The sequence below is a fragment of the Silurus meridionalis genome, chromosome 9 (genome assembly GCF_014805685.1).
Source record: "Silurus meridionalis isolate SWU-2019-XX chromosome 9, ASM1480568v1, whole genome shotgun sequence".
In the NCBI taxonomy this organism is placed as follows: domain Eukaryota; kingdom Metazoa; phylum Chordata; class Actinopteri; order Siluriformes; family Siluridae; genus Silurus; species Silurus meridionalis.
The window spans coordinates 17007948-17140383 of NC_060892.1; the positions used below are offsets into that span (position 1 = coordinate 17007948).

Consider the following 132436-nt stretch of genomic DNA (forward strand, 5'->3'; position numbering starts at 1 on the left):
AGACAGGCCTCTTTGTCGAACAAAGTGGAAACGTGCACCTGTTGAAAGCCCCAGTGGGCCAGGCCGAAGCTTGCAAGCTGCATTATGTGCCGTATTATTTATACGCCTCTGACAGACTCTAATACTTCATGAGAGTCTAGCTGGAGCACTTCCTGTCATCTTCTGATCGCTGGTGGCCCCAAAAGTTCCTCCTAAAGACCATCAGAGCTCACGGGGGACATGGCGAGACGAGCCGAGGCGAGTGTGGAGGTGTTGACATAATGCATCTGTGTGATAAGCATTCTTTTTCATCCCCTCGTTCCATCCATCCACATGGTGCTCCAAGATCCCTGAATTTTTTACGAATGCATTACAGTAAAACTGCAGTTTCTGTTCCTGAATGTGGAAATAGCATGTCAGCTTTCTTTCATTTTCTTTTCATTTTTTACCTCTTTCTCTGTCTCTAACATTGTAAAGCAACATTGCTTCAGTTGGGCCCAGGAAACAAAAAACAAAGTAAAGCACAGTCTGGGTTTAGCTATGCAGTACAAATGCTCAGGTTCTTAACACCCTGCCTTATTTACACAAAACTAAAAGCTCGCTCTCTCTCTCTCTCTCTCTCTCTCTCTCTCTCTCTCTCTCTCTCTCTCTCTCTTTATCTCTCTCTCTCCCTCTCACACACACACACACACTCACACACACACACACACACACACACACATACACACAAACACATACACATACACATACACATACACATAACACGCACACACACACACACACACACACACACACACACACACACACACACACACACTTACACATATTCATGTTTCTTATATTCAAATACAATTTCTTTATTTTTATTAGGAACCTTGGAAAATGTAGAACCCTTCAACTTAGGGCTCTCAACCATCCTTTTCTAGAACACTGTGTGTGCTCATAATTTTTTTCTTAATCTCGAGATCCTGGCTTTTTGCACTTTCTTCAATGATTACTTAAGAATTATTAGGCTGTCTGATAGGGGAACAGTGTTGCAGGGCTCTACAGGGTTGCTCAGTGTTTTGATAAAACAGAAGCCAGATTTTTAGGTGACTTGATGTACAGAGACAAAACAGAGTTATCCGAACATCATATATTTAACCTTGTGCAGTTTTTAGTGCTCTGGAAGTAATTGCTGTATCAGGTATCACAGCTTGCACCGTCAAGTTCTCTTTCGATTTACAATCCCTTCCTTCCCCTCCCATCATGACTATCATCTTCATGTCTTCATACAGAAAAGGGTTAACTATGTTGTTCACATGTTTCCAGTGGCCTCTGATTAAAAAGTTGAACTCTAATGGAGACTAATTGTCTCACCTCTTCAGTTCTGGAGTCAAACAAATCATGTGTCACCTTGTAACCGAGACTCAGACCTTGTTTCCCCCTCACCCCTGAGATGATATTCACCCACAGTTATGATCTGCTCCCATTCGCCCCCACATGTGTTTATCGCCTGAAGCACACGTGTCAAATTAAAGAGCGGCTCATGCACCTGATAGTTAATGATTCCCTCCTGCACACACTCTCACAAATTGACACACGCATGCACACACACACACACATACACACACTTAAATATAAATATTCTCCACATTCTGATTAGATATTTATCTGAACCTTTTTTTATCAAATGTCTGGAAAACTTTAAGCAAACATTATGACATTATGATTTTCAGCTCCTCTGCATGTTTTGATGACTGCTTTTGTGAAACGTTTTACATTTTACATTTTTACATTTTTCACTGAGAACATCTTTCCTAAAGAAATTTTTAATAAAACATTTTTAAATAATTTTTTCTTTATAGATCAACTGTATATTCTTACCACTTTAACAGGTAATTGTATGTGCTACACAATGACTGTATATAATTAGGAATTCATATTAAGAAAATAAATAAAAACATGTATTTGTAGCATGACGATGAAATTTGAACTCAAACTATAATTCATTTAACACATTTTGCTTATTTACATGTTCCTCTGTGAAAAATTTGTCAGCTTTTTTTTTTTATTGTAATTTAAATAAAAACTGCCCACTTTCAGGCCAATCCACAACGTTATCATTATTAAATTACTTTTTTATGTTACAAAGTCCATTAAAATTTTTTTGCTAAATTTAAATAAAATATATATATATATATATATATATATATATATATATATATATATATATATATATATATTGAGTTGTTATTGAGGTTTTGTTCTAAACTATATTAAAAGTTGTTTTGAAATTTTTATGAGATTCTAAAGAGGCTGTATTGCGGTCCTTGAGCTAGCAAAATGAGGAAACAGGAAGGTTTGTATGTGCAATACCTTGATTTTAGATCAATAAAATTAATATTAATCAGTATTACATCGTCCCTTGTGTAATTCCAACATATATGTGTATGTTTTCCCAGAACGTTGACTCTGTTTTTTTCTTTTTTTAACTTGAGTGTCTCCTGAGGTCTGCTTCACCTTCACCCCAAAACACCCACAGGCAATAAATGCATATTTATGACTTCCTGTTTCGTTGTCAGCATGCTATTAAAGCGAGACCTCATGAATGCCTTATGTAATCTAACACTTTATAAAAGCCGTGACATGAAGCTAATAATCGCTGTAATGAATTAGTGCAGCAACTTTACTTTTATGTGTGACTTTAAAAGCTCGACTCTCCCTCTCATGCTATCAGATGTCATTTCATCTGGTGATGTTTTAATGCACAGGCTATCAGATAGGCTTTAGGATTACATTTTTTTTATCTGTATGGTGTGCACAGGGTTGTTTTAAGTTTTCTGTTTTAGGTTGTTTTACGCTGTTGATGAGGATCAGAGGTGGGAAGTAATGAAGTACAAGAACTTTGTTTCTGTACTTCAGGAAGATTTTTCTGGTATCAGTACTTTACTATTGATTTTTCTGACAACTTTTTACATACACTCATTATGTTTTTTACATAAAAATCTGTACTTTCTACTTCTTACATTTTTTTAACCCGGCTCATAACTTTGGTTTTAATTTATTTGGTGACATGGTCAATATTTTTTTTTTACTGATGTTTTCAGCCCATCAACCTATTTCTTGTCATTGTGTGGCTTTTTCTAGATATCACTGGTGTATCATTTCCTGACTATCATGCACCACAGATGAGGCTAGCCTATGAAGCGAACATTGAGTAATACAGAGGGTAACAAGAAGTATGGGGATGATGTGGATGAGTCAGACGGAGTCCACAATGTAAACATGACATTTCTGATCACCTGATTATCTATATAGTGGATGTTCTGCTGGGATACATTCATTAGATAACAAAATGTTTAATTATATCAGTATATTAATATGATGTGAGGTCCAGTTATCAACGTGACACTAAAACAGATAGTAGTAATGGCTACTTTTTTACTTTTTCTCAAAACCCAAACTTCTTTAATTTAACTTAAGTGAAAAGGTGTAGTCAGTACTTCAACTTTTACCAGAGTACTTCTACTTGATTGAAGGGTGTGTGTTATTTTGCCATCTCTGATGAGGATAGGATATTTGCTTCCTTAATATACAATTGAATTGTAAAAAAAAAAAAAAAAAAAATACAGTGCTATAAATGCTAATGTCATCATTTATTAATGTGTTTGTTAATGATAAATAAATATCTGAACACAGTGTGTGTTGTGCTGTTTCCATGCTGAAGTTGACGGTTACAAAAAGAACAATACTTTGTCTATTTATAGTTACATTTCATGTCAACAAAAAAACGTACTGTTTTTTCAAATAATTTTATCTTTAAATTCTCTTTTTCCCCCTCTTGAAGTCTCTTGACCTACTTAACACTAACATTGGAGTCTCCTTCCATAAATGGTTTATTTTCCCTCGAAAATTATTATACACATTTCTAACCTGTATTTATAGCTGTTACTGCACAAATTATAAAGTATTAGTGAAAGTGCAGTCATAGAAAACTTTTCAATATCTTCTGATCAATCTATATCCAGAATTAAACAGGGTTCAGAGGAAATAACATATGTGTATGATTACTTATATAGACAAAAGTATTGTGACACCTGACTTTTCAACCATACAGTATATGGTTCGTCCCCAAAAAGTCACTGCAAAGATTGTATAGAATGCCTTTGGATGCAGTAGCATTCAATTTCTTCACTTGAACTATAAGACCCAAACCTATTCCACCATGACAGGATATGACTTACATGGGTTGAAATACATTTTGAGTTTCTTCTACAAAGCTCAAAAATGTGGCTGAATGCGCACAAATCTCCACAAGCACATTTCAAAATCTAGTGGAACATTTTTCCAGAAGAGTGGTTATAACAGCAAATGCGGACTAAGTGTGAAATGGGATGTTCAAAAATCACTTAAGAATCTTCTGTTCAGGTGTCACAAACTGTGGCCCATATACTGTACAGTGTGTGTACTTGCACATGCAACTACAATATAAAAGCAATGTGACATGGATTACAATTAACTTTTGTATAAGACAAAGACACATACAGGTAAATCCTCTAATGAAAACTAATTTGTTATAAACACATTTGTTTCAGTGATTAAGAAAATGTACCTTAATTCTTTGTCCTAGAGGGCTCATTCTCACACATAATAAAAACAGAATGGAGTAAAATACAATAATCATATATGAAATATATATTTGGATTTTTATGTCATAACTGTTTGTTTTGTTACTGTCAGGTCAAAGATTATTTGTTCATCATGCATTATTCAAAAATGATGCTCTTCTTGCTTTAGGAGTTCTTCTTCAGGCAAGTTGTTCAGCAGCAGCAAAAGCGATGATAGCTGTCGTATTACTAATCCCCTGCCCCAACCAGCACCTGCTGTGTGGATGTAAATTCAGATATGGCGGCAGTAGAAGTTCTTTTGGCATTCCCCAGACACCCAATATAACCCAGATGTCACAGTGTTGTTCCAAAACTACAATCACAAAGCATATGGTAATGGCTGCAGAATGGATTGGAGCTGGAGTTTGGGAATAGAGCAGGGAGCCACCAATAAAATCAAGAATTTAGCTACTGGCTCTGTCCAGAGAAAGTGCTGGCCAGATCCAACGTCCGAAACATCCGATCCAGGTAAATCCATTAAAGGTCCTGAATTTATTCCTTGTCTTATTAAATCAGGTTGTCTTTTCTGAATTCTTTAATTATCATCATCAGTTACACAACACCACATAGCTGAGTGTATCTACCATTCATTTACCAACCACAACAATCACAGTTCCCCACACACTTTTTGAGTTTACCAAACAATGACATTCTTTGAAGAGTAAAACCTTACATTCTTTATTCAATCTAATTACATTTAGCTGGTCTTTTTCTGAAAATTCATTAGAAAATAAAATGCACCAACGACAGCATTTTCTATCACAAAACTGCAAGTAACACAAAAACACATAAACACATAAACTGCTGACAGTGAAGACTCCTTTTATAAATGTTTCCTCACAGATCAATTACACAAGTTATTTAATTAATTATTATCAATGATTTGCGTGTGAATAAGCTGTTATTATAGATAACAATAATTATTCAACTCCTTCTGATCAGATCCAGGATTTAACAGCACCGTGGTGTTTAAAGTTGATACATGAAATAGATGATTTTGACCCAAGGATGAGGGTTACAAGAAGCCGGAGAAGACGAGTTCTGTGGCAATTTATTCAGCAGATGTTCGTGAAGATGTCAGTGTGTTTGTAAGGTTTAATAGGCACTGCGCTGTGGTGTTGATACGTTTACCTGAGACATACTTGTGGCAAGATGGCAGGAGAGGGAGTAATAACAAGAGACAGTGGAAAAGTTATCAGTGTGTGTGTATATGTGTGTGTGTTATGCATACGTAAACGTGTGTACATATTTGGTTTTGATCTGCAAAAGCTTTTACCACTTGTGTTTTTAATTGAACACAGGACACAAGTGTGTGTAAACTCAGCATGTTGTTTCTCAAAGCAAATCCGATCATACTCAGAGTCCATAATGTAATTCACTCAAAAGCAAACAAGGACAATTGAGGACCATTCAAAACGAGAACACTAGATGATGTGTAGAGTCAGTTGATCAGAGGGCCACCATTTATCTCATCTTTTTTAAGTCATTTAGTTTTAAGTGTGCCCTTAGACAAACAATTTCTTGACTCCATGTATTAGTTTTGACACATGATCTATATTTACACATAATTTTTTACAATGATTACTCTTTTTATGTGTGAGTGAAATTATTTATTTATTTCTAGACGTGACTTTTAGCACGTTTTATTTGTTTCCACATGTCAATTTTTGACATGATTTGCTTATTTTCAAGCTTTCTTTTACAATATTTTATGAGTTAAACACTGCAAGAAGTCCTAATAGAGATCCCTGGGGGCAGGATTCATGCTGCCCCATGCGCACTATGGAAACATTTATGACGAAAATGTAAACAAATTTTTTGAATTATATCTAATACATGTTTCCAAAGTGTCACAGGCAGCATGTTTAAAGGATTGTATTGTGGATGAGATGCACAATTGCAAAAAATTTAATGCGCAAATGTTTGTATTTTGGGATGGGATTTTTGCTGTAAACTGGCAATCTGGGTTATTGATTTTACTTTCAAACAGGGTTATGTCCTGCTAGGCTGCATATTTCTTTTTAGATATATTCTGACACATGATTAATTTATTTATACATGTGATTTTTAGTAATAGTACAGTATCTGTGTAAATTCACTTGATGGTAATGATCAGAAAATAAGCAAATGACTGAAAATAGGATGGAGACAGAAACCAACACAAACATGAGCATTTGCGACAGAATGATGTTATATTTACAATTTAAACATTTTTTGTTTATTCACATGATTCATGAAAGCTTTGCCTTTTTTCAGAATGATTAATTTATCAAATATTATTTATATTTATGTCATTTCAGTCAATATATCTCATGCTCATTGTATCTCTTTTTGTAAGGTTTTTTTATAGGACATATTATTTGACTTACCCTTATACCTAAACACAGCCACCCTTATTAAGTATTTGAAAGATTCCATCTGATCACAAGTTCAATTCTTATTTTAAATTAACTTGTGAATGTACAAATACTTAGTTGTTATTATTTCCATTAACTTATACGTTGTCATATGTGACCTTTTAGCACACAATTTGTAAATCGTTTATTCTTGAATTTTTTTACACTGTTTAGTGATTTACTATGATTTGTTTTACGCATGATTTACTCTGTAATAATTCTTTACACATTATTTCAAATAATTCATTTAGCACTTAATTAGTTTGATTTGTTCTCAAACAATATTTTAAGAATTATTATTTAAAAAATAGATTTTTTTTCTTCACGTGATGAGTTTGATTTCTTTTTGATACAAGATTAATTTATTTTCACATATTTTTACATAGTTTGATCTTCATGTGATTATTTGACCAATGATCTATTTAAAAAATCTCTTTTTTCACACCCGATGGCACTCGATTCATTCCTTTTTTTACACAATTTTTTTAATATGAAAAATCACATTTGCCGAATGCAACATTCATTTTTATGCATGATTCATTAAAACATGATGTGATGATTAATTATTTTTCACATTAATTATATTTCCATTACATATTTTTAACAATATGACTTGTAACAGTTTCACATATGTTTTTATATACACTTAATGTATGCGTATTTCACACATGGCTGCTTTCCAATGATTCTTTTATTTTATCTATGACATTTATCTTCATTTATTCACCTACTCCTTTTTTTTTTTCAAATGCATGATCCATTCACATGCACGTTTTGTTTAGTTTCTTCAATGCAATTATGCATTTCCTGTCTGAAGTCTCAGGTGTATATTTTCAGTCCTTACATTGAAGTGTGGCTTTACATGTTTTGCACATGTGATCATGTACTCTATTACTTTCATGAAACAATTACAAGTGTGTGTTCCATCATGGCAGCCAGGTTAATATTCTTGGTGTAATAAGAGGGTGTTTATTTTACACTTTTAGTCCCTGTGCAAAACTTTGCCCAAATAACACATATTTCATAGCAGAGATGCTTCTGTGGCTTGGGCTGTGTTCAGGAAGATGATTGAGCTGAAGTCGGCCTTACTCGAAAAAAGTGGCAGGGTGCCGGCAACACACGCACCGAGGCAATCTCACACTGCCGCTGTGTGTGTGTGTGTGTGTGTGTGTGTGTGTGTGTGTGTGTGTGTGTGTGTGTAATGGCAGGCAAGGTTGTTGATTTTCTCTGTCTGTGAGTGAGCAGTGTGATTCTGTTTCTGCACAGCTGAATCTGCGCATTATTCATCCTCACCTCCTCCTAAGCCCAGCGGCGGAGATGAAAATGAGAACTGTTTTCTGCTTCTTCAGTCAGGAGTTTTGCACACACACACACCCACACACACACACAGGCCCAAAATCAGGCACTACAGTCAGTTTCTTTTGATTTTGTGGCGCCACCATTTGGCTGTTTTCATCCTGACAAGAAATCCAGAAATAAAATCCAGGAAAAAAATCTTAACATTTGTAGAAATAAAGAAATATAAAAATGTCTATAATACAGTTTTATAACTGTAAGAGAATAGAATAATTTTGATAAATTATAATGTATTTTTTGTTATTGTTATAAATGTTTATGTATATACTGTATATATATATATATATATATATATATATATATATATATATATATATATATATATATATATATAGTGAATACAGTGTGTGTATATATATATATATATATATATATATATATATATATATATATATATATATATATATATATATATATATATATATATATATAAATAATATTATATGTATTTATTTGGTTGATATATATATTTTATTATTGTATTTATTTTTATTTATTTTTGCACATATGAAGAAAATACTTCCCAAAAGTATTATTTCATTTAATCACACTTTAATTTATAGCCAAAATGAAGTAAACAAATTATATATATATATATATATATATATATATATATATATATATATATATATATATATATATATATATATATATATATATATAAAATGTTCAATTTATTTATATACAATTTTTTTACTTAATTTATTTTTTATTTTTTGTAATTTTATAAAACGTAAATTTTCTCCATTTTCAGTATGTATGTGAAAAGTCAGTTCAGAATAAATATTTATATTGAATTGTAGCTAATTCTGATTTATACAAGCCGGGTTTATTTGTACTTAGTATAATGCTGTATGCCTCCATCAGCTCGGAAAAGTCTGGCTTCATGGATTTATTGATCACTTGCTGATGAAAATGCCACGAAAATGTCAATTGTTAAGTCCTTTGATTAAACAGTAAACTTGGGAAATCCTGTTTACCCTGTGGGAATCTGCAACACTAAAATAAATTTGATTTATTTTAATGAAGCACAACATAAAAATGATATGTTAAATACAGATGAGGGAAAAAAGGAATGAAGGATTTTGTTCTGACATAAGGGCTTTATGTGATGTATGAAATCGATGAACAAAACTTATACTTTGGTTCTGTGTTCTGACAGTGATGTTTTATTATGATCAGGGAATTATTAAATAATTCCATAAAAGGTCAAGTGAATTTTAAGAATGTGCCAATTATAAAAACAAAAGAAAATCTAAAATTAGCAAAGAAAACAATAAACATTAAATCTTTATTAAAAATTATAGGTTAAGGTTAAAAAATTACTTATTAGCTATGCAATATGATAGTGGTTTTGAAAAAAGCTTGTGAAATTAATTATAGCTTTTTTTAAAAAGTCTATTAACACTAACCAATGGGTACTCAAGTAGGTATATAAAGCAACTACAATTGTTGTGGCAGTTTTTTTTACACTTATATTATATATATAAATATATAATAAATATTATTTAATTATTTACATAATTTAGAAAATACTGTTCCCTACAACAGCAGTATTTTATTCCTCTAATATCACATAGCCTGACACTGGTAACTCCTTAATTGGACTGTTAATTAAGCATTTACTAAAGCCTAAAGTTCAACCCATCAAAGAACCCTACTTTTTACTAATATTGTAACTACTTATTGTTTTTCTCTTTATTTCTGCATTTCAGTATAATATTATAACGTAAAGAAATTTCTAAACATTGCTTGTGTTCATTGCACTATTTGATTTTTCACTTCATCCTGATGATTGAGATAACAGGGTAATGTGTTGCTGCTCAAGTGGTAAAAAGTGAAATGTAAATATTTGTGATTAATGTGAGTCATCAGAAATTAAACTTTTATCATTTTTTAAAATTAATGTTTCATTAACATGAGGAATCCAGGCTAGTCTAGAACTGGAAAATCCCTATAAAGGACAAATAAATTGCACAAACTGACTTAGACAACATGAGTTATTTAATGTTAACAAATGAGCAGTTCGCAACTTCGAATCTGATCTCAACATACTTCAAAGTGTGTTTTAATATTAGATGCCACATTTTTCAATCCTAACAGTATCATGTCTTTAAAGAAAGTAAAGGAAACACCTCACTGTATACAAGTATTCGCTTATTGAAATATTTTACTCAGGAAGGCCTGGAGGCACCCTTGAGTCATCCACCCACTGCATACTGCAGTCTGGTGCTGATTACATTAGCCACTGGAACTGATGCTAGTCCAAAATTGTAATAGGGGAAAAATGGCATGCACAAATGAGCAAATATTACCTGTAAACTGAGGGGAGAACACATCTTGTTCTCTCTTTATTTAGTTTTCTTTCAACAACAATGTATTTTGTTTTCTCTACACAAGTTTTTATGCAGCAAAAACATAACATCTCAAAAAACACAGCTAGGCAGCATTGGGGATCAAAAATCATTTTCATGTGTGTTAGTGTAGAAAAGCAATTTTTGTAAAACATATAAAAACGCCAACGTAGACAGAAAACGCTTACAGTTTTCAGAGCTATTCTGATTACTGTAGATGTGGCTTTACTTTCAGGATTATGGACAAGAACTACAGTTCACTGCACATCACCTGATCCGAGCACTCACAGTCACATGACTGGTGCAATTCCTTCATGTTTAGGATCAATTAGCACTTGTACGCAATCTCACCTTACACTTTTTGGCTCACATTGCCTCCCATTGTTGTTGCTGTTTTTCATTGTTTTTGTCATAATGATCATGTTTTGCTTTCTTTGTACTTTGAGTTTTGTCTTTCTTGTGTTTTGTATGTATCTGCCCTTTCATCCATCTCCCACTTCCTCATTACCTGATATTTACAGCATTGCCTAGCCATTTAAGTCAGCTATTGCGATCAATGGTAATCTAACATCTAGACAAATATAGTTGGATAATGCTAGCAAATTAGCTAAATGTATTTCGAAATAGCAAAAGTTTGATTAAATGGAGATCTAGACTATCTGAGTGTATTGAATGTCTATACTGAGAAGACCAGGGGGCTCTCGTCCTTGACTTCAGCACACAAATGCCTATAATGCTAATTTGTTAAGTAAAAAAAGGTCAAGGCTGGCTATAAACTGATTAACATTTATACTACACTCATTAAGTTAATAAGAAAAAAAAGAGAACATACAAACATTAATTATATACATATTCTGATTATTTAAATAAGTTATTACATTTGTTTGTGATAATTTCGCTAAGTGTTAGTATCATATCATGCAAAAATCATCATTAACTACACATTAGAAGTACACACACACACACACACACACACACACACACACACACACACACACACACACATGCACACAGAGGGATCAAGGCAAAAGTGTAGTATGGTGGATGAAAAACTGAGGGTTGGATAGAAATTGATTGATTTGTCTCTTTGTGAAGTTCAAGTTCCCTGGATACAGTTGCCATGTCACAAACCTAAGGTGTATTTTTAATTTGTTATTTCTACTTATATTACTCTTAAAAGTGTATACAAATATATATAAAACAAAGGTTTATTTTAGCTTTACCTCAAACTCTAAACTATTGGCACCCCCTCAAAAAAAAAAGGACTCAATCTCACTTCACTCACATTTTCTATAAGCAAATACAAAAGTTATTATTCTTTTCTATATTAATTAGAAAATATAGTAGAAGAAAGTAGAAGAAATAGTAGAAGAAAAACACAAACAAAAATGAAAACAAAGTAAGAAAGAAAGAAAGAAAGAAAGAAGAAGAAAGAAAGAAAGAAAGAAAGAAAGAAAGAAAGAAAGAAAGATTAGGTATAATGTGTTATCAGATATATTAATGAATCCTATTATTATGCGATTCATTAATATATCTGATAACACATTATACCTAATCTTTCTTTCTTTCTTTCTTTCTTTCTTTCTTTCTTTCTTTCTTTCTTTCTTTCTTTCTTTCTTTCTTCTACTAATCAACTCTTAAATTATTAGCACCATTTTTGTCTTTAAACAAATTAATTCATGCAACCCCTTTGTATGCAACTCTAATAAGATTTTCACTGGATAAATAATTGATTAACTGTTGATTGGTTAATTGGTTAATTTGCTAATTGATTAAACAACATCTTTGAAATAATATGAATAAATGTTTGTATGTGTAAGGAGATAAAGAGAAAAGCGTTGAGCCAAAAAAAATTTTTTAGAGAAGGTAAAGTAAATGTGTCCTTGTGGTCTTTGACACACGTAAAGTTGAGCTGCATGAAATAGGAAATTGTGTAAAAATTTAGTTTTAATTGTTGCTTTACTATCATTGAGGCTGGCAGCACTCTGTGTATGTCTGTGTGTGTGTGTGTGTGTGTGTGTGTGTGTGTGTGTGTGTGTGTGTGTGTGTGTGTGTGTGTGTGTCTGTCTGTCTGTCTGTCTGTCTGTTTGAATTCCTTTGCTTCAAACTGCCAGAGAGGCCCTTTACTATCAGAGCTGTGTTAGCGGAAGGAATAGAGAGAGAGAGAGAGAGAGAGAGAGAGAGAGAGATGTGAACCTGTTCATGCTTTTTTCACGCTTGAACATTTTCCCTTCTGTCTCCTCGAAATGCTTCATCATGACTCTCTTGCTTGAAAAAGTATTTGGATTTGTGCCAGCCGGGAAATCGCAACGTTCTCCATTAATAAATTTACATGTTCCACTTTTTACATGCAAAATACAGCCTCCTCCTCCCTCCTTTTCCACAAAAATGTTTTTCTTTCCTTCTACGAAGCTGCCCTTTGATGTGCAACATTCCGTTTGATTTGCTCATTTTAAATTACATGTGAATTATTTACACTGCTTGTTACAGTGTCTCCGGCAAATGCTGTGTGCGTTGTTCATTGTTGAGTGGATATTCATATTTACACTGCCAAATTCTGGCTTCTGATTGGTCAAAAGATGTCAGAGGAACATGTATGATGTATGTTTTGATAATAAGAAAGATTTATTTAATAAGAAAGCTTTTAAAAGCATGTGCAATTGTTGATTTGAAAGGAGATGTTTTTGAAACATTTATGGAAGGAGTCACAAGTGTCACCGCTTCTAAGTGTCAACGGTAAAGCTGTAACTGTAGATTTTTGGAAAATTTTCAAGATAGATGCGTTCACTTCTTTTTGAGAGAAAAGAGAGGATGATGATGTTTATAGCTGCTATAACATAAGTGACATCAGGAAATCTTAGATTGACAAAAATATGGCAACATTTATAATACATAATACATGTATATAATACATGTAAATAGTAATATTCTAATCATTTGCAAAATTCTATCGTTGGGAATACACCTCCAAGGAAAATAGTAGTAAAAGGAACTACTCACCATTGCTGCTTATTTTCCTATAACAGTGTAACATATGCCTATTATTATTATTGTTGTTGTTGTTGTTATTATTTTAAATAATTCATTGATTTTACCATTTTCATCTAATAACCTAATAGGATAAGTGAAGACTGGAAGTTTCAAACTTCTTATTGTGTAGAAATCTCCATCTACAGCCAAATTGTAACCTCCTAGCAGAGGTAGCCATGTTTTGTGTTAAAAGAGTCAAAATAAATAATATTTAGTCTTCAATTTACAGCAAACATACTGATGGTGTTCACAAACGTTTCAGTTTTTTTTCAATCCAAAATGTAATCTGATTTATAGCTCCAACACAAACCTCTGCAAGTTAACACTTCAGTCTCCATTATTTTAAGAGGCAAGGGGGTAAAAAGAAAACAGCATAAAAGTAATACCGATGGGTTTATTAAAAACAAGCAAAAATTTGCAATTGAAATGATCAGGTGTCAGAGATATGAAAATGTGCATCAAGTCTATGTCGTGATGAGACTATGTAATCAAAGTCATTTGATTTCAAGGATGTTCTGTAGCTCAAAGTCATTTATTTTTTATATCAGAAATAATAAAGAATAAACTTGGGTGGACTTTCTAAGTTTAGGGTCAGGTCACCTTTCAGGTGAGAAAATGCATTAGATGGAAAATGCAAGCCGAGTTATTCGCTGGGTTTCTTTCCTTCTCTGTTTCGAGTCTTTAGAGGATAATGTGAAATTCCTCTCATCCATGTTGTTTGCTCAAGTTAGATGTGTCTGACCTGCAGTGTGTTTTCAACACACACTTGTCCTGACCTCAGTTCTGAAGCACTCTCTCTTTTCTTATCACCCAAATGAGGATGGGTTCCCTTTTTGAGTCTGGTTCCTCTCAAGGTTTCCTCCTCATAACATTTAAGGGAGTTTTTCCCTGGCACAGTCACCATGGCTGCTCATTAGGGATAAATACACATCATTCACCTTAATTCTTGAATTCTGTAAAGCTGCTTTGAGACAATGTTCATTGTGAAAAGTGCTATAGAAATAAACTTGACTTGACTTCTTTGTAACATAAAAATAAAAAACAAATAGAGCTTTTCTAGAAGATCATCTTAAAACCAATGCCATTCTTACAACAAAAAATGTTTTTAATGACTGCTTTCAGAATATCTTTATTTTCAAATAAATTGTTATGATTTTTATTTTTGAATTGTATAAAAGTGGTGGAAGTTGAACAACAAACATTGGGTTCTCATGGAGTTGAGAACTTGTTCATTCTTCTCTTCACTCAGACCCGACATTGCGTTCTGGAGAAATGAATTCCCAGGACGTGTGGAGCACGAGTGTGAACAGGTGCCACTGCTTGGGTTCCGCAATGCGAAATGGAGTAACAGTCAGATTAAATAATTATAACTAAGTAACACTAGGGGTGTGAACATGGAGGAAAGAAAAACTGTCAGAATTTTCTGCTAGACCTCAAATCCACTATTTGGATGGAGAGGAAGAAAGACAGAAAGGAAATATAAAGCAAAAGTGTTTTGTAATAACAAGGAGTCAGAGAACGTCAGAGGTCTGGATTTGTTTTAAGGCTCTCATGTGTACTCAGTTATTAGAGTGTTAATTGCTCATTTGTAAAGACAACATCTCCCATAAGTACACACTTAAAGCACTTTTGTCTAATGATCTATCTACAAGGGAATGATGATGAAGAAAAGGAGGAGGAGGAGGAGGAGGATGCGTTCATGTTTTGTGCTTTGTTCTCCTCCAGTGGATGATAAAGTGCTATTAAGCTTGCATGTAAATCAGAAGGTTTGAACATAGATTATTGTAATGCATGGTGTGTGTGTGTGTGTGTGTGTGTGTGTGTGTGTGTGTGTGTGTGTGTGTGTGTGTGTGTGTGTGTGTGTGTGAGGACAAAGTGTTCAGGAGGATTGTAAGGGTGTTGGATTAATCAGTGACATGGATGGATGGATGGATGGTTGGATGGATGGATGGATGGATGGATGGATGGATGGATAAATTGTTAGATTTAATAAATATATTGTCTGTTTTTTGATTGATAAATCATTTAAAGGTTAAAAAATGATGCTGAGTTTGCTGCTAATGCTTTTACTGAAAGTCTGCATTTTGTTTTGACGTCATTCACAAAACTCAAGTTAAGGAAATTATCGGAATTTGGAGTTGACGAGTATTTTTGTTGTTTTCCTAGCTGTACAATGAAAATTACAATTTAGAGCCTTTGCAAAAATGTAGTATTATAGTCTAGTTTAATAAAATAGCATTTAAAAAAGATGTTTTGTTGAAAAGAGAATAAATACCATTTACTTAGAAAGTCCCTCAAATAATAATTTTGAAGCAGAGTGTTATTGAGGGACTTTACTCAATTCCAGTCCTGTTAATAAAGGATGACAGCATCAAGATTCATTTCCCATAAGCATATTGTTCCTCTTACACCACATTTCATTTGTTACCGAGCATTTTAATGACAGAAAAAAATTAATCGACAACTTAAGCAATGACTTAGAAAGCACTGACACTGGAGACTCCTTCCATAAACATTCAATAAAGCTTTTCTCCCAGATCAAGTCCCTCTTAAGGAGCTGTTACTATATAAATTATAACCTCTTAGAACAAACACATTAATTATAAATAAACTCTGATTTGCAGTTGTACTACTGTCAGGGCTGCTGTTCTACAAAACTAACCAACACCTCTGTCTGACCAATCAGAATAAAAAATTCAAAAGCACTGTGAGATAAATGAAAATGTTTAAATGATAATAAACCAGCACATGGTAATTATCTTTAAGTTTAATAAGCAGTTATATAAACAAAATTGAGTAATTCATTCAAGGTTTTTTTTTGTTCTGATAAAAAAAATTATTTGCTGCAATTAAATGTTAATAATTGAAAGTGAAAGGGTTAACTGTTGTAAGTGTTAATTAAGTCTTGTTTTCCTTTTTTCCCTGTCGACTTCTTGACCAACTGTAACGGACCGAAAGACGAAATTCAAACGCCTTTTCTTCTGTAACATCAGCTAAATTTCAAAGAGCGCAGTCAGCCTTTGAAGTCCGATATTCTCTGTAGAATAGATATTATTTTAAGATCCTCCTTTGTTTAAAAATTTATTTTTTTATCATCCTGGTGTTAAAATGCATGCCCAATTCCCCACATCGCTAACCATCAGCGTAATTAACATCTTCGATCAAGACCATATTCTTGATAATTAATACAGACTTTAGGGCTCCCCTGTGATTCCTGGCAGGGGTTCGAGATTTTTTTTCTTGATTTATTTTTTTTTTACAGAATGAGATTCGTCTTGATGAAAATGGAATGTGAAACTTTAATGATCATGGCCGCTTTATCCTAATAATAATAAAGAATTTGAAACAAGGCCGAAGCGTGAAGCCTGACTGAACTCATGTAACAACATCAAACCAATTACGCATGATGTTAACTATTAATACTGCTGTTGTTTTTTTGTTGTTGTTTTGTTTTTTAAAGCCTTGATCAATACCGTAAATGTGTTTTTAAAGCATTCATATTTAAACTGAGGATTCGGATGAAGCACTCAGGACCCATAAACATCTCTGGTTTTGATCAAACAAACCTTTTTTTCTTTTTTTGGTTTATAATTACTGTTTACTAATATGTCTAATAAACATGTGTGTGTGCTTTTTTTTTGGGGGGGGGGGATCAACTAATTTCAGCTTCATAATTATGATCAAATAGAACATTTGCATCTTGCAAGATTTTATACTTCAGGATTAGCAAAGCAATCTGTCAGATTATTCTTCTTTTTTTTATCATTAATATCAGCAGAATGGTGGTTCTGTGTCTTTCATCGCATTAAAGATTAAAACCACATCCAATTTTACCTTTTCATTTATTTGCTTAGATTTTCTACTCTTCCTTTACATGTAAACATTGGCCCCTTTTATTGCTACAAATATATTGCAAGTAAATTCTCAATTTTCAACCATTCACAAACAGATTTACACCAGAAATGTGTTGTGATAGTTGGTATGGAAGGAGATTGCAACCTGAGTTTGATTGATCATAAAAATCGAACTGTGTATAGTTTGATGATTTCCTGTGGTTTTATGTATGGAATGTTACACTATCATGTTTTATCTATGCACTGATTTAATAAACATTCAATATTATAATAATGGCCTAAAAGAAAACTAATCTATAAATTAGAAAAATTCTAATTTAAAGGGAAATAACACCCTCTAAAAGGAAGTGAGGTTTATGTGTGTCTTTGGAGCTGACAAGCTACACTGGCTGAGCTGCATTAGTTGAAGATTAAATGCAAATTATCCAGTGTAATTTTGTTGCTATGGATAAATCAAAATACTGTAAAGGCACTTGACAGAATTTTACAGAGTAATTTACACTGCAAAGACTATGATTTGACTATGCTTTTACTGAAACTCAGTCTCATTGTAGCTACACACTCTGTATAGAATACAATAAAATGTTCTTAATACAATTCAATTCTCTAAAATGTGGATTTTTTTTTTCACTGTAAAGATAGATTTTCCGAATCAGTTCATGATATTTCCTGCATTTTGTTTTTTTTGGTTCTAAAAATGTCTTTGTTTTTTACGTGATTGTTGAATGATTGCATGATATTGTTAATTTTAATGATAAACAGAATTTCATACTAAAAAGCATTTATTTTTATGCATTTGATGATCTGAATAATGTTGAAAAAAAGCTTTGTTAAAAAACTATAAAAATAAAATTGATATAAACTAAATTTATCATCAGTAGAGTGTTTTTTTTATTTTTTTATGGGAACAGCCTTTCACGGAGTTCCTGTTGTTGTCTCAGGGCCTCTGTTACCAGTTCAAGCCTCTTAAGTGTTTTAAGTGGAGCTGTTTAAATCCCATGCCGATTCCATACGCATGAGCGCTAACTTCTTCATAGTCCAACGAGACCCTGTTAAGTGTTTCTACAACATTCTCAGACACAGTAAAGGATGAACCAGAAGAGTACAAACAACGCATGGGCTCCCATTTGTGTAGAAGAGCACGATTGTCTAAAAGATTAACTGTTTCATTTTCACATTCTTCTGTTTCTTGTAACTGCTGTAAAATAAAATTTGGATGAGGGGAAGTGATCTCATTGTTGTTTCATGTTGTTTAAAAAAAAAAATGGTGCAGTGAAGCAAATGTCTGTTGGCCGTCACACCAAATAAGATTATATTAATGTTACAGCTTTTTATTTGTATGTTTTTTTTTAATAAAGATGTGTTTATTTAACACAGCGCTATTGAATTCTGGATTCTAAATGATCAGGTCATTTTGATACATGTTGAATTTCTAACTATTTCGAATAAAGTTTATTATTTTCAGAATACAAACACAGTAAAGTCTCCAACACTTTTTGGAGTTTTGTATTTGTAGAAAAATTGTGCACACAAAACACACACACATACACAAACGCAGATAAGACGACTCCATGATGAAACAAGAGTTCGGTGTCTCTGTGACTTTTCTATTTTTAATCTGAACTGTAGTTCATGACTAAAGCAGCAGTCCTGTCTGTCCTACCTTGCTTTACTCTTAAAAAAAATATATATAAAAAAATCCAAGCTATGAAGTGAACATTGACTCCATATTGTCTTCAAGCCACACTTTTAACATCAAAGTGTCTGGTGTCTCTGGAGAAACATGCACTCGTGAACACAGACTGGTCTCGCCTTGTGCCTTTGACATGGTTAACTATCACCGCAGGCCTTGAGCCACAGCCACCTTCTGCTCTGCTTCAAATCCTATAGATGGAATTTGAAATTTTTTCGAAGCAAAACTGTTGCTGGACAAACAGAGGTACGTCTGTGCACCGTTCTCACAAAGCCATGCTTGTTCCTTTACATGCACACTATAGGATGTGTTTAAACACACTGCCTAGCTGTTGGTGTGGGATTTAGAAACGAGAAGCAGAGAGGAAAATATTTTGAAAACGATCACACAAGATTCAGTTGTTTTTAAAATTTTTCCTAGTTGCACTGTACAAAATCTGTTCTCTAACAAAATGCAAGAAAGTCTGAGTTTGATACAGTTCAAGATTCACTTAAGATAGACCTACAATGTAATACATGCAGCTTATTTCATTGATAAGATTGGCATGATCTGGAAATCAGGTCACAAAGAAAACTATTCGCATAAACACACATATTCAAGGAAAGATTTTTTTTTTACTTCATTAACATTTGTTTTGTGTTTACCTTTTCCCATCTCCATCTCTATCTATTGAACAAAAGTGGACACCTGACTATGAGATTGATAAATGCTTTTTTAACATTCAAATTTAGTCCCCATTTGTGATTTATAATAAAACTTTACTCTTCAGTTCTCCTAGTGTTTGTGAAGATTTGTGCTCATTTAGCCACAAGAGCATTAGTAAAGTCAGGTACCGATGTAGGGTGAGGAGGCTTGAGCATCAAATTGGGCACAAAATTGTGTCACATTATGAGTTGTAAGATCGCCATGCCAGGTTTGCAATGTTTGCATGGAATACCATGTTTTTATTTTTTACATCTGCTATTGTTACAAACTCTTGCAAATTATATGATTATTTGTTTTAGAAAGTCTCAGATTTTATCTGATATATAGACATCGATATGGACATCAAAAACATTTTAATGATGGCTCTGAGTCAAGATAATACATCATTTGCAGTGTCCTGGTCATGTCATGAAGCTCGTATGTGAGACGAATTACTCTAAATAAACATTGCGCGATGAGGAATGTAGCCATGTATCATTTGGACACTGAACACAGCACTGAAAAGAATGAAGGATGGAGGATTTTTTCCAGCAGGTGAGATTGAGCGGGGTCACATCAATAAAGATTTTTTTTCCTGCAGGTGCTGCTCAGACTCAAAGCGAACAATGCCGACATTTTGCTTAAGTATGAACAAAGCCTTTGTCTGGCGACTCAGGTCCAAAAGGTCCATCACAGGCTTTGAACTCACAGGTCAAAGACTTCACAGAACTGCCGGGGCCGTTTCACTCCGGTGCCCTGCTTGCTGCTTGTCCTTTTGATTGTCATCTGTTTCTTTAAAGTCCTGACCGCAAGTATAGGTCATTTAGCTTCTTTTATGTACAGATAGCAGACCCGAGTCATCTTTATTGTCTGTTTCTTCTCCGGACTTACAGCTCATGTACTGATCATGCCTCCGAGGCCAACATGTCAGCAACCTGCTTTACACAATTGGGATTTATTTCCAGCAAGAAAAAGAAGAAGTTTTTTTAATGCCATCATGGCAATATAGACAGGAGCATGAACCTGAACAAGAACTACGTGCTCATAAAAAATGCAAAGCAAAGGCACCACACAGAATAGCTGAAAACAGGTTCTTTTGATGTTAACTCCTTTGGTCGTGCATGTCTGCATTTGAGTAGCTTGTGGATATTTTAAACCTTCTCTAAACCTCTCTGTCTCTCAGTCTCTCTCTTTTTCTCTGCACATCAGAGCAACACCGTGCCACAGTCCGGCCACTGATTTTTATTTCATGAGTCTCTCTCTCTCTCTCTCTCTCTCTCTCTCTCTCTCTCTCTCTCTCTCTCTCTTTTCTCTTTCTCTCTCTCTCTCTAGCCCAAAGCAGAATCTCTCTGTCCTCCACCTTCTACCACAGAGACTTTGCTAAACCTTTGTTGCTCTGTCGGTTCTCCATTGGGGTCGAGTCCCGCTGAGTGACTCTTCATAAGTACACCATCCATCAAAAGTTTCAGCATGCACTCTTTTAGAACCCTTAGGGGTTCTTCAGGGTTGTAGAACCCTACATATGATTGTTTCTCATATATTAGCTATAAGAAAGGTTGATGAGGAGAACCCATGGTACCTTTGGGAGGTTAAATAACTCTTTATTATTTTGAAGAATCAGAAAAGCACGAAATGTTCTAATTATTCAATAATGTACAAATATTTTCGGACCTTTTATAGTTATACTGAACGTTGTGGAACAAAACAGGTCATGACAATGTGACATTTATGTAATGTTTTATAAAAAAGAGTCTCTAGTGTGTGCACTTCGTAACAGTTAGATGATTGGTTTATTATAAGCAACAAAGAGGGGAAAAAAAGAAAAGAAAAATGTATTTTTATAATTTACCAGAGAACAGGGGAAAAACATTTTTTCACAACATTAGAATGTAAGAATAGACAGATATACAAACAAAACAAAAAAAAAAAAAAAAAAAGTGTACATTTGTTGGCATAAGAGGAATAAAACACTGCAGGATGTGCTTCTGTAGAAAAATAAATATTAAAAATAATATTTTAAGCTACATCACAGAATTCAGAATTCAAATGTTCATTATTTTCCTGTAACAGCACCACCCAGTGTTTTTCATTCTTTAATTAATTGTCTAAATCTGTTTTGATCAGTTTTGAAATGAAATTTGACCAGTGTCAGGGCTAAGCAGCTCACGGCTGATGGGAAATTATGAGGAAAAAAATTCAAATGTCACCGTTATTAGTATTCCACTGGCCGAGCAAGGCTTTGATGCGTGCAGCGTTCTCTTTTGCCCACAAGCCGCATCAACTTTTAATGAGATCTGATGTGTTGCTTTTTAACAGGCGTGAATATTTCACACACAAAAAAAAATCAAACTGCGTTTGTAAACCCAAAAGAATGTTTGGATGCAGAGGAGACATTCATAACATACAACTCTCTTAATCCAATTGAAACAAATATCCACAAGTATTTCTGATACGATACTAAAGAATTGCACAAAAAGAAAGTGGAAAACCCCGTATATTAATGACATATTGCAGCATCAGTACCCAATCAAAAAGAAGATCAGATGTAAACAGGATGTGTAACGACCACGACTAAGGTTAGTTATAGGTATCTGCTCTGTATAAGATTAACTACTGTATATGGGAGCACTGTCATCAAATGTGTCAAAAACAAAACAATGTAATCGCTTGTATTTGTCATTATGCGTTTGTTTGCTCCTTTTAAGCTTTCACATAACCAAATTTGAATAATAAACCATGTTCAGTCTCAAAGCCACAGTGTATGGGGTATTTCTAATACTGTGGGTGTAGAGATTTGTGCACATTTAGCCACAAAAGTGTCAGGTACTGATATAGGGTGAGGCCTGGGGTGCAGTCAGTGTTCCAATTCACCCCGAAGGTGTTCTATAGGGTTGAGGTCAGACCTCTATAGCAGGTCACTCAAGATCTTCCACTCCAAACCATGTAAAGCATATCTTAATGGGGTTAGCTTTGTTTACAGGGGTATTGTCATGTTGGAACAGATTTAAGTCTCCAAGGTTAATAAAAAAAAAAGTTATGTAATGCTATTGCATCCAAAGTCATGTTATACAATTATATGATCCAACTTTGTGGTAACAGTTTGGGGAAGAACCACATATAGATGGAAAATTCAGTTGTCTCAATAGTTTTTAAATAAACCTTTAATTGTGTTTAATTTTTAAATTAAATCTTAAAATGTACATTTATGTAATGATTATGTTTAACGATGGTGGTGGGCATAACTATTGTGACAGTGTCCTCTTCTGTCACATGTTAGTATGTCCTAGTTTTTGTATACACAGTAAAAATACAGATGCAGATTTTCTTCACAAAACATGTATAAGCATTTAGAGCATAGTGTAACTGTACCTGGCAGACAAAGTGTTAGAGAACACTTTAATTCTGTAACCACTGAGCACGAAGAGACTTTCTTTTGCACAACACTGTGGTTTTAAACAATCACACATGCTGAGAAAGCTCTGCACTCTCTATTATACACTCTAACATCATAAAACATAACACTCAGTTAATCACAAACAGCACATGACAACAACTAAAACAAAGCTAAATAAAGTGTTCATGACATGCCTGCTTGCTTTAATACTAAATTAGTCATTTGTTTCAGTGTTCGCATCAACACTGTATCAAAGTACTCGATTTGAAAAAAGGTCCCAGTGAATCACTGGTTAGCCCATAAACTACAGTAACTCTTACACTGTATTCATTAAAACCAGTTTCAGGTCAAAGTAACTCAAAAAATTGTCACCAGTATTCTATCTAGTGGTTTTTTCAAAAGATTGTTTCATCTCGCCACAGAGAAACGACTCTCATTTGACATTCTGACACTAAAAGCATGGACACCGTACAGGTATTTAGGGCTCTGATGATGTAATTGGCCACGAGGGGAACAGAAGAGAGACACGTCCTCCTCTGAGATGCCTGCTGATCCGCTGCTGCTGATCCGCCGCCGCTGATCCTTCTCTACCTACTCTTATTGATTTTCTCGTTCTAGCACTAAGGAAAAATAATTGCCACATATAATGTATTATTTAATTATGAAACAGAGCTCTCAAGTTTTTTTTTTCTTTTTTTTGATGGTTCTTTTTGAATCACAGAAGCGTTATGGATAATTTAGCACACAAGACTCTTATTAACGGAGGCTGATATTAAATGCTCTGTGTTAGAGCTAAGATTTTTGAGAATCGCATACAGCTCAAACTTTTTTTTCGATGCTCCATCGCTTTTGTATAATTGAGAGGAGAGAAATAAAGTCAGACAAAAGTTTCTGACTTTATTTATTTATATTTTTGGTGTGAGACTGTGAACTTGAGGTATCATAAATACTCAATGATTCAGTTTGTGTAAGGTTTTATGGAGAAATCTGAAGGCTTAGATGCAAACATAGTTCAGACCATAAGTATTTGGGCAGCGACACAATTTTCATCTTTGGACTCGAAGGTAAATGGAAACTTAATTGATTAGCCATTTAATAGCCAGCTGTATCCTCTCATTTTCATGTCTAATTAGAGAGATAAATAGTCTGAAATTGAGTTCAAGATGTTGAAATTGCATTTTGGAAACTGTTCAAGAGAACTCTCACCACTGTGGTCCATAGAGGTGTCTATAAAAATTAAGCATACCATTAGTATATAATTTCACTGAAAAAGCAACAGAAACTTTAGGAATAGCCAAATCAACAATTTGGTACGAAAAAATAAAAGAATGCACTGGAGAGACTAGCAACACCAAAGAAATCTGTCACAAAATTATTTCACGGTGAAGACAAAACATTTTACAACATGTAGCAAATTTCACAATAAAGAGGTATCTTAATGAATGTATATACAGAGGTTTTATCTGGAGATGGATCCAATGAAAAGACTCAAGAGAAAAGGCCTTTTTATATCACTAGAAAATATATTAAAAGTCTGTCCAGTTCTGGAGCAAAATTATTATTATTAAAATGTAATAATAAAACAAATAAAAATTTAGCATATGTTTACCTCTAAGCATTAATTATCATTTAATATTTATAATATAATCTGAGATTCTGAAATTAAAATTGGTTGAAGATTTTCTGATAATTAATTTATTTAATTTATTTGTTCTTATGACCATTTTTTTGCTGTATTGGTTAGTTTGTGAATATAGAGCAATGTCTTGTTCAAAAGAAATTATTCCTCATCTATCATCATTATAACCAAACTTGATCTACTGTATCTATACAGGATCATTTTGTGTGGAGTGATGACCAGGACAGATTCCAAGAAAATGAGCCCTGACCGTTGACCTCCACACCTGGGACCAGGTAACGTGAAGAGCAGATGTGAAGATCTCTGGAGCTCCAGAGTAACAGATGGACACAAAATGTACATATAAAAAAGGTTTAAAGCAGAAACAGAAGTTATGGTTGGACAGACACTATGGACAGAATGTAGTGAGTGCATAATAAATGGTGCATAATGAATACTATTTTAAATCAGATATTAATCCTTTTGACTGAAACAAACCTTCTACTAAAATTTCTTCTCTGGTTGGAACGTGCTTATAATATTATGACCTTATTTAGCTTCTAAACTACAATTTACAGACTGATATATAAATAATCACGTTTCTCCTAATCTTGTCTCCAGCATAATTCAGGTTAAAACAACTATAAATTCTGGATTCTGATTGGTGAAAAAGTGTTCATCGAAATGTCTATAACAGAATCTAAGTTAGTAAATGTTTTGTGCGATGTCAAATGATCCACTTGATTTACTGTTGTGAATTATTTAAATGTTTAATATACAAGATATATAATAAGATCAATTCTTTAAATCACCTTGAACATTATTTTGCATAATAATGTCTGTGGAAAAATATGAACATAAATAGAAATAATATGTATGAGACTAACTAGAAATAATAAATGTAATAAAAATTACTTTTCTCACATATAATCAGGTTCATTAACATTTACTCATTTTTATTTACTCACAGCGCTGCAGGAGCCTGGATTTTGATTGGTCAGACATTATTGAATATTTTTTATTTTTTAAAGCAACACTAACAATAGTGCAGGTTATGTTAATGCACTTGATCTTATATGTTATCTTTACTATAGGAACCGCTGGTTCAAGGGGGCTTGTACAATGCTAATAATAAATAGATCAATCAATAATGAATGCACTTTTTATTTATGACATTATTATTGCCTTAGCAAGGTGCTGCTCCTGTAACTAAATTAATTACTGATAATATTCAACTTTTTCTTCTTTCGGCGGCTTCCGTTAGAAGTCGCCACAGCGGATCATCCATCTCCATTCTACCCTGTCCTCTACATCTTCCTGTTTCAAACTAAACACCTGCATGTCTTTCTTTACCACATCCTTAATCCTCCTCCTTGGATATACTCTTTTCCTCCTTCCTATAGGGGCTCCATCCTTGCCATTCTTCTTCCGATATACTCCATGTACCTCTTCTGCACATGTCCAAACCATCTCAAATGGGTCTCTTTCACTTTGTCCCCAAAATGTCCTACATGCACGGTCCCTCTAATAAACCAATTTCTAATACTGTCTATCCTCATCACTCCCAATGAAAATCTCAGCATCTTCAATTCTGCCACCTCCAGCTTCACCTCCTGTCTTTTAATCAGTGCCCTGCCTCTAAACCATACAACATAGCAGGTCTCACCACAGTCCTATAAACTTTCCCTTTCACTCTCGCAGATCACAAATCACAAATCACTCCTGCCACTCTTCTCCACCCACTCCACCCTGCCTGCACTCTTTTCTTCACTTCTCTAACACACTCTCCATTACTCTGCACGGTTGAACCCAGGTACCTGAACTCCTCCACCTTCCCCACCTTTTCTCCCTGCAACTGCACCACTCCACTGCCCTTCCTCTCATTCACACACATGTACTCTGTCTTTCTCCTACTGACTTTCATTCCCCTTCTCTCCAGCACATACCTCCACCTCTCCAGGCTCTTCTCAACCTGCTCCCTACTCTCATCACAAATCACAATATTATCTGCAAACATCATAGTCCATAAAATCCTGTCTGACCTTGTCCGTCAACCTGTCCATCACCACTGCAAACAGGAAAGGGCTCAGAGCCAATCCTTGATGCAGTACAACCTCCATCTTGAACCAGTCTGTCGTTCCTACTGCACTTCACTGCTGTCACACTGTCCTCATACATGTTCTGCACCACGCTCACATACTTCTTTGCAGGGGCGTAGATTACACGGGGGATGCGGGGGATATGTCCCACGCACTTTTTATAAAAAGTAAATTCGTCCCCCTCACTTTTTTAGTGGAGAACCACACCTGACTCCCTCATACAACTCCTCTCTCGGCACTCTGTCTTACGCTTTCTCTAAATCCACAAACACACAATGCAACTCCTTCTGACCTTCTCTATACTTCTCAATCAACATTCTCAAAGCAAATAATGCATCTGTGGTGCATGAAACAATACTGTTGCTCACAGATAATCACCTCTTCTCTCAGCCTGGCTTCCACTAACTTTATTAACCTGTAGTTACTGCAGGTCTGCACATCTCCCTTATTCTTAAAAATTGGTACCAGCACACTCTTTCTCTATTCCTCGGGCAACTGATAATTATTGAACACTTGTAAAGTGTTATAAAAGATCTAAGCTGTCACAGAAAACATTCAAATATTATTTGATTATTATTTATGTTAGTAAAATTATATTTAGTAAAATATTAAATAAAAGCAAATAAGGTAACAATTAAATTTTATTTTATTTATTTATTTAAATATCCAATTGTAGTAGATTGTTGTTCTTGTTTAAATACTGACAATATATGAAATAGCTTGGGAGGTTCTATTGCTAGAACAAAATTTCCTACACAGCAAATTATTACACAGTCTTATTAGAAACCAGGACAAATTTATAATCCACCACATAAAGCGTGTACAGGAGATATTACACTAATAATAAAGTCTCTGAGACTGAATTGTGGGTTTCTGCTACCACCTTGAGGCACCGCAAGAAAACAGCAAGGAAACGACGGAAATTTAACTTTTCTTTCAATGGAATTTCGAGTCTCTTGTAAGATAATTGTGTAGTTAAAACAAAACACAAACAGGAAAATCAAAAGAGAAAAAGAAATCTAGAAATCTACAGAATTGGGTATGCATCTAGTTGAACCTTGTTACCTTCTGGCCCTCCAAGTTATGCCGCCATAGCTAGTCCTGCCGGAGTCCATACCTGCACCTTGGTCATACCGTACAGTGTACTTAAACAATGAGAATGCTTAATTATCTTTATTTTTCTTTCCTCTCCTCTCTCTCTCTCTCTCTCTCTCTCTCTCTCTCTCTCTCTCTCCCTCTCTCTCTCTCTATCTCGCTCTCGTGCTCTCTCTTTCAATAAGCATAAGGTACCCCTGAGGTACCAGTGACCTGTGTTCCTGTCTTTTTCCTCCTCATCAGATCTGCCTGATTTATCCTTACGCCCTACCCCTACATGGATTTTCCATGATTTTCCATGAATTGGAGACCACTCTGCGCAGTTGGGGATGGTTCCACATCCTTCAGCTTCCATTATCCATTATAGCCTAAAGAGCCATGAAGAACAAACAGCACAATACATTGGATTTCTTGCAAAAGCGTGTTTTTTACTCAAAATCCTTAGTACTTCTCTCAAAAGTAAGTATTTGTGTCAATGAACATATCATTGTCATCAAAATACCAAGACCAAGAAAAAATTCAAAATGTTTAGTCATTTTTTCAATATAACATTGATTTATTTTAATATTTCCTGATGTAAATTATGTTTTTAATTACAAGTATTAAAAATGCACGAGCCTGAATTGGCAACTATGAATTTAAACAGCACAAATTTACACATTACTGTATGTGGAATATTGATTGTAAGAGACTGGACAGGATTCACACTTTTTTATTTTTCTTTACTAGTGGACTGACTAAAAATTACAATATAATGTCATTGTAAAAGAAGATAAAAAAAACACAAATTAAAATTCAAAAAGGTAAACATAAGAAACACTTCTTAGGCAGAACTGCGCATGCCGCACTATACAGTGCAATCAGTCTCTACCCCCTGACGTCCCAGTCTGTCTGTTCACCCGCATCACAACAGATATCATACCTTGCAATACCATTGTGAGGCCATGATTGACAACATGGTCCACAATAGTGGCTCTAATTTCATCTGATATGTGTTTATGTCTCTGGCCTCTTCTTCCTCTTCCTCTATTTTGCCTCCTTACCCTTCCAGCATGCATCCTTATTCTTGGCTCTTGACCATGTTCATTTCCTAGTTGTTTATCCGTTTTTAACAATTGTAAATCTGTGTTTTGCTCTTTTTATATACACTCGCCAATTACAGTAAAGGTTCACGAGATACAGCCTTGACCTATTTTAGAGAACTAGTTGATTATTGGTTGATCTAAAAGTGAACATGCCCCTTATTTAGTGACATTCAAGGTTCATCTGCACAATTCATCAGGACACATTTACCAAAAAAGTTTAATAGACCTTTGAAGAAGAAGAAGAGCTTGACAAATTTTGACAACTGGTTTAACAATTCTGCATTTATTGACTTATGCAATGAACTGATGCCTAAATGTTTTGAGGGTTAAGAGCATTTAGGTGAAACTAGTATAATACATTTTGACATAAACAACTGGAGTAGGAAACAACAGACACTTGTACACAATCAATTGAATGATGTACAAAAGCATTCGCAATTTGATCAAAGCAACGAGAAATGTTCTTATGATGAGCACAAATGACTAAATGATGTGGAGTTTGAACAAGTAGTTTTGAGAATTTTATTTCTGATCTGAAAAATGCTCCCAAGCGACTGAGAATACCTGTAATATCAACAGTCTACTACAGTGGTTCAGGACTGCAGTCTGCATGAACAGTTCTACATTTAGGCTTCCATCACTGAACAGTACACCTTAACAATAATAGAACTGTCTTGAATTGGTGCCACCCAGATAAGAATAGGTTCCTATTTGAGTCTGGTTCCTTTCAAGGTTTCTCCTTCATGCCATCTCAGGGAGTTTTTCCTTGCCAAAGTCACCACTGACTTGTTCATTTATAAGGAACACATTTTTAGGTGTGTTTGTACTTTACTATCAAGTATTTTTCATTTGGGAAAACTCTTACTTTAACTTCACTACATTGTAAAGTCAAATATATTACTTTTTACTCAACTACATTTTGCTACAGTAAATAACTAAGAATACTGTATGCATGGATACCCTAAGGTGAAATGCAGTATATGTGACTGATGTTAATTTTCATGCATGTATATTTACAATGATAATATGTGCATTTCACTAATAATCCTTCCTGTTTGTTCTATTTGCTTTAATTTGTTTGTTTTATGTGATGTGTAAATAAAGTAGTTCTATTTTAGGCGGAAGTGGTTTTTTTTTGTGATTGAGCTGTGATATGTCATGACGTCATTCGGGAAGCGCGCACTGCTCCTCAGTTGACTTTGTGCATGCTGAGGAGAGGTAAGCTGTTAGCGGTGCTCTCCCGGGATTACTTATAAAAAAGTTTTACACATTTGAATTTCACTCATCTGTGGCTCTACCAGCAATTCCGCCTTGGTTGTTTCATAACCCTGTGATAGATCTACGAGTTGCGAAGTTATTGAGTAATCTGGGGAAGAATGTCTCAATTGAACTAATAGTTCAGCAGTACATCATTCGAGAATATGATGATGCGCTGCAGGTATTTACGGACGGCTCTAAAGACCCAGAATCTGAAAGGGCTGCAGCAGCAGTATATATCCCTGCTTTTGAGAAAAAGATCGCAAAAAGACTTTCAGATCAGGTGTCTGTTTTTGCTACAGAACTTTTAGCAATCATACTAGCCCTACAGTGGATAGAAGAAGTGGAACCGGAAAGAACGGTGATCTGCAGTGACTCGATGGCAGCCCTCACTAGTTTAAGAAGTGGTAAATCCGAATCTAGGCAAGACTTAATATTAGAGATTTTACAAAGTCTGTTTAGAATTAGGCAGCTAAGGGTGGAGGTAAATTTTCTGTGGGTACCTGCTCATGTTGGTGTGGGTGGTAATGAAATGGTGGACATGCTAGCGAAGAACGCACTGAATCATTCCCTGATAGACATCAATGTAGCGTTGAGCAGAGCTGAATTCAAGGCAGTGATCTCATCTAAAGTGGGTAAAAGATGGCAGGAAGTATGGAACAGTGGGACTAATGGAAGACATCTTTTCCTGATCCAGGAGACTGTTGGGAAAGAGAGGAAACGATTGGGAAATAGGAGGAAGGATGTTATCGTCACACGGCTAAGAATTGGACACGCTGCATTAAACAGTGATCTCTTTAGAATAGGTAAGCACGAATCCGGGAAATGTGACAAGTGTGGGGAACTGGAAACAGTGAGTCACATCTTGTATAAGTGTCCTGCATATGAAAGGGACAGGTTCCAGCTGATCCAGGAATTAGGGTTAATAGGAGTGGGCAATATCTCTTTGAAGGTATTGTTGGGATGCGAGTACGGGCAATCGAGATCTCTCGAGCTGTTGTTTGGGTACCTTAAGAATACAGGGACTATGGACAGAATATAGGTAGTTATTTATTTCCGGAGCCCCTTTTTTTTTTTTTTTTTTTTTTTTATTATTATTATTATTTTTTTTTTTATCTCTTTTCTTTTCCTATTCAGTGTTCGCTCCACACTCCAGATCAGTAGGTGGCGGTAATGCACCTTTCGTTGGTCTGCCAAACCGCCATAAAACACCACGAGAAGAAGAAGAAGAATTTCACTCATAACATGTTCAAATGTTATTGTTAAGTGTTATTAATGTAATATGTAAAGTGATTGTGGATGGATGGGGAGGATTAAACGACTTATTTGAGAAATATAGCGAGCCGGATAAGCATGTGCTTTGGCCAGGTTTAGTAATGCTAGTGAGCTAATGGCTGCAATTTGATTTGTGCAGGTGGTAAAGCTGACCAAGCAGCTACGTTTATTTTGTTTCTGTATCCCATCCAGGTACAGTAACTTCTGATGTTTTATAAATTGTTTAATCAAACCTGTATTTCTGCTTTATGGAGTTGACTTTGTGCATGCTGAGGAGAGGTGGTAAAGCTGACCAAGCAGCTACGTTTATTTTGTTTCTTTCTGTATCCCATCCAGTATTGTTGAGTGTTGGTGACAATAAACTCTCCAGTACTGCTGCAACAAAGTTGTAAAGACTCGTCATTCCACAACACAACGCAGAGAACACAAGCACCGGTCAGAATCGAACGTGACCGGTTACATATACAGTAAGTCTACAGTATTACTGTACTATACAATACATTACATACCTGTTTTCTCTACAAAATGATTGAATTATTGATGACACAATGACAACATTTGGCTGCACCCTTCGACCAACCTCTTCCATTGTAAGGTCATGATTGATAACATGATCCACCAGTGTGGCCATGATTTCATCTGGAATCTCTGTGTATCTTTGGCATCTTATACCCCTTCCTCTGTTGTGTCTCTGTTCTCTTCCACCACACAGCCTGAATCCTCTTCTTCTTCCTTCAGCTTGCATTTTTAGAAAGGGGAACACTTGTGTTGTGCACTGTATATATATATATGTGACTCTGCCAAATCAGTCTTCATGATTTGCACTTCTGAGCTATTACACAGAACTGGTTGATCACTGGTTGATCTAGAGTTGCACATGTTTCTCTTCGTTAACGACAGTGAAGATTCCCCTGAGAGCAATTTCTCAATTCTGGACATATTTCTTAGCAAACATGTACTCACAATTTGTAGAAATCTGTACAGACATACAATTCTGAGCACATGTTCACTCATTTTGATAGTACAGACTTCCAACCTGACAAAAAGACTAATTGGTTTGGTGGTTGTGACATTTCAGCTGAGAACCAGGACAAGTTCTTTTGCACAGAAGGACAAAAGAAACAAGAATTGTCAAAAGCAGCTGACAGATGTACAGAACCATTTGCATGTTGTCCAAAAGCAGTTCGAATTTGATGAAAACAACAAGACATTGCTGATATGATGTAAAAAACTGACAACAGGATCTGACGGTGAAACGAGTAGTTTTGAGAAATGCAGTTCTGTTGTGAGAAATGACTGAAAGCAGTTGAGAAAAACTGTAAATGAGTGGGATGTCTGACTAGCATGCTTTATTACAGTGTAGGGTTTACGAGAAATAATTGGATATTATAAAATACATAACATTTTTAGCGATCATTTAGGGAGATTTTCTTAAAATTAAGCTTAAAATTATAAATATATAATTATTGTATAGTTTTTTTTTTTTAATCCACAGCGCGCTTCTACACTCAGACCGGTAGGTGGCGGAAAAGTGTGTCGCCCTTAGGTCAAAGAAGAAGAAACACAAGCCGACAACAAGGGATAAAAAGCAGCAGAAGAAGTATAGCATTTATTGAAACTGTGTTATTTTTAGCGATTTCTATTTCGTCATGATTCAGTGGTAATTGATTGAATAATTTATCTTTTATTGCTTTTGTGTCACGATCCGTAATGAGAGATAGCCCAAATACAGTGGTGGAGTTTAAAGAATCTGTAGGGATTTTTTTCCGGAAGTGCAGTTAATGTTTTTTTTTTTTTTTTTAAGAGGACCTTATAAAATGTGTAATTGCATGGAAAATTGTTGTTTATACTTCATCTCTCTAAGCGGTTGATTCAGCGAAGTCCTTAGCGCACATACTGAAGCTTACAATTGCGTGATTGGTCAGGAACCTGCCAGACCCTCCGAAGATGTTCGGCTTCTCTCGGCTCTCAGCTGAAGGGAAAGTGGGCGTGGCCACGGGGGTGGTATTTTTCTCCATACTCATATCCCGGACCGTGCTGTCGGAGCGCGTGGACGTGGGAACGCGCGCGAGCTTGTTCCGCGTGCAGTTCGTTCTGTTCGTGAACTCCCTGCTGCTGCTCGGCTCGCTCTACATCTGGAAGCGCGTGGTGACCCGGCTGTGCGGCGCGAGACACCTGGAGCCCGCGAGCACCTGGACGCACAGATGTTGGCGCGCGGCAGTGCTGCTGTTCCTCGCGCTCGCCCACTGCAGCTACCTGAGCATGTTTTACCTGGTGGACACGGAACCGCATTGGTTGTCAATGCTGAGCTTCAGCTGCCTCGGTATGTACGTCATCCTGCTGTTCTTGCTCGTGCTGTTCGGATGCGCCAGCCGCGTGCTCCAGATGTTCTCCAAGGGTTCCGCGGTGACGGTGAGCGACTCATCCAGGCAAACGGTTCTCGCGTTAATGATGACCGCACTGCTGGCCATGTACGGGCTGTTCAACGCCGCACAGCCACCGCGGGTGGTGGAGGTGGAGGTTCCTCTGGAGAAACTTCCGACTTCCATGGACGGCCTCAAGCTGGTTCTGCTCTCAGATATCCACTTAGGACCAACAGTTGGGCGGTCACAGCTACATCGCATTGTCACCATGGTCAACCAGCTCGAACCAGGTAACACAAGGGTTTGGATGTATAAGGTGATGGAGCGTCTGCGTCTTTCACAATGCCACCAACCCTGGTTTCATTATTTCCGTTAAAGTAAAACTCCACTGTGTGAATCAAAACGTGGTGTTTTTTATTTGAAATAATTTGATGTGACTTTTTTGTGTATGAGAAGTTAGCAATTGTGTGAAGGTGGGTGTGTGTGTGTGTGTTGCCGTCAGATGTGGTGGTGATCGTAGGTGATTTGACTGACTCTCAGGTGACCCGTTTAAGGACCGCTGCAGAACCACTGGGTCTCCTCAAACCTCGGCTTGGCTCATACTTCGCAACAGGTCAGAACTGATGAACGAAGAATGACGAACCTTGTGTGCAGAAAGATTCACAAATAAGCTGTGTGTGTATGTGATAGGGAACCATGAGTACTACACTGCTGATGTGGACAGCTGGTTTGAGTTCCTGCGCTCAAAGGGGATAGAACCTCTTCACAACAGCAATGCTCGAGTGTCTAGACCAGGACAAACACAGGACTGGATCTGTCTCGCTGGCATTGATGACCTGGAAGCAAGCATTCTGCGGTGAGGTTTAGTCCTGATCTCATTTACTCCTCTTTTCATTCATATCTCTGATCATTTTTTTTATCTTTAATCGTAAGTGATCAAAGGGATTGAATTTTATGTTACATGAAAAATCATTATCTAAGCCTGAGGATGTGCTCATGTTCATTGGTCATAGAAATACAAATCTTTACAAATTGGTTGCATGTAGAAATTAGGTACGTGCATAGAGTTTCCTACGCTGTGAAGATTTAATTATGTTTATGCAACAACTGCCTGTCTATTTAAATCGTTAGTGTGTATAATGATAATTATGTTTTTTGGTGGTTCAGGTATCCTGGTCATGGGATGGATGTTCAGAAAGCTCTGAGCGATTGCAGTGAAAAATATCCGATTGTTCTCTTGGCTCATCAACCTCACGCTGCTAAACAAGCGCTCCAGCAAAGACCAGACATCAACTTAGTGTTGTCAGGTAACCATCACAATCATTTCACCATTTCACACACATTTTGCCTGAATAATCATATTTTAATTATTACTAGTAGTAGCTCATTTTCTGCTTGCATTCATTGAAGTTACATTATTATTGTTGTTATTTACTGTTTTACATCGTTGTGTCATTGGTTATATTTCATTAATATTAAGTTATACATAGTATTTATATTTTATAGATAAATAAGGGGTGGAGTTTATTAAACCAGGGAAACAAGCCATGAGCCTTGATATTGCCAAATTATTATTAAATTATCTGATTGGGCTTGTATAGGCAGTCTTTCACATATTTAAAATTTCATTTCCAAAAAAAAAAAAAAAATCTTTTTGGGAATTAAATTTTTGACAGTCTGTTCCACCTTAATTTCAAAAAGGTTTGGATGCTGTGGAAAAAAATAAAAGCATAATGCAATGATTAGCAAAAACCCATATTTTATTCACAATAGAGCAAACTTCAAGTTAATTCTGAAGTTCATGGCTGTAAAATGTTTTTAAAAAGTTGGGACAGGGCCATGTTTATTCAGCATCTGGACTCTTTTACTATGAAGTTGTGCTGTTGTAATAGATGTTAGGTAGTTCCACATTGTCTTGCTGAAATATGCAAGGCCTTCCATAAAGATTTTATTTTTTTGCTGGGAGCATATCTAAAACATGTATAGACCTTTCAGTATTGATGGTGTCTTTCCAATTGTTCAAGATGCCCATTTCATAGGCACTAATGCACCCCAGACCATCAGAGATGCAGGCTTTAAACTGGGCACTGATAATAAACTAGATCAGGGGTGGCCAACCCGCGGCTCGCAAACCGCATGCGGCTCTTTGGCTGGTTTCATGCGCTCCTACGTTCATATCGATTTTTGTGTGTTTGATTTTTAATGTGCGTGTTCGCTTTGCTTAAGTTCAATACGGTATTTTTAAGACTTAAATGAGCTTGCCCCTACTGGGAAACTTTGCGGTATATCAGACCTTGGCATGAGGCCAATCATAAATTACAGGGATGCACCGAGAATTTTCGGAAATACCTAAATCACCGAAAGAACATGGCAGAAACACAATTGTAATGACGCAATAAAAAAGCGCAGCAGCACACAGTTATCTGGATAAGAGCAACATGTCTGCGGTGTGCGGAGAGCGATTTGCAAAACATGCAATGCTGAAATTTCAAGAGGGGGTGTATCTGCAAAGAGTTTCTCAAATTCGGGTTTAATTTATTACCTGAAATCCAAACATCCCGATTTCCTTTTAAATATGAGAAGAACGCGACGCAAAAAAGTAGTCAATCCGAGCATGCGCACTCCGTCTGTAGTGGACGTTTTTGAAAAGGCAGGAAAGTTTTCCAGTGATGGTGCCGAGGCAAAAGACATAACACAAAAAATTATGTATTTCATTGACTTTTGAATTGAATTTTCATTTAGGTGCATCTCTAAAATATTATCGTTGGTGGGGCCCTCTGACACAATTCAGGTTTCTCATGTGGCCCCTTGTAAAAATTAATTGCCCACCCCTGCGGTATATTCATCTCACGCACATGCGCATTTGACGAAAATACCGTATTACACTCAAGCGAAGTGAACACACACATACAAAAAGCACAAAGTCTGTGTTTTCTACCCTGAAACACGTGAAATCAAAGCATCGATCTGTTCTGACTGACACACATGTGAAAGAATTGCTTCGAGTGGCAACAACAGAATACGAGGCAGATTTGAAGGGGATTGTTCAAGGCAAAGAATGCCAAAAGTCCCACTAAGTAACATGCATAGTAAAAGAAAAGCGCTATTGTAAATTATTATATTTTTGATTAAACTAAGAGTTTGTGTGCGAGAGACAGTGCACACAATGTTCATTGTTGAAAATGACTGTCCTGTGATCTTAGTACTGTATGAGTCAATTTCTGTCATTATGTTGGTGTGTGACATTTACAATAAAACTGGCTAAACAGAGGTGTGTGTGTGTGTGTGTGTGTGTGTGTGTGTGTGTGTGTGTGTGTGTGTGTGTGTAAGTAAGAGGACGGGATGGGTGATGTTCATGGTGCCCATGTGTATGATGTGGCTCTTTGCGGTAACAGTCAAAAATGTGGCTCTCAGTCTCTGACTGGTTGGCCACCCCTGAACTAGATGGTCCCTCTCCTCCTTAGTCCGAAAGGCTGATCCGATGCACCTTACATGGTTTCTACAAAGAAATAACAAATTTCAATTCATCTGACCACAAAATAGTTTTCTACTTCGCCAATTTTTAATGAGTTTTCACTCAGCGTTTCCGGACCATGTACATCTGACGTACATTTGTATTCCTTTTTGCATTATAGCGCTTTAACATGCAATTTTCAATGACAAGGTGCTGACCGATTATGCTTTATGGAGGTGTGTCTGAGACCATGCAGGGATTTCCATTACAGACTTGTTTTTAATGCGTTGTCACCCGAGGGCCTGAGGGTCATGAGCATCCAATAGTGATTTTCACCTTTGTCCCTTTCACACAGATTTCTCCAGATCCTTTTGATGATATTGTATACGGTACATGATAAGATATTCCAATTCTTTACAGTTTGATGTTAAGGAACATTATTCTAAAATGATTTCACAATTTGTGCACACAGTTTGTTTGCAGTTTGGTGAACCTCTGTCCATTTTTAATTCTGAGAGCCTAATAAATCAAATTAGTTGCAAAATGTTACTCCAGCAATGTCTTTTTTAGTAACACTTACTTTTCCAGGCTTTGCTGCCTGTCCCAACCTCTTTAAAACATGTTGCAGCCATCAAATTCAAAATGACCTTTTTTTCCCCCCTAAAATGGAATATTTCCATGTTTTAAACATTTGATATGTTTTCCATGTTCTATTGTGAATAAAATATGGGTTAATGTAATGCAAATCATTGCATTGTTTTTATTTTTTATTATGAAATTTCTTTATACTTTGTCTTCAGGTCACACTCATGCTGGTCAGTTTTTTCCTCTCACTATCCTGGCGTTCCTGGTGAATCCCTACTTCTGTGGACTTTACAGCATCTCGGAGCACACAAGCATTTACGTTACTCCAGGGACTGTTTATTACGGCATTCCCATGAGAATCGGCAGCCATGCAGAGATCACACAGATCACACTAAAGTCTGCCTGAGTGTATGAATGTGTACTCGCACACGTCTGATTGTATGCTAGAGGATACCACTAACTAACAGCAATTTGTCACGGTTTTTATGCATCACAAACCATATATCTCCACATCACATTTTTTAATTAATTCCTAAATTCACACTAGCAAGTGAGACAGCTAAAGGTGATCGTTTATTTTCCATGAAATGCCATAAAAGAAACATGGTTTCACCCTATATTGCATATAAGCTCTCATTAAATGTGTATAAAGACACTGCGAAGAAAAATGTAAGTTCGGAAGAAAGTTTGCTGGTGTCTTTGTTGAGGGGACATCGAGTACAGTTCACTTGCTTTGATAATCCATTCTGAGAACAAACCTAGCTTGAAGTTCAATTTCTTTTTTTAAGTGCATAAATTGTACAGCGGATGTATTATTTGCTCTTAGAACAAAATACATATTTATATGTGAGTGTTAAAAGACAGGCAATGCTCACAATCCAAAACAGGAGAACCACACTAAGAGTCAATTGATAACGTAAATATACGTGAACAAGGAAGCTCATTGGTAGAGCAGGTAGTGTTACTGCCTCCGATCCTGAGTTTTAATTTCCACTGATGTTCTTGCTGCGTTTTTTACTTCCAAAAAAATGCCATATGCCTTAATGCTTAAATTAACTGCAGGTGTAAATGCGTGTACTTGTGGTGAACTCACAGCCCACCTGTGATGATTTTCCACCTCACACCCAGATGAAGTGGATTAATATTCTTCCTGGTCCTGTTAGTTCTTTTTATCATTAGTTGAACATCCGATTTGGGACTGTTTGCCTTTTATCCAGGCTTGGGATCGGTGCAGAGATCACTGCACAGGCTTATGCGACCCCAGTGGATTGTTTGGGTTTTAGTTTTTTCCTAAGAATTTAATTCATACAATATATGGTGAGAGTTAAGGACCCATAGCTGCTAACCCACCAGAGAAATACGGCTGAGTTACTGAAATCTACTGAAAATAAGTGAATGGGTAGAATAGATTTAGGATACACATTTTCCTAAATGTATCCCTTTGTTTGTATGTAACATTCCAGTTGTGCTAGAATGCGCCTTGATCTTTTTTGGGTTGACATTTGTGCATTACACAATTGTTTTCCCAAATCAGATACCGACTCTAAAGCACACAAATGATGTTAAACGCACAGGACTAATTTAACTTGACTCAGGCTTTTTAGTATATAGGATTATTTAATTGTCATTGTTTTGATTATTGCTGACTAATTAAATTATATTCATATGAAGGAACCATGAACAAACAGCAAGCATCAGAGAATAGAAACCTTCGAATGTGTCTCAGTAACAGTAGTTTGGTGATGCTGTAGAAGCTCTTGAATAAAATCTGGACAAAATTCTTAAACAGCGTGTATGATTGTGCTAGTTCTGTTAGATTATACGATGGCGAACCTCGAGAGCTGCAATTAAGGAGAATTATTGTTCTTTAGAACGCTTACTGTGATTTTTGCCAGTTTTGTTTACATTTCTTTGTCATGTTAGGATGTAGGATTTTTGTTGTCCATTTCTGTTCACAGGAGCACGTTATGACTTTAAAATGGCTGATGGAACCAAATCATTTTTATAGTTTTGGTTTATAATTTGCACTCAAAGTTCAAGTTGGTTAAAAGCTCAGTGGCTTATAAATATGTATGCAAATAGGTATAACTTTACCGCATGTTAGCCAGCTGGCTAAAATCTTTATTAAATGTTATTGATATTTTTTAATTTGTTATACTTTAAGGAAGTTTGGCAAGAAGCTATTGATTGCATTTTTGTAAATAGCGTTTTGTTTTTCTATGCTTTTTTTTGAATATAAAATTAAAACCTTATTACCTGTGCTTTTTGCCTTTTTTGCCAAATAATATTGCCAGTTAAATCCCTTAACCAATTTTAGTGTTTTCATTATTTCTTAGTGTTTTCTACTTCTTATATTCTCGTTTTAATTAAATATGCATGCAAAAATTGCTCAAAAATTAAGTTCCAGACATTACATTTGGCCACTGTGTTAACAAGTCAATGATGCGTTGTTATTTTGAAGATCAACTTTCTACAACGGATTATGTGAAATGATATTTAATTTTTCATCATTGTTGCGGTAGAAAAATTGGAAAAGTGACACCAAAAAAAAAAAAGAATGCAGAGTTATTTTTCAGGTGGAGGTGCTGCTTTCTTTTTAACTGCCCGCAGTATGGCTTGTTGCACCACCGGGTACAGCCTGTGACAGCCCTCGACGCACGTTCTGACGGCGGCCGTTAACGAGTCCTCGCGCATCTCGCCGTCCGCTTGCAGCCCGGAAATCTGGTTGAGGTTGGGGAGAAGCGCCACCACGACGCGGCCCTGGTTCTCCGCGCTGCTCTCGGCGCGCTCCTCCGCGAGGTCCGGGTCCACGAGGCACCGCTCTTCGTCCTGCCTGAGCGCGCAGCCCAGCACCGTGTCGTACATCTCGATCCCGGCGTCCGCGAGCGCCATGGACGCGCACGTGACCGCGTGCGCCAGAGCCGAGCCGTCGTTCTCCAGCACCACAACGTTCACGTCGACCTGCGCGCGCGGGTAGCGGTGCAGACACGCGCCGGGCTGCAGACTCTCCGCCAGCGCCGTGGACAAGTCGCGCTCCTCGGCGTTTTGGATCCACGCGCCGCGCTTCGGGCAGGAAAACGGCGCCAGGCGGAAGTCGCACACAAGGCGTCCGCTCTTCATGTCGGTTTCATCCTTGCGCTCGGTCTCGCGCGGGCCGTACACCGAGCAGATGATCTTCGTGTTGCCGGCCTCGAGGTACGCGGAGCCCTTGGCCTGGCTCACGAGACCGCAGCGCGCGAACAACGGCCGGATATCACCATTTCCTCGCGCGCCCTGTCTCCCGCTACTGCTGCTGACTTTGGAAATCTGTGAGTCCGGAGGAAGAAATAACAACGGGGACTGAGATATCTCCGGTCCGCGGACACGTTTATTATCTACCGGCATGTTTGAGATTTCACTGCAACCATGAGCACCAAGCCGGAAATAAATGGTTGCTTTTTGTCTTTATCGCCATCTACCGGAGTGGAGAATGTGTCGCACCATCAGGAACATAGACAATGGTTCAGCATTCTCCTACTGATATACCCCATGTCCGTCCTCTGCACATGTCCCTCACTTTGTCTCCAAAACGTCCTACATGCACTGTCCCTCTTATAAACTCGTTTCTAATTCTGTCCATCCTCATCACTCCCAATTAAAATCTCAACATTTTTAGCTCTGCTACCTCCAGCTTCACCTCCTGTCTTTTAATCAGTGCCACTGTCTCTAATCCATACAACATAGCAGGTCTTACCACAGTCCTATAAACTTTCCCTTTTACTCTTACAGATACTCTTCTATCACAAATCACTCCTGCTATCACTCTTCTCCACCCACTCCACCCTGCCTGCACTCTTTTCTTCACTTCTCTAACACACTCTCCATTACATTGCACTGTTGACCCCAGGTACCTGAACTCCTCCACCTTCTCCACCTCTTCTCCCTGCAACTGCACCTTGTGCTTCATTATTATAATAAAAATTGTATTGAAATCTTTTTAAGTCACTTGTTTTTCACTCAGTTCTTATGCCTCCAATTCAGTTGTAGTTTATTTCTATAGAACTTTTTACACTGGTCATAGTCTCAGAGCAGCTTTACAGAATGTAATAATTATAAAACAAAAAATGAAATATAACAGAATTATGTGTAATTATCCATGATGAGTGAGCCTGGGCCACTGTGGCAAGGAAAAAGCCTCTTAGATAGTATTAAGAAGAAACCAGGAAACATTTGTCTGGTCATAGTTTAGTAATTAATCAGTGAAAACCTTCCACTTCTGATCATGGTCCAGGGCCCCAATGCTTTCTGCTAGGTCTGATCTGATGGTGCTGCTGAACGGCAAGTCCAGTCAAGAAGCTTTTATTGTTAAGTCAACCATACTGTATATAGCTGACACAGTACACAGTGAAATGAAACGTTCCTTCAGAACTCTGGTGCTACATAAAACAACATAGAGCGACATAACCACTGACTGAAAAGTGATTTAAGTGTGTTTTGTATTACATGTGCTCCATTAATTTCCTTGGCTAGACCACTGCGTCCTCAACGCTGTTCAGTTCTTTGAGCTTCTGCAGGAGATCTTATTGAGGTGAGCTTGATGATGCAGTCCTCATGTATTGTGTTGCTGTGCTCAATCTTCTCAATCTTATATTTATTTATTTATTTAGTTATCTATTATATGTTTGGTTTAAAGACAGTGGCATTAAGTAAAAGACTGGAGCTGGAGGTAGCAGAGCTGAAGATGTTGAAGATTTCGTTGGGAGTGACGAGGATGGACAGGATTAGTAGGACGTTTTGGAGACAAAGTGAGGAAAGGCGAGATTGAGATGGTTTGGACATGTTCAGAGGAGGGACATGGGGTATATCAGAAGGAGAATGCTGAGGATGGAGCTACCAGGAAGGAGAAAAAGAGGAAGACCAAGGAGGAGGTTTATGGATGTGGTGAGGGAAGACATGCAGGTAGTTGAGTTTTAAGAGGCAGATGTAGAGGACAGGGGGGGTATGGAGACGGATGATCCGTTGTGGCGACCCTAATGGGAGCAGCTGAAAGAAGAAAAAGAAACTGTCTCTATATTAGAAGAGCATGCTTGGTTCTCAGCCAGTTTTGTTCCTCTTACAAAACTGTTTCAGTTTCATGTAATGATAAATTAGCCAAACAGTCTGACTTGATACAGAATTGATTAAAAAAGTAGAGGTTTTCATAGCAAATCAGGGTTTTTTTTACAGGTTTACACACTTTGCATGCTCTAACTTGCCCCCCTTTGTACTTGAAATTATACCCCTCCACTTTTCAGTGTATCTTCCACCCAATTTCCAACACGTTCTGTAACAGTAATGATGTCTGCGTCTTGACCCTTGAATCCATATTGTAATTCATCAGTGGGACAGCTTAAACGTTTGTACAATTAAGCCCCTCTCCACCCAGGTGTTCCTTTCACGTCCACGTCACGTTCTGCACATTGCACATATGTTGCACATTCACACATGCCGAGGACACGAGCCTTCGCGTGCAGCGAAACGTCTTCAAATAAACGATTCACGAGCCACGGGTAATGTCCAAAACTAGCGCATCATTTCAACATTTTTCACTCGAGTGTGACTTTGTGTGTGCGTGTGTGTATAAGTGCTTTAAGCTGGAGCGCGCGCTCTGTGTAATGAAGAGCCGGTTAGCTGTTAGCGTGGACTGGACCGGAGTGACTTCGCGCGCGCACACGCTTCACTCCACGGTATTAAACCAGGCCGCAAGGTCTTCGGTGTGTCCGGTGGTGTCTCTGTCCGGTTGCACATCTCCATAACCTTCAACAACAACAACAGGGTTTTGGAAAGCTGAGCATGGAGGAACTGGCGCGCGAAAGCATCCGCAGCATCAGTCTGCTGTCCAAACCTGCGCGAGGCACCGAGGCACCGCGTCTCGGCTCGTTCGGTGCGGTTTTCATCATGCTCAAGTCTGCACTCGGTGCAGGACTCCTCAACTTTCCCTGGGCTTTTGAGAAGGCTGGAGGAGTGAGCAGAGCAATCGGTGTAGAAATAGTAAGTTCTGCCTTTTACAACCATTATAAACATCTGCAGTATGAGTTCAAACCGACTTAATTACATTTGCATGAATAATCATAATCATGCACAATAAACATTGGGAAACTCCTCATGTTTTCCAGTCTTTATCACGTACACAGTCGTGTTTACAGTATCAGAGACTTGGTTCTTATCTTTTCGTGGATTAACAGCAGTTTCTGACAGCAGCCCAACTTAAAGACTTTAAATTTCATGCAAACCTCCCAAAATTACCTATTCATATATGTGTTTACAAAGAGAAAGAGAGAGAGGGGGTGTATGTGTGTGTGTGTGTGTGTGTGTGTGAGAGAGAGTGTGTATGCTTTTCTCATTAGGGTGTAAATTGCATGCTGTTCTTCACATGCTATTACTAATAAAGTTAATGTGTGTGTGTATGTGTGGGGTGCAGTCAGCATTCCAATTCATCCCAAAGGTGTTCATTGGGGTTGAGGTCAGAGCTTTATGGCAGATCTTCCACTCCAACCCATGTAAAGTATATCCTCATGGAGTTTAAAGCAGGTTTGGGTCTCCTCGTCCAAGTGAAGGGGAAAATTTCATGCTAATGCATCCAAGGACACCCTGTACAATTGTGCCTATTAGCTTTGCGATAACAGTTTGGGAACCACATATGGCTATGGAGTGCAGGTGTCCCAATACTTTAGTCCACATAGTGTATATTAAAACTGAGTGTTTTCTGAGTCCGTTTTTTTCTCCCCTACAGGTATCTCTGCTCTTCCTGATTAGCGGCCTGGTCATTCTCGGCTACTCCTCGTCTATCAGCCGTCAGAGCACATATCATGATGTGGTGAGAGAAGTGTGCGGCCGAAGAATCGGTTATCTTTGTGAAGTCTGCTTCGTCTTTAACCTCTTCATGATCTCTGTGGCTTTTCTTGTGGTGGTGCAGGACCAGCTGGAGAAGTGTAAGTGAGAGGGAGGAATGTTTTGTAGTAGTAATGCATTTACAAGTGAGTCAACTCTTTAAAATGACTCCTTTCACTGCATATTGAAAGCCAACTTGCATGTAGTGTCTGTTTTAGTGTTTTTTTTTTCTTTTTCTTTTGGTTAAAAAAAAAAATCATAATAAAAAAATTATGCCACCTCAAAAATCCAGGTAATACAGGAGTCAAAGGAGTCAATCCAAATAATCTACTTATCATTTATGTGCATGTAAATTTTATTTTGCTCTGTTGTTCTAATTCTAGCACTGAAACTAATTTATTGAAACTAAATAAATTACACCGGCTGCTTACTATTTGTTTGTTTATACAAATAATGCTGTTATTTGGATCAGATTTGGATTAAAGTTTGGTTACTGTACTGTGTTTGGTTAATTATGAGATCTGAAGGACACCATCTTGTATGTGTTGTAGGAGTTCAACAGGGAAAAAAGCGTTTAAGTTCATGGAACTAATGGAATGTCCTGTCTTTGTGTGTGTGTTTTAGTGTGTTTGTCCTTAAGTGAAATGGTGACAGGAGAAAAAGTTGTGCCTCATCACTGGTATACGGATCAGAGCTTTGCACTCTTTGTCATGTGCCTCATCATCATCCTTCCTTTATCCATCCCGAAAGAAATCAGTATCCAAAAATACACCAGGTATGCTATCAAATGACTTTTTTTTTTATTTACTGTAATGGTTCATTACTATAATAAATTATAAATTATAATTGTGTGTTTAATTCATTTAAATTCAGCTTTATTTGTTTAGCACACTGGATATTGTCCCAAAGCAGCTTTATAGAGATAAAGAGGTTATGGAGCTGGATTGTATAAGTGTATGCCTAGAAGTGTGTTTCTTTTAAGTTTATTCCTAATGAATAAGGCAGTTGTAACTGTGGCAAGGAAAAACTCCATGAGACCTGTATGAGGAAGAAACCTTGAGAGTAACCAAGCCCAAACCCATCCTCATTTGAGTTGTGTGTTTGTGTGTGTGTGTCTGTGATTTAAAGTGTATTAGGGACTCTGGCTGCTTCATACCTCAGCGTGGCTGTAATCGTTAAATATTACCTAAAAGAAGAGCACAGTGCAGATCTTCGTCCTATGCACACAGGGTGAGTGGATTCTGATTGCTGGAAGAAAAGTGTGAGGTCAGCACACTGAACACATGGGTAGTTGTGGTAACCACAGTAACATGCTTACAGTTCCATGCAAAGTAGGACAGGTATTGTAAATATTTCATGAGCTAAATGGAGGATTTTTTTTCCTGTGGTTTAAATCAGTGGTCCCCAACCACCGGGCTGTGGACCAGCACTGGTCCGTTGGTCAGTTGGTACCGGGCCACACAGAAAGACTATTTAACTTACATTATTTCCGTTTGATTTATTATATGATTCTGAACGATGTTTTATTTTGGAGAATTACCGGATTCTCTTCGCCACATCTGTCTATGACTATCTATGACTTGATGCATGTCAAGATGCTTGCCTCGGTCACATGTCTTACCTACATCCGCTACCTTCTTAAAGGGGCTGCTCCGGCCAGTAACACATAATACATTACCGCTAAATTGAAACCCCCAAGCTAGCAAAATGAACAAAAAACAACACAGTGGATTCACGTTTATTATTATATTTATTATATATATATACCAGTTTTTATGCAGGTCAAATCATTTTATTTTGTTGTATTTATTCGCCACAACTTAATGGCCAGTCCGTGAAAATATTGTCCGACATTAAACCGGTCCAAGGTGCAATAAAGGTTGGGGACCGCTGGTTTAAATTGATCTGAATGTGGTTTTAAATGTAATTGTCCCTGAGCAGAACTTATTCAGTGAGCTCTTTAATTTAGACAGTGAAAATCAAAGCTTTAATAATAACTTACACTTCACTGTGGTTCTCTCATCATCTTGTGTTCGAGATCCCCCTATGGGAAGGGCATCCGTACCTGACCTCTGTAGAAGCATTCAATTGGACCAATCTGGCTTGACAGACAGGAGCACGTGCCCAATGGCAGGTAAGGGAACGCCCCTTACCCGAGTGCATAAAGCACTTGCACGTGCTACCTTTCCTCAGTTAACATTCGCTTCTCGCGGCTTCTGGTATACTACCTTACAGCTTCCTGGTTCTTGGACTGCACTATTTGTCTTCAGGGGGACACATATTCTGATCAGCCTCTGCCAGACGTGCTCGTCCTTAGCCAGGTTAACTTTCGTGAGCCACCCACTCTCGCACCTTTTTCTATATCCTGCCCGCCTACTTCTTAACCTTTTTCATGGCGCTTTCTAAGTCAGCACCGGCTACACCGGTGGATAATCTGTTGCGGGCCTGCCTGGCCATTTGTGTGGCGCATTCTTCGCCGCTAGATATTCCCATCCATTCTGCATTGTCTGCCTGGGTCTTAAACATGTGCAGAAAGCTTTCAACCTCCCAGAGAACTGTAGCCATTGTCTAGTGCTCCCGAAAAGGCTCCTGCATCGCAGGCTCAAAACGATTAAGGTCTATTTGGCGGCTATTGATGCGTGTCATGCCTGGTTTGGCGGCACTACGGTGGGGCAACACCCCCTTATCTGTAGATTTATGAAGGTCGCTTGCCGCTCCTTACCGGTCACCAGAAGTGTAGTCCCAGAATGGGACCTCTCCATGGAGCTTAAGGTGCGGGTCCAACGGCCTTTCAAGCTCCTAGTGGATATCTCCCTTAAACTCCTGTCTTTAAAAACGGCTCTGCTTCTGGCATTGGCTTCCGCTAAACATGTCAGTGATTTGCATGCACTCTTGGTTCATTCTTTGTGCACCAAATTCTCACTCAATGAAGATAAGGTTTTGCTCAGGCCAAACCCTGCCGTCATGCCTAAATGCTTTTCAGCTTTCACTGGTGATGTGACGGAGCTCTCCGCTTTTCACCCTCCTCCTTTTCCTCTCTGGAGGACCAGAGGCTAAATGCTTTATGCCCTGTGGGATTACATCGACAGGACAAACCCTTTTAGAAGGATCGACCAGCTTATCGTATCTTGGGCCCCCCCGAACACGGGGGAATCTATCTCCTTGGTGTATGAATCTAAGAGAGTGCAGCCTCCAGGTGGCTTCAGAGCTCACTCCACTAGAGGCTTGGCTGCTTCATGGGCTCAGGTACTAATGGCTTGATGTTACCCAGACCTCGGTGGCTCATGTGGTCTTAGGTGTGGGCTCTTTGTAGACTTGTGCTACTAGGCCTGCACTCCTTTTAACCCTGACTGCCCAGTCCAGTTATGCATGTTTTCAAGCATGATAGTCTGTACCCTTTCCTGACACCCAGATTGGTCCAATCACATGAACTGTATATCAACATGTTCTTTTCTGCATGCGGCCCGCATGTTGGGTGTCATCAGGGTTTTAGCGTGCATGTTAACACGTCATGTTTTTTATGGCTGGGTTTTTCACCCTCGCAGTATGTAAGGTCTGCTACTCTGTGACATGCCGAGCACCACCTTGAAGGCCGTCCTTTGGCTTGCAGGGCCTCGCTTTGAGTGTATTGGGCAACCAGGGAGTTGTATATATCGCTATAGGTGGATCTCGAAAAAACGATGATGAAAGAGAACAATAGGTTACTGTTCCTAACCCAGGTTCTTCTAAACATCGAGTGGAGAGATCCGCCAAGTTTGCCCCGCTTGCTGCACGAGAAGCAAATGTGCTCACTGAGGAAAGGTAGCATGTGCAGGTGCTTTATGCACTTGTGTACCTGCCATTGGGCATGCGCTCCTGTTTGTCAAGCCAGACTTGGTGCAATTGGATGCTTCTGCAGAGGTCAGGTACAGATGCCCTTCTAATAGGTGGATCTCTCCACTCGATGTTTCAGAGAACCAGGGTTACGAACAGTAACCTTTTGATTACTTTCATTGTTCATGTATGAACTATGTAAATGTATGTGTGTGTGTACCAGTAAACTACTAAATCGTGTGATTTTGATGTGAACTTCTAAAGTTATTTATCTAAAAAAAAAAAATCTGTGTTTCACGCATGTTCCATTAAAACCACAAAGAAGTAAAAACTTCTCTGTCCTGAAAAACAAAAAAGTTGTTTCAGGTTTAGCTCTGACTGTTATAATGCACTGACACTGGAGACTCCTTCCATCAATGTTAGTTTGATTACAGAACAAGTCCCTGTAAATGATTTGTTGCTAGAGCAACTGTAATGTATTAGTACAAGTGCATAAATATAAACCTGAACTACTGGTAAAATTATATTTTATAGAATTAATCAGCAACTTCTGAACAATCAGAAAGAGCCTTGTGTATACTATTAGTTAGTTTATTAAAATTGTTTTGAATGAAGTAATTGACAGAGTTGATAATACTGAGATTGCATCTGTGCTGCAGGTTAGACTCATGGGCCTCCATGTTCAGCGTCGTGCCCACTATCTGCTTCGGCTTCCAGGTGAGATTCTCTTTTACGTTTCACTTAAGTTTATTCATTTACTTTTTCGCCTGAGTAAACACTACAGGCACAAAAGATTTGGGACACGCCTTTTTCAGCTATATATTGTTTTTTCGTAAACTGTTACCACAAAGTTGGAGGCATACAATTGTGTAGGGTGTCTGATGCAGGAGAATACAATTTTCCTAGCATGTCCTACCTGTGTTCAAAGTCAGCTCAATGAAGATGTTTACATGGATTGAGTGGTCTGCTACAGAGCCCAACCCTACTGAACACCTCTGTGATAAATTGGAACACTGACTGCTAACATGGACTCCTAACCATACATCAGCACCTGACTCTCTAACACCCTTTAGTTTAAAATTTTAGTAGGCCATCTTCACAGATGAGTGGAAGTTATAACAATTTAGGAGATTATAACCGCAAATGGGGACTAAATGTGGAATAGGATGTGTATATATATATATATATATATATATATATATATATATATATATATATATATATATATATATATATATAACAAAAACTTGGTTATTTTTTTGTGTTTGTGTGCGGTTCAGTGCCATGAAGCCTGCATTGCTATTTATAGCAGTATGGAGAACAAAAGGATAAGTCACTGGGTGCTCATCTCAGTGGCCTCCATGATCTTCTGTCTGCTCATTTACACTCTTACAGGTAAGCCATCTGTATTTTCACCTGTATTGTCACTGCAATCTTCAACCAGTACAACCAATGATAATGTAAACTCTCCTGTACTTTCAATCTTGTTGATATTATCACCAAAATATACTGCAGTGTCACCTGTGATGTAATGTAACCTGTTATGTCACCTGTAAATAACACAGCAGTAGTTCAGAAGATACGTAGAAGTTATTCTGAATATAATAGCCATCTCATTATCCTGATGACAGGAGTGTTCGGTTTCTTTACATTCGGACGTGGAGTGGCATCAGATATCCTGATGTCATATCCTGGAAATGATGTGGTGATGATCATTGCCAGGCTGCTGTTTGGGATCTCGATCGTCACAATTTATCCCATAATACTTCTCCTGGGCAGGTGCGTAGACAATGAATATATCTTATCATAAACATATTTAAAAATTATATAAATTTACAGCAACACACAAACACTCACCTGGTATAAGACCATAATGTCATTTTACAGGACCGTCATCCTGGCGTTGGTGCTGCGTTACCAGGAGAGACGCGCAATTGTTACTGCAGGGTTTGAGTGCCGTTGCAGAGTGCTTCTGACAGTCCTGTGGATCGCTGTGACGCTTCTCATCGCTGTCTATGTTCCAGACATGAGTAAAGTCATTAGTGTGATTGGAGGAATCAGTGCCTTTTTTATCTTCATTTTTCCTGGTGATGTATTTATGCACAAACACATAATCAAACAAATAACAAGAAATGGCAAGAAATAGGAATAACAATGAATTTGTATTTCTTCTCTTACAGGGTTGTGTCTAATTTTTGCCATGCAGACAGAACCATTAGACCACAGATTAAAGTGAGTCATGATTTTCTAAAAGGTTTTACATTATTAAACAGAAACATTGCTGTATAGTTAATATGGCATTACTTTTTGAAGAAGTAAACACAGATGTCAGCCAGTCATGAAAACATATTCCCTGCTGCAATGCATTTCACTTTCATCACTGCCAGTTGTGCCACAGTGAAATGCAATCATTGTAGAGGAGATATGCCTTTCTTTAGTGGAAAGAAGAAGGGTTAAAAAAAAAGCCCTTATGGAACAGGTTTCTTGATATCTCCCCTGTTCCTACTGAAGTGAACCCCTATTAATGACACTTTCTTTTTTTCTGTTCTTGCTAATTCATAATAAAGGATTGAATCTAGAAATAAAATAATAATATCGATAAATTACTTAAGTGATGTAACTGAGCATCTGTGATGACTTTCACCAGATGTTGTGTAAAGGATTGATGAGGATAATAGACATTTTTGGCACATATTCAGTGTTTATTTATTTATTTATATTAAAATCAATATTTGTCACGAATGAAAATCAATACTCACATTTTTTTTTTGTAAACCATGGAATCTCTTCAATTTTTTTATATAATTTGTGTGTGTGTGTGTGTGTGTGTGTGTGTACAGGATGTTCCTGACTGGATGGGGCATCATCACTGTTGTTGTTGGAACCTTCATTTTTGGCCAGAGTACCACCATCGCTGTCATGGAACTCACAAATAAGGCTTGATAATCATCATTTTATAATAATGTTAATAACAACAATAATTTTTATTAATATTATTGTTGTTATTATTATTAATTAGTTTTTTAAAAAGAAAATAAATACAGGGTTTATCTCATGTTTTTCCTGTTTACGTACCTCAATCTTCTACACTTCTGAGTAGAAATAATAAGCAAATAAACCAGGAATATGTTTTATTTATTTCTCTAATTTTAACGAGAATCAATTACTCCAACTTTGGATTGAGTAGGAATACTTACACTGATTAAAGGAAATAGAGTCCCCCCCCCCAAACAAAGAGAACATTTTATCTCACTGGTGATGAAAAAGTTTTAACATTTGTTTTATTATTATTGTTTTACTTTTTACAGTAAAAGATACTGTTGAAAAGAACTGTTGAAGCTATGCAAATAATGTTTTGTTTATTGTGAGTTATTTTTGTTAATGTAATGGTTGTTAATGTAATATAAATTGCTGTTTATGTAAATGATAAATATAATAAATAATGTTAAAAAATCTTCCAAAATGTCCATCCTGTGACACATATTTTCAAGTATTTACAAAGCCACAAAGTTTTGAAGCCATGTCTTTGGTCAACATAATGGTCATTGTCTACATTATTGTTTTAGAGATCACAAATATTTCTTTATATTCCCCCCCCCCAAGTCCCAGGACAGTGTGGTTACTGTTTAATTTAAAACAAACTGTGTTTCACTGTTTATTTTCTGAAATAGTCATAAAAGTGTTTTATGAGATGACTTACATGTTACACATACAGAATGTTTATATTTTTATTTCCTAATTATATAAAGAATATAATCAAAGTAGCTACACACACACACACACACACACACACACACAATCATTTGCAGCTCTTGTAGCTATTCCTGTTTTCTAACAATACTATTTATGTAAAAATGAATTGACAATGAAAAAATAGAAGCATTTAATTTACAAAATATATTAAATCAATCCTAGGGGTTCGGGTTAAATTGATTACATATTATTGTTTAGATTTTTTGTTGTTCAATTTACCTTCAAGTTTTGGTGTAGCGGGACTGTTTTCACTCTTTTTTTAATTGTATTCTATTCATTTCTAACCGTAATCGTAAAGAGACATTTTTTCTCGGTTTTCTGTACCCGAACTTTTATTTTTTTTATTTCTGTTAAAAGCAGAACTTCCGCGTCAGGACCTTTAGTTTGAATATAACTTCCGCTTATTCTGCGGTATCACACCGTTCGGTTTGGGTGGTTAATGCTGAAGATTATTTGGTGTTATTTATGTGCATGTGGCTGTAGGATCGTATTTCGAGGGAAGTCGATTAGATTAAGGTCGCTTTTTTAGGCTGTTGCAGTTTATTTTGGTTGTTTTTATGTGTAAATGCTGAATATTTGTAGATGCGGTCGGTGTGTAGGGGCGGCCCTGCGGTAGCGGCAGTAGGAGTTCCGGTAGAGGAGCGCTGTTCGGGATCTTTAGTGTAACGATGACGGCGGCGGTGTTTTTCGGCTGTACTTTCATCGCTTTCAGTCCTGCTGTGGCCTTGTTCCTGCTCACCATCGCCCGCGATCCTCTCAGAGTGATTTTCCTCATTGCGGGGTGAGTGACGGTCACTAACACGCTCGTGTGTGTGTGGGCGCGCGCTGCTGAAGGCGTTCGTTAGCAGCGTTAGCTTAGAACTGATGACGCGGTGTTTATGAAAGTGCGCGTGATCCAGATTTCCCAGTTAGATTTCACTTCCGGGAACTGATCAGTGTGTGGCTTTGCACTAAAAATAACGCAAACGAAGCTTCACTACATTTCAACAATTTAGACGTCACAATTCATAACAAACTGCACAACGAGCACAAGAATCAAATTTATTCTAACATACGATTATAGAAGAGAAAGTTCACGTGGAAATGTGTGTGTGAACATGTACATGCCTCAGGCAAACGTGCCTGCAAGCGTAGAACAGACGTGTACACATGACCAACTGTTTGCGGTTAAAATGACAGTAAAGCCACTTGATATAAATCTGTATTTTATACATAAATCATACACATGCACACAGAATATATACTTATACATAAATACACACACCATCATGCACAGACTTCATAAATCATCATTCATACAATTCTGTGCAAAAGTTATAGACACTTGTGTAAAAGTTATTTTATTTTTAAATTAACAAGGTAAATAAGCAGGAGATAAATCCAAATCAATGTTTGGTGTGGCCGTTCTTTCCCTGCAAAACAGCATCAATTCTTCTAGGTACATTTGCACAGTCTTGAAGGGAACTCGGCAAGAAGGTTGTTGAAAAACATCTTGGAGAACTAACCACAGATCTTCTGTGGATGTAAGCAGTCTCAAATCCTTCTGTCTCTTCATGTAATCTCCAGACAGACTCTGATGTTGAGATCAGGTCTCTGTTGGAGCCCAACTATCACAATCGCACAAGATAGTTAGTTCTTAATGATATTGTCCTTAAGCAAGGCCCTTAACCCTCTCCTGCTCAGTTGTAAGTCGCTCTGGATAAAGGTGTCTGCCAAGTGCTATAAATGTAAATGTAATCCTGACCATATCTCCATTTGCAGAAATGCAGCCAGTAACTTGTAGGAAACCTCCACCGTGCTTCACTATGGCCTGCAAATCTTTTATTGTTCTGCTCTCCAGCCCTTTGGCAAACAGGTTTTTTTTTTTTTTTCTTTTGCTATAACCAAATATTTTATTTTATGACTTATCAGGGTTAGGGTTAGCACCTGTTGCTATTTTTCTGCACCTATGTCCTATATTTCTGTGCATATTTGAGTTGCTTAGCCTTGTTTCCATGTTGTTCATGAAGATAAATTCTGGACAGACTTCTCCAGACAGTAGATGGATGTGCCTGGGTTACACTGGTTTCCTTCAGTCCTTTGCTGATGGCACTGCTGGACGACATCTGATGTCGAAGGAACGTAATCAATATGTGTCTTTCATCTCTGCCTGGAAGAGACGTTGCTGATGCTGTATATGTACTTTGTGTCTTGTTCCTGTGCTCAGTCTTGCTATTGTGTATGAACCTCTGGCTTTTCCTCACCCAGGTTTAAGCCGCCTACACAGCTGTTTCTGTTTCAGTAAATTACTGGGTTTCAACCCACATATGAAATTGATGCCCATTAGCGCCTGCTTGGTATAACTGGTTACTCATACACCCCTGCAAATTCCCCAACTTTGTGCACATGTACAAAGAGTGCAAAGTAAGAAATGAAAGCCAAAGGGTGGCCACACCAAATATTGATTTGATTGGATTTTTTTTGGATGCCACACAGTTGCTTGAATAGAAAAATCCATGAGGACCTCTGTCCAGTTTAATTTCTCGCCTATTTGACATTGTTTTTGTGTTGTGCTTGTCAGTGCGTTTTTCTGGCTCGTGTCTTTGTTGCTGTCATCGTTGGTGTGGTTCGTAGCCGTACAGATCAGTAATAAAGACAGCGGCTCGCAGCAGAAAGGCCTGCTCGTGTTTGGAGTGCTGCTCTCCGTCCTGCTGCAGGAGATCTTCAGATTCTGCTACTACAAACTCCTAAAGTGAGAATCAGCTCAAACTCTTACACATTTTTCATTCAGATCTAAAACGGAGAGACTTTGGTGAAAATCAGAACAATATTTTAACCTTCTGATCATCTGATGTGATTTGTAGGAAAGCAAATGAAGGACTACTGGCCATCAGCCAGGAGGAAACGATGCCCATCTCTGTTCGCCAGCTGGCTTATGGTATTTACAGCGTAATAACTTTTAAAGTTTTATTTTACATTTGTTTAATAAACATAATGAAATCAGAGAATAATTCTTGTTTCGAGCTGCCAGAGCTGCACCAAAAAGCTCTTCTTTTTTTTTTACAGTCTGTTTCCATACAACTTTTAGCTGCAGGTTTTACACACTGTTTCTTTTTTTTATTTTTTATTTTATTTTTAAGCATTGTGTTGCCTTAAACAACATCTAGAAGCTTTGAGTTGTAAAATTAAACTAAATGACCATTTGTGTAAAAAAAAAAAACAAAAGAAAACTGGATTCGAGAAGCTCAATAGGATTCTAAAGTGCACAAGAATAAAAAAATAAAGACACAAAACACGAATCTACAGGTCAGATTTAAGAGTTTTCATGTGATGAATGAATGAACAGAAGTTCCAGACTTAATTTTCAGGTGTAACAGCAGAAAAAAACTGATTATGTAACAGTTTGATGAATTGTTTAATTAGAATTGGGAAAATGAACATTTGAATTTGTGTGTGTTCAGTGTCTGGTCTGGGATTTGGGTTGATGAGCGGCGCTTTCTCTGTGGTTAACATCCTGTCCGACTCTGTGGGTCCGGGTACTGTTGGCATCCATGGAGACCCGCAGCATTACTTCATATCCTCAGGTGAATTTTTATTTACATAAAGTATGTAAGAAAAGTATGTAAACACCCGTCATCATGTCTGTGGTGTTTTGAAATTGTGTGTGCTTTCCTCTTGAGTGTTTTTCATTTTGTTTTGTGTGGGTTTTTTTGTTTGTTTTGTTTTGTCTCTGCAGCATTCATGACTCTGGCTATAATTCTGCTGCATGTGTTTTGGGGCGTCGTCTTCTTCGAGTCCTGTGAGCGTCGGAGGTGGTGGTCACTCGGAGCCGTGGTGTGCAGTCACCTGTTCGTGTCATGCTTGGTAAGAATCACACACACACACACACACACACACACACACACACACACACACAAACAGAAAAGAGTCATGCACAGAGAGACACAGATTAAGATAAAGACATTGTGGGTAATATGTAGAGAAACAGACAGGAGAGAGGCACATGCTGAGAGAGAGCAGGACATGGAGAGACAGACAGACAAAGAGATACAAAAAAAAAACACAAAAAAACCTGGGACCCAGGATAGGCAGAGGGCGATGCAAAGAGTGAGACACTGAGGGAGAGGGACACAAATAACAGAAAAAGCAAGAGCTTGACAGACACTCAGAAAGATGCAAAGTAACTGCTTCCTCTTCTACGTAATCTCTGTGTAAAAGCTCAGGATCTGTCACATTGTCATTTCTGTGTTCCAGACATTCATGAACCCGCAGTACGAAGGCAGTCTGATCCCCACGTACATTGTCCTGTGCGTGATGGCCGTCTGGGCGTTTCTCTGCGCCGGCGGTTCTCTGAGGAACCTCAAGCTTTGTCTCACGTGCAGGGACAAAGACTTCCTCCTGTTCAATCACAGACCGAGATAACGGATTCTCTCTCTGTAAAGACTGGAGCTCACTGATCTTCACTTCCTAGACTCTTGTAGATCGATGCAGTGGGAGGGAGATGTATTTTTTTTTATTATTGTGTATGTTTTCTGTCTCTGTAAAGTTTCACACAGTCAGTTCCTGCTGGTTTCGTGTCTGTGTTTCTCTGTTCTTTGTGTGCTTCTTCCAACTAAAATGTCACAAGTGAGATTAGAGTTTGTTTTTCACAACATGCACATTGTAGAAGTGATCAGTTTGCTGTTTCTCATTTCGCTCGTCTAAAAAGACCATACTTTACATTTTAATAAAAGAGTTCGTTTAGATGCGGATTGTAGCCATGGAAATCGATCATATTGTCTGTTATTAACTATGATTATTTTACATAACTAAGATGATCCACATCTAAAAATGTACTCCATAAATTATATATACTCACCATAACAAATCCATAACCTCAACTTAGCTACATATTTATTTGAAGTGAAATTTAATATGAATTGTATAGCTCTTTTAACAACTTATGATAAATCAATGAAATGAAAACTGGGATATTGGACTTGGATATGAAATTGATTCAAATTTTTGTTATAAAAATCTAATCTTTTTGTTATAAAGAACTTTCAGCACCACTCCTGATCAGGTTTACTTTTGTGTTCATCAAGCAAACAAATTCAACCACTATTGTGAAGAACAGATTCACATGCAGAATGACAGAATTCAGGATCCTATGTAAAGAACAGAGCTTTGTGTATTTTACAGAACAGTTCCCATAGAAACGTTTCTGTATTAATATTCATTTTACCGTGTTCCCTCGCGCTCACCGTCTTCACTTCCTGTTTTTTTTTTTAGGTTGAGCCTGTGTTTAAAATTGGTCTCTTTGCAGTGATTTTTCTATCAAGTGTCACTGATTAATTACTAACTTGTGCTCTTAAAGGTGATGCACGTTCACTTCTGACTCCTGCAACCTCCTGTAAAAGGTCTGTTTTCTCTTTCTGAATCGTTTTCAAGATTATGAACAAATTTTTCCTGCAAATCTTGACTACGATTTGAATGTATAAATTTGATCCTTTAAACCACTTTACACTTTTAAGCTTCACGGTTTACACATTTTTCTGCAAATCAGGAAAAAAGAACAAAAGAGCCAAGTTCGAAGCTTTTAATTGTCTCACTTTATGAAATTCCAAAAAAAAAAAAAAAAAAAAAAAGTAAAATAAAAATAAATATGGACTTAAAACAAATTTCTAATGAAGCATTATACACAATGTACAATATTGTTTTTTTTTAAGATTTTTCTTTTTTTTTAATTAATTGAAAATCTTAATGCAGAAAAATCCTAAAAAAAAAAAAAAAGAAAGAAGGGAGAGGGGGTGGTAAAGGCGAGTTGAGAAGAGTTGTGTAAAAAAAAAAAAAAAAGGATGATTTTCCTAATTGATACTCCGGCCCTGCCTGCTTTAACGGCTAATAAAAAGAAGTGAAAAATAAAAACGGTGGATTTTTTTTGTGTGTTTGAAGGTTAAAAAGAGCCGAGTCGGAGTTCAGCTTGTCTTTGTGCATTGAGGGTCAGTCAGTAGTCTGTGTCTGAGCCCTCCGTGTTGTCCACGTTCCGAGACAGCATGTAGTTGTCCATGTCGATCGAACGACAGTTATTGATAGCGTAGCGTAGCCGCTCGGCCATCACTGACTGGCTGGAGTAAGGAGGGAGGCGGAGCTGGAAGAAACAGGTCTGAGATGTGGGAAGACTGTCGTACGGCTGTGGAAAGAAAGAGAGAGAATGTGAGTGACCGAGAGAGTGAATGAGAATAAACAGAAAATGAGCGTGCGCGCACTTACCCGGTCCACCTTCATGATCTGGAAGCGCTGCGAGATGTCCGCTGTGTTAGCGGGGAGACGTGAACGTCCAGACACGAATCTCATGAACAGCATGCGTTCCTCGTTAGAGAACTCATCAAGCGTCTGCCAGAACCACTGCACCAGCTGCTGCTGCTCCTCCACCTCCCGATACCGCACCACCTTCTTCAGCACATCCACGCTGATCTCCGCCAGACCACACACCATCTGCTCCAACTGCCGAGCAGTCAGCAATGAGAGCAGAGGAACCGGCACAATCCACGACATGCCCTCCCTCACGGCCGCCACCTGATTCACACACAATCTCTGCTTAGTCAAACTGCAGCAAAACGGCCTACTCCAGAATTATTGGCACCCTCCAAATCAAAATTTTTTCAGCTCTCGGCCATGTAACCAAAAAAAAAAAGTATTTCGAAGAAATCTAATTATACAGTATGACTCTTCTAAACTACTGCCACAAAAATGTCTCTGAATACTTTAGCATGAACATTTCCCTTCATTGGAACTAAAACACACACCTGGCGGTCAAGCTCATGTAGCCGGTACTCTATCGCTCGTTCTACATACTCCTTCCTGTTGGAGAAGGTCAGCGGGATGCTGTTTCCACCCGGTATGATGGGTACCATTTTCCCATCAGCACTCTGGCCCACAAACGAATCGAGAGGAATCATCTACAATAAATAAATGTAAATAAATATTAATAAATCATAGCACACCAAGTCAAACCAAACAAATGCCTTATGTTTTTTTCATGTTCGCTGGTTTGCAACACAAAGTACATAGACTGAATCTACTGCAAATATCAACACATTCAACCCAAATACATCTCATTTTGTCAGCAGTTGCAAAAGATGAATTCTGGATCAAAGTACTTTGCAGTATCGTTTTTTTGTTGAATCTCTACGTCAACAAAATGATTGAAAATTAAAATATTTTCTTTGCTTTTTGTCCTTGATTTTTTTCCAAACCTTTCCTTGGGGTCTGCCTGCACTTTAAAATGGGTAAATGTTAAGAATACAACATTAACTAAAGAGTTAGCAATTATTTCCTCAACAATGTTCAGTTGTTAGAATGACATATGCCAAAATAATTTAACTTTGTACATAACCTCAAATATTAAATGACAAACTAATATACTAAGTATACCAGGAAGTAAGTGACAGGATGATGTCCATTTTCCATTTTTGCCATGTTAATTGTTTTCAGTTTCTCATTCTCACTGTGTTTCTAGTCGTCGTTTCTTAAATTATTCTAAATACTTTTGGTACAAATGTAATTTCATATAATTTGAAAATGATCTTAATGTAAAACAGTAACCTAAAGTAAAATAGAATGCAAAGCAGCATGTCTGCCACTAGGGGGCGAAAGCTGACCGTTGGACAGATATTTGCAGGTAATGATTCCTCACTGTCAAGTTCTTTTAAATTGAGAAGTAGGTGTGTGTGTGTGTGTGTGTGTGTGTGTGTGTGTGTGTGTGTGTGTGTGTGTGTGTGTGTGTGTGTGTGTGTGTGTGTGTGTGTGTGTGTGTAAGTAAGAGAGAGAGAAAGAGGACCTCGTGAAAGTTCTGCTCTGTAATACCGCTGTCCTCCAGGTGCAGGATGCTATTGAGAGTCTGCACATACAACAGGTCCACTTCCTCCAGGTCCTCCAGCATCAGAGGGATGCAGCACAGCTGTTTCCACACCATCGGAGCCAGATGCAGGTCCAGCGGTTTCTTGGTGCGTATGGCCACGCCCATCAGGATGCCCAGGAACTTAAACTGAAGTAAATGCTCATCCAGGCATGCTGAGGGGTTCAGCAAGAACCTGACACACACACAAAAATATTACCTCACAAATTAAAATATAAAATTCTTATATTTATATAATTGTTTTTATTTGTAAAGTATCCTATTTTATACAAAGTTTGCTTTATGAGGCCCATCGTACTAGAATGATATTTTCTAACAATCTTTAGATTTCATCCTATCATAAATCATTACCCATGGTTAGCTAGTTAGTTATCTAGTTATTCATTGTTAGAATAAGTTATAGTTACGAGACGTGTGTAAATAATAAACCTGTCTCTGTTGTATCCAACTTCTGCAGTAGCATTAGGAGATGGGATGAGGAGATCCACTACTCCAGTCTCCAGCTCCTACACACAGACACACTCGTTATGATGATGTCTCTATAATCATTTAATTTATTCCAGAATTTTGAAGGTGAACACACCTGACACATTTCAGTAATGGTGTCATCAAAAACTCCTCCAGCATCGTCCGCTCCTTCTCCGACCAGCTTCACCTTCCACGCCCGAGACGGCAGCCTGAGATCAGAAGCGTTCAGCTTCACCACCTGGCGAGCAATCTGCACGAAGATGGGCTTACACTTCCTCCCGCTTCATAGACACACACACACACGCACACGCACACACACAGACAGCGAGAGAGAGAGAGAGAGAGAGAGAGAGAGAGAGAGCATATTAATGTATTTATTGTAATATATACTTTTTCTATAGTATTGCAAGTAATTCAACCCAAACTTTAAAATAAATACACCTCTTAACTGCTAAATGTTGCCAAACCCATTAATATTCCTGCTGAATCCCATATAACTGGCCAGTTGGAATACCATAGCAATTAAGTAACACCCTACAAAGCTCCGGACTCCGTTAGCAACGACCTATCAGCACCTGATAATAACTGCCTAGCAACACTTTAGCTGGAACTAGCAATCTTCAATCCGTCTTATACAGTAGCAAATTATAATTGTTTTTATTTAAGGTTAAAAAAAAAAAAAAAAAACCCACGGAAAATAAATAAATAAATAATTAAAGTGGTTCGGGACATGCTGCTGTAGTACTTAAATATACAGAATTTACTGACCGAGTGGAGATTCTCTTGACTGTGATCTGAGGGCCGTAGTTTTTGCCCTGCACCATGGTCTTACCAATGGAGCGCACCATGGGGAGCATATACACACGTGGAGCCAGCAGAGGACGCAACTGCCCCTGTACGATACCCCACGTCCCGGGGTTATAATGTGACGTGCAACTCTGAAACACACACACACACCAGAAGTTTAAGTATTTTGCCGTTAATATTAATTATGATTTGCTTTTTTTACGGATCTTAACAGTAAAAAATTTGTAAAATCTTAAGTCTTTCATTTTCAAAGGTCAATACAAGGGATAAACACTTGTGAAAAAATTTGTATGTGTGTGTTTATACCTGATTGTTAGGGCTGAGATTCAGCAGTCTCCAGGAAGAGTACATGAGGTCAGAGAAGTGATAAAGCAAACGTAGCCGAGCTCTCAGTGCCTCCATGTTGACATCTCTCAGAGCACCGTACTGCGGAGGCACACACACGGGCAGCCCCAGCTGCAGTGGCATAGAGGAGCCTGTGAAAATCACAAAACGGCAATAGTTTAGACACAACTATAGTTGGCGTGTGTGTGTGTGTGTGTGTGTGTGTGTGTTTACCTGGTGCTCTGGGTGGTACTGACAGAGCAGTCCATGCAGCACTATGGCAGCGTCCAGCTGAAATCTGCTGGATGTTTTTACCCTGCAAAGCTGTGATGAGAGTCGGCTCTCGTACATGGTTGGTGTGACCCAAACCGAGCTACAACACACACACACACACACAGACACAGACACAGACACACACAGACACACAGACACACACAGACACACACAGACACACACAGACACACAGACACACAGACACACACACACACACACACACACACACACACACACACACACACACACACACACACACACACACACACACTCATTAGCCATGGCTTCTTTTAATGCTCACATTGTATCCATAACATGATGTGATACTTCTTAGCTGGCATCAATTTAATATTAAACCTAGCCTGCTCTCTAGCTTAGATATAATCAGCAGCAACATCCATTACTTTTTAGCTATAAACACCATAAATCATTAACACATTATTGTTAATTCATTTTAAATCTACTTTTATTCACACACACAAAGTTTTAAATGGTGGTGATTTGAGCAATGTAAAACATGTGCTCACCTGTCCCTCAGAGTTGGTCCCCCAGGCGTAAACATCTCCTGTAGAGGCAAGAGCGACCGTATGCTCTGCCCCCACAGCTACATCCTGAATAAACACGCCCACAAGGGCAGGGACCTGCTGAGGACGATTGTGATTACGTGCACGGCCCTCTGGTAGGCCGATCAGGCGATCTACAATGTCATAATAAAAAACAGACATTTTAACTTTAAACAAAGCCTTTTTTAATTCTTTGCCAAAAGTAAAATAAAAGTGAACACGTGTGTGCACCTTGGCCAAACGTGTAAACATTTCCATCCTTGGTCAAAGCCACAGAGAACTGGGTTCCACACGCCACCTTCTTAATTCCGATTCCACACAAAACGTCCACTTTCTAAAAAAAGAAAAATAAAATAAAAAAAATAAATAAAAAGGGAAACACATTCTGATATGCAACTGTTTATAATGAGATGAAAACAAAGATTTACACTGCAATTTGACTCCAATTATTACAAAGCAGTTTATAAAGTTTATAATTTGATATAAAAAAATTATAAGTTTATAATAAAAAAATTGCTCTAAAGAGCGATTTCAAGGTGTAGATTTTATGCCTTATTATCTTCTCATTACTCTATCTATATTAGTAAAAAAAAAAAAAGTAATATGAAATGCAACAAAAAAAAAGTTATCTTAACCACCCTATATATAGCAATTAATATAATTATTTAAAGCACTCTCTTTACCTTGCAAATTAAGATATAAAATGATCATATTTAAATAATTATGTTTTTATTTGTAAAGTATCATACTTTATACAAAGTTTGCTATATGAGGTAGAGTGCATGACATTTTTCTTCCAACCAGATGTTGCTCGGTTGATACCTGTGGTGAAGATTTGGCGGTTGAGTTTCCCAACCCAAGCTTTCCGTAATCTCCGTCTCCAAACGCCCAGACGGTTGATCCATCAGCTGACACCACCAGTGTATGATTCAGTCCGCATGCCACCTGAACACAAAATGCACACATACAGCTCACACCACAATTAGTGTTAGAGAGGGACAGGGGAGTGGGGGCGGGGGGGTGCTTACCTGGCCAATCTGTTGACCTTCCAAAGCCGTGACTCTTTCTGGGAGTTTCTTATTGGACGTGTTTCCCAGGCCGAGTCTGCCATAGTCTCCATTCCCAAAGCAGAAAAGTTTACCGTCTGCCGTGACAACGGCCGAGTGTTTGAACCCACAAGACATCTGTACAAAACACACAGGCACAAATGTGCGCACACAAATTAATAAATATAACAGATGTTAAGCATCTTAATCTCCATTTTATTTTAATTGCACAGGTAGTCGTTCCGATGACCCCATCGTAACTTAATAAATCGCGACATGCCATAGCCTACCAGCAGCCGTACAGAATGGTGATTAGTATGGGGTAGTATACTGCAATTTATACAGTATATATATCTATATCTATATCTATCTATCTATCTATCTATCTATCTATCTATCTATCTATCTATCTATCTATATCTATATCTACACACACACACACACACACACACACACACACACACACACACACACACACACACACACACACACACACACACCGTAATTTCCGGACTATTAAGCACACACAAATATAAGCCGCACCCACTGAATTTTACAAAGATTTAGATTTTAAACATAAATACGCCGCACCTGTCTATAAGTCGCAGAAACTAATGAACTTTACACAGGCTTTAACGAAAGACTGTCTATTACACGGCTTGTATCTAAACAGTAGCCTACCAAGAAAGTCATTGTTCACTGTCTTCCTCTTTCCTTTCACAACTATTTCTCTCGAGTTTATCTTTTGGCATCGTCGTGCGTTTAAAAATCACCATCGGTGAAGCTTTTCTCCGGATGTCGTGCAGCTCAGAACACAGGTGAAGTGTGTTTTTTCATGCCTGGTTGATGATTCGCTTTTCCTGTTGACAGTCCGAGTGAGCGGCAGGTCAAACATCAGAGGAACCTCATCCATATTGATGATGTGGTGCGGCCCGATTCAGTGGGAACGCAATTTAATATAAAGAATTTCATTGGTTCACCTGAACCTGTTCTGCAATATTATTGGTCTAATGTTATGGAGCTCGGTTTTTTGGCTTAAAGCTTGTGAAACCAGGAAAAACCCATGAATTAGCCACTTCATTGTTTAAGCCGCGGGGTTCAAAGCGTGGAGAAAAAAAAGAAGTGGCTTATAGTCCAGAAAATACGGTATATATATTTCCAAAAAACAAGCCAGTATCTGGTGTGACCACCATTTGCCTCACGCAGTGCACCAAATCTCCGTCGCAAAGACTCGATCAGGTTGTTGATTGTGGCCTGTGGAATGTTGGTCCACTCCTCTTCAATGGCTGTGCGAAGTTGCTGGTTATTGTTATAATTGGTATAACACACTGCCATATACGCTGATGAGGATGATGAGCGTTCAGATGAGCCTTCCTGAGACCATTTCTGACAGATTGAGCAGAAATTCTTTGCTTATGCAAAACCGATTGTTGCAGCAGCTGTCTGGCTGGCTGGTCTCAGACAATGTTGGAGGTGAAGATGCTGGATGTGGAGGTCCTGGGCTGGTGTGGTCACACGTGGTCTGCGGTTGTGAGGCCGGTTGGATGTACTGCCAATTTCTCTGAAACGCCTTTAAAGACAGCTTATGGTAGAGAAATGACATCCAATTCACGGGCAACATCTCTGGTGGACATTCCTGCAGTCAGCATGCCAATTGTACGCTTCCTCAAAACTTGCAATATCTGTGGCATTGTGCTGTGTGATAAAACTGCACATTTTAGAGTGGCCTTTTATTGTGGCCAGCCTGAGGCACACCTGTGCAATAATCATGCTGTTTAATCAGCATCTTGTTATGCCACCCCTGTGAGGTGGACGATTCTCTCGGTAAAAGAAGAAGTGCTCACTAACACAGATTCAGACAGATTTGTGAACAATATTTTCGAGAAATAGGCCTTTTGTGTACATAGAAAGAGTCTTAGATCTTCCGAGTTCAGCTCATGGAAAATGCAGGCAAAAACAAAAGTGTTGCGTTTATAATTTTGTTCAGTGTATGTATCGGCAGGCACATAGACCAGAGCCGGTTCGGTTCCCAAGTGAAAGGTGGAGCCGGACGCGGTCTGGTTCACTGTCCGGCAACGCAGAAAAACAGCAGAGAGACGAGCTAAAATTGGGTATTATACCGCATGCACTGCAACATTTCCCTATCAAGGCAAGTCGAACCATCGTAATTCGGGGACTACCTGAATGTGCTTTTTAAATTGTTTTTTTACTAACCTGAACCACCTCCTCTCCTTGCAGAGCCTCTATTTGGCGTGGCCGGCGTTGGCGGTCACTGTTGCCATGGCCCAGTTTTCCATAGTCGCCGTCTCCCCAACTAAACACCTCACCACTCTCAGTAAGAGCCATCGAGTGTCCATCAGAGCCGCACGACGTGACCAGCTGAGTCACCACAAACCCTACACACACACAAACAAACACACACACACAAAATGAACACCCAACACATCTGGTTGTGTGTAACATTTTATTGTTTACACTACAGATGAACTGTTAACATTATATTATTTTCCACTTTTTAACCTCTCTGGATAAAGTTTTTGGATAAATGTGTGTGTGCATGAGCACTGTTAACTACCTTGTAATGCTGAGATGACAGTAAGAATGTGCAGGTCATCCGAGTTGCCCTGACCCAGACGGCCATAGCTGCCCTCTCCGCAAGCTGACACCGTTCCATTCGCCTGAATCATAAACGTGCAGTTCTGCCCACATACAACCTACACGCGACAACATGTTCACTAGGTCACCATCTTTTCACCGTTTCACCACTGGTAAATTGTTTTTGTGTGCATGTGTGTGTACGTACCTGTTGAGCCTGAGAGAAGGAAGGAGCAAGCGTTGGTACCAGAATGTTCCGTCCTGCCTCAGCAAGCTGACCGTGTCGTCCTGCGCCCCACAGATAAGCCTCACACTTCCCACCCAGGTGCCAGTCCTGTTCACATTCGACATACAAACACAGTCTCAAACTAACCTACAGACTAATAATGAGCAAGTCTGGAAAGAAAATCATTATATCGACACCTCTGGTCTGCAGGTGGCCCATGACATCAACTGCTCGTCCATCCCAGAAACCCATTTACTGTTGTCCTGAATAAAAAAAATGTATAATAACGTGAAAAAAAAAAGAGAAAATGAGAGGATTATATGTAGGATAATGCACACAAAGTGATAGAGACACAAAATAACAAAGCAGAAAAAAAATTACAAGAAAAATAGGTATGAAAATTAGAAAATAGACAAAGTATAAGAAAATAATTGCATATAAAAAAAGAAAAGATTTGACAAAAGAAAAAAAATAATTTTTCATAAAAATCAGAGTTGAGTAACAAAGCTACCACTGTGTGTTAATGTGTTGTTGAGTATGTTCAACGCACCATTAGCAGAGCTATTTTATCCTTGGCCACGGGCTCCAGATCCGGCACACTAAAGGATTCTGGGAAAGTGTGACCACGAGCGAGCGCCTCAGCCGTCTTCACTGTGGTGGAGAAGCAGTGAAGCCATGCCCAGTCACTACTGCCCCATGATTGTAGGTGTGTTGACAGACATGAGGAGGAGGAAGAGGATGATGAGGAAGGGGCAGGCTGGGTAGGGCAGTGAAGCAGGTGAAGAGGCAGTGGGGGGCAACACAGTAACGCGTCCAACTGCAGACCAACTGCCAAAGATGCCAAACACTGCATGTACGGACTGTGGATCAACTGCTCTCCACACACAACATGAGGCTGCAACACACACATGCAGACAGACACACAAATCTTTATTTTAAGCCTAAAAAATACTGGATTCTGAATGTTAGATGGTGTCGAATAATGTTCAATAAATGTATTTTTTTTTATTACAGTATTTTCCGGACTGTAACCTGCTACTTTTTCCCACTCTTTGAACAGCGTGGCTTAAACAATGAAGTGGCTAATTTATGGCTTTTTCTGGGTTTTTCCCGGTTTCACAAGCTTCATGCCAAAAAACTGAGCCCCAAAACATTAGACCAATGAAATTGCAGAGCGGGTTCAGGTAAACCAATTAAACTCTTTATATTAAATCAGATGCGCTCCCACTAAATCGGGCCACACCACATCATAAATATGGATGCGGTTCCTCTGACATTGGACCTGCCGCTCACTCGGACTGGCAACAGGAAATGCGAAACATTCGTCACACTGAAAACAACCGGGCATGAAAAAAAAACGCACTTCACCTGTGTTCTGAGCTGCACGGCATCGGGAGAAAAGATTCACCAATAGTGATTTTTAAACGCACGACGATGCCAAAAGATAAACTCGAGAGAAATTGTTGTGAAAGGAAAGAGAAAGACAGTGAACAATGACTTTCTTGGTAGGCTACTGTTTAGATACAAGCCACGTAACAGACACTGTCTTTCGTTAAAGCCTGTGTAAAGTTAATTAGTTTCAATGTAGACACCTGCGGCTTATAGACAGGTGCAGCGTATTTATGTTCAAAATAACAATCTTTGTCAAATTCAGTCCGGAAATTACAGTAACTTCAAGAGAGATAAAAAAAATAGTGGATAGTAGCAGTTTTCAGTAATCTTTGGTACAATGCTGTAGTAAAAGGGGAATAAAACACTCAGGAACATCATATTACAGGAACATTGTTTCTAAAATGCAGCATATGAACAGTGGTTTATAAATGGACTTATACACTAATAAATGCAGAATAATAGACAACACTGATCAGTAAACCCCTAAAATAACAGATAGGTAGTGCACCTTCTCGTAGGTGTACTGTTCCTGAAGCATGATGGGAAGTCTCTCGAGGAAAGTACGCATACAGGGAGCCATGTTCAATCCCACAATACCCTGCTTTTTCAGAGCAGTGCGGCATGTCGCTAGCACGTGATTAGCAGCCATGAACTCACTAGAGCAGTTCACAACCAAAACATCCTGCAAAGCAAAAAAATAAAAAAAAACAATAAGTGAACTTAATATTTAACATTTTTAATTTAATGGCATTTATTTATTATTACTATTTTACTTAAGTCTATCATGTTATTCTATTTCTTGAAAACAGTTTTTATATTCATACAATAAGTTAACTTCTTGTCATAATTGATAACTATCATTAAGTAAACAAGTTAATAACTTTAACTTTAATTACAACTTAAATAAACTTAAACATACAATGCATTTTAATAAAATTATACTTTCGTTAATTGTACTTAATGAATTTTAATAGATTATTTAACACATTCTAAATCTGTGCAAATATCAGTTTTGTTTAAACAAACAAATATTTACAGCTTAAATATTAAACAAAAAACAAAGATAACACTTTTTATAATAGTTTTTAGAAAGATGAGATTATGGTATATGCATTTAATTTATTTAAAATAAGTGTGATTTCTCTCATATCTTCACACATTTTATATTAAGATAAATAAATACAAAGAATTATTGAATTCACTTCAACTGTGAGAGTTTAATATTTTTCATTATTAAGATTATATATATATATATATATATATATATATATATATATATATATATATATATATATATATATATATAAATTACACACTCTTAAACACACACTACTTCAAGCTAATATCATGCCGACTGTATGGAAAAATGGTTAATGTAAATAAAATAACATTTAAAGCAAAATTCTTTACTCGACATGTTTAAAACAATATATATATATATATATATATATATATATATATATATATATATATATATATATATATATATATATAAAACGAGTTAGTGTATAACCTTTGAGCGATTGGAACAGACAGCCACACCAACATCCGGGATCCATCCAGTGCTCTGAATTGCTCCAGAACCTGCAACCACCGTCTGTAAAACGGAGCCATCCTAGAGCCACAGACACACACACACGCAAATAAACATTACTCATAGTACTAGAAACCTCATGAGATCATAAATGAGTGTGTGCATGTGTGTTTTACTGACTCGGAGAGACCAGATGTTTAGGAGACCACCAACACCACCAGACACCAGAGCAAGGCCATCAGGACTGAATGCTATAGTCCTGACCGGAGTCATGTGACCTCGCAGCTGGTAGACACACACTGCTCCCTCGTACCATAGTGGGGTAAACTGAAAATTGTGTGCGCACACGCACGCGCACACACACACACACACACACACACACACACACACACACACACACACACACACACACACACACACACACACACACACACACACACACACACACACACACACACACACAAGCCTTTGTTTTATTCAAGTTTCTAGAAACTTGCAATCTGATTGGATGGGATATAAAACAAAGCCCTGGTTACTCACGAAGATTAAAATAGTCAATATTGTGCAACTTTCTATTTTATAAAAAAAAAGTAGTACTTTTTAATGTTTTTTAAAAACTCATGATTTGAATTAGAAAATTGAGCAGAAGCTTAAATGAAAAATGTATAAAGAAATGTTAATCAATCAAACAATTATTCAATCAATTAAAAAGAATAAACACAAATCAAAAATAGTGTGATCTTACCCTGGGTTTGGACTTGGACTCTGTTTCCCACCATGCATCTGTGCAGGGTGAGCTGGACTTAGAGAAAACTAAGGGGTCCTGTGGCACAGTCCACACAGACACCAAACCATTCTGACAACACCTGGAAAGCACACACAGTAGTACATTTGTGTGTGATGGACAATGTGTAAAAGATGTTTTCATTCTCTCTGTGTGTGTATGTGTGTGCGCGCGTGCATACGTGGCAAGCATGTTTAGTGCTTTAAGACCCTGTCCGGATAGGCCACACCAGGCAACAGCATTCACTACACTTGGGTGAACGATGGTCTGGAGACACACCCAGCTGCGCCCGAGCCCTGCCCCAGATTCCGCCCACAGGCACACAGTTTCTTCTTTGGCACAGCTTAATAAAATTTGCCCTCCAGGAGCCCAGTGCAGGGAATTGACGCTTTCCTAAACACAAATACAGGGTGAAATTAATCAGTTTCTAAAAGAAAATAAACACAATATTCTTCAAGACGTATTGTTTAAAATATTCAAAAGATGATTTTACATGCAAAACAACTCAATTTATGTACTGGATAGTAAATCTAAACAATTCCCCAGAAGTTATGTATATCAGGGGGTGATTTAATGTATTAAGGATTCTCTATATTGCTTTACATTAATCATGTAATTTCTTTTTTACCAATAGCTTTTATTAGCTTTTTGTAGTATCTGCTTTCTACAAAAGTGCTAGCATTATATTTACCAGAAATAAGACATCTCTGACCTTATTTTAAGTTCTAAATTTAAGAAAAAGAAAGAAATAACAGTCTGTTTAAACAATACTTAGTTTTAACAAATATTTACAGCTTAAATATTAAATAAAAAACAAAGATAATACTTTTTATAGTAGTTTTAAGAAAGATGTGATTATGGTATATGCACTTATTATATTTAAAATAAGTGTGACTTCTCTCATCTCATTTCAGATATTTTATATTAAGCTAAATAAAAAAATTCCTCAATGCACTTCAATTTAATACTTCTACGTACAAGTAATATCTAAAAAGGTTGTTTAAATCTGTGTCCTCAAACGAACATTACAAAACTAATCAAAGAGAACATTTTAACAAAATAAATAGAACATAATACCCCTGACAAATATTCAAGCAATATTACATTGTATTCTGTTATAGTAATGATATGCAGTGTGCCTCTAACCTTATGAGCATCAATGATGACTATAGATCCATTCTCCAGGGCTTCTTTACAGCCAATCAAAAGCTTTCCGTCGGCATAGCCGACAGCAAATGGTCGATCCTCGCTGTACCATGCAATGTTCATCACAGCCACTAAAATACATCAATACATACATAATCAATAAAAAAAATACATAATCGAAGATAAAAATGAGAACAAATAAAGGGGTCTAAACAGTAAAGGTCTTGTTATTGGGTGTGTGTGTGTGGGTGTGTGTGTGTGTGTAATACCGTCTTTCCTGTAGCAGTGCAGTAGTTCGGTTCTCTGCATGTTTGAAGCATCTAGAACTTCAAGAAGTCCCAGGGTTCCATCTATGCGACCAACTAATAGAAGCTCTCGAGGCTCTCCAGCCCAGAGACACCCTGCCTCATTCTCTGGCCATGCCAGCGTGGACACCCAGTGAGGCTGCAGGTCCAACAATCCCTTACCACCTAACCAGTGTGCGCATTCACACACACACACAAACACACACAAACACACACAAACACACACAAACACACACAAACACACACACACACACACAAACACACACACACACACACACACACAAACACACACACAAACACACACACAAACACACACACACACAAACACAAACACACACAGTTTTATGTCGATGTCCTAGGGGGTCGCCAAAAAGATCGAGATAAACGAAAATCAATATGGCGGCAATATTTTAACGTGCTTGAAATTTCTTTATGTACATGATGTGCGTTAATAAATGAAAATGTGCATGCACGTGTTTTTGGAGGTTTTTTTACACAACAGCGTTGCGATTTGTTTGATGAAGGCATGCTATAAAAATACATACAGTACATGTTTGTTAACTGTCAGGAATCCACCTGCCACGCCGATGGGGGCGTGGGAGGTGGATTCCTGACAGTTAACAAACATGTACTGTATTCCTGACCGGCTTTAATCGCGCACATGTGGTGCTCGTTTAGCACTCATCACCAGCTCCTATTTAAACTTCCACACTCTCACTGTCCGTTATTGTGGGTATATGTTGGTTCATGGTGGTCGTTGTTATCGCTCGTGTGTATCCCGGTACGTGCCTTCCCACTGGCACTCTCTCAACGGCTGCTCTTTTCTTCCCAATGCGCATCGCGGATTCCCCCCCGACCCTGCCATTGTTAATTCTATGCTTTTGCTGCTCATCCCGCGCTCCGCGCTGCGCTCCTACCAAGCGCCGCGCCACGCTCCTACCAAGCGCCATGCTCCTACCAAGCACGGCTTTCGCCTCCCATTCATCGCATAACATTTAACAACAAAAGGCATATGTGCACTAACTAACAGCAGAGATTCACCAGTATACAATAGAATACCTGTAGCATCTGTAAGGCTTGATTTTTCCGGCACTTTCGCGAGTTCTTCTGCGGCTGCACAGTGCCGATCGACATAACTGACGTTAAATGGCAGTTTTCCCCCCCCAGTGCTCGAGATATTAGGGTTCGGCAACATAAAAAATGTCAACATAACCATTAAAAAAAATGCTTAGACAAAGCGAGAATTTGGCGGTTCCACTTCAAAAACGTTGACTTAACCGAGGTCGAGATAAGTGGGTTCCACTATCTATCTATCTATCTATCTATATATCCATATATATATATATATATATATATATATATATATATATATATATATATATATATATAAAAATTGACTTACCGTTGACCTGCCAGATGTTGACCACTTTCTCCATGGCTGCTGCTAAAAACTTTCCGCTTACGCTCCAAGCCACGGGTGCCAAACTTGGGTCACTTGGAGAACCCAGCCCGCTAGAAAACTCCTCAGGGGTACCATCTCTGACAACATAAACCCACAGAACCATCATCACAATCAAGCATACCATTTACACTACACTGTATTTTACAGAGCAAGGTAGTGCAAATCTGCTGGCGTCACAGGAAGAACTCACGCTTTGTTAAAGACACATGTCTGCTGAAGAGTGTACTGGTTCTTGTTTACGTTCCAGACTCGAACAGTTCCGTCACTACCGCTGGTCGCCAAAAGACTTTTCTTATTACACCACCCACAGGAGATTACCTACAAGGAGAAAAAATAAATAAATGTGTTTTAAATGTTGCCAATGATGTAAATAAACTGCCAAGGTGAGTTATAAGAGGAATAAAACACTTGTGGACAGAAACTAACTATTTCTAAAGATGAATTTGGTACATACTCTGCCCTGGTGAGCCTCTAGCTTGATGGTAGAGCACTTGCGTAAATCGCCTGCCATGTCGGCAAAGGTCTGTGGTCGGCTCTGGTTGTCTCGGTCGTGAGCGGCGAGCGTCCGCACCAGTTGCTGTGCGGCCCATTGGCGATGCTGTGAGGAGAGGCGAGACGAGAGACAGCATGCGGCCAGCGCATTGGCTAGATCCAAAGGGCCTAGAACAGAGAAGGGACAGGAAAGGTGGGCATAGAGAGAGAAAATTAACCCTGCAAAAGGGATTAAGGATGGATTTGAGAAACACACCCACACACAAAGTGAGAGGAACAAGGAGTGAAAAAAATCTGACATCAAAGAAGCCAAAACATCTGCTGAGAATGAAACAACAAAATATTCTATATATACATGATACCAAAAAAATATTTGATATATACCATGATACCTGAAAATTATGTACAATTAAATTACATTTTGTTAATACTACCGTATTTTCCGGACTATAAGCCTCTACTTTTTCCCCACGTTTTGAACCCCGCGGCTTAAACAATGAAATCCCGGTTTCACAATCTTCATGCCAAAAAACTGAGCCCCATAACATTAGACCAATGAAATTGCCAAACAGGTTAATCGCGCAGGTTAATCGCGCTCCCACTGAATCGAGCCGCAACACATCATAAATATGGATGAGGTTCCTCTAAAGTTTGATCTGCCGCTCACTCGGACTGTCAACAGGAAATGCGAATCATCCGTCACGCTGAAAACAACCGGGCATGAAAAAACGCACTTCACCTGTGTTCTGAGCTGCACGGCATCGGGAGAAAAGCTTCACCGATGGTGATTTTTAAACGCACGACGATGCCAAAAGAAAAACCTTCGAGAGAAATTGTTGTGAAAGGAAAGAGAAAGACAGTGAACAATAACTTTCTTGGTAGGCTACTGTTTAGATACAAGCCGTGTAACAGGTACTGTCTTTCGTTAAAGCCTGTGTAAAGTTCATCAGTTTAAATGTAGGCTTATAGACAGGTGCGGCGTATTTATGTTCAAAATAAAAATCTTTGTCAAATTCAGTGGGTGCGGCTTATATTTGAGTGCGCTTAATAGTCCGGAAATTACGGTACATAAAAAAAAAAAAATCCAGGATATCATCAGCCCCATCAATCTGCTTTAGGAACATAAATAAAATTACCCAAAATAAAAATAAATGTGCATGACTCCAAACATGCAGACAAACACCAAAAATACATGTTTTATAGCAGCTGAAATGTCACCAAGGTTCATCATTTTAACAGGAAGTGATTTGAAATGAACAATTTGCCAAATTCTTCTTTTTTTTTTTTTTTATATAAATTTCACTACAAACAAAAAAAAAAAACTAGCTGAATCTGTTTCTAAGTGTGAATCAGAAAATAATTTCAGTGTGTGAAATTAACCTCTCTTCTCCAGTTCTGCTTTGTCGTAACCAGGTCTTAGTCTCGCTCCTTTATCAGCTAAGAGTGCCACAAGAGCCTGCGTCACTACAAAGTTTGGCGACGTGATGAGTTTGTTTTCCTCAGCCACACCCCGTAGGAAACTGGGCAGGAACTTCCTCTGGATTGGATCATCCACTGTGGTCAGGTTCATTCCTGTAGCTGCTGAAATCAGGTTCTATTTTGACAAGAGTGAGGAATACGATTACAATTTGCATAGCTGCGATTCGTGATGAGTAGGAGTACCAATGAAAGGTTACTCACCTGAGTGCAAAGCTGGACGAGGAGCTTGGCAGCACTGGGGCTGTTTGAGGCGAGGCAGCCCACAGCAGTGCTGAGGTAGGCCAGACAGGAAATAGGTTTGGTGGGTTTGTTGGTGCCACGTGGCCGCTCTAAAGCACCAGGGCCTGAGGCAAGACCCGTTGAGAGACCGGCACGACCAGCTGCAGCCAGACACATCAAACGCACCAGGGTCCTAATGTCTGTTAATCCCAGGGACTCCAGTCCAGCAGCGAGACTGCAGCTAGAACCGCTGGTAGACACAAAACATATTTATACCATATGCTGGATATGAGTGTCTGCTAAAAGATGGTCTGCAGGTGAAAGGCAACCAGACACACACACACACACACACACACACACACACACACATACTCTCTCTCTCTCTCTCTCTCCATCACACCCACTTACCTGACTGAAAGCAGAGACAGTGCTCTCATCACCATAGTTCTGGCCACCAGAACTTGGGCAGCTGCTGTGACTCTCCTCAAAGCCACCATACGATCGGCGGAATTCTGAAGCCCTGCAGCCTGCTCGCCCAAACACATACGTCCTGAAGAGCTCTTATCCACCGAACTCTGACAGCCTGAAAGTGACATACACAGATTAATTACACACATGAGCATACAGATCACTCTACTGACTCTACTGATGACCAAACAAGACGTATCCTTCTAATAAAACCCAATTTTAGGCTGCACTCTCTTTCTTACATACATTCTGAAATGCAGTTTATCGACATACTTTTACTCTTCAAATTCAAATTATTTAGTGCTCCACGTTTTTCTTTCTTAATCAATGCTCAAACAAAAATGAAAAAAGCCTCCATTAAAGAGTAATATTAGCTTCAGGAAACCTCAATTTATTGAGTAAGGAGGAGGTCATGTCAATCTTGCCTATCTGCAGGAGGGTCTCCTCCATGCTATTTGTAGCGGTAACCATGGCAACTGAGGCTCCAAGGGGGTCTGTGTCAGGGAAATGAACAGCTTCAGGGACTGGTTTGCGTTCTGTGAGTCCCAACGGCGCTGAAAGAAGCTCAAACTCCTCCTCGCCCGTAAGCTTCTCCGTCTCGTCCAAGTCCAGCATGTCCCAGTCCTCTGTAGAACCCACACATATAAACAGAACAAAAAAAAACATTAAAAAGCGTATCTTAAGTACATGCTAAACCCTTTTATTTAAGAAATATAAAATACCTTCATAGACACTGTCCTGTTTTCCCAGTAGGTCTGGAGCCTGGCCCTTATATCTGGAAGAAAAAAAACATTAGTTGGAAGAATATAGCATGGCACAAAGACTGGATATAAGTTATGAGTAAAATACCACTACTAAGACAATCTGTGTCTTAGTCTAAAGGGTTGGTGTAAAAAAAAAAAAAAATTATAATAATAATACATGATATAAAATCACAGGCAAATGAAGATTCAAATGAAATGAAAGTCTTTATGGAGAAAAAGGCAACATCACTGCAAAGACAACTGATACACAAATGATTTTTCCTAATGCTAACAATTTTGCATTCACTTTAAAATGGATCTTCAGTAAAAGTTTTCTCTAAATAGCTACCAAGCCACAGACATTACAAAGACCTTAATGGACTGCATTATCAGTGATCTGCACTTGTATCTAGCTCCGCCTACATGTCCTTGTAATACTCACCTCTCCGGCACCACTCCTTTGTGCTTACTCTTCATACCGAGGTACTTTTCTCTGCAGCTCCCACACAACAGGTAATAAGGGTTTCCGCTTCCACACTCGCCCCCAAACCATCCGTCCACGTAGGACCCATTGCTACGGTAACCCTGACGATTGGCGCTTCGTCCACATCCGGGATGGCTCTTCTTCATGTGCTGGTTAAAGCTGGACACATTCATGTCGCAGAGCTCACAGACTACAACCTCCTCGCGTTCCTCTGACTCGCACACATGCTACATAAAAAAATGTAAAAAAAAAAAAATACAAAAATGTGACACCTGAAACTGCAAAGTTTGAGGATGTGATTTTACGCTGCAGCAGTTAGCAGTGTTAGTGTGTTAAAAGAGGAAGAGGTTTTGTTAATTAAAATACTCAATGTGCTGTTAAATAAACAACAATCGCAGCATGCAACAATCTGTTTAAGTGTTTGAGCTTGTATACAAATGTGTGTGTGTGTGTGTGTGTGTGTGTGTGTGTGTGTGTGTGTGTGTTCCTCCTTGATTAACAAGCTTAAGAGTAAGTAGGAAAGTAGCTGCAGCCCCAGGCCGCGGTCGCACACACCCATGTTGGCCAATCCAGTACCTCCGGAATCCACATTCCCAGTATGTCAGAGTCTGAAGCGAGCTCCTGGGTGAACATAGCCTCCATCGCCTCTTGGTCCAGCTCCAGCTCCAGCTCCTCATCCAGGTTGAAGTCATAAACTCCTCCCAGTGAGCCCGAGTCCTGCTGCAGCCCAGGCCCCTCTCTGCGCACCTGTGAGCGGTGGGCCTGCACCGAATGGTACAGTCCAGCTACAGAGAACATCCACCAGCACATCAGTGAACTTTAGGAATACAATGATGTATGTGTGTTTGTTATGATGAAGAGGAACAAAGAGTGAGAAACAGAAAAATACCTGCACGAGCCAGTAATGTGCGTGCAGCCAGATCAAAGCGATGCTTTCTACTAGCGGTTGAGCGCCTACGGGTGTGGCCGGTGGAAGCAGAGGCAGTGTCTTGATCCAATCCTTCAGGGCTGAGATAAGAGCTCCACTGTAAGTGACTGAATTTATAAAACTAAAATAAAAATAATAACATATCTTTTATACCTTTCACTGAATCCTTCCTCCGGCTCTGTGGCGTCTGCATTGGGAATGTCTCCAGGTGAGCGCAGATAGCTCCTCTCCGCACTCTTGCCTCCAATGGCTGCACCCGAAAACTCAGAAGATATGGTGCGCTCTTCCGAGTCCTCAGTGCCGGGGTGTTCGATCATCCACATAGCTAAAACGGTGATGTTTTGGGCGTCGGCCTCACCTCGCGTACCTGGATTACAGAGTTCAAGTAAACACACGGGAGTTGAACGAGTGTGTGTATGTCTATGAGGGTGTGTGTGTACCTGTTGCTTCTAGAGCCTTCAGGATCTGTCTGAGAGGAAACCCCATCTCAAGCAGGGGCACAGCGATGGCAGGTGGAGGAGGAGATGTGGAGAGACGGCTGCTGGGGTCTGACAGTGCTGCACATAATAAAATAGAAATGTAAACACACGCACCAATGCCTCCTAGTGGCTCTTAAAATAGTAAGTCTCATGATCATAACTTTGTGTGTGTGTGTGTGTGTGTGTGTGTGTGTGTGTGTGTGTGTGTTTGTGTACCTGTCCTGTTGGTGGTTCTGGCAGGCTGAGTCTCAGGTGAGGTAAAACTTTGTCTCCGGCCGTGCTCGTCTGAAGGTGATGTGGGCAGGGATGAGACTGGAGGAGTCTGAGCTCGGCGAGCGGGTAGTAGCGTAGTGGTGGGGTAGCTGGAGAACATCTGTCTGCTCACACACACACACACACACACACACACACACACACACACACACACCCCTAAATACACATATTTTAAACATGACACAGATACCAGAGCATTCTGTGTGTGAATGGATATATACCTGAGCAGGCTGAGAGGCATAACTCCTGGTGATTCTGCAGCTGGCACAGTCTCAGCATCTGTTACTGGTGTGGTTGCTGTGGTGACAGGTGTAGTTGCAGTGGTGGTGTCCTCTAGGGAGGAGCTCATAAATGAGGTGCTGCTGGAGGCAGATGGTGAGGTAGTGACAGGAGTCTGGAACTGCTGCTCACCTTCCACCTCCTCACACTCACCCTCAGCTACACACACACACACACACACACACACACACACACACACACAATCAATCAAACAAAATAATAAGATTCAGTATTAATTCAAATAACATTGTGTGTGTGTGTTAAAAAAACTCACATTGCTTGGTTCTTCCACCCTCTTGCTCCTCCAACACACTACTGACAACAAGTTTGTAAATCATGGCCTGTGCCCGCTCCAGTTCTGCCAATCCCAGCACACGTTTAATGGGTGACCTCATCACGGCCCGCTTCACCATGTGCCTCATTAGGAACTGCAGAGCTGAACGCATCTCTGCCTCCTCCTGCGAGACGCTGATGCTCGGGCTACCGCAATCCGAGTTGTGGCCGCTGTCAGGAACTGCCTTAGGGATGAGCAGGAGCTCGGCGTACTTGCTGCAGCTCAGCAGGACGCTTAGGCTCTTCATGGCACCGAGGCAGAGGTAGGAAAGCTGCACGGCGTGGACCTCAGCCAACACAGGTGCCTTTTGCGGCTCAGCATGGGTGCTGGTGTGAGCATGGGAGCGCACTTCATCCAAGCTGTGAGAGACACGGAGGTCGCCAGGCACGTCTTCAATTTCTGTCTCATGAGGCTCGTGCCGATGTCGGCGCTCATGGCGGCGTGATGAGGAAGAGGAGCCGGATGAAGTCGAGAGCTTGGTGCCATCGTCCAGGAGCGAAACCAGAGTGGTGAGGTCCAGAAGCAGCGCAGCGGTAAGACCTCGGAAACGTGCCACGTCAAAGGGTAGTGGCTCGCACGGCTCCAGGTTATACAACGGCGTGTCACTAGGTGACCAGAAAGCGGGGAAGCTTCAGTGAGGAGTGGATGTGAAAGAACATGAAGTGGTAGAGAAGACGAGAAGAAGCAGAGAGGTAGATAGAGAGAAAGAGAGTGTAAGGGTGGAGGTGAGGAGGACATGCAAAACACATGAACCTACTTAAAAGCATGAGAGAGTGGAACACAGCAATTAAAAAGAGGAGGAAAAAGATGAAAAGGTAAAAATGGTGAATCAGACAGAGACACAGAGAAAAGGAAAAGACAAATGAGAAAGAAGTAAAGGATGGAAATATAATATGGAGAGTAAGAGTATGAGAAAGGAAGAAAGAGAGAGAAACAAGAAAGGAAAAAGAAAGGCTGAGACAGAAAAGAGGCAACACAATAAACAGAAAAGTAAAGATGAAAAGATAAATAAACGGGAAGAGAAAGAAAAAAAAAACAGAAAAACTAAGAGACAGGCTAAATTAAAAGAGACAGACAAAATGTGTGTGGGTGTGCGTGTGTGTGTGTGAGAGAGCGAGAGAGAGAGAGAAAGAGATATAGGCACACAGACGAGGGGTAATGCTACAGGATATGCAGGTTTTAAAAGTAAATAAGAGGGGAAAATAAAAAACAGACCAACAGCCTAACAGAAACATTATAAGTTCACCAAAATTAATAATGCAGGTATTTAATCTCTCACCTGATGGTGATCTCTGCCTCATCCCACTGCACCTTAGCTGACATGCTGCCCTCCTTCACCACACCCAGCAGGGTGGCGTGTCTCCCACTTTGCTTGTGCACACAGTGCCCTCCAACCCTCAGCCCACCGTCCACACCTCCGATCACAGCTAGCACCGGCCATATCAGGTTACAGAGTGTACGCAGCTGCACCTCCGTCAGCTCCCTTCCGCTTCTGCCTCGCTCCTCGTCCCGGTCCTCTTCCTTCACCTCGTCCTGCTCGTCACGGCTCTGAGCTGAGCGACTCTTACGGAGTCTCGCACCACCTGTGGTTGGAGCGCAGTCGTGCAGACAGCCGTGGATCTGCTGCAGCCGTTGGAGTATGCACCTGTTGATGGGTTGCGTCCAGTCGTCCGAGCGGTGCAAAATCCTTACTAACTGAGACACGGCCTCAGCAAGGACTGTGGCCACGGGGCTGCAAATGGGGTCACCTGGTAATAGGTCACGTGGTGTGCCTCGCATTTGCATGTCGCAGATTTTGACCTGCAAACGAACCGGAATGTGTTAAAGAGGGTTTATAACTACCAGACTATATACATCATATACACAATTCTCAGTTTGTTACCTTTTCGCCTGGGTTGCTGCTGTAGAACATGACGCACGGGTAAAGCTCGGCAGCATCCACATCTTCAAAAGCCAGTTTAGGTTCCTATATAAAGAAGGTGTTGATGAATTTTCTACAACAGCAGCTCTGTAAATAGTGCAGCCACAAATCACAGGTCTACTTATATTAATGTACTTGGTGTAATCAAATACACTCATGTATATATAATCTTCTCAGTCAGGATGTTGATAAAAAAAAAAAAATCGATCAAATTCAAGACAAAGAAATGCGATTTCTCAATAACATGACAAGTTTATATCTGCGATCTTTAGTCCACCTGACCTCTCCGTTCTTGCCAAAGGACACGGTGCGAGCCTCCATGTCCAACACGCAGGTGATGTAGTCGCCCTGTGTGTAGCTGGACAGTGTGAGCGTCTGTTCCCCATTGTGGTACAGGTTTCCGCTGTAGGCACGGTACAGCCACATGTCAGCTGTGGTGCGGTGGTTGAAGTCGTGTACGGGCCAGCGAGACACACCCACGCATGTTCCCTCGTTCCCACGGTTCTCCTTCACTATGTAGAACTAAAAAAAAAGAAGAGACACATTTACAGCCTACAGACATGCAGAACGTTAAAATGGACCATGGTCAAATTATAAAGTGAAATTAATGCCAGTGTATTTAGAGGTGCATGTGTGTGTATGCTACCTTCCACTGGTAGCAACCTGATGAAATTCCTGTAGCAGCCAGACCATAGCCTTTCCCACCGCTGCCATGTGTCAGACCCTGGCCATTTTCCACCACACAGCACTGCGCCTTTTCAGGGTCAAAGATCACTTCCTGAACAGGCAGGTTCTCTTCCTCCTCCTCGGACTCACCCTGACACACACATAAATGGTTCATGTAATCCAATTAACATAGGAAGAGAAAAATATTCATTATCCCTATCCCTAAACAATTTGTTCTTCTATCCTAGTTTGTTTTGTTTACCTGAAGTTTGACCTCTTGCTCTTTCTCCTTCAGGTGGACGATGTGTTTGGCCTGAGCGACAGGAGCCTCCCACATGCAGTCTGACAGAAGAGAAAACAACCGTTCTACCACCTGGTTTTGGAGGAGAAAAAAAAAAAAAAAAAAAAGTAATTAATGGTGGACTATATTGCACAACAAAGCTTTAAATAGAAGACAAAACTTTGCTACTTTTGTTTTTAATTACAATTATTAATCGAGTAATCAAACAAAAACACAATACATACAAGTAATTGTCTTTCTATACTGTATATGATCAGTAAATAGGGCATACTATCATGTATATGGCCATGGTCAACCTCATATCATTTCTAACTTTTCAATCCGTTTATTTTCTGGCTTCCCACTCAGGATTCCTGTGATAGACCCCGGGTTGGAAAGTAGTGACACCCTAAACGTTAATAGTTCATCTTGTAAACAAGACACATGTTTCAAACTTAAAGGCAAAAGTATACCATTGAATTGGTTCCATTTTTTTAAACATTTTTGGACGTTCCTTTCGAAACTGAGTAAAGGAAACTTGATTAATTGGCTACCCAAGCATCAGTAGTGTTTAGATTGTGACCTGTGTCATCTGATGATCATCAACGCTACTTTCACAGGCTGGTAGAACAGCCTCCAAGACATGCAAGGAAAGCAGTCGTGTTCTCAAATTCCCCACGAGTGGTACACCTAAAATACATAATAAATAAATAAATAAAATAATAAAGGTAACATTTTGAATAAACACTTATGTAAATACAAAATAAGTATAACATTTAAAAAATTATATTTGTATTATTTTAGACAACATTAAGTATTTAAATAAAAATATAATTCTAATATATAAAACATATTTAATTAGAAGTTACAGGTCCTAACCTTAAAACGAATAATTTTTTAAAATAAATAACACTATACTGTGAGATACCTGAACAGCATTTTTGAGCTGCAATGTTAAGCAGCACTTCGGTCCATTTAGGTGACGCCATCTTGGACTGGATAGCTTTTGAAGATACAACTCTTCTCAGAAACACTAGAAAGTCTCCTAAATGTAGCTCTGCCGTGTGCTGCTTACGCAGTAACGCTAAAACACAAAACACACTTTTATTTTCATGCATGTGTATCTGATAAAAAATCTCAGTAAAGCAGTTTGAGAAATGATACATGTGCAACCCTGAGTTACCCTTAAAGTCTTTTTTCATTGTGTCTGCACCATCGTCTGTCTTCTCCTCAGACTCTGGACCTGTGCTGAGAACATTTCCTGCAGCCTGAGACAGCAAAGTCTTCAGCTGACTGCAGAGCAGGTCCAGCAGAGCCTGAACAACTTTAGGGCTCAATCGATCAGCGTACGTCCTATAACGAAACAGCAGCAGTTAGTGTGTGGGTGTGGGTGTGTGTGTGTGTGTGTGCCACTGATTTCAGAGCATAATGCAACCTTAACCATCTTTATTTACTTGTTTTACTTAAGGTAATGTTTAGTCAGGTGACCTAATGTCCACCTATGTGCACAAAGCTAATGATGGTGTTACAGTTAAAGAGAGACAGAGATCGTCAATTTAACTTCACTGTGCATGAAATCACTTAATTGTACAAAAGTCTTGATGTCACATAAAATTCATATCATAATTTGCCAAAACAAGTGTTGGAACCTCTGGCTGTGGTGTTAGTTAACAGCAGTATTTGTATTTTTTACCCGGTGCTGATGGCAAGGATCTGCAGTAGTCGGGTGCTAGCCACTTTGAGCGCTGTGCTGAGCTGAGAGCCGGCAGGTTTGTGCAGGAGCTGGAGGGTGTGTCCCAGCAGGGTTTCCTTACCGCACAGCTGAGAAAGCACATCGAGCAGACCGCTGGAGATGGCCAACGAAACGTCGACGGGCTGGTAGCGCACACTGAGGGCAAACACGGTCACTAACAGCAGCCTCTGCTGAGCCTCTGTGTGAACAAGAACACACATGAATACTCAGCGCACACCGTATGTGTGTGTAATAAAGTATGCTTATCTAGATTACCTATATGGTGCTTATTAGATTGAAGAGCTCTTTCCAGAGTGATCGAAAGCTGCTGGTAGATTTTATGCACCGCTGTCTGAATGTCCATCTGTAATTTCTTTTTAGCAGCTCGAATGCCATCCTGGAACAAAGAAACACACATGGATGTGAAGAATAAGAAGAAAAAAAAAAAGCAAAAGAATTTATAGAGGGTGTACTTTTTTTTCACATCATAATATAAATCTTTTCAATATATACTAGCATGACACTGCACTGCCCCTGTACACAAAGTGAGCGCCATGAAGATATGGCATGTTAAGGCTGAAGAAGAACCATGTGTGTAACAGTGTACACAACCATGATGATTACCTGGTAGTGGTGCAGCTGGACGCTTTCACCCTTTAGTCCCCCGTTACAGGCGCCAAGGCCAAAGCATCCGGCCAAGAACTGCAGTCTGACTGAAGTCAGCAAGGAGGCAGAGTGAAAAGTGGCGGACCCACGCCCTGCTATGCCCTCTACTACAGCCTGACTTTTCTCCTCCATCCCAGATATTAAAACCACGATCTGATGAAGGGCATCCAATCGCAGCTTCGCACACAGAAACAACAATTACAATTATTCTCCTACAACAGCACATACCCAAATGATTATCAGCTCTTATAATACTGCAATTTGTTAACTCTGTTTATTATAAAAGTCCCTGCTATTTAGATGTTACCATAGAATTGTTAAAGTATTAGCTGATATAACAAAAAATACAGGAAAATGCAAGTAAATTTAAGGATTTAATAGCAAAGATGTTTCTTAACGAATTCACGTCCGATCAATTGAACTGTGAATGCATTAATAAAAAGCATCTCACAAAGTATCAGTGTGTCCTGTACCTCCGCTCTGCCCTGCTGCTGCTCCATGGCTATAATTGTAGCTTGAGGACTAGTTGACATGCTCTCCTCTGGTTCCTTGAATCCGGGCGTGTTTCCCACGTCGCCACTGATAAAGCTGACAATGTTGTCGATGAGTGTGTGGATGTGCAGCGTGCAGCTCAGGTCAGAGTCTGACTCTTCGTAAGACTGAGAAGAGCTGTGCAGGCGATCACGACCCGAACGCCAGCCGAACCATTCGGCGGAGTCCGGAGTGCTTTGAGCAAAATCTGACAAGGACGAAGGTGGAACAAGAAATTTAAAAGCAATGTGGAGAAGTCAGATTTTCAGGGGTGTTTAAGGCTTCTTCAGTTAAACAGCGAGAAAGAAACTCAGGCACCGAATATAAACATATGATGAATATTATTTTATCTCAATGTATGATTGTTACAAAGGTTTGCTTTCACACCGTCACTGTTTTACACTAACAATCACTGAATTGAAAAAATAGTGATACACATGGCATGCATGCAATTAAGATCAGAATACAATATTGTCTAACTAAATAGTCCTCTCAGTAATGACTTTTGACAGAAATTAAACTGTGCTTGTGTGAGTGGAATTTATTACAAAAAAAAAGCCACATTTAAATACTGAACATCAGATCACATATGGATCACAAAGGTCACAAAAAATACTTGTGCTTGCTATTTATTGCGCAGTTCAATTTTCCATTTGCTTTAATCATATTTTTTTTACTCACTAACAAGACTTGCACTCTTTAGTCTATGCTGGGTTTTTGTTCATCACCATGCAAAATTAATGGTTTGAAGGCATTTTAATGTGCACTGGCACATTCAGGAAGTGTAACACGCACACAAAAAAAATTGTTTTTTAACTAATTAAATTAAAAGACTAACCTCTCTTTTTATGAGTGAACGCCAAGTCCAGGTCAGCATTTCTTTTGCCGCTCTGTAACAGTAAAATGCGAAGTTTACTCAAATAAATGTACACAAATACACACATGCAAGTATGACAGGATGTGAAAGATTAACATGTATACATGTGTACTGACCAGTGAGTATCCCTCTTCATCAGACTCAGGCTGGGAGAGATCAGACTCACTTCTGGATTTAGTGAGTCTGTAACTCGGACCACTCTGGATAGAACGGCTCTCAGTGGACAGACTCTCACTCCTAATCGCACATCACCCAACATACTGTTATTAATGTCTGAAGCACAGCTACAAATTCATTTGTTTATCAAATCGAATACAGAGTGTAGTAGCATTTACCTGGTCATGAATCCAGATCCATCTTGGATTGTGGCGCTCAAAGTCGGCTGCTCGTTGGCCGTCTGCATGAGAGTCGGGCTGACGGCCATTAGAAGCATGGCACAGCGATGGATGATGGCATTGCAGGTGGTGGTGTAGAGGTCCTGCCTGTCCTGTAAGGGGACGCTGTCCCTGCGCTCCTGTCCAGGCTGAACAGCATCGTCTGGGACACCAATGCTGTTTGTGTGTGTTCGCTCTCGGCTTCGTGCAACATCCCGCGCTGAAAGAAAACACTGGAAAATTTCTACACACAAAGTGGAACAAAGCGACAAAGAGCACCAGGGTTAAGCAAAAGAATACTTAAGCTTATGAGGCGTGCACGTGTGTGTCTGTCTCAGTGTGTGTGTGTGTGTGTGTGTGTGTGTGTGTGTGTGTGTGTGTGTGTGTGTGCAGCGTGCACTCACTTCCTGCAGTCATCACCTCCTGCTCCCTCTCCTCCTCATCTTCTTGTTCCTGATGGTAGTCCTCTCGGTCTCGCTCCCGTTCGGCTCGTTCCTCCAGTTCCGCTTCCTCATCGATGGTGCGAGTGAAAGCATGCTCCTGTGGGTCCAGTTCCACAGAGTCCACATTCTCAGAGATCTAAACACACACATGGGAGGTGCAGAGGTTTTTAATAGGTGGAAGAAGATGCTGATGTGTATAAAGGAGTGAAAAAGTATGTTTGTGCGTGTACCCTGCGCTCTCTGGATGTTGAGCGAGTTGGGACGAGCTCCATGTTTTTGCAGGCCAGTAAGCGATTCCGCACCTTATACACATTCCGGTACACTTCAGCCAACAGCTTACATGGCTGATACCTAACACAACATTACGGGTATAAAGTTTGGTCAGTTTGTGTATCTAAAAACATATCACTTTGTGTGTGTGTGTGTGTGTGTGTGTGTGTGTGTGTGTGTGTGTGTGTTACCTGCCCCCTCTACAGGCATGGCCCAGTAGTCCTGTGTGTTTCAGCAGCGTGGCCAAAACAAAGCGTGACACGGTGTCCAACAAAGCCTCATTATTCAAAGTTGCACTGTCCCAGTCTACACACACACACACACACACACACACACACACACACACAGAGTTCACTTACAGACTGTTTGTTTATAGTTTGAAATTAACAGAATTGAGTGTTTGCACGGTTTACCCTTGCTGATGGAGTAGTCCAGCATGTTGGTCCACAGGCTGTGTGTGGGTTCTTTAGTGGATCCGAGGGCCAGGTCCACTAACACACTCATGTCAGCTCGCAATGAGCAGTCAAAAGGCTTCTTCTCCTCATTCCCACACAGAGCTGCTTCCAGCAGTGCATTGATACACGAGTCTTTAACACACACACACACACACACAAATAAATAAAATTATGCTGTCTAAATGTGTGTATGTGTGTATTTACTCAACAGTAGTACCTGTGAGTGTGTGTGTAAAAATACCTAGCTGAGGTATGTCTGTCTCCAGGCCATTGCTGAAAAGTAGCGTTTTCAGCCAGTATGCCGTGTGCTGTTCCTCCAATGAGGGGGCAGAGCCTTGCAGCATTCCCCCGAGGCATCGCCCAATGAGCAAAGCCACTGTGCGCTCCAGATCCATGAGCCACACCCAGGACTGTACAGGACCGGATGCAAGCTCTGCTAGTTCTGTGATTCCTGGTGCCAATCACAGAAACAGAAAGATTTAACTGACCAATACAGAGGAAAAAAGAGACTTTAAGAGACTTAAAATTATTATTTTACCCTGAACTGGCCACTGCAGCTCCTGGTCCTCTAATGGTGTGGCAGCTGGCAGAAGTCTGTTGAGGCGGTCTAACGGGGGCAGAAGGTCTAAAAGGAAACTCAGCAGTGGACGAGCCACCCACACGGGCAATAACAGCAACGATGTCATGATCTGACTCAACATGCTTCCAGCTGAAGACACGTACATTACATCTACATCGCACACACACACACACACACACACACACACACACACACACACACACACACACACACAAATACAGGCGTTAACCAACCATATGACTATTTCACCTTTTCAACTACAATTAGATTTGTTACATATCAAAACTTCAAAATAATTTTGGGATGTCTGATGTATGTGTATGTGGGCACACACAGACCTCTTAGTTTTTCACACACGCTACCGTTTCCAGAACTCTCCTTCAGAAGCATGGCTGAGCGAATGAAAATGTCTGTGGCATGAGGCAGCAAAAGCTGCAGGTGTTTATGAAGAAGGGCCACACTGCTAGAATCCTGTCCACACATGCAGATGGAAAAAAGGTCAATGTGGCAGTCACGATGACATCGCAATGCTTTCCCTTAAAGTATATCCAGCACTGTATGTCTGTCTGTGTCAAAGTATTTGTGTCTCTGTGCAATTGTGTGTCCTCTTGCCATGTGTTTTTATGCGTGTTTATCTTGCCGTATGTGCATGTCTGTCTCTCTTGCTGTGTGCGTGTGTGTGCAGGCATGTGTGTCTGTCTGTATTTGTCCATTTACATAACATTACAATTGTAGGATTTGGCAGACAAGCTTATAGAGTGCAATCTAATTTATACAACTGAAGAGTTGAGGGTTAAGCCCCTTGCTCAAGGGCCCAACAGCGAACACAATCTGAACGCAAAGCCATCCAATCAAAAGTTCAATGTCTTAACCACTGAGCTGCAACGTCCGTGTGTGTGTGTACGTGTACCTCTGTGACAGGGTTCATGTGACAGAAGGCCAGCAGTTGTTTCTGTAGAGAACAGAGAAGCTCGTGAAGGTGAGCAGGCTGACTGTTTTCAGATGAAGATGTTCCCTGCAAATGCTTATCGCTGTTTTTCTCTAGTTCTCCAAATGCCTGATCCTGGATACACACACAAAGAAACACACAACATTTTGGTGTGGACTCTGCAAAAGCAAAGTGTAAAAATTCAGCTGACGTGCTGCACACTGACTGTATAGAAGCCCAAGTTCCTGAGTAGAGTCTTCATGAGGATCTCAGCAAGGTGTGTGTCAGGCTGTGTATCCGGTGTGTGTGTGGGATCTGAGGACAGTGTGATGGACTCCGAGACATCTGGAGGACAACTGTAGCCCAGCAGAGATGCAACATGGGTGTGATCCTGTAGACTGGTTAGAATTATGTCCAGCTGCATCCTCTGTAAAGCAGAGAATCAGGTTACACATGAACATACGCATGCACACATGCTTGTACACACGGGACCTCACCTGTCCTTTAGAGAGGCTCTCCCAGCGGTCAGGTCCTTGAGGAAGGAGCGAGTGAAGAAGCTCCATTCTTTCCCTCAGAGGTGGGAGCAACATGGTGGCACCGACAGACAGAGTCTCAATGACTGCCTGAAAAAATGCACACACACTTCAGTAAAAAAAGCCACCAAATCAAATGCATCATTAAAGGAAAAAAGACATACCTCCTGAATTTCATCAGGCACTGATGCATCCATCAATCTAAACAACAGGTTGCGGAGAGGCCGTGCCTGTCGTCCTAGGATACTGGTGGCCACACCCCCCGCCAGTGCCAGAGCCAGGTGATTGGATAAGAGCTTCAAGCACAGCTTTAAGAAGTTGTGGTGCTCTCTGTGGCACAGACAAGTTGAAAATAAATGGTTAGAAAGAAGAATCACTAAAAAAAGATTAAAACGTTGAATCTGCTGAAGAAACAAATGTTTATAGCTGCTATAACATAGGTGAGAAGAAGTTTGTTACATATAATACTAAATGTAACTATAAACGAGTGAAAAGTATGTGGCGTGTCGTGCTGTAATTAATGCAACATTGAAATCTTTGACAAATTGATGTGATGTAAGAGGAAAAAAACATTTCAGGGCTGTTATAAAAATATAATCATATCACACACACACACACACACACACACACAGAATTACAATAATGACTAAACATTTTATACATGAACATGGTCTGGCATACTTGGAGGAAGGGAAGGGCAGGGGGGGAACTTTGTTATTGATGCCATCACAGTATCTTTCCAGGAATGAACGCAGATGAGCAAAAGTGCTCTCCTCCAGATCCACGCAGTATGGCCTGTGCCATGCCACCACTTGCCTTGCTCACACACAAACACACACTTTTCTTAATAACTGAAACACAACATATACTGTATAAAAACTATTTTCATACATTTTTTATTAATTTATTACTTATATATTAAACAAAAATATTCATTTACAACTATATATTTGCAACATAAAATCCACAGGACTATTTCCTCATCTATGATTAATTAAGTTATATATCAGTTACCTAACTAAAGCATTAAAATGAGCATCTTAATGTTTGAATCATACTTTATGAGGCAAAACAATATGCATAAGCTGTATTTTAAGCCAAAATAATAAAAGCATGTTTTAACTGTCTTGCTGGCACAAAATCTTTTTGCATGCTAATTCATTCTCCTGTGTGTAAACTCCAAAGTTTTGAGAATTTAGTGAATTGACTCTTTTTGGGGTCAAAGTCGGTGTGAAACCAGGAACAGGATGGACTTGACACCAAGATGTATTTAAAAATACAAATTGCATGTCTTAAAAATAGACCATAATTTGAAATGACTCTACTACTTCTTATAAGCTAATCAATTCAAATTGCTGAATACTTTCAGTATTTGGTTAGATTCACAAGGATTTGTCATATAAACAACTCACTAAATCACACAAGTTAGTGATGCAAAGTCTGCTCACCTGTCTCGAGGAAGGGCAGTCCACGCCAGACTGTGGGAGGTGCCTGCAGAAATCTGTTGAATGGCCACGCCGTCTAAACCAATCACCTTCTTAGGTTTGGTGATTGGGCCGGTCGAGTTGCCTTGACCGCACTGACCCATCGAGTTATTTCCCCAGGCGTAAACTTCGTTATCTACAAAATGGGTAATAAGAACAAGAAAAGTTCCACATCATACAAAATCATCTAAATACAAAACCCTAGGAATGCTATTTTCTTTTACTTGAACCATTTCAGCGCTATTTCAAACAGAGATGTGTAGTCTATATATATGCCTGGAGATGTATTGCAAATAGAGAGGCATTTGCATGCATGGCATCAAGCACTCCTGTGCTTTAGTTTCACTTTTAGATTATACAGCAAGATCAAAGCATGTTGAGATATTGCTTATCAAAAATTCTGCTGTAATTTATTGTAAATGCATTTAAAATTCTGGACCCCATAGTTAGGTTAATACATCATCATCCATTGGTCAAGCTTGCTCTGGTCTGCTTTCTGAACTCTTATCTCGTCGGATTAAAGCAGAGTCTGCACAATTCTCACTCACACACCCGATACTGCATATGCTGATATCTGTACTGCACATCTCCATACACTGTGTGTGTGTGTGTGTGTGTGTGTGTGTGTGTGTGTGCGTGTGCTAGGAAAATACTGTACCATGTGACAAAGCCAGGCAATGACTGTCTCCTATAGAGATATCTACAACGCGGGTGGTGGCCAGTTCCTCGATCAGCTTGGGTCTGAGAGCGGTGGCTTCGGAGGATCCACAGCCCAGACACGCACCACAACCCCATGCGTACACCTGGGAAAACGTAAACAACACACAACTGGTGTCAGAGGTTCATCTATAGGGTGACAGAGTTCAATACAATTTCACCTTCCTACCTGTCCAGTGGAGGTAAGGGCGAGAGAAGACTGGCTCCCGGCGCAAACTTTACGAATAAACATTCCCTGTAGAGCCTCCACGACTTTGGGTTTGTAGACACGGTTGGTGTCGCCATGCCCGAGTTTACCTGTGTGTGAGAGAGAGAGAGAGAGAGAGAGAGAGAGAGAGAGAGAGAGAGTGAGAGAGAGAAAACAGAGATATATCGCACAAGTGAACCAAAACAACTCATTATGCTGTCTGAGCTACTGTGGCTAACCTGACCAGTTTTTCTTAGCCTTTAATTAGCCTCTTTTAGCTGTGAATAATTACCAACGTTTATTAAAACGGAATTGAATTCAGTAAAAAGAAAATGACTGTCATGAAGCAGACATATGTTAGACAAAGTATGTTTGCAACTGCACACAAAAATAATAAATATCTCTGAACATATAATCTTTTCACATTTCTGCTGTAACTTGTTCTCTTATTGACTCACTATTACATCCTGCATACTTGCATAGTTTGGACATGTGTGTTTCGTAAAAGTTCATGATACAAATGTATAAAATCATTTCCTGGTTACACAATTGCTCTTTTTTGACCAGATCCTCATCAGGGTTCCTTTTTTACTTTGGTTCCTCTCAAGCGTTCTTCAGGAAGATTTTTGTATAAATGTAACATTATTTTTTCTTTTATTATGTACATCCTTAATTCATATATTTCTGTAAAGGTTTTGTCTTGTTTGTGTCTGTTAAAAGTTTACAAATAAAGTTAAATATACATATATAAAATTCTTTCTATTTAAAGCCTGTGCTTTTTTGTGCATCACATTCCACATTTAGTCCCAATATGCTCTTATAACTCCCTCCAGTCTTCTGGGAATATGTTCCTCTAGATTTTGTAGTGTGCTTGTGGGCATTTAAGTTCATCATTCACAAGGATGTTCGTAAAGTGCTAATAAAGGGTGAGAAGGCCTGGGGTGCAGCCACTGTTCATCCCAATTCAATGTTTAGTAGTGTTGAGTTCAGAGCTCTCCAGCAGGCCACTCAAGATCTTCCTCTTCAAGCCATGTAAATCATATCTTCATGGAGCTGGCTTTGTGCACAGGGGTATCGCCTTGCTGGAACAGGTTTGGGTTTCCAAGTTCAAGTGAACATGAAATTTGATTTATACCGCATCCAAAAACATCTTACACATTTGTGTGCCTACAGCTTTGTGGTAACAGTTTGGAGAACAACCACATATGGCAGGAAGGGTCAGGTGTATCAATACATTTGTCCATATAGTGTTTTTATATTTTAATATTTATCATTAGAGTGTTTGTGCATGTATTTTAGTCTCTTATCACCATTGTTAGTTCTTTTTTTTGTATCCTGACCAGCTGAACTTGAGTAAGAGTTCAGAAGAAAAATAGACATTTCTCCACCATCTACCTCCACATAACCATGGGGTAACTCAGTGGTAAGAGAAAATAAAGCTGAACTTCTTTTTGTTTGTTTTTCTGACTGAATGTGAATTTGCAATATTTAGTCTTTGTAATTTAATTCCAAAATACCTCACGTATGGCAGAGATTTGGTAAAAAAAAAAAAAAATGTAAAAACAGAGCGGAATAATCTTAGCACGCTTTTAAAGATATGAGATGTAATGGTGAAAATGAGGAACACTCTTTAATATACAGCTCCCATCTCCTGAACTTTTTGTATCAACAAATGTAAGCTCACCATTCCTACTAGTCTGGAATATTTCATTTTTCTAAACCCCCTAAGAGGTTTTTAATGACATTCAAAATGTTTTAAATGTTTCAGCTGTCCTAAATTATAAACGGAATAAATTGATGAGGTTGAAAACCTTATTAAGCCATCATGATATTTTCTTTTGCATTACATCATCTACTGCAGCTATAGGTTGTGGTGAACGCAGACCCCGGCTAATATGTGTGACTCACCGTTGTCTCCGCCCCCGAAGGACCAGACCGTGCGTCCGTCTTTCGAGAGTGCAATGGTGTGAGAACTGCCGCAGGACACCTCGCCTACATTACTGATGTCTTTCACCAGCATGGGGATGTTTCGGCTGTTGCTGTCGCCGTGGCCTAGAAACAACGAGACAATGACAAACACGTTCAGCTGCAGATCTCATCCAGTGTAAACAAACAACACCAAAAAAAAAAGAAAAGAAAAAAAGGCTTCTTTTTCAAAACATACCGAGTCTTCCAAAGTCACCTTCTCCCCAGGTATACAGCTCTCCATCCTCACTAACCGCTGCACTGTGCCTGTATCCAGCGGACACCGACACCACCACCTACACGCATTCACCTCATTCAATTTAGACTGAATTCACAAAATAGGGATTTTCACACTAATCTCTCTTCATAGAATAAAAAAAGTGTGTGAAAGATTCAGATTTGACTCCATGCCTACAGTAAAAACTCCAATCTCACACTTCTTCAATTAATGAATTTAGACATCTTAAAGCACCAAAAAGAAAGTGACATTAAAAGCAGTTCTGTCCTCCACTTATCATGATCCCGACAAAAAGACAGATCCATGAGGTGTTTTATGTCTAACAAAACTGTCATAATGAATACGGGCAGGTTCAGGTGAGTTTTATATAGTTTTATATGAGGACAAGGAGTCATGTTAGACTAGTTATCTGTATTGTATGTTCTTTGAATTATATATTTTTCTTCAGACTGAACATCCACAAAAGAATTTCTCTCAGCATTTTTTCTTTTACAACCTGAGTCAAAGAAATAACTCAAAGTAAATAAATATCCCATCTAAATGGGCAGGTTTGTTAAAGATTGTAATGTGTTTTGTAACAAAACCAGTTTTACAATTATCCTACAGGATATCAAGTTAGAATTATCGTACTATAAAGCGCACCCATATATAACTGAATTTTACAAATATTAAAATTTTTAACATAAATAAGCCACACCTGTCTATAAGCCGCACTGTAAAGTACACTAATGTACTTTACACAGGCTTTAACGAAAGACACCTTACACACGGTGTAACGGGTGAAATATGTTGCGCTTCCATTAGGAGCATAGCGGTATTTTGAGAATAGCATGCCGCCGCATTTTTCCGCGATTACTGCATGTGTGCAAGACGAGGATTATGTCCTTAATATTTTCTGATGCTCATTTCTAAGATTCTTTGTCTAACCCATAACGCTGTTGCCAAGAAAAAAAAAAGCACGAGTTTTGGAAACCTGTCTGTGCTTATATGATTTCTGTTGCAACTGGAGAAGCTATCTCTGACTGAAGCTCTCCCTTCACCCAGACTCAACGCGCTACAACGCCTTGTATCTAAACAGTAGCCGACCAACAAAGTCATTGTTCACGGTCTTCCTCCTTCCTTTCACAACTATTTCTCTTTAAGAGTTTAGAACACAGGTGAGGTGCGTTTTTTTTGTTTCCGTTCGGAAATTTCATTGGTCTAATGTTATGGGGCTCAGTTTTTTGGCTTGAAGTTTGTGAAACCGGGAAAAACCCAGGAAGAATTCTTAAATAAGCCGCTTTGTTGTTTAAGCCGCGGGGTTCAAAACGTGGGAAAAAGTAGCGGCTTATAGTCCAAAAAATACGGTATTTTAAAATTGCAGCTGTTTAAAGGGACGTTGCACTTTAGGTATTAAGTCATGTGATTGCTAATGATTTCCTGGCCATGCCTCCTACAAGATTTGCTTATAATAGAGTTAAGAAATATAATTGCGCTAAAAATAAAATGTACGGAATACACCCAAAAAGCATTTATTGGAGTAGAGTAACTTTCTTTCGGCTTTTCCCATTAGGGGTCGCCACAGCGGATCATCCGCATGTTTGATTTGGCACATGTTTTACGCTGGATGCCGTTCCTAACGCGACCCTCCCCATTTATACGGGCTTGGGACCAGCACTAAGAGTGGCTGGGGTAAGTTCCCTGACCGGGGATCGAACCCGGGCCGCAGCGGTGAGAGCGCCGCATCCTAACCACTAGACCACCAGGGTACCAATTTATTGGAGTAAAGTAATTAAGTATATTGAATTTATAGAGAGTTAATTAATAAATATACTCTACACAGTGCTCAATACCTTCCCCTGCAGAGGTCCCTGTATGAGTTTGGGGTATTTCTGTGTGGAGCTGTTGCCATGTCCCAGTTTGCCATAGTCTCCGTCTCCCCAGCTGAACACCTCCCCTTCACTTGTGAACGCCAATGTGTGTCCATCCGAGCCCTTAGATGAGGAAACCTTTTTGATGGCCCGGTGAGGTTCAAAGGTCAGCTTCTTCAGCGTGGATTGGTTGTTGGAGTCGCCCAGACCCAGGCGGCCGTAGCTTCCCTTTCCGCAAGCCCTGACGGATCCGTCTGATGAGATGACGAATGTGCAATACTGTCCGGCTTCGATCTGAAATTACAAATCCTTTTTAACACCACAACGCCGCTGAAATCCTCAGATTCTGGATTGTTTTTTAACCCTAACTCGCTTGGCATTTCTTACCGTTTGTGCGTCGCTAAAGCTGGCCGCTAGTTTGGGCTGAAGGATTTTCTCCTGTGTTCCCTCCACAAGCTGGTGGCTGCTGTTACTACCCCACACGTACACCTCACACGTCTCGGACACCATGGCTGCCTCACCTGTCTGGATGCTGTCTGGACTTGCGCACGTCCTTGAATAATCTGATGCCATGCGACAGACCTGCAACGCCACAATCAGTAACAGTGTGAAGCGAGAAAGTAATAAAACACTATTACATATTATTTCAAAGACAATTTTTTACCTCTTCAAACAGACAGAGTGCAGCTTCATACAGAGAGCACAGGCCATCTGGAGTTTGTGTTGGCTCTCTCCACTGACTCCTGTCTGCCGACGAACCCTGTTTACATGAAAGTTATAAAAAAAAAAGAAAAAGACAAAAAAAAAAGTTCATCAACTGTGAACATTAGTTGTGTTTTAGTTTTGTAAATCATTTAACTATTATTTCTAAAGTAAAGTCAATTCTAAACGAAGCAAATCCGAAATAATAGATAATCAAAGCAATAAAAATAAAAGTGTAATAATGCCGTAAAAGTGGGATTGCAAAACCTGTATCATTTCAACAGTGCAACATAATCTTTGTCTTTAAAATGTGTATTCATGAGGTATTAAGCGTGATTAAAGTCTAACATGAACACAAATATTTAATAACATTATTTTTTCGCTGACATGTGAATATTGGTATTTAAATCGCTTTGTGTTCTTTATTTGTTGTTAAAGTGTCATGAAGAAAAAAAAATCATCGAGAAGGACACAGACGACATACCAGCGATCGTCTCATCTGCATGAGGATATTCATGAAACAGTCGTATCCCATCAAACCTTCCAGGTTCTGGTTGTGCTCCAGGTTGCTGACTCCAGCTGAGGCGGCCAGCGCCATCTCCACCCACTCCAGCAGATAGCGCAGAGATCCCCTCTGCGCCGCTAAACCCAGGAGGAGCTCGGAGGCCAGTCTCCGCCCAACCACGTCAGCTCCTGATTGGCAGGCGATCACGCCCTTCAGGAAGGTGGTGACCTGCACCAGGCAATCTAAACCCATTGGCGGGATCTTACTCTCATTGGCTAGAGATAAGGGTGGTAGCGAGCCCACTACATCGATCGCCGTGGTGATGACATCGTTACAGAGGCTGGGGCCGGGGGCAGAGGTGGGCAGAGCCCAGCTCTGACGCAGGAGAGCAAATAATAAGCTTAGACCAGTGCGTACGCCCATCTCGATTAGAGCGTCTGTACTGGAACGTGGCCGCTCACTTGCCGCCTGCAGCTCAGAGGAGTTCAGAGCGCTCTCGCCCGAGTGTTGCTGCTGTTTCGTCTTGCCCTTGTCATGGTACTTGGTGGAGAGAGCATAAAAAATGCGCTGCAGCACCAGAAGACGTTTGCGCAGTGCGTTGGCGAAAGGAGAGTCAGAGCACACGGTTTTGGCCAAAGACAGCTGACTGGCCAGCAGCGCATCCAAGTAGTGCTCCTGTTCATCACGTGACAGGCATTCGCGCTCAAAGTCAGGCAGCTGGGGGCCTTTCAGGCACATAACCTGCTGAGGAAGCAGCACCACCTCTTTATTAGCCAGGAGCTTGGAGTACAGCAGAGCCACACCCTCTCGTGTAGAGATGGACTCGCTGTCCTCCGAGATCCAGGAGCTGTTAAGATGCTCCAGCCATTTCAGCTTCACTGGCGGAATCATCGCAGCCATGACGCTGCTTCATTCAGACACACGCTGGCTCACCTACAGGTGGAGAAAACACACGTTACTTACACATCTCGCACACTGCACTAAACCACACCATTTTTTATCCATTTGTAGGTATAGTTAACGTTGTGGAACTTCAGGGACGACATTCCTCATCAGCGGAAAAAAATGCTTTCTGTTCTAAAAAGTTACAGCTCTGAATATTACAACATGCTGACTCTTTACATCATTACATCACATCTGCGACAAATTGTTTATCTGTAATCTGTAAACAAGGTTAATATAGAATCCATAATGTATTAGAACCTGTGATTTGCATGTTATACTTTATTTGCTTTCTGAAACCCAATTGATGTTTTAACAAATTGAACATAATAGGGTTAATTTGTATGTTTTTTTTTTTTTTTAAACTAAAGATTTTATCGTTGGCATTGTGAAGAATTTCACGATTTTTTTTAATTACAAACACAAACAATAAAACAAACATTAACATAAGATTAACTTGAACGCATACACTAACGCAGACATGGGCAAACTATGGCCCGTGGGCCACACACGGCCTGTTGGGTTTATTAATCCGGCCCGCCGAACGTGACCAAATTCTATTAAAATAGTTACGGGTAAACATTGTTCGATTTACCTTTCCCCTGTAATACCCACGTTTCCCCTAAAGATGTCGCACTTCAGCTCAATTGACGTTGTTCGCGTGCAATACTCTCTTCTTCTCTTAAGAGAGCGTAAGAGAACAACAACAAAACTTACTCCAGACTTTGATGAAATGGCAAAATAAGGAGTTCAACAACACTGTTCCTACTGAAACTGAACTTGAATTTTTTCTGCTGTGTTTATTGATGCACTGGCAAAAAAAGGTAAACAAATTGTTGAACTTTTGGCACTTGATGAAACTGAATTCGCCAAATCTAATCTAATCTATATATATATATATATATATATATATATATATATATATATATATATATATATATATATATATATATATGTGTATGTATATGTATCACTCGGCCCCTCTGTCAAATTTTAGAACCCATTGTGGCCCGTGAGTCAGAAAGTTTGCCCACCCCTGCACTAACGTACAGAACCAGTCAAAGGTTTGGACACACCTTCTCCTTTAGTGTTTTTTCTTAAATTTTTTCAACATTACTGCTAAACATAAAACTACTACTAAAATTCAACATTAACACTAAAGACGTTCAAACTATGAAAGAACACAGAATAAGGATTTATGTATTTGTTAAACACGAGGACTGTCTCAGGAAAGAAAAACTAAGAGCTAAGACTGAAGGAAAAGCAGCCAGCAAGCACTCAACATCTCTGGGAACTCCTCAAGATTGTTGAAAAACCAATTGTGACTCCCACATGATGCTGACTGAGAATGCAAAATAATGTGCAAAGCTGTCATTGAAGTAAAACGTGGCTTCTTTAAAGATTTAAAATTATAAAACGTTCTGGGTTTTTTAACATGTTTTCTGTTTACTACACAATTCCATACGTGTTCTTTCATAGTTTCAATGTTGAAAAAAATAGAAATAAAGAAAAACCACTGAAGGAGAAGGTGTCCAGACTTTTGACTGGTACTGTATACTTTAACAAAACACCAACATATACAATAACACAAACATGCACAGTAATGCTATTACCAACATATACAGTAACACAAACATTAACATGTAAAGCAAAAACATAGTAACAAACACTAAAATATATAACACAAACACTAACATACAGTAACACAAACACTACATATAAAGTAACACACATTAAGATGTACAGTAACACTAACATATACAGTAGCACCAAAATGCACAGAAACACAAAAACTAGTATGTACAGTGACACTAACCCACACAGTAACACCAACATATAAAGCAACAAGCGTTAACATATACACTAACGTGCAGCAACATAAACACAAACACTAACAGTAACACTAACACAATAACAAACACTAACATAAAACAACAAACACAAACACATCCTTTAACACAAACACTAACATGTACAGTAACACTAACACAATAACAAACACTAACAAAACAACAAACACAAACATCCTTTAACACAAACACTAACATGTACAGTAACACTAACACAATAACAAACACTAACATAAAACAACAAACACAAACATCCTTTAACAAACACTAACATGTACAGTAACACTAACACAATAACAAACTAACAAAGCAACAAACACATCCTTTAACACAAACACTAAAAGTAACACATACACTAAGATATACACAAACACTAAACAACACAGTAAAATAAACACTGACATGTACAACAGCACAAAAGCAAAAACATGACTCATTTATCCTTTGCTCAGTCTTGCTGTTCTCTATCAGATATTTTGTTTGCTTACACTTTTTTACAGAATAAACAAATGTATGATCTGTGTGTCAATGTCCATTGGAGAACAGTGTGATGTAGCTGAGGTAGAGAAACTGTCAGATCCAGAACTTACACACACCTGAACAGTAACACAACTGACACGTTTCACACACACACACACACACGCACACACACACACACGTGTGTGTGTGTGCACTCATTTACTCACATACACGGCTTTAACCCCGAAAATAAAGTAGACAACCACAGCCGAGTAAACAACTGATAAGTGTCTTCTGCTGAACACTTTACATTCTGTCCAGCTGAGTGCAAAAGTTTGTGCAACTTCAAATTTGAAAAATATTTACTATTGCAAGATTTAACACAAACGTGCCTATATTATTACAAACATGAGAAATAAACTGAGCAGGTTAATGCATTGATAGAGGAATAAATAATAATAATAAATAATCCTTAGTAAATAAAAATAAACTCGTTTCACTTCAATAAGTTTCTAAAAGCAATACATATGATTTAATAACAACCATTTTTACCTTTCACACCCATTAAAAAGATCAATATTACAGCATTGTACCTTACACATTTTATTACATTTGTTATGTTTATTCTTTCCTATTCAATACATCCATCATTAACCAGTAAACGGTATGTTTTTAAAACGAATTTCCTGCTTGGAATCAACAAACATTAATCACAAATGATTAATAAATAGGTCGAAAATTCTAATAAACCAAACACACCACGCCTGGTATTGACACGACAAAACAATAAACAACTATTTTAAATTATTGCTGTTATTATTATTATTAAGAAGTAAATAAATATCACAATGACAAGTTTAGTAAAAAAAAAACTGACGTTACTGGAAATCTTGCTAGCTTTGTAGCCAGGCAGTGTGTCAGTTAGCTGGTTACAATTAGCCATGAAATTATAAATATAATTATTGCTGGCAAAACTGTTCAGTCGCTTACAGAATTGTGTTTTAATATAATAAATGTAAATAAAACGCTGCTGGTTGTTAATAACGTGGTGTCTGACAAACAGCTGAGGCTAATACCACACAAAGCTAGGTGGCTTGCTAACTTATTAGCTAAACGCCTGGATCTTTTAGCTAGCTAGTCCAGGTGGGGTTGTTTCGCCTCGGTTTTAGCTGAGCTCAGCTCAAATCCTGACACTGCTTAAAAACATAAATTAATCATTTACCCAAATGTGTAGGTTGAAAGTTTGAGCCTCTGAAGGCCTTTCAGTCACCGGTGAAGCTTACCACAAACTGTCAGAGAAACTGTCTCCTGTGCAGAAAACACTCCAGAGGAATTCATATTTCTCCACTTGTGCAGAGGTGCAAAATAAGCTAATTTTGCTCGCCAATAATGCAAAGAGCAAAATTTAATCCCGTTTTGTTACAAAAAAGAGATATGGACAGAAAGAATCCGCATTCATTCCGCACCCTGAATTCTACACTGAACGCAAGGTTGCCAGATCTGAGCTAAAAAAAAAAAAAACCACACCTTTCACCCCACCACACAAAGCGTTCCATTAAAATCCTGAAATCGTAAATTGACAGTTTTCGGCGCTTTATGTTTCTCTGATTAGCTGTTATAGAAACCTAGAAAACACATAAGGAAATTAATGAACATGTTTTTGATGACTCATCCTGTACCTGTCTTGATTTTGTTCAATCAAAAGCTCTCTAGAACGCGTATGTCCCGCCCCCTTCGCACCAGGTCCTGCTCTACAGTAGCAGCTGTTATCAGTGAACATGGTTTATTGCAGTGACATGAAGTGAGATCAAGGGCAGGTGAGGCAGTGGACTGTGGTGGTGGACAGTGATGAAGTAAATATAATTCATTACTGTACTTAAGTAGCTTTTTCACATATCTGTACTTTTCACAAGTATTTCTGTGGGGGTTTTTTTCAGATTTTGATTTGACTGCATTTCAAAGTCAAATATCTTACTTTTTAATCTACTACATTTTGCTAAATCAGTCATTCCTTTTTATTTATAGGGGGATAAAAACTTAACTGGTCAAACACACAGCAAGCCACTAATCAGGGTAGAGCGTGGCCTCTGTTTTAAACATGTTTTGATTGCCGCTGTGCAGTGGTGGATTCAGGTTTAAATAATAATAAAATTACGTCAATTATTATATCATGTCAAGGTCAATGAACCTAGTCGGGACTCTGATTGTGCACCCACTGCACGGAGAAGTTCCCTCACTCACACACTCAGAAAGGAGAGGCTGGGGGTTGGGTGACCTCACATCAGTAAGGAGAGCTGAATAAAAATTTTAATTACGGATAACAAAAAATCTATACCCTCAGGAGCCCAATTCGGAGAAATAGAGGAAAGAAGTAGGGGAAAACGTACAAAAGATAAAGGTGTATGCAGCTCTATCACTCATCTTGTAATGAGGATAGTAAAGGCTAATGCATTTTATGAAAAAATCTAATAACTGTATATCACTTCGGTATTGCTGTGTTGCCTGCAATGTTTTTACGAAAACATAGACAAGATTTCTTTCAGCTTTGCACTGGAAACGGGAATCTCCAGTGCAGCTTAAATGCTCATTTAAAAGACATATTATAAGGATATAAATGTTGTATGTATCTTATGGCTACAATTAAACCTGGAGTTTTAAGGTTCTTGGTTCTAAAAGTTTGATAAATTGTGTAGAATTAAGTGTATTTAATTGTGCAATAAATGCATTTTAGGGTGATGTTTGTACATGAAATGGAGCTCAGAAATGTATCCAAATTTGTGAACTGCTCTGAGAATATGTTTTTACTCATCCAGTGATGGTAGCTGGAGCAGAGACTAGATTTTTAAGCTGAAATTTATCAATGGGGGAGACACTGGGTCATGCCAGAGTGTCATTCAAACTAGAACCTCTGCTTGGTGGTATCTACTTAGAACATCTACTGAACATACAGTTCCACATCAAGCAGAACATTTAGAGAGTAATAAATGATGGGAGACACTTCTGACTCTAACTTACCACAGCAACCGCAGCCTTATTTGCGTAATCTTTTTGAAATAGTTGAAAAGGAGGTTTTGGGCTCATGATAATTAATTAGATTAGTTTAACTCATTAATTTATTTATAATAATAAATTGGTGGGCTGAGAGTAACATTAGAGGCTTTTCACATAAACTTAGTTGATTTAGCAACAGTCTTGTGATAAAAATGATAATAGGAACATTATAGTCATTATAAATAATAGTTCTTGGATACTTAAGTACATTTTAAGGCAAATACTTTTGTACTTTTGCTCAAGTGAACGTTTAGAGGGAGCACTTTTACTGAAGTATTTACTTACTGTATCTCTTTTACTCAAGTACATGCTTTGTGTACTTTGTCCACCACTGCTGGACAATCACATTTACACTTATATGAAACCTTCAAACAGATTAAAAGTTAAAATTCTCAGTATTGGTTTAATTAGATGGTGTTATTTTATCTATTTAATATAACCTGCTGTACACACAGTCTATTTGGCTCACGTTTTATTACCCAGTTTTTGGTGTGTTATTGGTGTATGTTTTTGGTCTATGAATATGATCTAAGCGCTATTTTATTTATCACTAGGTGGAAAGGTGTGAACCAAGCAAAAACCTGTTACATATAAGTTCTCATTATTGCTGCAGGTGTAATAGCTGCCTTTGATGGTCCTTTTTTATTGATAGCAACAAGCCTAAATATCTTTGACACAGAAATAAGTTAGCTAGATTATGGAAGGTGATGTATTCTATAGGTCTCTGTATTTCAGTGTGCCTTGCCGGGAGTTAAAGCCAAACTTTTTAAATTGGCGATTTTTACAATAAAAGATTTATAGAGAAATAACATTTCAAACAACTTTGTTTAAAAAAATAGATGTAATTTCACATTTTATTACATTTATTTTTTATTGGAATATAACAGCTGAGACATTGTATCATTGTTGGTGGGTTTTCGGCTGTGCATCTTGACTTACCCATATGTTTATGCACTGAAATTGTCTCCCACTCAGATGTCTCTTAATGACTCTTTGTCCCAATGCTGACACTGAACTTTGCCTTTGCCACAGATATGAACAACAAAGGACACTAGGATTAGAGATGTCCTGCCTCAGCAAAAAAAAAAAATATATATAATCTACTTTTCACTCTTTTTTATATTTAATTAACTAAAAATCACAGTTGTTGCACAGTACTGTATATTCAGAGTATACAGTAGGTTTACTGGTCGGCGCTACCTTGTGTTGTGCTGTCTTGTGTTGTCTGTCTGTCTGTACTGTTTTTTTTGTCTGCACTGTTTGCACTAGTTTTCACTCGATGCACTTTATGTAGCTTTCTGTTGTGTGTTGTAGCTCTATGTTGTTTAGTGTACCACTGTGTATAGTAGAAATGACAATAAAAGCCACTTGACTTGATCAAATGGGTTTTGATTAGGCAGGTGTGTGGAACAGTGTGAAACATTAGTGGCTGTTATGTGAATCATTCTGACTTACTGTTTAAAAAGATCAACATGCTGCATTTTCACGACTCGTTACACATTTTGTAGGAAATTTGTATTCTTTTTGTCAGTTTGTTTATTTAACTGTATTATCAATAAAGTGTGTACAGTTGGTGATGGTGAGATTTTGGGTCTTGATTTATATTTTATAAAATTATCTAATAAAAATGCATGACTAATAACAAATGAAAAACATGTATAAGTGATTAATTTAGAAGAGCGCCCTCTGTTGGACACACAGGTGTGTAACTTGTAAATAGGTTACAAAGCTACTATGTATCTGGCAACCCTAATTTCTGCTTTCCTTACTCAGACCAAGTCCCACGTCGCAGTGTGTGTGTGTGTGTGTGTGTCTCGGAAAAAGCCATCACATGCAGAATCCTAGACTAAATCTGCAAAGTGACAAAATAAATCAGCAAAATCAAATCAAATAAAAAATAAATTGTGCAAAAATTCAAAATGTTTTATATATTAATATATATTTTATTAATTTATTTTTGGAGTTACTTAGTTATATTTTACATATTTTGTAGTTATTTTGTTATATATCATATATACAGTGAGGAAAATAAGTATTTGAACACCCTGCTATTTTGCAAGTTCTCCCACTTAGAAATCATGGAGGGGTCTGAAATTGTCATCGTAGGTGCATGTCCACTGTGAGAGACATAATCTAAAAAAAAAAATCCAGAAATCACAATATATGATTTTTTAAACTATTTATTTGTATGATACAGCTGCAAATAAGTATTTGAACACCTGAGAAAGTCAATGTTAATATTTGGTACAGTAGCCTTTGTTTGCAATTACAGAGGTCAAACGTTTCCTGTAGTTTTTCACCAGGTTTGCACACACTGCAGGAGGGATTTTGGCCCACTCCTCCACACAGATCTTCTCTAGATCAGTCAGGTTTCTGGCCTGTCGCTGAGAAACACAGAGTTTGAGCTTCCTCCAAATATTCTCTATTGGTTTAGGTCTGGAGACTGGCTAGGCCATGCCAGAACCTTGATATGCTTCTTACAGAGCCACTCCTTGGTTATCCTGGCTGTGTGCTTGGTCATTGTCATGTCGGAAGACCCAGCCTCGACCCATCTTCAATGCTCTAACTGAGGGAAGGAGGTTGTTCCCCAAAATCTCGCAATACATGGCCCCGGTCATCCTCTCCTTAATACAGTGCAGTCGCCCTGTCCCATGTGCAGAAAAACACCCCCAAAGCATGATGCTACCACCCCCATGCTTCACAGTAGGGATGGTGTTCTTGGGATGGTACTCATCCTTCTTCTTCCTCCAAACACGTTTAGTGGAATTATGACCCAAAAGTTCTATTTTGGTCTCATCTGACCACATGACTTTCTCCCATGACTCCTCTGGATCATCCAAATGGTCATTGGCAAACTTAAGATGTGCCTGGACATGTGCTGGTTTAAGCAGGGGAACCTTCCGTGCCATGCATGATTTCAAACCATGACGTCTTAGTGTATTACCAACTGTAATCTTGGAAACGGTGGTCCCAGCTCTTTACAGGTCATTGACCAGCTCCTCCAGTGTAGTTCTGGGCTGATTTCTCACCTTCCTTAGGATCATTGAGACCCAACGAGGTGAGATCTTGCACGGAGCCCCAGTCCGAGGGAGATTGACAGTCATGTTTAGCTTCTTCCATTTTCTAATGATTGCTCCAACAGTGGACCTTTTTTCACCAAGTTGCTTGGCAATTTTCCCGTAGCCATTTCCAGCCTTGTGGAGGTGTACAGTTTTATCTCTAGTGTTTTTGGACAGCTCTTTAGTCTTGGCCATGTTAGTAGTTGGATTTTTACTGATTGTATGGGGTGGACAGGTGTCTTTATGCAGCTAACGACCTCAAACAGGTGCATCAAATTTAGGATAATAAATGTAGTGGAGGTGGACATTTTAAAGGCCGACTAACAGGTCTTTGAGGGTCAAAATTATAGCTGACAGACAGGTGTTTAAATACTTATTTGCAACTGTCATACAATTAAATAGTTTAAAAATCATATATTGTGATTTCTGGATGTTTTTTTTTAGATTATGTCTCTCACAGTGGACATGAACCTACGATGACAATTTCAGACCCCTCCATGATTTCTAAGTGGGAGAACTTTCAAAATAGCAGGGTGTTCAAATACTTATTTTCTTCACTGTATATATATTGCAGTTGTCCATTTCTGGTGTTCACTGTAGGCTCAGATTTCTGTGGCTGAGAAAAGAGGACCCCTGTGTAGTCTTGCTGTTGTTACTGATCTGCCTCAAGGTTCGACGTGTTGGGCATTTTGAGATGCTTTTATGCTTCTCTCTACAGACTATTGACTTCCCGTCAATTTGACCCAGTTTGGTCGTTCTCCTCCAACTCTCACATATACCCATATATACACATATTTGCTTTATATCAATCTGCTTTCAAGTTCCAACCCAAAATCCTCTGGTTCTCAAACTTTCAACATTCAAAATGTAACTATTAAACATAATAAAAAATATATATATTTCATATATATTTATTTTTGTTTATTTCCCTCCTCTGCACATGTCCAAACCATCTCAATCTCGCCTTTCCTCACCTTGTCTCCAAAATGTCCTACATGTGCTGTCTCTCTAATAAACTTGTTTCTAATCCTGTCCATCCTCTTCACTTCCAACGGAAACCTCAACATCTTCAGCTGGGCTACCTCCTGTCTTTTACTTAATGCCACTGTCTCTAATCCATACAACATCACAGGTCTCACCACAGTCCTATAAACTTTTCCTTTCACTCTTGCAGATACTCTTCTATCACAAATCACTCCTGCTACTCTTCTTCACCCACTCCACCCTGCCTGCACTCTTTTCTTCACTTCTCTAACACATTCTCCATTACTTTGCACTGTTGACCCCAGGTACCTGAACTCCTCCACCTCTTCTCTCTGCAACTGCACCACTCCACTGCCCTCCCTCTCATTTAGACACATGTACTCTGTCTTACTCCTACTGACTTTCATTCCCCTTCTCTCCAGCGCATACCTCCACCTCTCCAGGCTCTTCTCAACCTGCTCCCTACTCTCACCACAAATCACAATATCATCCACATACATCATAGTTCATGGAGACTCCTCTCTGACCTCGTCCGTCAACCTGTCCTTCACCACTGCAAACAGGAACGGGCTCAGAGCTTATTTTAATGAAAATAATTGCACTGATAATTTATTTACCCTCATTTTCATTCCACTCAGCGAAAAATATTTAATTAATTATGCATGTTATTTACACTTAACAATGCTGATTTCAGAATTTAATCAGTTTAACGTTTACCTCCCCAAAACTAACAAGAATAGAATGCAAATTTCATTACAGTTTCAGGAAAATGTAAGATTTATTACATTGATAAAGCAGGGGAAAGCGTATAACAAACTATTTTAATACTGATACAACAAGAGAAACCTGAAAATCACAACGTTCTACAGATAATTCCATATTATTTCATTATTAAGTTCATTAACAGGAAAACGGTCTGTGATTACATCTAAATACTAATCAGTTCTGTTTGGTAGGAAGTGGTCAAACTGATTCTGTGATTTATTCAACCAGTTTATGCTCGAATTCAGAGAGAAAACAGCCAAAGCAGCTCAAAGAAACATATTTCTACTTTATTACAGTATTTTAATCATTTTAATGTAGATTTATCTGTTTAGTTTAGAAGACAAGGATCTTCAGTATACTTTCAATATAGTAGTAAATAGAATCAGATACAGTTCAATAGAAAATATCACAATAGTAGTAGTAATAATGATAATAATGTGCAGGATTTCTAGATTTTCCTCAGGATTGTTTTCTAAGCCCCTCCACCCACACAGCTAGTTTAGTCACATATACAGCAGAATGATTTGGTCATTTATAAGCTCAATACTTAATCAAGAGAGATAAAAATTCAATGCAAGTGAATTTTTTTTTTTTGCAAATCATTTTGACAGAATTGGCAAAAATCTCTAAAGTAAAGCAAAGAATAGTTGTTTTTTTTTTTTTTTTTAACAGTTTTCTGTTAAGGATTTCTTGAATAGATTTATGATAAAAAGTGCACTGATTTTAAAATCTTCTATGATTCGATTTTTACAAGAAATTCACATAAAATACACACGTCTCCCTGCGTACAAGAATTTACATCTTTTAGTTAAGAAGAAAAAAACGAAAGGAAAACAAGATAAAGTGATCACTACAGCAAAATAGATATGTGAAGTTCTGAGGGAACGTGCGCACGTCATCCCAGGTGCACCAGACTCATGACAGTGGTGTAGCCGTGCTGCAGTCCGTTAGCATCTGTCTGACTTAGCGTGTAGTTCTCTTTAACAATGCGGTCGCAGCCGATCTCACCGTTTCCGAAGAATCCGAAAAGTGGAACTCCAGGGAAGAGTTTGTGGAAGGTATCAGCCTCCACGTTGTGCTGGCCGTTGTAGTGGTTGTGTCCACGCGCCACACAGGCAAACATGAAGCCCACTGTGTTGGACTCGGGAATGTTGGCGGCTTTTAAGCGACGGATAGTGACTTCGGCTGCTGCAGGCATGCTCACATCCTGATCCAGAAGGACCGAGGCGCCCTGAATTTTGGGACCGCTCAGAGTGAGACCAACTACACCAAAGGAACCTGGTGAACAGCTGGAAACACCACACACACACACACACACACACACACACACACACACACACACACACACACACACACTTACATCTTGAACACTTTGAACTAAAAACTCTAGTTTTAGACCTCAGATTAAACCTATAGACTTAATTACTATTCAGAAGTGGTCTAAGTTCTGATTTAAAAGTTCAGCATAAAATCCAATCGTGAGGATTTTTCCTTAAACCAGATCAAATCATTCACAAAAACATCATTTCATTTCTGTTAGACTATCAAAAAATACAGTTAAATGCATTATTTCAACTGATGTTATGTCTGAGCATCTGATTGTACAAATAGCATTTAATTACTCCTATGTTTAAATTGTTTATTGCCTTTATATTTAATATTACATTTAAAAAGCACAGAGTACTACTACTTCTTTTGGCTGCTCCCATTAGGGGTCGCCACAGAGGATCATTCGTCTCCATACCCCCCTGTCCTCTACATCTGCCTCTTTCAAACCAACTACCTGCATGTCTTCCCTCATCACATCCATAAACCTCCTCCTTGGTCTTCCTCTTTTCCTCCTTCCTGGCGGCTCCATCCTCAGCATTCTCCTACTGATATACCCCATGTCTCTCCTCTGAACATGTCCAAACCATCTCAATCTCGCCTCCCTCACCTTGTCTCCAAAATGTCCTACATGCACTGTCTCTCTAATAAACTCATTTCTAATCCTGTCCGTCGTCGTCACTCCCAATGAAAATCTAAACATCTTCAGCTCTGCTACCTTCAGCTCCGCCTCCTGTCTTTTACTCAATGCCACTGTCTCTAATCCATACAACATCGCAGGTCTCACAACATTCTTAAAAACTTTCCCTTTCACTCTTGCAGATACTCTTCTATCACAAATCACTCCTGTCACTCTTCTCCACCCACTCCACCCTGCCTAAACTCTTTTCTTCACTTCTCTAACACATTCTTCATTACTTTGCACTGTTGACCCCAGGTACCTGAACTCCTCCACCTTTTCTCCCTGCAACCGCAACACATCACTGCCCTTCCTCTCATTCACACACATGTACTCTGTCTTACTCCTACTGACTTTCATTCCCCTTTTCTCCAGTGTGTACCTCCACCTCTCCAGGCTCTTCTCAACCTGCTCCCTACTCTCACCACAAATCACAATATCTTCTGCAGACATCATAGTCAATGGAGACTCCTGTCTGACCTCGTCCGTCAACCTGTCCATCACCACTGCAAACAAGAAAGGGTTTAGAGCCGATCCTTGATGCAGTCCCACCTCCACCTTGAACCAGTCTGTCGTTCCTACTGCTCACTTCACTGATGTCACACTGTCATCATACATGTCCTGCACCACCCTCGCATTCTTCTCTGACTCACCTGACTTCCTCATACAATACCACAACTCCTCTCTCGGCACCCTGTTGTACACTTTCTCTGAATCCACAAACACAATTCAACTCCTTCTGACCTCCTCTATACTTCTCCAACAACACTCTCAATGCAAATAATGCATCTGTGGTGCTTTTAAAAGCACTGAGTACTGAGTTTTGTCATATGTCATAAATGTAAAGGTGGTGGTCTGGATGTTGTTGAAAATTCTTGTTTCAGTTGCTGCTACAAAGAACAAACTGGCAAACTCAGGAAAAAAAAGTAACTTGAGCTAAATCCATGTAACCCGACTCTAAATACCAGTACACACCAGTTTCCCTCTTAACTTTTGGAAAAAATAAATACCACCCATTTATTTAAACTTGCAAGATTAAAGCTTCTTAATAATTCATTCCAAAAAATTAAAACGATTCAGTGGCTTATGCGAGTTATTTACTCTTAACGATGGCTGTACACTTGTGTATAACGCACCAGTCTCTCTTCTGAGGGAACACTCTTTCTACATGACCCCCAGCAATGAGGACATTATTCCTCCCCAGTGGTTCCAGCAGCTGGTTAAGGAAGCGAGCGGCTCCGGTTTTGTAGGCATCGTAGCCGAACAGCAGCACCACCTTCAGATCGGGATTCCCAGCCAAACCTTTATAAACCACACAAAACGCAATGCTCCTACATTTCTGGTCATCTCCAAACTGAATTTACATTTTAAGATATTCAAATCGTTCATATATATAAATCGTCCAGGAAATGAAATTCACCCGCTTTCTCTAAAGCGCTGTCGCTGAGGCTTTTTTTGCAGAAGTGGAATGGTCGAATGTGAACTCCCTCCATCGCAGGAAACAGAAGACTGAAACCAGCTTCACCTTCCATGAACTCCTGAGGGATGAGACAGGCTGTCGGGCTTGGGCTCACTGCGAAAAAAGAGATACAACGATAGAATACTGATATTTCCATATTTCAACTTGTCACAGATGTCACATTTCAAAATATTTGACGTTTTTATTGTAAAAACAAATTAAGATATTTCTTTAAACATTTGTAAAAGTTTATTTTATAGGCATCTCTAGTGTTGGTGTAAACCTGCATATCATGTTACATAGTGATCAACTAGAGAAAAAAAAATCAAATTTCCAAGATGCATTATTTATTTATTTATTTTTTTATACATGTTAAAAAAAACGGTCAGACAAACACAGAAAAGGAGGATGTTTCTTTAGGAATAGAAGTCGAGAACATTTAAATACTCGTACAGGATTCATTTCAAATGAACTCACACACAATTCCCGGAGTGATGACGCATAAAATTTCGCAGTTTCCGGGCAGCAAACGTCTCAGCCGGTCCATCACGTCCACCTCGTCCTCCGACTGACACCGCTTGGCTACAACAAGTGCATGCGGGATTACTTATTTGGAAAACGCCCTCAGGATTGAAAATCAAAACATTTATTAGAAAGTAACAGTGATGCCGTCTCACCTTTTTTATGTCTGAAAGAGCTGTGATGACCGGTAAAGTTCTCATTGTCCATCATTAACAGCACAGTCTGGGGCAGCAGAAAGACATTCTAAAGATAAAGAGAGGACGACATTGACACCTTGTTTTTTTTTCCCCTCTCAATTCCTTTTCTATATTGCTGATTTGGCATTTTTGCTAACCCAAAAAAGAGAGAGAAAGAAAGAGCGAGAGAGAGAGAGAGAGAGAGAGAGAGAGAGAGAGAATGCAAAGAAAAATAATGAACTCTCAAACCTCCAGTGCTTCCTCCATGTTTCTGAGGAGAATGTGCTCTTCATAACGGGACGACCCAGAAGCTGAAATCCATGACATTTTCTGACGGGTTCTCAGGACTCGCCGTGCACAGTTCCTCCACAGACGACACACTCTAACAAAGAGATTAAAAACCCCACTGATGATTGAATTAAAGCTCTTGTGTTTAAGACACACCTAGACCTAAAAACACCTAAATCTACACAATAATAATAATAATAATATAACCATAAGACTGAGAGGAGATAAAGCTTATTAGGGATAATTGTCCCTAATAAGAAACCAGTAATGTTACAAGGAAAAAAATCCCTGAGATGGTATGAGGAAGAAACATTGAAAGAAACCAGACTCATTACAGTTTCATTGTTGAGGTAATTAACTGTTCAGTGAAGAACGTTTCAATGCAAAAATGTTCACAGCAACTGCAACCTTAAGAAGTAATTTGCTGTTTACTTCTCCACAGCGCACAACCAGAAAGACAGGTATTTACACTTTCAGCACTGAAAACAAAAAAAAATCCTATCAAATATGTCATGTTCAGACGGAATTTTAATAATATAATAAAAAATAAATAAAAATAAAAATATATATATATATATTCTATCTTTTTCTAATTTAATAAATATTATTTAAAAAATACTACTTTCTACTTAACAATATATTTAAACAAACTAGCAAAACGAATTATTTGAACAATAAAAACAATTATTATAATACATAAATACTATTATTGTTGTGGTTGTGGTTTTTTAAGACATACTTTTTTCAACATACAATAATAATATATTTTATATATATATATATATATATATACACACACATACACACGTGTGGGTGTGATATATACGTATATACATACATACATACACATTTTATATATATATATATATATATATATATATATATATATATATATATATATTTAAGTATATAAAATGTCTAAGAATTGGAACATGTATAAAATAATTTATGCAAGAAATAATTTATTGTATGCATCTAAATGTATAGTGTATATAACTTATTATTATGAAAACAATTAACATTATATCATTAAATTACATTGCCATTATAATTATCGTTATTATTATAATTATTATTGCAATAACTACTGCATGTTCCACTAAGAGAAAAAAATCCCAATACCCAATAATAAATATAAGCCAAAGCAATTCAAATCTGTTCAATTTACTGATTATAAAAAACAACACTTTCCTAAAACAATATTTTTTAATTGTTATTTAAATTGTATTATTGTGAAAAAGAATTCAATAACTTTATTTTTAAAACTGCATTGTTGTCATTACTATACATTATATTATTATTAAAGTTCTGCAGCTGAGTTCACATTTTTTCAGAAATTAGATTTTAGCAGCATTTCTTTTTGCTCATGTGAGGGTCAGTATTGCAGAGATAAAGGTATAAACACTGCCGTGTGATGTGTTTAATGTTAACTGAGAGATGAAGGGAGATGTGATGAGATAGTGAGATGATGGTGAATTAATGGTGAGATGATGGGAGATGATGGTGATGAGATAGTGAGATGATGATGATGAGGAGATAGTGAGATGATGTTGAAATGAGAGTGAGATAATGGTGAGATGATGTTGAAATGAGAGTGAGATAATGGTGAGATGATGTTGAAATAAGAGTGAGATAATGGTGAGATGATGGGAGATGAGATAGGGAGATGATGTTAAAACTGATAGTGAGATTATGGTGAAATGATAGTTAGATGATGGTGAGACGATCGTGAGAATATGGGAGATGATGATAGATGATAGTGAGATGACGGTGAGATCATGGTAAAAGAGAGCATAAGTTATGTTTAGGATTTCGCGTTGTCTGAATGAGCTTTATGGATATTTGTTCGCGGAAACACGGTAAGCTCTCACGCTAACTCTGTTTCGATGTAGCTGACTAGCGCGCGGCGAACGGAAACACGGTCACTACCTCGCGCTCCGGAACACGGATTTAGTTGGAACAAAAGTCAGGATCTTCTCCACCACTTCCGCCACATTCCCGAGCACAAACCCGGCTTTGCTCTCCACAGCACCGCTGCATGAAGCTCCATCATTTTCCATCTTCTCTCCTTTTTTTTTGTTTCGCTTTTACCTTCCTTTAAGTACCGTCCAAAATAGAAAACATTTCCGGTTCCGGTATAATTCAAATTAAGAGTTCCAACATTTTCTTTTTTTTGATCGCTAAATTACTTTGTTCTTGTCTCTCACCATTACACAGTAATGCAGTAATCCAATTAAAATCTCTCGGGAATATAAATGCCCCGCCTCTTTGGGTGATGGGGCGTGTCTTACTTTACAGTAACAAGGTTTGTAGGTTTGTTTTTTTGTTGTGTTTTTAGTTGTGTTTATCTTTAAAAACATTACTATATACTTTTACAAATGAGAATAAATATTTGGAGATTGTTCATGTGGAAATGAGAGGAGTTTGTGAGTTTTTCTGCATTTTTTTAAATGAGGAGCAATTAATGATGGTGAGTGTGATTGCAGGTTATTCCCCATCTTTATTAGTAATCAATTATATCATTTTATCCCCACTCAAGTGGATCAGATGTACATAAAAGCCCATTTCTTTACACCAAGTGAGAATAAGTCATCTGTTGTGAACTCATATACACTTTCTTTCGGCTTCTCCCGTTAGGGATCGCCACAGCGGACCAGCCGCATGTTTGATTTGGCACGTTTTTACGCTGGATGCCCTTCCTAACGCAACCCTCCCCATATATCCGGGTTTGGGACCGGCACTAAGGCTTGTGTAACCCTAATGGTTGGGGTTGGTTCCCTGACCGGGGAACAAACCCGGGCCACAGCGGTGAGAGCGCCACATCCTAACCACTAGACCACCAGGGAACCTGTTGTGAACTCAAATCCTGCTGGAAAATGAAATCAGCATCTCCATAAAGCTGGTCAGTAGAGTGAAGCATGAAGTGCTCTAAAACATCCTGGTAGACGACTGTGCTGACCTTGGACTTGATAAAACACAGTGAAACCCTGCCCGCAGATGACATGACCAAAACCCAAACCACCACTGACTGTGCAAACTTTACACTGGACCTCAAGCAACTTGGATTCTGTGCCTTTCCTCTCTTCTTCCAGACTCTGGGACCTTGATTTCCAAATGAAATGCAACTTTGGCAGCAACAGTCCAGTCCTTTTTGTCATTTGCACAGGTAAGACACCTTTGATGTTGTCTCTGGTTCAGGAGTGGCTTGACACAAGGAATACATCAGTTGTAGCCCACGGATACGTCTGTGCGTGGTGGCTCTTGAAGAACTGAATCCAGCTGCAGTACACTTTTTGTGAATCTCCCACAAATTCTTGAATGGGCTTTATTTCACCTTTTTCTACCACATTATTTCCTTCCATTCAACTTTTCATTAATGTGCCTGGATACAGTACTTTGTGAACAGCAGCTTCTTTAGTGATGACCTTTTGTGTCTTACCCTCCATGTGCAGGGGGTCAATAATCGTCTTCTGGACAACTGTCAAGTCAGCAGTCTTCCCACATGATTGTGTGCCACCATTTAAAGGCTCAGGAAACCTTTTCAGGTGTTTGGATTTGATTAACTGATTAGAGTGTGACACCACGAGTCTCCAATATTAACCCTTTTCACAATATTCTAATTTTGGGTTTTCATTAGCTGTAAGCCATAATTATCATCTTCAGTCAGTGTGTGATGAATCTATATAATATACCAGTTTCATGTTTTGTGTTGAATTACTAAAATAAATAAACCTTTTAACAATATTCTAATTTATTGAGATGCACCTGTACATATTAGAAATATTAGGTTGGTGGTGCACAAACTTTTGCACTCAGCCAGACAGAATACATGGTATTTAGCAAAAGACACTAACTTATTAGTTTTGGAGTTAAAACCATAAGTGGGCATGACCTAAACTGCAACCTTAATGGCTGGGGTCAGTTCCCTGACCGGGGATTGAACCCGGGCCGCAGCAGTGAGAGCGCCGCAGCCTAACCACTAGACCACTAGGAAACATTTACTTATAAATATATAATTAATTTATAAAATTAACAAAATTAGGTACATTTACTGTGGATGCACCAGAATAAAACTTCATGGTACACCGAGCCACAAATTATGTTATTACTAAGCAAATTATTTTTGTTACATTACAGGAAAATGCATTAAATAATTTGAATATAATAGATTTGTTAAAACTGAAGCCCTTAATGTAATTTATTGTGGGTCTGTCTATATTCAAACACTCATTATTAATGGAAATAGGAAATTAATCAAAAAGAGGTTGGCCAACTCCAGGTCTTCCAATCCTAATTTTGCATGGACTGTTGTATGTCAGGGGGAATCTACATTCATTAATTGTCAATTTAGGTTAAAAAATACTTTAATTTGATTTGGCTGATTAAATATAGCATTATTATTAGTAGTAGTAGTAGTAATTTTTTATAATTTTATCAAATCATGATAATTAAATGATAATAGACTTTTTTCACTTTCTGGCTGAGCCTTTCTGCATACATAAAACAGAGTTCACAAAGAGTTTACTTTCAACAGATCACTAATAAACTTAAAATGAACAAAAAAAATGTTTAACAAACCACCAGGTCCTGATAAAAAACAATTGTTGAAACTAAAATTGGCAGCTGCTATTTTATTTCTACTGGATTATCTTTTTGATATTTCACTAAAATGTATACAAATGGTGTTAAGTCCCCCACTTATTATGGAAATATGCTACGACGAATCCATTGTAAGTAAAAAATATCGTAAGTTGAAGATGGTACTATGACTATGACAACCTTTTCGGCTTCATGCTGATTTATAATTTTCATTTTCCGCTCTAAACTGATGGCTTTCCTCTTCTTTTTTTTCACTACCAGCACTAGACATACTTGGGCATTTGAAAGACATGCTTTTATCACTTAAATTGCTGTTTGAAACCGTTTAAAACAGATAGAAATACACACTGAGACAACTTTACTCCGTCGAGTGCTAGCGAGAGTGGGGCATCTCACAGGGGAGAGATACGCTCACCCCAGCTGCGAATCCAATGTATTGTACATTGTACACGGATGCCTGTGCCTGTTGTGCCAAATTGTAAATATTTTTACAATTTTGTTGTATCGCTATCGGCATCGTAACATCGGAAAATCGTAAATCGAACCATTGTAACTCAGGGATTATCTGTATTAGATAACTACAGACATTTGGCAAAGCTCTGTGCTCTTTCAAGGCCTTTAAAGTGAACTAATACACACTATTTTCATATAAATGTTTCATGACTTTATTATAAATGTATACATTTATTGTAATTGCTAACCACTTAGATAACAGAGCTACTCATTATACCCTCAGTCCATATCTGACAGTCTCTGGCTAGATGTGTTGCCATGATATAGCTTTGGCATGCCCTAATGGAGAAAGGGAGAATGGGGCCAGATACATATCTCTTTATAAAGCTAAAGAAGTGAATAGTACAGATATAATCCAAACTGGATTAAAATTTAAAAAATCTACTGATCCAGCATCAAGATGTTAGTGCTGCTCATAAAGTAGAGGGGCAATGATTTGCTAACATGGCTAAAGCCTCTGTAAGGTGCACACAAGTGGACTATATTCTATGCACAAGATGCAACTTTAAAGAGATTAAAGACTGTAAAGTGTGGGGAGGGGACAGTGTAGCTAGACAGCATCAGATAGTGGTCTGAAGGATGGCCCTGTAGTTGAAGAAGAAGAGGAGGAGAGTAAAGACTGAAAGAAGAATAAGATGGTGGAAACTGAAGGAGGAAGATTGTAGTGTGAGATTCAGGGAAGCGTTCAGACAGGGGCTCAGTTGTGGTGAGGATGTGCTGGATGATTGGGCAACCACTGCAGAAGTGATAAGGGAGACAGCTAGAAAGGTATTCGGTGTGACATCTGGAAATAGAAAGGAAGATAAAGAGATGTGGTGGTGGTGGAATGAGGAAGTGCAGGAAAGCATAAGGAGAAAGAGATTGGCAAAACAGAATTGGGATCGACAGAGTGATGACAAAAGTAGACCGAAGGACAAGGAGATGCGGCAGCAGGTAAAAAGAGATGTGGCAAAAGCCAAGGGAAAGGCATATGAGGAGCTGTATGAGAAGTTGGACACTAAGGAAGGAGAAAAGGATTTGCGCCAATTGGCCAGGCAGAGGGACCGAGTTGGGAAAGATGTGCTGCAAGTTAGAGCAATAATGGATGGAGATAGAGATGTGTTGACCAGTAAGGAGAATGTGTTGAGAAGATGGAGCGAGTATTTTGAGCAGCTGATGAATGAAGAAAATGAGAGAGAGAGAAGGTTGGATGGTGTGGAGTTGTGGAAGCAGGAAGTGGATAGGATTGGTAAGGAGGAAGTGAGAGCAGCAATTGAGAGGATAAAGAGTGGAAAGTCAGTTGGACCAGATTACAAACCGGTAGAAGCATGGAGATGTTTAGGTGAGATGGCAGTGGAGTTTTTAACAAGATCGTTTAACAGGATTTTGGAAGGTGAGAGGATGCCTGAGGAATGGAGAAGGAGTGTGCTAGTACCGATCTTTAAGAACAAGGGGGGTGTGCAGACCTGCAGTAACTACAGGGGAATTAAGTTGATCAGTCACACCATGAAGTTATGGGAAAAAGTAGTGAAAGCCAGGAATAGGGAAGAGCTGACCATCGGTTTTATGCTGAGGAAGAGCACCACAGATGCATAATTTGCTTTGAGAATGTTGATGGAGAAGTATAGAGAAGGTCAGAAGGAGTTGCATTGTGTGTTTGTGGATTTAGAGAAAGCGTACGACAGGGTGCCAAGAGAGGAGTTGTAGTATTGTATGAGGAAGTCAGGTGTGTCAGAGAAGTATGTGAGGGTGGTGCAGGACATGTATGAGGACAGTGTGATGGCAGTGAAGTGTGCAGTAGGAGTGCATCAACTGCATCGAGTTGGACTGCATCAAGGATCGCCTTTGAGCCCTTTCCTGTTTGCAGTGGTGATGGACAGGTTGAAAGATAAGGTCAAACTGGAGTCTCCATGGATTATGATGTTTGTGGATGATATTGTGATTTGTGGTGAGAGTAAGGAGCAGGTTGAGAAGAGCCTGGAGAGGAGGAGGTACACACTGGATAGAAGGGGAATAAAAGTCAGTAGGAGTAAGACAGCGTACATGTGCAGTGGAGGGGTGCAGTTGCAGGGAGAAGAGGTGGAGAAGGTGGAGAAGTTCAGGTAGGTGGAGTGGGTGGAGAAGAGTGATAGCAAGAGTGGATTGTGATAGAAAAGTATCTGTCAGAGTGAAAGTGAAAGTTTATAGGACTGTGGTGAGACCTGGGATGTTGTATGGTTTAGAAACAGTGGTATTAAGTAAAAGACAGGAGGCGGAGCTGGAGGTAGCAGAGCTGAAGATGTTGAATTTTTCGTTGGGAGTGACAAGGATAGACAGGATTAGAAATTAGTTTATTAAAAAAAAAGCGCATGTAAGACATTTTGGAGACAAGATGAGAGAGGCACGATTGAGATGGTTTGGACATTTGAAGAGGAGGGACATGGGGTAAAGCGGTAGGAGAATGCTGAGGATGGAGCCACCAGGAAATAGGAAAAGAGGAAGACCAAGGAGGTGGTTTATGGATGTGGTAAGGGAAGACATGTAGATAGTTGGGTTGAAAGAGGCAGATGTAGAGGACAGTAGGCTTATTGACTGCTCAAGTCAGATCTGGTAGCTCAGTGGGTAAGGTGTATTTTTCCTAAGCAGCAGCTACCCAAAAGGTTGGGTGTACAAACCCTGCCATGGCCAAGTTAAATTTATATTTCTCTTGTAAAATCTAATAGTTTGAATACTTTGTGACATTAAACTGTAAATCTATTTGTTAATTAAAGAGACCTGTTTAAAATATTGCTTTATTTCTTTGTCTTATTTGAAAGACTTGTTTGGCCTACGTTTAATATGAGCTACATGGTGTTGAAGTATGGAAAAGAAGCCGTGTTGGTTCAATAGGCTTATTGACTGCTTGCACACATTAGATCTGATAGCTCGGTGGGTAAAGCATAGGTTTCCTGATCAGCAGGTCCCCGCAAGGTTGTTGGTTCAAGCCCCAGCATTGCCAAGGTAAATTTTTTATTTCTCTTTTGAAATATAATAGTTTGTCTACTTTGTGACAATAAACTCTAAATCGATTTGTTAATTAAAGAGACCTGTTTAAAAGATTGCTTTATTTATTTGTCTTTTTTGAAAGACTTGTTTGGCCTACGTTTAATATGAGCTACATGGTGTTGAAGTATGGAAAAGAAGCTATGCTGGTTCATTAGGCTTATTGACTGCTTGCACACGTCAGCTCTGATAGCTCAGTGGGTAATGTATGGGTTAACGAGTCAGCAAGTCCCCACAAGGTTATGGGTTCAAGCCCCAGCATTGCCAAGGTAATATATTTATTTATCTTTTGAAATATAATAGTTTGTCAACTTTGTGACATTAAACTGTAAATCGATTTGTTAATTAAAGAGACCTGTTTTTAATTGATTGCTTTATTTATTTGTCTTTTTTGAAAGACTTGTTTGGCCTACGTTTACTACGAGCTACATGGTGTTAAAGTATGGAAAAGAAGCCATCCTGGTTCATTAGGCTTATTGACTGCTTCCACAAGTCAAATTTGATAGCTCAGTGGGTAAGGCATAGGTTTATTGGTCAGTAAGTCCCCAGAAGTTTGTGCGTTCAAACCACAGCCTTGCTACGGTAACCCTTATATTTCTCTTTTGAAATATAATAGTTTGTCTACTTTGTGACATTAAACTCTAAATCGATTTGTTAATTAACGAGACCTGTTTTAAAGATAGCTTTATTTATTTGTCTTTTTTGAAAGACTTGTTTGGCCTACGTTTACTATGAGCTACATGGTGTTGAAGTATGAAAAAGAAGCCATGCTGGTTCATTAGGCTTATTGACTGCTTGCATAAGTAAGATCTGGTAGCTCAGTGGTTAAGGTGTAGGTTTACTAGTCAGCAGGTCCCCACAAGGTTGTAGATCCAAGCCCCAGCATTGCCAAGGTAAACTTTTTTATCTCTTTTAAAATATAATAGTTTGTCTACTTTGTGACATTAAACTGTAAATCGATTTGTTAATTAACGAGACCTGTTTAAAAGATTGCTTTTTATCTTTGTCTTTTTTAAAAGACTTGTTTGGCCTACTTTTAATATGAGCTACATGGTGTTGAAGTATGGAAAAGAAGCCATGCTGGTTTATTAGGCTTATTGACTGCTTGCACAAACCAGATTTGATAGCTCAGTGGGTAAGGTATAGGTTTATGAATCAGCAGGTCCCCACAAGGTTGTGGGTTCAAGCCCCAGCATTGCCAAGGTAATATATTTATTTCTCTTTTGAAATATAATAGGTTGTCGACTTTGTGACATTAAACTCTAAATCGATTTGTTAATTAAAGAGACCTGTTTTTAATCGATTGCCTTATTTATTTGTCTTTTTTGAAAAGTTGTGGGTCCAAACCACAGCATTGCCAAGGTAAAATTTTTATTTCTCTTTTGAAATATAATAGTTTGTCTACTTTGTGACATTAAACTCTAAATCGATTTGGTAATTAACGAGACCTGTTTTAAAGATAGCTTTATTTCTTTGTCTTTTTTGAAAGACTTGTTTGGCCCACTTTTAATATGAGCTACATGGTGTTGAAGGATGGAAAGAAGCCATGCTGGTTCATTAGGCTTATTGACTGCTTGCACATGTCTGATCTGATAGCTCAGTGGGTAAGGCATAGGTTTACTGGTCAGCAAGTCCCCACAAGGTTGCCGGTTCAAACCACAGCATTGCCAAGGTAAAATTGTAATCTTTAAAAAAAAATATATAATAGTTTGAATACTTTGTGACATTAAACTGTAAATCTATTTGTTAATTAAAGAGACCTGTTTAAAATATTGCTTTATTTCTTTGTCTTATTTGAAAGACTTGTTTGGCCTACGTTTAATATGAGCTACATGGTGTTAAAGTATGGAAAAGAAGCCATGCTGGTTCATTAGGTTTATTGACTGCTTGCAAGTTATATCTAATAGCTCAGTGGGTAAGGCATAGGTTTACTGGTCAGTAGGCCCCCCAATGTGGTGGGTTCTAGCCCCAGCTTTGCTGAGGTAAATTTTTTATTTCTCTTTTGAAATATAATAGTTTGTCTACTTTGTGACAATAAACTCTAAATTGATTTGTTAATTAAAGAGACCTGTTTAAAAGATTGCTTTATTTATTTGTCTTTTTGAAAGACTTGTTTGGCCTCGTTTACTACGAGCTACATGGTGTTAAAGTATGGAAAAGAAGCCATCCTGGTTCATTAGGCTTATTGACTGCTTCCACAAGTCAAATTTGATAGCTCAGTGGGTAAGGCATAGGTTTACTGGTCAGTAAGTCCCCAGAAGTTTGTGCGTTCAAACCACAGCCTTGCTACGGTAACCCTTATATTTCTCTTTTGAAATATAATAGTTTGTCTACTTTGTGACATTAAACTCTAAATCGATTTGTTAATTAACGAGACCTGTTTTAAAGATAGCTTTATTTATTTGTCTTTTTTGAAAGACTTGTTTGGCCTACGTTTAATATGAGCTACATGGTGTTGAAGTATGGAAAAGAAGCCATGCTGGTTCATTAGGCTTATTGACTGCTTGCATAAGTAAGATCTGGTAGCTCAGTGGTTAAGGTGTAGGTTTACTAGTCAGCAGGTCCCCACAAGGTTGTAGCTCCAAGCCCCAGCATTGCCAAGGTAAACTTTTTTATCTCTTTTAAAATATAATAGTTTGTCTACTTTGTGACATTAAACTGTAAATCGATTTGTTAATTAACGAGACCTGTTTAAAAGATTGCTTTTTATCTTTGTCTTTTTTAAAAGACTTGTTTGGCCTACTTTTAATATGAGCTACATGGTGTTGAAGTATGGAAAAGAAGCCATGCTGGTTTATTAGGCTTATTGACTGCTTGCACAAACCAGATTTGATAGCTCAGTGGGTAAGGTATAGGTTTATGAATCAGCAGGTCCCCACAAGGTTGTAGGTTCAAGCCCCAGCATTGCCAAGGTAATATATTTATTTCTCTTTTGAAATATAATAGGTTGTCGACTTTGTGACATTAAACTCTAAATCGATTTGTTAATTAAAGAGACCTGTTTTTAATCGATTGCCTTATTTATTTGTCTTTTTTGAAAAGTTGTGGGTCCAAACCACAGCATTGCCAAGGTAAAATTTTTATTTCTCTTTTGAAATATAATAGTTTGTCTACTTTGTGACATTAAACTCTAAATCGATTTGGTAATTAACGAGACCTGTTTTAAAGATAGCTTTATTTCTTTGTCTTTTTTGAAAGACTTGTTTGGCCCACTTTTAATATGAGCTACATGGTGTTGAAGGATGGAAAGAAGCCATGCTGGTTCATTAGGCTTATTGACTGCTTGCAGATGTCAGATCTGATAGCTCAGTGGGTAAGGCATAGGTTTACTGGTCAGCAAGTCCCCACAAGGTTGCCGGTTCAAACCACAGCATTGCCAAGGTAAAATTGTAATCTTTAAAAAAATATATATAATAGTTTGAATACTTTGTGACATTAAACTGTAAATCTATTTGTTAATTAAAGAGACCTGTTTAAAATATTGCTTTATTTCTTTGTCTTATTTGAAAGACTTGTTTGGCCTACGTTTAATATGAGCTACATGGTGTTAGAGTATGGAAAAGAAGCCATGCTGGTTCATTAGGTTTATTGACTGCGTGCACAAGTTATATCTAATAGCTCAGTGGGTAAGGCATAGGTTTACTGGTCAGTAGGCCCCCCAAGGTGGTGGGTTCTAGCCCCAGCTTTGCTGAGGTAAATTTTTTATTTCTCTTTTGAAATATAATAGTTTGTCTACTTTGTGACAATAAACTCTAAATTGATTTGTTAATTAAAGAGACCTGTTTAAAAGATTGCTTTATTTATTTGTCTTTTTTGAAAGACTTGTTTGGCCTACGTTTAATATGAGCTACATGGTGTTGAAGTATGGAAAAGAAGCCATGCTGGTTCATTAGGCTTATTGTCTGCTTGGGCAAGTCAAATCTGGTAGCTCAGTGGGTAAGGCATAGGTTTATTGGTCAACTTGTCCCCACAAGGTTGTGGGTTCAAACCCCAGCGTTGCCAATGTAAAATGTTATTATTATTTTTTTTTATATAATAGTTTGTCTACTTTGTGACATTAAACTGTAAATCAATTTGTTAATTAACGAGATCTGTTTTAAAGATTGCTTTTTTTCTTTGTCTTTTTTAAAAGACTTGTTTGGCCTACTTTTAATATGAGCCACATGGTGTTGAAGTATGGAAAAGAAGCCATCCTGGTTCATTAGGCTTATTGACTGCTTGCACGCGTTAGATTTGATAGCTCAGTGGGTAACGCATAGGTATACTTGTCAGCAACTCCCCAGAAGGTTGTGGGTTCAAACAACAGCATTGCCAAGGTAAAATTTTTATTTCTCTTTTGAAATATAATAGTTTGTCTACTTTCTGACATTAAACTCTAAATCGATTTGTTAATTAACGAGACCTGTTTTAAAGATTGCTTTATTTCTTTGTCTCTTTTTGAAAGACTTGTTTGGCCAACTTTTAATATGAGCTACATGGTGTTGAAGTATGGAAAGAAGCCGTGTTGGTTCAATAGGCTTATTGACTGCTTGAATAAGTGGGAACTCGTAGCTCAGTAGGTAACTTGTTAGTTTACCGATTTCCCCCAAGGTCGGGGGTTCAAACCCTCGCATTGCCAAGATAAGTTTTTTTTTCTCTTTTGAAATCTAATAGTTTGTCTACTTTGTGACATTAAACTGTAAATCTATTTGTTATTAGAGACCTCTTTAAAATATTGCTTTATTTCTTTGTCTTGTTTGAAAGACTTGTTTGGCCTACTTTGTAATATGATTTACATGGTGTTAAAGTATGGAAAAGAAGCCATGTTGGTTCAATAGGCTTATTGACTGCCGGCAATAACAGATCTGGTAGCTCAGTGGGTAAGGTGTAGGTGTCCTAAGTACCAGGGCCCCACGAGGTTGGAGGTTCAAACCCTGGCATGGCCGACTTAAATTTTATTTCTTTGTCAACTCTAATAGTTTGTCTACTTTGTGATATTAAACTGTAAATCTATTTGTTAATTAAAGAGCTCTGTTTAAAAGATTGCTTAATTTCTTTGTCTTTTTTGAAAGACTTGTTTGGCCTACTTTTAATATGAGTTACATGGTGTTAAAGTATGGAAAAGAAGCCGTGTTGGTTCAACAGGCTTATTGACTGCTTGTGCAAATCAAATCTGGTAGCTCGGTGGGCAAAGTGTAGGTTTCCAAAGCAGCAGCTCCCCACAAGTTTGGTGGTTCAAACCTGGACATTGCCGAGTTGTTTTTATTTTTCTTGTGAAATCTAATAGTTTGAATACTTTGTGATATCAAACTGTAAATCTATTTGTTAATTAAAGAGACCTGTTTAAAAGATTGCTTTATTTCTTTGTCTTATTTGAAAGACTTGTTTGGCCTACTTTTAATATGAGTTTGTTAAAGGCAACATGTTCAGAAACATTTTAGTTCAAGTTGCTGACAAATAAATGTTTAAGAGAATTAAGATTCTTGTTTTTGTGGAATTTCCTAAATGTCCAAACTTCTCAGGTGTTTGTTAATTATTTTTGTACATCAAATATCTTATTCTTCTACCTAATATTTATATAGATATATTATATAGCAATATATCTTGCAACATGGTTAATCACATGCATGTTCTGTTTTAATTTAAATATATTCCAGTATGCACAGATCATTATTTATTTTAGACCATGATGGTGTAAATGAACATGAACATTTCCTGCTTGTCATATAACATGAGTGTTGTAGATACCAAAATGTGGAACTTTTCAGACTCTCAGAATTGAAGAGAATTGAATGTGTTAAACAGGAAGTAAGGTAAGGCTTTTTTTACTGTTTACTTTCTTAGAAATTGTCTATTCAAATACAAGAGATAATGGAAAATAGTGAAAAACAACAACAAAAAAATTAATAATAATAATAATAAATAAAACCAGTTAAATTCTCCCTTTTAAACAACACTTTAGTTATGGTCTGAACTTAATCTTCATCTTCGTTAATGTTATACAAAGTTATAATTGCGTATAAATTAGATAATCTTCAGATAATTAATAATAGTGACACCTAGAGGTGGTTGGTGGTAAGACAAAATAGGGACGTCCCCACCAGAATAGAAATACCAGACAAAAATGTTGCTCTCTAAACTTGTGTATTTCTGAAAATAAAGATGATTTTTGGGAACCAAATACCCAAGAGACGTCTGACTTAAAATTGTGGCCTTAATGTGTTTAGAAATCGGTAGCCCCTACGAGTAACCACCCAGTCAGGAGTCCCCACCATGTAGCAAAAACAAAAGTGTGTGTGTGTGTGTGTGTGTGTGTGTGTGTGTGTGTGTGTGTGTTAATAAAGCATAGCTGTACAACTTTTCTACGTTGAATTGCCTGCTATGATTGTCCACTTCTGTGGAATTTTATTTCTTTGTAATCATTTCAGAAGGAACAAAAACAAACTTTGTTTAAAGCAAACGGTTAGCTATAAACACAGTGAAAGTACAACAAATATTTTTTAATTTAAACCATGTTACAAAAGCAGCAGCATTTAATCTGTTCAATTAAAAAAAAGAAACAACCTATAAACATATTAGTAATACAAAACAGCTCTGTAGAAATATGGATTTACATTTACATTTGTGCCAAAACTATTAAACGTATCAAACGTTTCAAGAAGTGAACAAAAATATACAGTGAGAAGCCAGACCATCATGTTCGCCTGTTTTACTGATAACGGATTATGTTTTCTCTGCTTGAGTTTCCTTTACACTTTTAATGTTTGTTTACCATTCTGGCACAAACCTCTTCTGGGGGCAGGGATTAAAAGTTCTTTACTCTCATTAGCTTGTTAGATTTAGATTGTCAGCTCCTGGAAATTTGGTTCTGGTTGCTGTTCTCTATACAGTTACAGTACTTGTATATTGTAGTGGAAATGACTTTCCTACTTCATGACATGCTTATTATATACATTTGTAATGAATATCTGAAGTTTATGCCTCAAACAGCTCTCAAAAGGCATAAATATTCATAAAATATTTATATATATATTTTTGGGACATCTTCAAAGAAGCAGCAACTTACAACAACCACACAGACATAGAGAAATATACTGAGGCTGTTACTGCTTACATCTCTAAGTGCACTGATGCCATCACACACAGGAAAACCATCACTATTTGGGCTAACCAGAAACCATGGCTGACAGGAGAAGTACACAAGCTTCTAAGGGCTCAGTACGCAGCCTTTAGAGCCCGCGACACCGCAGGTCTAGCAACAGCAAGAGCCGACTTGTCCCATGGAATCAGGGAAGCTAAACCTCAATACAGCAATAAAATATCCGGATATTTCAGCAACACCTTGAGCACTTAGTAGCACCCCTAAACAGCCTCAACAAATTCTTTGGACAATTTGACATCCAAAACATTTCAGGTTCTAAAGGACTGTGCAAAAGAACTCAAGGATGTACTAATTGACATCTTTATCATCTCACTGAGTCAGACAGTGTTCTAAGGCACCACAATAATTCCAGTCCCAAACCAGCCCGTTGCACTGACACCCATCATTATGAAATGCTTCGAGCGACTGGTCATGCAGCACTTAGTAGCACAGATACTGATAGCTCACACCCATCAAACCTCCACTTCAGCCTCCTGCCTTCAGGGAGAAGGTACCGGAGCCTCCAGTCTCGCTCCACAAGACTTTCTAACAGCTTCATCCATCAGGCTGTCAGAATGCTGAACTCTGTCCATTACCCACTTACTCCTGAACTCAGAACTTTAGTATGTTTACATATACTAGGACGTATACTGCACCTTACACATTCCGATGTTTATGAAAAATATTCACCCGGCTTTTATACATACAGTATATAATGTCTATTTATTACAAGTACACTGCTGTTACCTCATATAAAATCTGTCTATATTGCACTGACTGACAAACTCTATACTGAATTGACAATGATAAACACTTGATGAGAGAAAGAGAAATTCCTCTGTATGTCTGCACATATGGTGGCATTTAAAAACCCTGAACCTTGAATTTCTTTAAGGCATAAACCTAAAATGATTATGACTATAAATGATTATGACTTATAGTAAGTATGTCATGAAGTAAATAAGTAATTTCGACTACAAAGAATAAACATTGTAACTATTAAGACTGAGACAACAGCCCTTTTGGAGCTGTCAATCGAATCTCACTAGCCGAGTGCTCTATTAGGCCTCACCCTAACATGATGTTTGTTCCCGAATACCTACAAATGCGTAAAGGCAATTAAGAACAGTGCATTTAAAAAGCATGATTAGCAAAAAGAAAACCTAGATAGCCGTTAGAAAATGTTTAGTTTAAACCTATGTTACATTTTTGCCACTGGGTAAATTGTTAAAGTGTTTTTCTTCTTTCTCACTGTTTATTTTTGTTTGCTGTTTTAAAAGTTTGATAATTTAATGAAAAATAAATGCAGCAGTAAAGTAGGACATTTGATTGCCATGAATGTCAACACAGATAAGGAATGTCATGTTCTTCACCTGGTGATCATGCACAGAATCGAGCACAGTATAATAATAAGCCCTGTACGGACGGGATTGGTTTCTCTGGGTGACGTCTGTATAACTTTTTTGTTCTCTTACATGTCAGAGTCAAAATACATCCTGGTGTCATATGTTGTTCTTTATGAACATTCACAATGGTGCTTGAAAGCTAGTTTCTGCCTAAATATGGACTATAACACTGTCCTAAAGTAAACAATAAGAACCCATTTAAATAAGTGGAGACAAAAATGTGTAAATGTGTAAATTTTATTAAATGGGGACATTTTCTTGGAATTCATATGATTAAAAATTTCTTTTTATAACAATGATGGCAATCTGTCCTGGCCCAGGTGCAGCAAACAGTCCCAAACCGCTATACCACCACCACCATGTTTCACAGATGAAATACAGTATTATGCTGAAATGTAGGGTTTTCCTCTTTACCAAACATTATGCTTGTTTAAATAAAAAAGGTAAAATTTTTGTCACATTCGTCCACAGAACATATTTCTTGTGCCCATCTGGCTTGTCCACATGATCTTTAGCTGAACTGAAGATGAGTAGCAATGTTCTCTTTGGAGAGCAAATGTTTTAAAAAGTCCATTTAAAAGTGCCTTTATTGATATTGTTATTGTTCTGTTAACTAACTGTTGCCTCTTCTGTTTTAATTTCAAATTAAACCCTTTACTAATCTGTCTCTTCATAAGCTTTGCAGCTGTTGCTGTCTTAAATGTTCTGTAAAAGTCTGCTTTGGTTTGGCCTGAGTCACAGTTACTGTCAAAAGACTAGACTTTTATTGTTTTTAAGAGACACATGCATGTTTCTTTTGTGTTAAACAATTAGTTCGTTAGTTATTTGCCAAACGTGTTCTTCATTAGTTGGATATCTGTTTCTGTTCTTGCCATTCAGTTCATCCCAAAGCAGTTCAACAGGATTTAGGTGCAATAACTGGGCAGGCCATTCCATGATAGATACACTCCAGGTGAAAGTTTGCTCTCTAAATAATGCTTACAAAGTAAATGTTCTGTAAAAGTCTGCTTTGGTTTGGCCTGAGTCACAGTTACTCTCAAAAGACTAGACTTTTATTGTTTTTAAGAGACATATGCATGTTTCATGCTTGTCATCTGGTGAATCCAGAAGGAATGGTAGCCATGTTGGTTTAGTATTCCATTTACCTAAAATAAGTCTCCAACCTTCCCTGCTCCAAAACAACCCCAAACATTAAGCTTCCACCTCCATGTTTGACTGTGGGTGTGAGGCAATCTGCTAACATCTTCTCTACTGTTCGCCGTTTTGCATAAGCTCTTCTGTTAAAAGCCAAAAATGTCACTTTTTTGACTAAACTGTCTACAGAACATTCTTTCAGTCATTCGCTGTCCGATTCTTTTGTGGTTTTGCCTTTTACCTAGTTTGTTTGCATATAAACTAAAAGAATGTGCATGCCTCTCAAAATAATAAAAGACCAGGTGTTTCCAATCTTGACAGACACTTTAATTTTTCATTCTTCTCTTTTATTCATTCTTTAATTTTTCTCTTTCTTTCTCTGTTACAACACAGCAGACAGCACATGCACAAACACACAAAAGAAAAAACACATCGCATGTGCACCCATACACCCACCCACCTACACACACACACACACACACACACACACACACACACACACACACACACACACACACACACACACAACTAATCAGTAAAAAGAATTATGCAATTTAGCTTGTTGTGTGCAATGATAAAATGCATACAGTGAGAAAGGTGGAAATGGAGGACAGCCCTGAAACCATCTGAAGTCAATGTCATTCTCTTTTTTTTTATTATTATTCATACTGATAAAATATGTTTTTGTGAATAGTTGTACAAAACTGTCAATGAAGTTTGAGAGGAATGTATGTGATTTTATTACACCTCTTATTAACTCAGTAATATTTCATACCCAGTAATTGTTTGCTTCTCTGTATTTCTCTTTTGTGCTGAGGCACTGCTGTGCTTAGATGAAACTTAATTTTGTTTACTAATTGTTAAATAAATCTTGAAATACAGCATACACTATTGAAAAATGTTGTTTGTTGTGAGAAACCGATTTTACACACAGTTCAGGCTCGCTTGTAAAATTTTATATACCTTTTTGGGCCAAACAGGTTCAAATGCAGAGCGGCTTCAGTTTAAAGCTCATGCAGACCTCCTTGTGAAGTGCATCTGTGTCTTTAAGTTGAGCCTTGTTTTTTTTTTAGTGTTCCCTGGATTTGATCCATGCATGTGTGTTTTTAAAAATGTTGATCCTTTTCTGTGTTTTGTCTTTCCAAGTTTTTATAAGGTTGCTTTCTTCTCCTCCTACTCTCAGTAATAATTTTAAGATGCTGACGTCAGTAACCGCATGTTAAAAATTATTATTTATTTAACAGAACCTGGCCGTAAAGAACGGAGTCTACATTTATAGAAATAAATACAATTAAAGCAGCATCAAATTGAGTTTTTTATAACTGCAGATGTAGTAATTATAGTAGCTGTTTTAATCTGGATCATGCTGGAAATATTTATACAGACACAAAAGGCTAGACAATTAAAATACATAAGCAGCCTAATCAGATGAAAGAAGAGGTGATCAGGAACAGAGGGTGATTTGTTTTGTAATGTTTGCATTGACTTATCCAATCAGAATTGATATTTCATCAAATCCTAACGTAAACTCGATCCCGTCTGAATAGGGCTATAAGGCATTATCCAGCATTAAAAGCACAGTT

General features: G+C 38.6%; 6 protein-coding genes and 1 long non-coding RNA gene across 25 annotated transcripts; 3 read left to right on the forward strand and 4 right to left on the reverse strand.

Annotated features, from left to right (window-relative positions):
• Positions 1-30511: 30511 nt before the first annotated feature.
• tmppe (transmembrane protein with metallophosphoesterase domain) lies at positions 30512-40481 on the forward strand. Of its 14 annotated transcripts, none has more exons than XM_046857801.1 (9): positions 30512-31349; positions 31681-32010; positions 32155-32285; positions 33314-33418; positions 33683-34471; positions 34684-34794; positions 34872-35037; positions 35349-35488; positions 38436-40481. In XM_046857801.1, exons 5-9 carry the CDS (start codon positions 33766-33768, stop codon positions 38624-38626), a joined length of 1314 nt encoding a protein of 437 aa, XP_046713757.1. In that variant the 5' UTR covers positions 30512-31349; positions 31681-32010; positions 32155-32285; positions 33314-33418; positions 33683-33765; the 3' UTR covers positions 38627-40481. The 14 variants fall into 14 exon arrangements, with proteins under 14 accessions (XP_046713757.1, XP_046713758.1, XP_046713760.1 ...); XM_046857802.1 differs by having other exon boundaries at positions 33707-34471; XM_046857804.1 differs by having other exon boundaries at positions 33744-34471.
• A 219-nt stretch (positions 40482-40700) lies between these two features.
• Positions 40701-41717, reverse strand: exosc6 (exosome component 6). The gene has a single exon (XM_046857811.1). It carries the CDS (start codon positions 41602-41604, stop codon positions 40786-40788), a length of 819 nt encoding a protein of 272 aa, XP_046713767.1. The 5' UTR covers positions 41605-41717; the 3' UTR covers positions 40701-40785.
• Positions 41718-43473: 1756 nt separating this feature from the next.
• Positions 43474-52276, forward strand: slc38a8b (solute carrier family 38 member 8b). The gene is made up of 10 exons (XM_046858239.1): positions 43474-44229; positions 44972-45170; positions 45694-45844; positions 46198-46299; positions 49542-49599; positions 50163-50277; positions 50514-50661; positions 50770-50969; positions 51063-51114; positions 51723-52276. Exons 1-10 carry the CDS (start codon positions 44032-44034, stop codon positions 51823-51825), a joined length of 1326 nt encoding a protein of 441 aa, XP_046714195.1. The 5' UTR covers positions 43474-44031; the 3' UTR covers positions 51826-52276.
• LOC124391571 lies at positions 50523-52944 on the reverse strand. The gene is made up of 3 exons (XR_006927004.1): positions 52855-52944; positions 50740-50895; positions 50523-50653 (listed from the first exon to the last, which is right to left on the reverse strand). It is a non-coding gene; the product is annotated as an uncharacterized LOC124391571 (long non-coding RNA).
• A 98-nt stretch (positions 52945-53042) lies between these two features.
• On the forward strand, positions 53043-57380 carry aph1b (APH1B gamma secretase subunit). Its single transcript, XM_046858240.1, has 6 exons — positions 53043-53416; positions 55196-55366; positions 55479-55552; positions 56076-56198; positions 56351-56478; positions 56869-57380. Exons 1-6 carry the CDS (start codon positions 53304-53306, stop codon positions 57034-57036), a joined length of 777 nt encoding a protein of 258 aa, XP_046714196.1. The 5' UTR covers positions 53043-53303; the 3' UTR covers positions 57037-57380.
• A 1157-nt stretch (positions 57381-58537) lies between these two features.
• Positions 58538-102274, reverse strand: herc1 (HECT and RLD domain containing E3 ubiquitin protein ligase family member 1). 6 transcript variants are annotated; one of them, XM_046858233.1, is made up of 78 exons: positions 102056-102274; positions 97501-98454; positions 96979-97074; positions 96702-96896; positions 96297-96608; positions 94426-94522; positions 94170-94313; positions 92244-92371; positions 92016-92160; positions 91322-91493; positions 90555-90689; positions 90038-90203; positions 89838-89963; positions 89567-89767; positions 89323-89475; positions 88751-88883; positions 88371-88562; positions 88074-88283; positions 87791-87964; positions 87569-87683; positions 87338-87458; positions 87069-87243; positions 86626-86908; positions 86407-86527; positions 86252-86303; positions 85356-85621; positions 84841-85059; positions 84493-84613; positions 84178-84415; positions 83668-83837; positions 83413-83568; positions 83068-83174; positions 82467-82577; positions 82185-82355; positions 81821-82060; positions 81500-81583; positions 80897-81417; positions 79558-80246; positions 79226-79442; positions 78948-79108; positions 78693-78809; positions 78406-78619; positions 78214-78332; positions 77880-78109; positions 77283-77551; positions 76820-76872; positions 76523-76738; positions 76038-76212; positions 75612-75879; positions 75312-75525; positions 73894-74099; positions 73630-73757; positions 73380-73516; positions 71942-72142; positions 71673-71803; positions 70708-70919; positions 70488-70608; positions 69923-70069; positions 69722-69823; positions 68717-68890; positions 67367-67711; positions 67014-67079; positions 66799-66924; positions 66571-66709; positions 66210-66391; positions 63978-64133; positions 63772-63894; positions 63181-63283; positions 62914-63083; positions 62348-62486; positions 62096-62265; positions 61751-61920; positions 61098-61263; positions 60944-61020; positions 60437-60689; positions 59403-59555; positions 58867-59172; positions 58538-58786 (listed from the first exon to the last, which is right to left on the reverse strand). In XM_046858233.1, the coding sequence occupies exons 2-78, from the start codon at positions 98419-98421 to the stop codon at positions 58601-58603; spliced, it is 14502 nt and encodes a 4833-aa protein (XP_046714189.1). In that variant the 5' UTR covers positions 98422-98454; positions 102056-102274; the 3' UTR covers positions 58538-58600. The 6 variants fall into 6 exon arrangements, with proteins under 6 accessions (XP_046714189.1, XP_046714194.1, XP_046714193.1 ...); XM_046858238.1 differs by having other exon boundaries at positions 86626-86884; positions 101995-102274; XM_046858237.1 differs by having other exon boundaries at positions 79558-80222; positions 101995-102274.
• A 6351-nt stretch (positions 102275-108625) lies between these two features.
• On the reverse strand, positions 108626-115219 carry fbxo22 (F-box protein 22). Its single transcript, XM_046856753.1, has 7 exons — positions 115011-115219; positions 113043-113175; positions 112773-112860; positions 112573-112677; positions 112057-112209; positions 111773-111938; positions 108626-109920 (listed from the first exon to the last, which is right to left on the reverse strand). Exons 1-7 carry the CDS (start codon positions 115139-115141, stop codon positions 109527-109529), a joined length of 1170 nt encoding a protein of 389 aa, XP_046712709.1. The 5' UTR covers positions 115142-115219; the 3' UTR covers positions 108626-109526.
• Between the last annotated feature and the right edge of the window lie 17217 nt (positions 115220-132436).

Coding starts and splice junctions, on each gene's coding strand:
- tmppe (XM_046857801.1), top strand. CDS start 33,766: ATGTTCGGCTTCTCTCGGCTCTCAGCTGAAGGGAAAGTGGGCGTGGCC. Junction 34,795..34,871: donor TGGCTCATACTTCGCAACAG/GTCAGAACTGAT, acceptor TGTATGTGATAG/GGAACCATGAGTACTACACT. Junction 35,489..38,435: donor CATCAACTTAGTGTTGTCAG/GTAACCATCACA, acceptor CTTTGTCTTCAG/GTCACACTCATGCTGGTCAG.
- exosc6 (XM_046857811.1), bottom strand. CDS start 41,604: ATGCCGGTAGATAATAAACGTGTCCGCGGACCGGAGATATCTCAGTCC.
- slc38a8b (XM_046858239.1), top strand. CDS start 44,032: ATGGAGGAACTGGCGCGCGAAAGCATCCGCAGCATCAGTCTGCTGTCC. Junction 44,230..44,971: donor GAGCAATCGGTGTAGAAATA/GTAAGTTCTGCC, acceptor TCTCCCCTACAG/GTATCTCTGCTCTTCCTGAT. Junction 45,845..46,197: donor AGTATCCAAAAATACACCAG/GTATGCTATCAA, acceptor TGTGATTTAAAG/TGTATTAGGGACTCTGGCTG.
- aph1b (XM_046858240.1), top strand. CDS start 53,304: ATGACGGCGGCGGTGTTTTTCGGCTGTACTTTCATCGCTTTCAGTCCT. Junction 55,553..56,075: donor TGTTCGCCAGCTGGCTTATG/GTATTTACAGCG, acceptor GTGTGTGTTCAG/TGTCTGGTCTGGGATTTGGG. Junction 56,479..56,868: donor ACCTGTTCGTGTCATGCTTG/GTAAGAATCACA, acceptor TCTGTGTTCCAG/ACATTCATGAACCCGCAGTA.
- herc1 (XM_046858233.1), bottom strand. CDS start 98,421: ATGGCTGCGATGATTCCGCCAGTGAAGCTGAAATGGCTGGAGCATCTT. Junction 89,964..90,037: donor TGCCTGATGAAATTCAGGAG/GTATGTCTTTTT, acceptor GCATTTTTTCAG/GCAGTCATTGAGACTCTGTC. Junction 60,690..60,943: donor GTTGGATACAACAGAGACAG/GTTTATTATTTA, acceptor TGTGTGTGTCAG/GTTCTTGCTGAACCCCTCAG.
- fbxo22 (XM_046856753.1), bottom strand. CDS start 115,141: ATGGAAAATGATGGAGCTTCATGCAGCGGTGCTGTGGAGAGCAAAGCC. Junction 112,861..113,042: donor ACATGGAGGAAGCACTGGAG/GTTTGAGAGTTC, acceptor CTTTATCTTTAG/AATGTCTTTCTGCTGCCCCA. Junction 111,939..112,056: donor CAGCGCTTTAGAGAAAGCGG/GTGAATTTCATT, acceptor TGGTTTATAAAG/GTTTGGCTGGGAATCCCGAT.